The sequence below is a fragment of the Perca fluviatilis genome, chromosome 9, assembly GCF_010015445.1.
Source record: "Perca fluviatilis chromosome 9, GENO_Pfluv_1.0, whole genome shotgun sequence".
In the NCBI taxonomy this organism is placed as follows: Eukaryota; Metazoa; Chordata; class Actinopteri; order Perciformes; family Percidae; genus Perca; species Perca fluviatilis.
In genome coordinates, this window is record NC_053120.1 from 18,662,324 (window position 1) to 18,782,370 (window position 120,047).

Consider the following 120,047-nt stretch of genomic DNA (forward strand, 5'->3'; position numbering starts at 1 on the left):
TGAAAATGAGTATAATATGGGCGCTTTAAATGCCTGGATGCACAGGTGCAGATGTTTAGATAAAAAATTCAGTCATCTACTTAAGGTTGTGTTTAGAATTCTACTCAGAGACATATACACCTCTGGGGTTATCACATCCTTATTTCGGGCAATGTTTAGTCAAGAAAGTACAATATTTAGAATCATTATTAAAAAGGTCAGAGTAATCCATGAAGATTGTCATCAATATGGCTAAAAACGTTGGAAGCTGAAAGGTCAGAGAAGCACAGAGAAGGAATGCAGCTCATATACCAACAGTCTGTAACTACTTGATGACATGCTACTACATGACGACAGCATAAACAGCTGCTGATGAGCAGTAGGGATTTTCTGTCGGCTCCTGGGATAAAACGTGTGTAACTGCATGAATTTAGCGGTTCAACCAAACAATCTTTCTGGACAAATAAAGGTAAATACAGGAAATTAAGTCTGTGAAAATGTATTGTAAAATACTGTAAAGTAACATATCATAAATAATTTGTAAATACTATAATACCTAATAATCTTTTTAAAACCTCCCAAAACTCCCTATATTAATAGTCAAAGTCATGCCATATACTGTGCTACATTGGATGCTTACTGGAGATGGTCATATGATATAGAATAAACCATGTTTCAGAAACAGTTAGGCCAGTTTTTTTACCTCAAATGTCAATAACTGATTTCAGTGAGTAGTTTGACAGATTTTCCCATTTTAAAACGGGAAGACAAGGCTAGTGACAACCCAATGCCTAGTGCATTTGTCCAATTAGGTATAGGATCATGTTTTTATCTGTGAGAAGGGGCTATCTACAGATAATTCATATATGTTTAGTATAGCCTTGAAATAGTCCAACCCCTTGCATTGATTTGTGAAAAATTTATGCTATTTCAACCAATTCTCACATGTTTGCAAGTTTGTCCAATAATGTCAAGTAATAAGGATAATTTCCTTTTTGTTTACTGCCATTTTACAAATAAATTATTCATGGATGTAACAAGCCTTGTTTAAATGAAAATAAAACTTTGACAAACTAACTTCCTTGGAAATGGAACTGCATCAATATTTGCTTGTTAGAGACAATTGCTGAAGTGGGCATTCAGCCCTAACAAGCTACACCAATTAAGATTTAGCAGTAAATTTATTACAGCAATCTAAACCTAAATCTCTAATGTAAAAGTTTGAAGGAGCTTGCAAGGAGCAGTACAAGGCCCAGACCTTTTTTTTTAACATTAGTGCAGTCTGTTTTAAATAAACACAACCTTCAGCTCACACTGTGAGGGTCCTCCTCCTATAATCTTTAAGCATTGTTTTTATTTTTTTCCGGTCATGTCTGGTGTTTAATCCAGCAGTCAAGCTCTTTAATGAATGCCACTACAAAACCAGTAGGAGGGATCATTATTGGGACTTATATCAATTATTAAAAACACAGATTTCAAACAAACATTTTCTAATTATGAATGTAAAGATTTATTTAACACTTATGTAAATCAAAGGCTGTGCACCCAGGACAGATATTTTCTGCATTATTGCAAGACAGCCTAACCTTGAGAGCAGAGAGAGCACGTTGGCAACATCAATCAGTGTACTGCTTTTAAAATCTCCTCTACCCATGTCCCCCATTGTCTCTTCCTCTCTCTTGCTGTTTTTCCAGTCGTTTTAGTGGTGGTATTTGGGATCTGCTGGGCCCCGTTTCACACTGACCGTCTCATGTGGAGTTTTATCATTGACTGGACTGACTACCACATAGAAATCTTTCAGTACGTGCACATCATCTCCGGGGTGTTTTTCTACCTTAGCTCAGCAGTCAACCCAATCCTGTACAACCTCATGTCAACACGCTTTAGAGAAATGTTCAAAGAGGTTATGTGCCATCGGCCACATCACATCACTCCCAGAAAACACTCGCTCAGTGTCACCCGGGTGACACTCCGCAGCACCCTGAGTGATGTGCCGCTTAGCAACGGAGCTGCTGTTGTTGAAGTCGAGGCAGAAATGGAGATGTGAGAATGAAAAATTAAACCTGTTTTTCGTGTTAAAAACATCAAGGGTATGTGAAGGGTATATATTGTATTGTTGGTAGTATGGCATGGTGTTTCGAAAGACCATGCCCATGCATCCATCAACTATCATCGACATCCACATTAAACAGTAGCATCAGCTAAATACCTAAAATAGTGGAAGAAGTGCAGAAAAAGCTGAAGCTGTCAGACTGGAGTTTAAGGCCCTGACACACCAACCCGACGCATGCGCGAGACGTAATACGTCTCCATAACAGCAGGCGACGCTAATCTGTATTGTCACCCAAAAAATTAAAACCGGAAATGACGAACGCGTCATGTGGGTCTGGCTTCTCCAACCGAACATAATGGCGGCTTGTTCGAAATATGATCTTGTATTTTACGAAAATAGTTCACTGAAACATGTTTCTGAAAACATTTTACGCGAGAAATAGGCCATACAGTTGCTGAATCTGTCTTCATTTCAGATCGACAAAGGTCAGTTTAAAAGATTTTTGTCAGATTTTGAGAGGTATCCGTCACTCATCCCGCTCGTCATTTCCGGGTTAGCACTCCACCAATCAGATTGGTCATTGAGTCCAACTGCCCGCCCTCCGACCCAGCAAGTCAGGTCGGCTAAAACGAAGGCCAACGGCCCTCCGACAGACTACGGCACGGAACACACTGAACAGACTTGAGTCACTGACCTCGCCAGACTGTCGGACGGCCGATTATCAGGTTGGTGTGTCAGGGCCTTTAAGTGTTACAATGCTGCTTATGAAAACTTCATTAGTGAAATACTGAACGTTTTCAAACACACCTTGGGCAGGCTTGGGAATGTAACACTAGAATGTCATCTTAAATTTGCAACATCCAATGTCCAATAAATGACTATTGACTAAACTAATTTGTTTTAAGCACTTCAGTCAGTTTTGAAAAATATGTTTAGATGATACGGTTTACAAAAATCCTGGGATTTATAAATTGAGATGAAATAGGGTGGACCAATGAATACAAAAGTTGGTCAAAGCTACAAAACGGTTGAAAACTTTTATATACTTGTATTATAAAAACAGTAAGCATATGCAAAAGACAATGGTGTAAAGTATCAATAAACTGAAGTTTCTGGACACACAAAAAACAAAGAAGAACAAAAAAACACAGGATTATAAAAAATCTTAAAAAGGAAAAAGTTTAATGATCGATATAAGATTGTGCAAAAGTGAATGTCTTTTATTGGTGATACTGCTACTGTAATCGTCCATGATGTAAGCTATACTGTACTGTATGTACCGTAATTATTTGATTAAATGATTTGTACTATAAATGTCAAAGATTGTTATCACTTGTTCTGTAAGGATATATTATGTATAATGTATTGCCATGTTGTGTAGCCTACTGTTTAAAGTAACGTTTAATGGTTGTTAGTAATTTCTGTTAGTCTTAATGCTTTATATTATTCAGTGTGTACTTTGTGCTGAAATGTTGTCCATCACTATAGAAAAATAATATGACTTGAAATTAATTTATAATATGAAGCAGCCTTTGTATTTTTTGTTACAAACAAAAAGCAAAAAATCATTTTTAGCATTTGTCTAGATTGTATTGAGTTTTGTATGATGAATGCTGCCAAAAATGACTTTCAAATGCTTTTAAGCAATATGATGGACTACACGTTCAGGCTATATATATTGTATAGTATGTATAGGCTACTGTATTGGCTAACCTGACAGTAATGTATGCAAAAACAAACTAGTGTAAAGCCCATTATCATCCCCTAGAGCAGGGGTCTTCAAAAATGTTTAGGCCAAGGACCCCTCAGTTGAAAAAGAGATTAAGCTTGGACCCCTTACTACATATATTGTATAAAATATGAGTATAAAATATATATTGCCTATTAAGCTGGGCCTACAATAACTTGTAGGGCGGCCTAAATCCTTCACACATACCTTTTTATGATGCATACAATACTAAGGTATTAAAGTAATAATTGTTGACATATTCATATACATCATGTTTTAATGCTAGAATGTGGCACAGTGAATCCTTAAGCTCAACTGTATCTGTGGCTGTACATATAGGCATGTAAGCCTATCATCAATGTTGTGTATAGGTAAAAATTAAAAAAAATCTTTACAAATAGGATTGCAGATGTTAACTTATTTCTCTGTGAAGCTGTAATGCGCTGCTGTAGACAATGTGGGAGAAAATAAAGAGTTTGCCGTCTTGATTCAGACTATGGAGCCTCCGTGTTATTTTATTACCTTCATAAGTATAGGTGGAACTCAAGCGATATCCTCTTACTTTTGTGCCGTAAATCGAGGTACAATATCCCTTACCTGGGATATTGTACCCGATGGAAATTTATCAGGGCATTACATTTCAGTGTACAAAGTAATTGCAGTAAGAGCAATGATGATCATAGTTTTATTAGCAAAAAAAAAAAGAAAACTTTTCACGATTCATCTGATAATTTAACATGTACACTGCTGATTTATCCACCTTTACCATAAGCTAACACACAAAGCACACTACTTGTGGTGCACATCTACTTATGAATATTTCATTCAGGGTACTATTGCACATGCCCCTCACCCACCCGCAGCACAAATGATGGCACATGTAGGACATTTGCATGACATAATCCATCTTGAAGGCGCCGTGCATTTTGTTCTTGCCCCCGGTCAGATTAATAATGACAGCACTTCATTGGAGGCTGTAGCTTGCTGTGATTGGCTCCAAGCTTCTCAAGGCTTCAAATTACACATTTTGACTACGTGAGAGGTTCAGCTCCCTCACAATTAAAATTCTGTACCTTTAAGTGGTTAGAGGTCCAATTACAATACACATCTTGAAGATAAAAGTAAACACTTAATCTTCCACATTCTTTTATTCACCTTGCACAATGAACATGGTGTGAGTATTATCTGACTGCCTGCTGATCTCTAAATTTGCATTTAGAAAAATAACTTAAAGCTATAGTGCGTAGTTTCTGTTGCCCCCATGAGGAAGTCTAAGTAATGACAACAACATTGTCGGTGTGTCCACATGATACAAGCCTTCCATGATCGCGCATCGCCCCACACCTCCTCCTTGCTAGTAGCCAAGGAGGACACGGAGGATTTAAAAAACATGATGGACTCTTCAGAAGAGGTAATTGTCTTCACTTGAGTTTCTGCGTGGGAAAGTCACTGGACGACACAATCTTCTGAACATAGCCATACTGAGAAATACAGAGAGAGTTGTGTGGAGCTGATAGTCTTAATTAGCTTTGTAGCAACTTATTTGGCAATGGCTTGAATGTAACGTACGTTCATTAATGTCAAAAGGTTACGCACTAAAGCTTTACATTTTAAATGTACTTAATTAGCAAATTTTACACTTCAATTTAACGGAAGAGTTTGACATTTTGGGGAAATATGCATATTCGAATTCCAGCAGAGAGTCAGAAAAGAAGATCAATACCACGCTCATTTGTAAATATAAAGCTACAGCCAGCAGTCAGATAATTTTAACACAAAAGGCTGGAAACAGGAAAACAGCAAGTGTGGTTCTGTCCAACGGCAAAAAATCCACCACCAACATTTCTAATTAATCAATACAAAAAACAAAGTGTAAAAACTATTTCAATCAATTTGCTTCTACTTTTTTTTACAGAAGGTTATATGCTGGCCAGGCACTGTAAGTACAACTGTAAATCTCCATTGGTTGTCTGAATGATTGAGAATGAATGAGACTCAAACCAACTGGATTACTAGTATGGTACAACAAGCAAAGTCCTTTCAAAGGTTGTAAGAAATAAGCAAGGTTTTTTGTTTTTTTCCCAAAATTATCAATACAGTGTATAGTATATACACACAGTATATCAGAAAACAACATGTCTCTGAAATGGCTATAAACTGTTTAAAAGGAAACCACAAGCCATAAATGACTTGAATCATGCCAGATGCTTGAAACCCTTGGACCAGTTGCCAAGATAGATTAGGCATCGCTAAAACTCTGGGAGCAATATTACCACTGAAATACTCCTCCAGTAAATAACAGCCAGTGATCATCTCATAGCCAACTCTCCCCTGAGGGCGAGGCGAATATCGGAAAAAAAGGCCTCATCAATGCACAGGCACAGCTTTCAACAGTATCTGTAGTAGCTTTCATCAGTAGATTGTAAATGCAGACACACAGCCTTCACTTGGACCCATCTGGAAGTGTGTGAACAAGAGCTTAACTCTGAGAGGGAAATCATGTTGTCACATAAGACCAACATAACCTCAGATGGCTGAAACAAGCCTGTTGAATGTGTCTGAGCTCTCAAATGAAAACAAGGTGAAAAATATCACCATTGTGCAAGTTATATATTTTTGGGCACCGTCATCACTGTGTCTTGATGTCAGATAATTTTCAACTAAGATGGCACTCGATGGGTGAGTAGACAGAGAAGACAGAGGCAAAAAGAAGGGCAGACTGAAGCTAAGGTGTTTTTTGTTGGGAAGCTTGGCCACATCAGATGTATTGCTATCAGGTATTATACCCAATTTCTCTGTTGTGGTAGGAGATCATTTTGCTTCTCTACCTCTTGGATGCCAAATGACTTATTGTTGATTTCTTTTGATTATAATTTCTCTTGATTTCTATGATTATTCAGAATTGGTGCAAACACAGCTCTATAAAGATGCCCTTGATCATATTATTTCATATCTGAATATATTTATTAAACTCAATTGTAGTTTGTCAGTGATCTACAGCAACAATATAAAAAAAACAAAAAAAAACATCACGCAACAACTAAATTAATCCAGGAATGCAAGGTACTACATAATCACCAGCAGTTTTTATTGCATTTACAAGTTTTGAAAGTCTTTTCATTCATTATCACATTATCAACTGCCTTGCAAATCAAGAGCACACTTCCAAATACTGGAGAGCCCACCAGTACTGTATGTGACTCTTGTCTCCGGTTACTGACATTCATCAAATGATGTTGCTTCAGAAACTAGATAACATCACAAATGAACTCAAAGGTGAAGACAAACATGCGTTATCCCCGTAATCATTTGCATAACAACTGCCAATGTCCATTATGAGACACATATTTTAATAAATAAAAAGCAAACTCAGTTTTGAGATGGCACTGTGCCGAACATCAGCAAGCACAAGTGACAGATCAAAATGCAGTGATGCTTGAAATTGTGACTCATTAATTAAGTGACAAGCATTTATTTAGGCCACCTGAGAAAAATTATCTATTACCAGGTATTTAAAAAAATATGTATTCTTAGAAAATTTAAAGACTGCAAAACATTCCTTTAAAATATTATTTTTTGTAAGAAACTGTTGCTCTTTATTTAAACTAATGTACTGCACTCTTTCATTCTTTTTACGTTCAGCCTTTCTCTGCTGACACAATCCCCTCTTTAACGTGAACATTTCTGACACTAAATCCAACAGACAGCACAATCACACATTATTTGCACAATTCTCTCTTAAATACACATTAAAGGAAAGAGGTGTTTGATCTTCCCAAGTGCACTTCAGATGACAGAAAAACACTTGAAAGTATAGACAGTATAGTTTGTTTGCCAGATTAAATTGAATAATTGAATGATCGGATGATACACGGAACCCACTTTAGAACCAGTTTGGCAAAAGCTAAACAAATTGGCACTCAATACAGAATAGATCGGGAATGAGCTCCTTTCACACTGCCAGATGTATACGTTGTACATGTGTAAGTTGGCATTAGAGTTGCTATGACGGTACCATGTGAAGATAGCAGGAACTATGATTTGTCTTGCATTGATTGTGTTTACTCCTACTCATTTCAGAAGAATTGCGCAGTAATGTTCTTTTCAGTAACACACATCAAACAAAGCCGTTTCCACTGCAAACCTTCTCACCATGATTTCCATTATAGACAAAGTAAACAGATGTATACCCATTTACTTTGGCTATGAATGACTGCATAACACTATTCACTTTCAGCAACAAGACAAACCTTCTCATCGTTGCTCTATAATGAATAAGAATTACTTCATAGTATGTAATTAAAGCCAGAAATTGAAATAGTGTTGCAGTGGTACTATCCATGGGTGAAATCTGACATTGAACAATAAATACATTCCTACGAAGGGTATGTACACAATAAGCAACAAATGAAAAAAAAATAGGAGGAATTTTTCTGCCTTAAAAAAAAAAACATTACTGAAAATGCTGGCAAGATTATCTTTTTCATAACTGGAAATAAAAAGTGCTTTATACGCACTAAAATGAGAACACCCAAACTGCAACCAATTATTATTTTTCACTCAGGCTGTAGACAATTACTGCAGTGCCACATATCCTGAGTAAGAGCCTTTAAATGTCTTTGATAACACACTGATGTTCAATCTCAGTGGGAGTCAATTAGAAGAGCTGTGAAGGCATCCAAGAGGGTCCTGTGAGAGTAATGTGACACTCAGACATGTTTGGTTTTTAGGAATAAAGGTGATACATCAAATTAGACCATGATGCCGCTTCATATTTAAGCAGCTCATCCATTAAATTTATTTAGTCATGGTGGGCTAAAGTAAATATCCTCTTTTATTGCTGGAAAAGAAGACTGCTTTATACATACTGAAAGGAGAACACCGAAATTGCAACCAATTATTATTTTTCACCTATTAAGCAACCCTAATTATTAACTACCAGTTCTTAATAGCCAGCCTGGAAATGTTCAAATCACTGCCTTGACGCAAATCCTGCACTCCGGGAATTAGAGCTGATTTATAAAAATAAATCAGCTCTAATCAACCTCCCTCTCTAAATGAGAGGGAGGTTGATTACCATTGCACTGTTCTGAGCAATGAAAAAGATAGAGAGCCATACACTGTCAAGCTAATTCCATGTTGCCTATTTAAACTGTGGGCTTCTTTTGACAAGACAGAGTATGAAAAGAAGCAACAAGCCCCAGTTGCGCTGATTAGTATTTTAAGATTTCCACTAAGGTTAGGTGGACTCACTTTTCATACTTTGTTCTCTCGGTTATTTACTCATCTAAACTGTCCTCTTACTTTGCAGCAGGAATTGTTTGCCTTTTTAAAACTACTCTGCAACTTTTTGAAGGTTAACCAAAACCTACAATTTATATTATGATAAATAATTAAGTTTTTTTTTTTTTTTTTTTAACATGTTAATGTATATCTTGATTATGAAAAACCTGATTACTCCAGAAGAAACCAGGAAACTGTGGCTAGTAAACATGTTATCCAGGTTGTCTCGATGCGAGTCGAGTGCAGATGTGAGTTGCGCATGCTCAGATTTAAACAGTTTACGGCATAACGTGTCATACTGAAATTTGTGAAATCCATAAAATAAAAAAAAACAATAACAGAAGATGGAAATCATTTCAAAAACGTTTTAGCTTTCTAGGATTGTTTGATTGCTAATGTTAGCTCAAAACGCCATTCAAGTGACAGCCTTTGTTGTTTGATTGCTAACTTGTAGCCAGCAGTGAATGAATTTCGTTATGTAGGTCCATTTTTATTGTATTGACATTACAGAAGTCTCTCGTTAGCAGGTTCTTGTAGGCTACTTGTCGCAAAGTGACGCATGTGCAACTCACATCTGCACTCGACTCACATCGGGCAGTGACACAGGTTTCTGACAATTCTCTGCCGTGTTTGCAGGTATGTCCTCAACTTAAGTTACATTGTAGTTAGTCAGTAATTCAAAATGATAAATGTGATGGTAAATTATGTTGTGATGATCATCATGCTGAAAGGGAAAGTCTGATCAGACGCAATTCAATTTTTAATTTTATTTATAGTATCAAATCATAACAAGAATTATCTCAAGACACTTTACAGATAGAGTAGGTCTAGACCATAATCTTTACAAAGACCCAACAATTCCAGTAATTCCCACAAGAGCAAGCATTTAGTGCAACGGTGGCGAGGAAAAACTTCCTTTTAGGCAGAAACCTTGAGTGGTGAGGAAAACTTCCTTTTAGGGAGAAACCTTGGACAGACCCAAGGTCTTGGTGAGCAGTTGTCTGCCGGTGCCGGTTGGGGGGAAAATGATGAACAGTGGCAATTGTAGTCACCAGCGTAGCTGGACGTAGCAAGGCATTGTGCGGCATAGCAGGGCGTAGCAGAGCATAGCAGGGCATAGCAGGGTGTAGCAGGGCATAGCAGGGTGTAGCAGCTGCAACCATGATTTAGGTGCCAACCTAATCCAGGGAAAACTGCGGGGCGAGAAAACATAATGGTTCCAGGGAACAAGATCCCCAGAGCTAGGTTAGTAACAAGCATTTGCCCACAGATGGAAAGAGATGCAGAAGCTACTCCAGCAGTTAAGCCAGCCAGAAACCAAACTGTTGTAGTCTATATGTGTGGTTAATTAATTTACTTTATTTAATATATCATAGAATACCTGCACTCTACTTTGGCAATAATTTGTTTAATATTCAAAAGAGAATAAGTTGGAAGAGTGGTTCAGTGGGTAGAGCAGGCGCACATATACTGAGAGGTTTATGCCTCGATGCAGAGGTCCAGGGTTTGAATTCGACCTGTGACGATTTCCTGCATGTCTTCCCCTCTCTCCCCCATTTTTCACCTAGCTGTCCTATCATTTAAAGGTGGAAAAGCCCAAAATAAAAAAAAATAAATAAAAAATAAGCAAACACATGCTGTATTTGACAGTCCGACAACACGGCACAGCAGCTGAGATCTAAGGGAGATTATACCACAAAGGCCCTGATATCCCTAAATCCTCCCTACCAAACCCTTATCAACCCGGTTTACAGGCAAACAAAGTTTTGACCTACTCGGATGGATGGCTTGACGGATGACTGGACAGGGACACTGCCTGCAGACAGGGATGATGATGGAACATTATGGCAGCGGTCCTGCTGGGCCGGAGGAACTCTGTTTCCTCAGAGAGTTATTTCCCACGGAGTGGCAGCCAGGCTGAGCTTTGGGGTCACCACCAGACCGTTAGCCAACGTGTTAGAACTGGTTCTTCAGCTCTGACTTTTGGCTATTCAGAACACGAGGTTAGAGAAGAATGGTATTGTTGAACTGGAGCAGTTCTGGAGCAGTTCTGGAGCAGTTCAACAATACCAGACAGTGTAGAGACGTTTGAAAGTCTGATAACTAATTTGGGGAACTCAGGATGTGGTTTTGCAGCAGTTGATAATATAACATTTGAGATGAAAATACCATTGTCAAAGCAGATTTGTGATGTATTTGAACTTCTAAGAGTTAGACTCACAACCCAGCTCTGCTTTGCAACCAGAAATAGAGTGGCAAAATTTACTTTGGCATGTCAGATTATGAGTCATTTGACTAATTGATTCCGCTAAGCTTGATCACTTCTGCTCACTTCTGTCTCTTTAGTCTTTATATATAGTTGGAAAAGCATATCATTTTACAGCTGGTTTATTGAAATCCATTGAAGAGACCCAAGGGTAATTACAAAAACATAAATCTGTAAATGACCTCCTGCCTAATTGAAGACTCAATTTCATCAACAAATTACAGGGAAGAAAAGTTCCACGTTTTACTGTACTCAATTATTTTTGTTAAGCAGATTATAGTTGCAAATACTGTAGTTAAAAGGGAAAGTGTGTTTGATGAGCAAAAGCATGCAAACCTACAACAGAATGCAATGGACTGAGACATTTTTGAGGCAAACGTGCCACAAAACAACTCTTTAAGCCCTAATATCTTCTTAATAAAACAAAGATTCTCAACATCAAACTGTCTTTTCATCTTTTGGTGTCTTGTGATGATGATCAGTTTGATGGGCTTTGTTACAGACTGCCTGGTGTAGAGTTGGGTACCGAACCCGGTACTTTTACCGGTACCGACCGAATCACGTCGGTACTACAGAGTATTGGTTCACGTAAAATCAAACGGTGCCTGATTTCGGTACCTGAGAGTAAAGGCAAGCTTATCTGTCCTCTCTGAATGTTGACAGAGATGGTGCTGTTGACATTACACTTCCTCTGAGACGAGCAGGTACAACGGTGGTTTCTATGCCCTGATGACTGACTGACAGGCTGAGGTTGTAAGGCAAGGCAACTTTATTTCTACAGCACCTTTCAGCAACAAGGCAATTCAAAGTGCTTTACGTGAAACATTAAAGAGCAATTAAAAACGGTCATGAAACTTATATAAAATATAATAATATACAAATACAAGAATAAAAGTTGAATAATTATTCAATTTAATAGGTTGTAGGGATGGGTTTGGGAGGAGAGAGGGAGGGGTTTTACTTTTGTTTGTGTTTAATTTCTAAATAAATAACATAATGTTCTAAGTAAATAGGTTTGGAATTATTTTTACAACTGAAATATTTATTTTTTTGTAATTACAGAGGGAAAGTACTGAAAAAGAAAAAAAACGGAACCGAATTCCAGGTACCGGTATCGGTAGTGGTTCAGATGCGAAAGGTACCCAACCCTAGTCTGGTGTGCTCCAAAGATCCACTGATGTGAAACACCTCTTCACTATATCTATAATCTGTATAAATAGACCTACTTACAGTGGATTCTGATTAAATAAATTGATGGTGATCATTTAAAACAAGTAGGATAAAGAATATAATATGGTAAGTATTTTTCTGGCCTCAGGTTGCGAAAAGGTCAACAAATTCATGTTAACCCTCAAGAGAAAGTAGCTAAAATAGATTTACTCTAAGGCAGTGCTTTGACAGCTCTCATTCCAGTCTGTACAAACAGTTTGAAATGCAATCAAATGTCGTCTGTTTCCAATTTTTAACAGAAAGTTTCAGTCATGTCACCTGTCTAGGCTGCCTATGTTTACTGGGAACCAAGAGTAGAAGTTTGAATTCCACATCTCGTTTTTTTAATAACATTTTACTGTGACATAGCCTTTCTCTTTCACCCAGACACTTAGGCATGCAGCTTTTGGCTGCCTGAGTGTGTAAGGCCAAAGTCCAAAGTGTTTCATTATTCTATTTGTTGCAGAAAAATTAGCAATACCTACACCCTTTTGTTTTGTAATCACTACCATCCCTGATTCCAAGCTGTACTGCAATCATAAATAAGTCCAGTACATGTTTAAAGCAAAACACCATGCATAAAATCAACGCTATTTTATTACAATTGTCAAAAATAATACAAATGTCCGTCGTGCTACATCAAACTACTGCTTCAAAAGGAATAACATATTTAATCAAAATTGATCAATATTTTATATTTCTGAGGGAAAAACCATTAAAAAAAATCTGTTCCTTGTATGTGTGACAGATACTGTCCTCATTTTCATGCTAGGCCCAAGTCCTCCACGCATGAAATATGTATTATGGCCATATGAAAAAAAACAAAGACAACAAAAACAAAATGCAGATTGATTTGTTTTGATTAAACTTAGGGGGAATTAATTCCCTGTACCACAAAGGAGATAAAGAAAGTGGTGTGCGTGTTGCTTTCTACTCATTTCGACAGTAATAACCTGTAATGAAGTTGACAATCAGAGAGAAATACTGACCTCTACTGTAGCTCATGTGCTAAGTCAAGCACCCAAAGTGTAGTACAAATACACACTGTACTGCAGTACATTCAGTTGGGATTACAAGCATTCTGCTAATCTAGCAGGTCTGCTGAATAGACATTAAATGTTTCTGGAAATATTGGTGGGGACATGTTTAATCTGTTAACCCTTCAAAGTGAACAACAGGTAACTTTTTTAAGAGGCCTCAGTCTTCAATAATCATCTTGCCAAGTCAGTAAACCCTGTTGAAGTCCTTCAATGTAACATCACTACTGTATCAGCACAGACATCCATCACTTCTACACTGAATGTCATCTGTCTTGATGCACCAAATACATTTACAGTTACTTCAGATCAACGCACCGTGGACCCGAAGTGCTGACGGCGAGCAGTCTCATTTGGATGTTCACCTCACAGCTTTCATGTGAAAGAATTGTTATCCATCCTCTTGTCCTCAGTAGTAATAGCTTCCGAAAACTGCCACCACACAGAACAAGCTGTCCTGTACCCAGAGGTAAAACACAGTTTATTGGAGAAAAAAAAGAGCTCCCTCCTGACATCTAAGTGAAGAGAACAAAGACACCTACGTTCATGAAAACATCTTCTGCATAGTTGTCTGTGTCAGCATCCCACAAACACCTTGAAGACATCCTGGTAAAACACATGAGAAGGTCATGGATTCAATTTTAAAGGTCTAAACTACTACTTAAAAAACCTTTTACAATGTAATGCAAAATACCCTTTAAATCAACACTATTTTTTATATTTACTATATAAAAATGTTGTTTCACTGAGTCAGAGGGAGGTTCCAACTCTGGTATTTTTGAGAGCTTCATTTACATACAAGAGGTAAATATATTAATAACACCTATTAATATAATTAAATCTAATAAAACACTACTAAACTACAGACACAAACATTAGTTGAGTCAATACATATCTGACAGCGCTGATAAAAATCAAACATTGTGGTATTGATTTATCTAAGTTTACCTCAACTACCTACATAACCACTACATTTTATGTCACCATTTTTTTTTATTTAGCAGGGTATTTATTTACTAACTAGGGGTGTAGGAAAAAAATCAATACACTTGAGTATCGCGATATTTTATTTAGCAATACTGTATCGATTTTCAAAAAAGCAATATCAATTAAAAAGTTGTTTTTCTTTTAGTTTATGTGCAAAAATATTCACGTAAGACAGTGGTTCACGTTTATGTTGTGTTTAAACCCCCTACTGCTAGATGGCTATGCTGAGACGCACCACTAGTGTCCTTGCCTAACAGTGCCTGACTTTTTGCTAGAAGCTAACAATGTATCTATGGCTGAACTTTGGCCTACTTTAGCATATAAAGATTCACTCACTAAGAACCTGTGAACCACAATCCCAAACTGGCAGCTTGATTTTCTGTGTACTGTACTGCTTACCTAAATTAAATGTCTTTGACTTTTATGCACACAGTTTTTCTAAAATTATACTTAAAAAAATCCCAATATCTCGCCTTACGCACAGTATCGAAATATATTGCAATATATTGAATCGTGACCCATGTATCGTGATACGTATCATATCACCAGATTCTTGCCAATACACAGCCCTATTACTAACATTAACATTGATGATAAAAATGTGAAGAGTCAATATTAGCTACTAATCACACAGCAAAAAAGAAGGCTACACATCAGGAAATACGAGTTAAATAATGCTGTCGGCTCACTGAGTCATTGAATGGAAAAATATTCTTGGAATTCTAAAATATCTTGTTCATACTTTTAAATACACTAAAGTTAATGTTATTGCGATAAAAGAAAATACAAAAATTTAAGCAAAATGCAACTTCAGGACAGCAGAGAGGTAAGGAAAAGGTGTGCTTATACTGCTAGAGATTCTGTGAAATACTGTACATATAGTGTGCTGTTATTGCTTCCCTGGTCTTGTGGCTTATATTGCAGCTTGAGCATCCCTGAAGTGCACAATATATACTCACATCCTCTAATTTGCTTAAATTTTGTTTATCACTGAGGAGTTAAAAATGAAAGGTTGATGGTAAGAAGAGCCAAAGTTCGAGATAGTATCCCCACTAAAATAGCGTAGTTTTATAAAATGTAACAGCTGTTTCTTTGTTTACTACTAGCAAATTATCACTCACTTGATTCCTTGTCCTCGTTGTTCTCCAATGACCACCTGAACGACAAGCTTATATCTGTCAAACCCTGCATCTGTTAAAGAAGAGAAATGAGCTGTAATAGTGTACATCAGTAATTGTGCAACATTTTGCAGGGACAACACAGGGATGGGTACTAATATGCTACACTTACTGTGTAGCATTTATTTAGATAAAACATTTAACTAGTAGGACTTGTTTTAATAAAGACATGTTATTTTGTTGACTATATTTGTAATGACAAAAATGTAGTTTTAAACCATTTTATTCAGCTTCACTCTTTTGGCTAGATTTTGTATTTAGTTCACATTGCACTTGGTTTCCTTCTCCAAGAGATTCAGCATTAGACTGGGTAAACCCAGCCCGATCCGCCGGCGATTTGATTTTGCCTGCAGCTCAAGAGGTTCAATCTTAAAAGATTGAGCTTGGTCTGGTGATAGCCAGACTAATTCAGCATGGTTCTGGCAGCAAAATCAAGTTTCAGAACATCTTCAGTATGTAGTGTAGCCTGTCACCACATTCAAGAATGAACTTAAAACTCTCCTATTTGATAAAGCTTATAGTTAGGGAGTGAGGAATTGCAGTGTCCACCTAACTGGCCCAACTGCTTCTCTTCATAATTGTTAGATTAATAATATATAACAAAAGTAGAGGGAGGCAGGGCAGCACAGCCCGATCCGGCAGGGGAGAGTTCCAAGCCCGAACAGGCTACCTCTCCTTATGACCTGTCTCTCTTATAGAGCTGTAATCGGGCCTTAAAAGTATGGCCCGAAAAGGCCCGAGCCCGACAGAGTTCAGCCCGAGCCCGACAAGTACATTTTGATTGACAGCTTTTTAAAAGCCTGAACCCGTTTACAGCTCGACTGTACAAAAGGCCATCTAGCAGCAGTCATTAGAGTGTCGGAGAATAGCGCGGACACGCGCTTCACACCGCGAGCGGGCACACGCACCACTCGGCGGAAAAGGGAGAGAAAGAAAAGAGACTGCGCCGCACGCACACAGCTCCTTAGTCTTTCGTAAAAAATGAGTCATTTATACATGTTTTAACATCATTTATTCATGACTAACTGAGGCTATAGGCCACTTGGAAGTTGGAACAAAGAAACAGGCTAAGTCCTCCAGAGACCAGCCTCCGTTTCACCTCCTCAGGATCCATTTTCACGCTAATCGAAACGCATCAGCTGACCGCTCATTTACCATGCAACCCGAAGCGCAAGCCCGAGCCCGGCCCGAGCCCGTGTAAAATAATAGAAATTAAGACCGAATCCGACCGAACCCGTCGGGTCCCGTCGGGTTCGGGCAAAGATCTTCAGCTCTACTCTCTTAGTTACGCTGTTATAGTTTTAGACTGCCGGAGGACTTCCTTCCTTTGACACACTGAGCTGCTCGCTCTCCCTTTCTATTACCATTTGTGTGCATCCCGTCCCAGAAATGCTTGTTACTAATCCTAGCTTCTGGGGAGTTTACTCCCCGGAGTCCTTATGTTTTTTCACCCAGCGTATTTCCTTGGAGAACGTTGGCACCAAGATCCTGGTTGCCTGGTTGCAGCTGTCGCCGTGGTCCTGCTGCACTCCCTGCTGAGCTCTGCGGTGCCCTGCAATGTCATGCTGCATCCTGCTAAACCCTGCTGCTTCCTACTACGTCCATCCATGCTCTGCTGGGCCACGCTACATCCTGTAACGCCCTGCAGCGCCCTGATATGACATGAACTACTACGACTACCATTTGAAGTCACTGTTCCATTATTAATGTGACTATTATCGCCACTGTTCATCATATCCCCAACCGGCACCGTCAGACACCGCCTACCAAGAGCCTGGGTCTGTCCGAGGTTTCTTCCCAAGAGGGAGTTTTTCCTCGCCACTGTCGCACTGCTTGCTCTTGAGGGAATTACTGTAATTGTTGGAATTGTTGGGGCTTTGTAAATTATAGAGTGTGGTCTAGACCTACTCTATCTGTAAAGTGTCTCGAGATAACTCGTGTTATGATTTGATACTATAAATAAAATTGAATTGAAAAATTGACAATCAGGAGGATAGTGAATGTATAAAACTTCTTATGATACATTTCCAAAGTAATCTAGGTTACCCCAAAAGGTTCAATCATTACTTTTTCACCATCTAATTTTGTTTAGTTCTATTTTGTTGGAGGCTCATTTTGCTTGCTGTGTATTCTGCCTACATCAGTTTGTGAATTAACACAACTGAGTAACACTACTTCTGTTTTCTTACTGTTATTCAAATACAGTAGGTACAGGTATGATAGTTTTTGCTTATATTTACTGTATTTAAAACAGTACTTGAATGTTCTATCCTTTTGAGTTATAACACAAGAAAGGGAGAAAGCATCATTCACTCACTCTTCACTTTGTCCTTAATGCCATCTGCCAGTGAACGGGACAGCTCTGGGACTTCCTCTGGATCATACAGCATCCCAGACAGTCGCTCCCTCACAATTTCACGAATGCACTCCTTCACAATGGCTGGCTTAAACCTGGATGATTAAACAGTGAGCAACAAGGTAGAATATTAACTTCAATCAGCTACCAAAGGCCACAACTGATCAACCTCTCTCAGTGATTTTTTATTAATGGCCCACACTATATTTTAGTAACGTGTTTTACATTCTGTAGCCTATATTTTATATTCTTAATCTTATACTTATGAAGTACGTACTTAATATTCTAATTTTAGATGTTTGTGTTTTAAATTTAGTGCCTAATTCTTACCCTAGCTAGGTAAACAGTGAAGCAGACAAGTGCATTATCGTTACGACTTAATGTCGCTAACGTTACCAACATTAGGCTGGTGACTGGAGACATTTCCCCTCACATTGTCCTACAGCCATTAGCTAGCTAGCTAACTAGCTAATGTTATTTTGCTAACTAGCTAGCTACAGTATTGACGCCGATCTTTACGGTTAATGTTAAAATGGCACAACACGTTTAGTTAGTTAGCTACACTAAAAAACAACTAAATAGTGGCTACCTGAGCGAACAAAACATACAGCTAGATAGCTAGCTAAGTTAGCTATAAACTCGCTGGCTAAAAGCTAACTTCACCTGTAGCTAATAAATACCATTTTGACCAACTCACTTGTACTGATGATTAGGTCGTATGAGGTATGTATCGGACCCTTCCATCGCACGTCAATAAAGTAACGCTAGCTAGCTAGGTAAAACCCTACTGCCTATGGTAAAACCATATACAACAAGCAACAGGAAATAAAGAAGTTAGCTAGACTTGCTAACAAGCTAGCTAATCGTTGCAGAGTTTCATCCGTTACCATAGCGACGTAATTTCCTATCTTCCGGTTTCAAAATAAGAGTACGGTAAATACGTTTGTACTGGCATCGTTTACCTAACTTCATGGCGTAGGCTACTTAAACCACGTATATATATATAATATTTGTTTTACGTTTAGCTAGCTATATCCGATTCTAGTAAAGCCTTTTTCATTTCACCTCATTGCCTTTACTTTACAACATGCACTGGTATCAGTCCAGGGTTGGTATCCAAAAATGTAATGCCAATTCACTACCACCATTTTCATCATGATTTCTGAACTCCTGCTTTCAAGACAAGGCCTCATCAACTGCAGCCCAATCAGAACATCTCATTTGGCTGCACTTACCTGAGAAAAGCAGCACAAAAGTGCACTGATTTCAGAAGCAAATTGACTACTTTCTGGTTTTAAAGATCAGTCTCCACCTTTGATAGCATAGGGATAGCACTATCCTGGCACATTCTCACGATGCTCACCATTCTCCCATTCTTGCTTGTTTTGGCTAAGATAGGAAGGTTAGATTTAAATGACACAAAATTTAAAGGAAAAGGTAAGGTATTTCCACATTAGGGTTCAGGTAAATATTATTCTTAATCTCCAAGATAAAAGACAAAGAAGACAGGGCAATGTTGCATGAATACAACTGGAAATTGTTTCAGTTTCATTTCTTTTGCAGTCCTTCACTAGTGAGTGCTTTAAAGAGATCAAAACTACACCCGAAACTTAAGGAAACCAGGTGTACACTTTTAAGTTTCATTTCCCCTTAACTCTGTATTGATAGACTTATGGTCTCGCAACCTAGGCATGATGACTCATTCTCACAAGTTGTTTGTATACTGTGCAGAACAGCTGTCAGTGTTTTGTATCTTCCTGATCCACCAGCACTACTGGAACTGACAGGATGGCAGAGCCAGAGTGGACAAGTATCTTCCAGATTACAGCAAGGGATCTTAAAGACTCCTGGCGTCTGGAATTTGATGAAAGTATTGTGCCTAACCGCCAACAACCGGGCTGGAAGAAGTCTATTGTTTACACAAGTGCACGGTCAGTGTGATGGACTAATGTTGTATGTATGTTCAGTATAGTATATGCCAGGTTAATATACTGTAAATGTTAGTTTAGTCAGTGGATGCTTTAGGTTAATTAAGGTTTGAGTGTATGTGTACATGCATTGTATAAGTTGTGTGGACAAAAATCACACATTATGGTGACTTACTCGTGTGGATTTATGGGGGGGGGGAATTGGTCCCCACAAACCACTATATTTTAGGGAACAGACTTGTTTTGGGTTAAGGTTAGGTTTGGGTAATGGTCAGGTTAGGGTTCAGGGTATCAATGTAAGTTAATGCCATGTCTAGTGTGACAAAAGCTGGGCTATAGAGTTATAGTTATATTGACGGAGAAATAATATCATTGGTAGAGTTTGACCTCAGTTGATGGACAAAAGTGTCAGAACAAAGATTATTCTGCTTCCAAATGTTTCTATAGCTGATACTTGAGTTTCCAGTGTAAATTAAATTTGGTTGGTTGTCATTTTGTTAAAGGTTCAACTGCAGCGAGTGTGGAAGACGCTGGTCTTCCAACAAGGTGATGGTGGTCTGCAACATGCGCCTGGCATACGGGCAGGGCGTTGTAAAGGTGAGGCCCTCCCGTCAGAACTGTAAGATTTGCAGCGACGCTCCGATGGAGAAGCCAAGCATCACCTCAGAGAACATCAAACCCCTCCTGCAGAATCTGGTGGAGAAGATAAGAATCAAATGCTACAATGAAGACCTGGGCAGAAAGAAGAAGCCCTTTAGAAGCTTTGATGCCAAAAGTCCCCATGAGCCTGCTCATTGTGAGGCCTGTATGCAAGGCATCTGTCCAAAGACAAAGTTATATTAGCAAAGCGTCAGTTGTATTAGACTTTCCCTCCTGTCATTATGTTACATTGTATTGCTTGCATCTTTTTATATGATAAAGTGCATGTAAGCTTTCATAAATGATTTATTCTTGTTGTTTTTTTTCCTGTTTTTTGTCTTCTCAAAAGCATTAAACAAGCCTTCTCTTAAACAGAAATGTGTTAGATAATCAAAGGTTATGCAAGCAATAAACTAAATGTATTTGTGTTTCATGGTGTGGGTATTTTTGTGTTTTCAATTAAATTGGTCTAATTTATTTATTATTTGTAAAGAAAAAAATATTTGAATGTGCAGATAAATATTTTAGAAAACTGGGATATTGTACATACGTATACATAAAAACAGCAATGTTAAGCACCATTTACTTGCACTTGTAGTTCCTTCACTAATAGCTGAATGTGACTCAAGATAATGTGTAAACAGTGAGGGCAGTCATGATATTGGCTATAAGAATTATTCATTACACAATCAAACTGATAAACACTTTTAATCTCTTGTTTCTAATGACGAACAAAACAGAAGTTAAAATCTGACTTTAAATTAAAATTGAATCATGCACAGGAGAAGAAGGTAGAAATGTTTGAGGAGTGACTCCCATTTCTCCATGTGGAAATGATGATAGTGGATCAATTACAGTAAATTAAAATTACTTCTGCAAAATTATGCCATCTGTTTGAATAAAATTATAGTAAACAGTATATTAGTGTTCATCTCCTGCAAGACAAAAGACATAGAAGACAAGGCAGCATAATACCAGCAAGTGGCAGTGTTGCATCACTACAACTGGAAAATGTTTCAGTTTCATTTATCTTGCAGTCCTTCACTTGGGAGTTAATCCACACATATCGTATGTATGTGATATATTAGTAAATTAAAAGACTTCCACCCAAACCCACACAATTCTTTTTTTAAAGATAATTTTTTGTGCTTTTTTGCCTTTATTGTATAGGATGGCTTAAGACAGGAAAGTGGGGGAGAGAGAGAGAGAGAGAGAGAGCAGCAAAGGGCAGTGGGTCAGAATCTAACCCGGCCCGCTGCAGCAAGGACTGAGCCTATGTACATGGGCGCATGCTCAACCCGGTTGAGCTACCAAGGTGCCCCCAAACACAAACAAGCAAGTTACATTTTCATTGCATAAGCTTTCCCTCTCTTTATTTCTGTGTATAAACAAAACTTAAGGAAACAAGGTTTACACTTTTAAGTTTCATTTTCCCCAGAATCTATAGTCATGATGAGTCATTTTACAAGCTGTTTGTATACTGTGCAGATCAGCTGTTGTCTCATCTCTTCCTCAGCCACCAGCAACACTGACACTGACAGGATGGCACAGCCAGAGTGGACATGTATCTTCCAGATGAAAACAAAAGATCTTAAACAAGGAGACACCTGGCGTCTGGAGTTTGATGAAATTATTGTACCTGACTGCCCAAACCCAGGCTGGGAGCAGTACATCAGGAACACATGTGCAAGGTCAGTGTGCTGGACTACTGTTAATCACTGTAGCTGTATATTATCTATTGTGTTTGTTACTTAGGTTAATATAACTTATAGTTTAGTTGATGGATTTGATTTATTAAGATGTGTGTGTATTTATACGCACTTGTACCACTGTAATGTTTTATATATAAAGTTTTGAACAAACTGATTGCTATCTAAAGTGTTGGTGGAGTGACAGTCGCACTCTCTCTGTTGGTTGTAAATCAAGCTTTTCCTGTTTTTTGGTGCTCTAGTGCAACGTCTAGTAGTTCTACATGACGTATATAGAACCTTTAAGTTGTGAGGACAAATATCTTTGTGATTTGGGGACAAAAACTTACATTTTAGGGAAAGGATAAGGGTTAGGTTAAGGTTAAGGAAATTATATTAAGTTCATGTAATGCCCAGTGTGACAAAAACTGGGTTATTGTAGCATTAGAGTTATATTTAGAAACAAAATAATGTTATTGGTAGGACCATAGATTTTGAATGACAGATAAAGAGTGTCATTTTGTTAAAGGGCCAGTTCATACTTTTTTTCTTAGACTTAACTGTATCCTATGTAATTTTCAAGGTTCAAATGCACCAAGTGTGGAAGAGGCTGGCCTTCCAACCGGGTGATGGTGGTCTTTCACATGCGCCTGACATCCGGGCATGGCGTTGTCAAGGTGAGGCCCTTCTGTCAGAATTGCAAGCAGTGCAGCGATGCTCCAATGGAGAAGCCCAAAATCACCTCAGAGAACATCGACATCCTCCTGGAGAATCTGGTGGAGAAGATAAGAATCAAATGCTACCATGAAGACCTGGGCAAAGGACACAGGCCTTTTATTAGCCTGGATGTCAAAAGTCCCCATGAGCCTGCTCATTGTGAGGCCTGCATAGCAGGCATCTGTACAAGGAATTGAGCTTGTGTGGCTTTTAAGACAGCCTTGTTAATAACTTAAAAGAATAATTATTATTTGTTAGCTCATATTAACAAAGCATTATAAGACTTCCTCCTGTTATTCTGTTTCATTGCATTGTGCCCTTTATATATATATACAGTGCCTTGCGAAAGTATTCGGCCCCCTTGAACGTTTCGACCTTTTGCCACATTTCAGGCCTCAAACATAAAGATATAAAACTGTAATTTTTTGTGAAGAATCAACAACAAGTGGGTCCCAATTATGAAGTGGAACGAAATTCATTGGCTATTTCAAACTTTTTTAACAAATAAAAAACTGAAAAAGTGGGCGTGCAAAATTATTCAGCCCCTTTACTTTCAGTGCAGCAAACTCTCTCCAGAAGTTCAGTGAGGATCTCTGAATGATCCAATGTTGACCTAAATGACTAATGATGATAAATAGAATCCAGCTGTGTGTAATCAATGTTCCCGTATAAATGCACCTGCTCTGTGATAGTCTCAGAGGTCCGTGTAAAGCGCAGAGAGCATCATGAAGAACAAGGAACACACCAGGCAGGTCCGAGATACTGTTGTGGAGAAGTTTAAAGCGGTTTGGATACAAAAAGATTTCCCAAGCTTTAAACATCCCAAGGAGCACTGTGCAAGCGATAATATTGAAATGGAAGGAGTATCAGACCACTACAAATCTACGAAGACCCGGCCGTCCCTCTAAACTTTCAGCTCATACAATGAGAAGACTGATCAGAGATGCAGCCAAGAGGCCCATGATCACTCTGGATGAACTGCGGGAGATCTACAGCTGAGCTGGGAGACTCTGTCCATAGGACAACAATCAGTCTTATACTGCACAAATCTGGCCTTTATGGAAGAGTGGCGCAAGAAAGCCATTTCTTAAAGATATCCATAAAAAGTGTCGTTTAAAGTTTGCCAAAAGCCACCTGGGAGACACACCAAACATGTGGAAGAAGGTGCTGTGGTCAGATGAAACCAAAATCGAACTTTTTGGCAACAATGCAAAACGTTATGTTTGGCGTAAAAGCAACACAGCTCATCACCCTGAACACACCATCCCCACTGTCAAACATGGTGGTGGCAGCATCATGGTTTGGGCCTGCTTTTCTTCAGCAGGGACAGGGAAGATGGTTAAAATTGATGGTAAGATGGATGGAGCCAAATACAGGACCATTCTGGAAGAAAACCTGATGGAGTCTGCAAAAGACCTGAGACTGGGACGGAGATTTGTCTTCCAACAAGACAATGATCCAAAACATAAAGTAAAATCTACAATGGAATGGTTCACAAATAAACATATCCAGGTATTAGAATGGCCAAGTCAAAGTCCATACCTGAATCCAATCGAGAATCTGTGGAAAGAACGTAAAAACTACTGCTGTTCACAAAGCGCTTCCATCCAACCTCACTGAGCTCGAGCTGTTTTGCAAGGAGGAATGGGCAAAAATGTCAGTCTCGATGTGCAAAACTGATAGAGACACACCCAGCGACTTACAGCTGTAATCGCAGCAAAAGGTGGCGCTACAAAGTATTAACTTAAGGGGGCTGAATAATTTTGCACGCCCAATATTTCAGTTTTTTATTTGTTTAAAAGGTTTGAAATATCCAATAAATTTCGTTCCACTTCATGATTGTGTCCCACTTGTTGTTGATTCTTCACAAAAAATTACAGTTTTATATCTTTATGTTTGAGGCCTGAAATGTGGCAAAAGGTCGAAAAGTTCAAGGGGGCCGAATACTTTCGCAAGGCACTGTATATATATATATATATATATATGAAATCAAGTGCATGTAAGCTTTCATATTTATTCTTGTCTTTAAAATATTAATTGGTCTGCCTGCACAAAGCATTAAACAAGCCTGTTTACAATCAGAAATGTGATAGATGAATAAAGCATATACAAACAAAAATCGTGTGGGTATTTTCTGTTTTCAAATAAATTGGTCTTATTTATGTATTATGTAATGTGTAAATATGACACTAAATGAGAGGAGAAGAATTCAATTTACAGTCAGTCATCTCAGTTCGTAAACATAAATTATCCAAATACAAATACAATCAGCATAATATACTGTAAAGGTAAAATAAACAGGAAAATAATAATTTAAACAAAAAATAAATAAATGCAAAGGTGACAGACTTCACTAAAAGTGGTAACAGCAAGTGTTCTTAATTAAATAGTTCTGGGTAGATATTAGTTGCCTTTCTTATTTGTTACCAATTTAAGAGACTCAAAGTACATATCAATTTCAATTCTGAATAGTTTAAAGAACGGAAATGTTGTAATATTATAGTTACATTTCAATAAAAAGTTATGTTATTTGGGATAAAGTACCATGATGAGTCTGGTGCGCTTCAATCTTTTAACCATTTCACCTTAAAGGTGTAATTCACGTCCCAGAAGTCCAGATGTTCATATCCACCTTTATCCTTAGAACCAGAGAGCACCACTTTTTTTAGATGATGGTGTCTAGTTTTTCATACAAAGTTCGTGAATATGCCATTTATGTCTTTACATGTTGAATTATGGACATTAAGGGAGAGGGCAGGATACTTTTTGACACTTAAAAGTGTGTATAAAGGAGTCACTGATATAAACTGATCTGTAACAGTAACAGCCTACAACACTTAAATATAAAATATAATATTTGGACAGGTAAAGATGAGGATTTTAGAAAATTTTATATTTTGCATAGACTGTATGTTTATTCTTTTTTATGCATGGTAACAGCTGGGTGGTAAAGTGTCTATGGCACACAGGAAGTGATGTACTACATTTCTAACAGAAGAAAAGGTTCAAAATTCAAAGAAAAGGCCATGACTATGTGTGACTATGACATGTCTATGTGACTGAACATCACCACAATAGCCTCAAAGTTTCAATTATTATTCAATAAAATAAAGTTTCAGCAGTGCCCTTCATAATAGTTACAATTTCAATGTACAAGGATTACATTGACTATTTCTGTACATGTGTAGTCAACACTGAGTCATCAGAGTACCACATTGTGACAACTTCTTGAACAGCCATATTATAATATACAGAAAGGTTGGTTTGCAGAAGCATTGTGTTTTAACCTTGTTATTTTTGACGGACAACATTAATATAAAATGAAAAACGTTTGGCTGGCAGGAGGTCTGGGGTGACACCAGAGGACACATGTTTCTCACAGGCCATCCACTCCGTTTATTTGTGTATGCCCAGCAGGTGTGACGCTGATGCTGCTGTGGTCAGTCCTTACCATCTGCAAGTCACACACTGCGGTACAATACATTAACTGTGGTTCATCTTTGTTTTGTACAAAACCACCTACAGGGAAAGTAGCTGCCGTGCAGTGTTTTCCATTTCCCACATCATTTGCCAGGGGTTTGTCCACATCACGCTTGGTGTACAGTGGCACTTTGTATATCTTAGTCACAAAAGGCTGAATTTAGTCTTGCAAGAGTGCATTTGCCAGGTAAGTGGTGAGTATGCCTTAGCTGTCTGGCAATGGTTATTTATGGATAAATTACTCTCCTGTTCATGCAAATGACAACTAAAAGAAAATGTTCCCATAAAGCAGGTGATGATTATTCTGTGTGCTCGTCAGACAACTGATAGTGAGGAAACTACTCTTATCTGACAACTGTAGAAATCATGGCACTCAAGGATACTACACTGAAGGTAAAGAATCTTCTTCTGGTTCATGTTCTGTATGTTATGAAGTGTTATTTCTGAGTCTAAACACAGCATTAGTTATAATAAATACTCTCTGTAACTGATAACCATTTCTTAAATAATAATTAATCAATGGTTTTAATGTTTTAGTTGTTTAAATTGAAACAATTATTGTCATTTTTGTTTCATTCTAGTCTCTCCCTCCATCAGCCAGGCCCACTGTGGTCATGTTTCTCATTCTTATACCAGGTAAGCCTTTTGAAAGCATTGCATGTTTATACTGTAAGGTGTCAAATAATATAAGGTTGCATAGAATGAAAAAGTGCAGGAGAATATGTACTGCATGTACAGTTACACAATGTATAATGTATGTGCAATATTGTAAGCTGAATACTGGATAATTTAAATCCTTTGTAATGTGCATTGAACTGGAAATAAGTTCATAAAAATCCCAGTGATTACTAGAAAACTAAAGCTGAGACAACCCCCTTATTTTTTAATCATTTTTGTTAGTTGCAGGTCTGCTGTTTTGTTGAAAATGAGTCTAAGCATGTTTATTGTTCATTTCTTACACTGCACTGTAACTTCCATTCCTGCATTTCATATCTGCGTTAATCTATTTTAGCAGTTTTTATATTTTAAACAGTTTTTTTTATGTTTTATGTAAAGCAATTGGCCTTGCTGCTGAAATTTGCTATACAAATAAAGCTGTCTTGCTTATGACTTTCATTTTTGAATCTTCTTGTTAGCTGCATGCAGTGCCATCAAGCTGAATTGTTCTCAGCCCAACCAACCAGCCCTGCTGGAGGCTCTGACTCCAGTCTTCAACCTGAGCTCCATACGACCCGTCATGAACATGACCACCTGCACCAACATCACCATAGACTTTACCATGTATGCGATACTAGGAGTGGTATGTTTCAGTTCTTTGTAGATAAGTTTGTGCCGTTGCTTATTTTCATGACTATGTATCACTTATCTTAGAATAAAAACTCTTCAGATGTACAGTACATTAGGCAAATCACTCACAAGTCATTTTATATATCAGGAGGCGTTATTGCAGTTTCTGTGCCTAAAAGCAGCTAGTCTCGTCTCTTCCAGGATGAAAAGTCTCAACTCTTGCTCACTTACCTTTGGCTAACTTATGTAAGTACTGCAATCATCCATTTTACGTAATGTCTCAGTCAGTGATATAGGGATATATGCGGGATTATGTTTTGTGAATGATGTGATTATTACTTATACCATACCTGCTCGGTGCACTGACAACTGTTTTGTTGTTTTGTTAGCGGTGGATGAACGAATTTGTCAGCTGGGACCCAATCAAGTGCGGCACCAACATGATATCTCTTCCCAGAGAGAAGTTTTGGGTACCAGATATTGTAATCAATGAATTGTGAGTATATATATATATATATATATATAGTCACAATATATATATATATATATATATATATATATATATATATATATATATATATATATATATATATATATATATTATATATTAGTGTGTGTGTGTGTGTGTGTGTGTGTGTGTGTGTGTGTGTGTGTGTAGTGAATAAACCATGTTAGCAATACAAGGAGTAAATAGTGCATTTGCTATGACTATTAGGAACAATACATGTTTGATGCTCTAGAGAGTATTTCCAGCAGCAGGACAGTGTTATGTGGGATTAATTCAAAATAAACTGCAGTGCCCATGTTCATTGTAATAAAGGACAACGTCAACCAATGCAATGATTTTATGTTTTCAGGTTTTGGCTAAACAGGCAATACTTGTTAGAAGGATTCATTTATTGTTGTTTTTTTTGACAAATTGAATTTAAATTCAAATTAAATGAAAGGTCTCATGTTGTAGACATTTAATTCGTAACTTCTCTGCTTGTTCCTTTCTTGCAGTATGGATGAAAACACAGCCCCCTTTGTCCCGTATGTGTATCTGTATAGCAATGGTCTAGTGCATGATGCTAAACCAGTCAGAGTTGTCAGCTCCTGTAACCTCGATATCTACACCTTCCCCTTCGATGTACAGAACTGCACTATGACTTTCGGCTCCTACATCCACTTAGGTAAGGCACTTTACCAATTGTCTCGTTTCCTTTCTTTAAAGACTTCTTTATGTCAGTTTGAACATAAGTGTCCATGGAATGTAAATGTTAGAGGCAGTAAGTAAGGCTCTTTGTCCTGATATCAACTTCTATTTAGGGACACTTAGAGTGCATATTTTGTGATACCATGGCCACTTACCAAAGGAAAAAAATTATAATAATTATGTATTTAGTAAAGTTTGTTTTTGCCTTGACTTTACCGTATAATATATTTCTCTAATCTTCTCTCCCCAGCAATGGACATGAAGATTTTCCTTGGGAAAACTCCAGAGGACATCACAGAGTACTCCAAGGAGGTGATGACCACCATGGGGGAGTGGGAGCTGCTGGATATCACCACCCACAAATACAACCATAGCCTTAACGATAGTGATTACATTGATGAGCTTTCATTTCATGTAGGTTGATTGTAATGTCTGTAAATTGCAATAAATAGACCTTAAATTGCATTTCAGTCTCAGATTGTAAGAATAATGTAATGCAATCAGGTTGGAAGCAAGCAAACCTGTTGTGAAATGACTTGCATTTGTCCAACACACTTAGAAATATCAGTCCTATTCAAATCCTAATTGAGCAGCTACAATAACAATACTGTATGTGGACAGAGTTATAAAAACATTATTTCAGAGCAAAAAATTTAAAAGCTCAGACAGTTTTCAAATGTTCGCAGAAAAGGTACCTGGCCAAGTGTTTTGTTTCTTCCCTCTGCAGATCAGAATTAGACGCCGGGCCACCCTCTATGTGGTGAACCTGCTGATCCCCAGCTGCTTCCTCATCACAGTGGACCTCTTCAGCTTCCTGCTGCCTCCTCAGACTGTGGACCGGTCCACCTTCAAGATGACCCTCATCCTGGGCTACACCGTCTTCCTGCTCATCATGAATGACCTGCTGCCGATTACCGGAAACACCATACCTCTCATAAGTCAGTGTTTTTTTTTTTTTTTTTTTAAAGATTATTTTTTGGGCATTTTTTAGGCCTTTATTGACAGGACAGCTGAAGAAATGAAAGGGGAGAGAGAGGGGGAATGACATTCAGTAAAGGGCCACAGGTCAGAGTTGAACCCAGGCCCGCTGCGTCGAGGAGTAAACCTCTATATATGGGCGCCTGCTCTACCAACTGAGCTATCTGGGCGCCCATCATAAGTCAGTGTTATTCAGACTCAGAAAAGCTTCTCTGTATTTACTGAAACATGTAACATTGCAGAAAAACTCATGCTTTCAAAGCTCTTAAAGTGCCCATATTATGAAAAAATCACTTTTTCTGGGAATTGGGGTGTTCTTTTGTGTCTCTGGTGCTTCCACACACATACAAACTTTGAAAAAAATCCATCCATGCTGTTTTGAGTGAGATACAGTTTCTGAATGTGTCCTGCCTTCAGTCTCCTAGTGAGCTGTTCAAAATCGGCTCGGACTGTGACGTCACAGTCCGAAATGAGCTGGCTAACCACAACCGTTAGCTCGTTAGCATGCTAACGTTAGCATTAGCATGCTACGTCGTTCTCAATAGCAAAGCACTGCTACAACACACACAAGTTCACCATAATCTACAAAAGAACTACTTACATGTGCGCCCTCATTTAGAAGTCTCCCAGCTAATCCTGCCTTGTAACTGACCAAAGTTGGAGAAACAGGCTTTCTTTTACTGTCTCTAGAGTTAGCTAGCTGACATGCTCTACATCTGAACTACTGAGCATGTGCAAGTGCAATCAAAGATAGTACAGAAGAAGAAGATGAAAAGAGGTCTCACTCTGTAGCTAAAACAGAAACCAGGTGAAAAGAGGATCTACAGCAGTGAGAGAGAGCTGTGCAGTACAACAACAATATGGTGTTTTTTGAAAATTAAACCATGTAAACCTATTCTGGTACAACCTTAAAATACAGTTATGAACCTGAAAATGAGCATAATATGGGCGCTTTAAGCACATGGGGCTTTGGGGCAGGTAGAGTGGACAAGTATTAAAGTAAGTATTAAAGCTTAACTCTCGCCCAAATGCTTTTTGTGAATGTACCCGAGTCAAACTTTCGTTTAAAAGCATATTTAGGACGGAATCGCCACTTTTAAGATTTACTGTATTTTCATTTTTCGGTCAAATGGCCTTTTGAATGGGAGTGATAGGGGTACTTTTATGCTAGCCTCAAAATAGCTATTTTTAAAACACTAAGAAGGCTCGACACAACATTAAACTTTGCTCGAAGTATCACCAGGGGCTCTACACCTTAACGAAAGCACTGACAACGTTGTTTGTGTACCCAGAGTTTACTAAAAAGAAAGGTTTTGAACAACTCACCGTAGCTCTTGTTGTTTCTGGCCGCAGCCATTTTATCAGTCAAAAACAATCAATTTCCGAATGCAACATAACAGGGAGGAGAGTAAAGATGGAAAGCTCCTAAAGCTTAGTTCCATATAAATGCACAGATTATTTCTTGTTTTGTCGTTATTGAAAAACAATATTGACCTTGTAGTTGAAAAAGGAGCCTCATATGGAGTCCGTTCATTCGCATTCGGATATCGACTCGTTTAGACTGCCGAGGTGGTAGTGGCCGGAAATAACAAGAGCTACGGTGAATTGTTCAAAACCTTTCATTTTAGTAAATTCTGGGTACACAAACAATGTTATCAATGCTTTCGTTAAGGTGTATAGCCCCTGGTGATACTTCGAGCAAAGTTTCATGTTGTGTCGAGCCTTCTTAGTATTTTGAGGCTAGCATAAAAGTGCCCCTAGCTCTCCCATTCAAAAGGTAATTTGACTGAAAAACAAAAATACGGTAAATCTTAAAAGTGGCGATTCCGTCCTAAATATGCTTTTAAACGAAAGTTTGACTCGGGTACGTTCACAAAAAGACCCTAGGTTGCATTTTGGCGAGAGTTACACTTTAAGTATTAAAATTGGCTGCAATTTTGATTTCCATGCCCCATTCCATAAACAGATAATGTGGGCAAATGATGTTCAGATTTACAAGTAATTTACATATGCATTTCCAGAAAGGGTACAGAGTGGTTTCCATGTTTGACAAGCATAATGAATATACAGTAAACACATTCTGACAGTGCAAACCTCTACCCTGTCTCTCTCTGCCAGATGTGTTCTTGTCTGTCTGCCTGGCTCTGATGGTGGCAAGTCTACTGGAGACTATCCTCATCACCAACCTGCTGTGTGGCTCTGCTGACTTCTCTCCCGTTCCTCGCTGGATCCAAGTGCTTGTTATGCAAATTTTGGGCCGCCTCCTTTGCCTGCCTCAGAAGACTAAAGAACTAAGAGATTCAGGTGGTTTAATACATCCGTACGAAATTTCGCAATGAAAGATTACAGAAAATGACTGAATATACAGAGTGAATCAGATGGATTATCATGATTGTTTATATAAATAATCTACATTGAAAGAGTGAATGTAATGATCATTTTCTTCCTTGAAAACTAGACATGAAACCCAATGCCGTGGTGGCACAGCAAAAAGCTGATGACGGGCTTCGAGAGGAGTGGGGGCCAGCGGTGGAGAACAAGGCCCTGCAAGAGCTGAGGAGCCTGGGAAGAGACCTCCAGGCCGTCCGCCTTCAGGTGGAGCAGCAGCTGGGTGGAAGCCAGAGCTCGGAGGAGTGGATCCAGGTGGGTTTCATCATAGACCGCCTGCTATTCGGCCTCTACGTCCTCTTCATATCAGTCAGCTTCTTTACCATCATCATTATCTGGGTAAACTCATACAGTTAGTAGACAACTGCTGTCTGTTTTAATGGGCTCCATTCATGTCGCTAGTGACTCAAACATTTGTTGATTTTGATATCAATACATGATATATTTATTGTTTTGTTTGGAGCCAAGACATTAAATACTCTAAAGTCATTGTATTATGGTTATATTATCTTATATAATTATATTGGACATTAAAATAACCCTACTACATTAATTAGATGTAGTTCTAGGCCTTTTGTGTTATATTGTGCCACTCTAAAATGGAGGAAAACCATTGTATACAAAATAAAATTACTTAAGAAAATCTCATTCAGTTTTCGATTGACATTTATTTCAAACATAATAATCATGTTCCAATTGTTATTTATTCATTCATTTTAATGCCAGTTTTGAATCCTATATTCTATTGTTCATATTATGCAAATAATAACTCTAAAATTATGAAATAAGTAACTAAACACATTTTAAAAATCAAAGCAGCAAACACTAGTCACACACAGAGTGAACAAAACATTGGGTACACTAAAAAGGGTACACTGCATGGCCAAAAGTATGTGGACATAAGATCAAAAGGTTTTTACTCATTGCTGCAGTGATTGGTGAGGTCAGGCACTGATCTGAGCTTAGCGTTCTGTGCCACAAAGTCTAAAATAACACTCAATGCTTCTGCATCAAGATGTCCGTTAAAACCAATGGGCCAACATACATCTCCATACTTTTGGCCATATCTTGTATCCAAACTCTATAAAATGCATGTACCCTCTTGCCATAACATAATAAATCGGTTCTACACTGAACTTCTAAAAAGAACTTTTTCCAATATGTTTTTTTGATCAAATTTACGTGTTTTGTAAAATTATAATCTGCAAATCCGCACTAATTGATTTCCCATTGATGTTGGCAGCCTTGAAATTTCACACTTTCCCTTTTGGGTGGTAAAAAAAGATATTAAAATAATATTTTCTGATGGTTTCCTTCTGTTGGGACTTTGTGGGATTCAGGGCTTTTCAGGCATGCTAGATTTTAAATGAACCCACCTCTAGATGTAGGTCTTTAAGAGGACATACATTAACAAACAAATTAATATTTTTTACTTTTGTACTTATCTAGATCATGTCTGTATTTCACCCGCAAAATGTGTGCAGACAACTTTACACAACAGCCCGAACCACCAGCACACTCAAACTAACAACCAATTTTGACCCAATGTTAATGTTTTTAGTGCTGCCCGCTGAAAGTCAAGCCTTCTAAGGTTCTATTCATCTTCATCTCTGTGCTCATGCATGGTAAGTACAGCTCCTATTGTTTGATACAGTGTGTATATACTGTATATATACAGTATATACATGAATAAATATCATGGTTCCTATTGATTTCCAAGAGTTATGATTTAAGTCAGTCCCTTCAGTTTAGTTTCATTTAAAGGAAGTCAAAATGTTTTGAGTTCATTGAGGCATTGTAATGATTTAGCAAACTGACGCAATTGTGTACACTCAAGTAAAGGAAAAATAGATATTTATTAAACGTCATTATTCATTTTATCAGAAGATTTAATCTAATGTCTAAAGAAGCCCTGAGAGGCAAGCGAGAAGAAAAAAATTCTGCTGATCTATTTTCTAAGTCTGATCTAAATTGTTTACTCTCCTGTGTTTATGACTTAAGAACAGATGAAAAAAGAAAGATGTTTTTAGATCATTTTTCTGTTTGTTTTGTAACACTCATTTCAGCCAGAAATTCAGAGGCTGAAGTGCACCATTACCTCATGTTCTAAATAGGACTAAAAGCATTCATGTTTCCTTCCAGTTTAGTTTTAATGGATCCATGTACTCTAAACACTAGACACATACGTATATTGTGTGTTAGCAAGTTATGTAACATTACTGTCATGTCTTTCTTTTAGCTAGAAATGTTTTTAATAAGCGCTAGAACATGGGGTAGTGGTGCACTTCAGCCTCTTGTGACCAAATGAGTATTACAACAACAAACAGATGAAATGATAATGATTACTTAGATAAATGATTCCTGGCAAAACTTTTTTTTTTCCCACGTTTAACAGATTTATAAGTTAAGGTATTTAGAAAGTCTTATCCTGGCAAAAGAAAAAAAATTGTTCAAGTCATAAACAAAAGAAAACAAATTAGATCAGTCTTAAAAACTGGAGCAGAATGTTTTTTTATTTCTCACTTGCCTCTCGGCCTCTCGGGTTTTCCTTGTTAGCTCCGTGCAGTTCCATCATGCTGAGCTGCTCTCGACCTGACCCGCCTTCCCTGCTGGAGGCACTCGAGCCAGTCTTCAACATGAGATCCATTCGACCTGTCATGAATGTGTCAACCCCCACCAACGTCAGCATTGACTTCACTCTGTTTGGCATTTTGGGGGTGGTAAGGCTACACTAACCTCAAACCACTTTACTATTAGGTCATATTCAATTGCTTTTAAGTGTAAAAAGTGTAATCTACTCCTATCAACTTATTCTTTTAATTACAACAATTTTCTGTTATTTTGCACACAACTCTACTTTGGTTATGTCAGCCTTTTCATAAAATAAAATGTCTGTAAAGAAGGAATGCATACGACTGAATATTGGTTCTGTTATAGGATGAAAAGGCCCAGGTCTTGAAAACATATATCTGGCAAAAATTAGTAAGTATTTCCTTCACAATAAACTTCTCAGTTAACTAGAAATAATATAGTTGTTCATCTCTCTCCAGGCTTGCGAATTAAAAAAACACAAGTTGTCAGTTTAAATCATGGTGTCAATTTTGGGCAGTTTTCCTACTGTATACCAGCCACAGAACACAAGATACATTGTAATCTTCCAAAAAAAAAAAATCAAATACTGTAACTTATTATTGGCTAAAAAAAGATAACAAAGACATACTGCTGTTGCTGTAGTCAAATCTAAACAACTATAATATTTCAGATAGTGTATCACCTGAAAGCTGCAGTTTTATACTGTATGTAGCCAGGTACTTATGTGTTGTATCTGTCTGATTCGCGTTGCAGAAATGGAAAAATGAGTTTGTCAGGTGGGACCCAGAACAGTGTGGTTCTTCATGGATTACAATTCCAAGGAATCTGCTCTGGGTACCAGATATAGTCATCAATGAATTGTAAGTAGCATCTCCTCTGTAGAGCAGTGCAGCCATAGCTGTGGATCTACTTTATACATTTCACTGGCCTGACCTAGATTGCCCCCCACATAAGAAGTGTACTGGTGATTTTATGTTGTTGTCAGAAAGTCATTGTTAAATTTTAAAGTCTGTGTTTTAACACAGAGCTACAATAAATTTGGTCATCTTTCAAGACAAAACAAAAACTTCATACACATTTGTTTAACTTGAAACTTTTGCTTCCTTAGTTTTCTTAATGATTTCACTTAAATCTGTATATATTTACTTTGTTTTTGTTTGTTTTTATGGAGAAGGCTTTTAATGAACTGAATGTATTTTACAAATATAGCCATTGGTATTATTATACGGAAAGTAGATATTACCAATCATATTTACCAGCTTCTATGCATTTCCTTTTCGTTTCTATTCTATCCTGTAGTATGGAGAAGAACTCAGCTCCATTTGTCCCATACAGCTATCTGTTTTCTAATGGCTTCGTGTTTGATGAACAGCCTGTCAAAGTGATCAGCTCCTGCAGGCTCGACATCTACACGTTTCCATTTGACATCCAGACCTGCTGTTTAAGCTTCAACTCCTACTTACTCTCTAGTAAGCAGAATCTGATTCAATCTTGTTTTTTCTTGAATTTACACAATACTTGAGACAATACAGATTGATGTGTTTGTTTAATCTTTTTTAATAAAAATTCTGTACATTACGTGGTGCACATAGGCATTTTTGTAATTAATGTAATTGTGAATGAAATAAATCGCATAAAACATTGACTGAATCATATTTTCCTTTCAGTGGCTGCTATGCCAATTGACCGGTCATCAACTGCAGAGGATATATTTAGATTCTCTAAAGAAGTGATGACAACTAAGGGTGAGTGGGAACTAGTTGGACTCACAACGAAGACATTCATACTACCAGCTGGGGACTACGGACTGTACCAAGAGATTCGCTTCTATGTAAGGAAATACTGTAGACTGTAACCTTGTCGTCATGTTTTGTTTTACGTACACAACAAGAGAGATGAGGAGGAAGATACAGAAGGAGGAACAGGATTGAAAAATGTTTTCAATGTTTTTCCAATATTTCACCAAATATTTTACTATATAAAGAGAAGATGATGAATGTTATTAAGGTTAAATAAAACATTTAAAATTGTAATCCATCACAGATTAGAATATGAGCTATTAACAGTTTGCGTTAATAGAATTAACAGATGCATGTCCATCATTACACAGTCATATGAACATAAATACTGTCTGTAAAACCATTACAATTACAGGCATTAAACACTCCAAATGTTAGTTAACAGTACAGTATTGTAGGCTGTGGTAAAATGTAAAGTCTGTGTTTTTAGGATGTTTGTTTTTATTGATGATTGTCTACAGGCATTTGTAGTTTTTTGTAATTCTTTAAGCAAATCTTGACTAAAAAGATATTTCAACATCACAAAACTTCTTAGAGCCATATTAATACATGAAAAACCTCCACATATTAAATCTATTCACTCATGCTGTGTAAAATAGAGAAGAACAGAGCTAAACAGTGATGTTATGTCATATAATTAGTTCACAAGTCAATCACAGCTGTAATCTACAAATCTAACTGAGGTTTACCAGCTGCTGTATATCTGTCGACACTACTACAGGTGTCAGTGAGGCGCCGGGCCACCCTCTATGTGGTGAACCTGCTGATCCCCAGCTGTTTCCTCATCACAGTGGACCTCTTCAGCTTCCTGCTGCCTCCCCAGACTGTGGACCGGTCCGCCTTCAAGATGACCCTCATCCTGGGCTACACCGTCTTCCTGCTCATCATGAATAACCTGCTGCCTATTACTGGAAACACCATACCTCTCATAAGTCAGTTGGCAATACCTCCTACTAGTGCAAGAGTCACTTGTAGCACAACATTCTGAAAATTAAATGCTGTATCATGTGTTATTATAGTTCCTGAATAAATGTAGTGTTGGCTTCTAGTTTCAGGTTTGGGTTTAAATTGGATGGGCCCTCCTGAAGGAATCATAAATCATTAACTCTGCAGTTTCCTGAGTGTTACAGCATCTTACAAGCCTTTGTTTTGGTTCCACGGTCTGCAAATTTACCGTTTTTGGTTCATTCTCACTGCTGTCTTTTTCAGCCATAGCAGCCAGCTGTTTTCAGTGGAAAAACTCTAAAAACCCAGTGTACACTACCTGGCCAGTACCAAACACCACACAGACAAAGTTAGCAACTAGCTGATGAACATAGTGGAGAATTTAGCAGCTAAAGAGACAAATATTTCCCTTGGACGTAAGTAGAGATTAAAACAGAGCTATAAGGCGAGTGAATATTGGACTTACGTTTATCAGAAGGACAGAAACACGACTAGAAATGAATGATAGCTGCGTGACGAGTAAAACGCAATTGTTTGCTTGCACATTTTGCCATATTAACTGCATTACCAATGTGATAATAGTATATTTCAATGGCCTTTAATTCTTGGATGTTTCTCCCTGGATTATAGTTGTATTTGACCGTGAAACAGCTTTGCAAAAAAGGATTTTTAAAAAGCACTTATTTTTATCCCAGATGTGTTCCTGTGTCTGTGCCTGACTCTGATGGTGGCAAGTCTACTGGAGACTATCCTCATCACAAACCTGCTGTGTGGCTCCACTCACTACTCCCCAGTCCCTCACTGGGTCAGAGTGTTTGTTCTTCACATCCTCGGCCACCTTGTACGGCTTCCTCCAAAGCCCAGAGATCTAGACGGCCCAGTCATCCAAAATCCTTCCGCACAAGGTAGTATGCGAGACTTGGGATGTGGTTTTACGCAGGTGAAACTATTCAAGCGGTCATTGTGCAGAACATCTTTGCACAGGTTAATATATAATGTAACAATCACAGGTGTCATCACCTCCTCCCTTCATCTCCTGTGCAACAGAAATGAAAGTCTCCTCTCTGGTGGCGGAGGTCAGCGAGGCTCCAGAACAGAAGGGGCCGCTGGATGAGGATAAGGCCCTGCAGGAGCTGAGGAGCCTGGGCAGGGAACTCCAGGTCATCCGCCTACAGGTGGAGCAGCAGCTGAGCAAAAGCCAGAGCTCGGAGGAGTGGATCCAGGTGGGTTTCATCATAGACCGCCTGCTGTTCAGCCTCTACATCCTCTTCATATCAGTCAGCTTCTTTACCATCATCATTATCTGGCTGCAGTCATACAACAAATCCTGATTTTGCTTTTGAGTTTGTTTCTGAATTACTATTTGTTAACATGCTTTCTCATATTCCTTGTCAATTGCTAAGCATAGGGAAATGGGAAGGTTGGTTGAATTTTGCATTTGAAAGCAATGTGTATCACACCTCTCCTCTGAACTGTTCCCTTTTCACAATTCATGTTAGTGTTTTGTGTATTTCTTTTCTTTTGTTTAACATTATCTTGTTAACAGTTATGTTTTAGGGCACTGAGGCTCTGAAATGATTAGCTGAGGAATTGTAAAACTCCTGTTTATTCTTCTCTTGCATTGTCAGTTAAGCAACAAATATTTGCATACTTCAAAAAACAATTGTACCTACAGCAATCCCTCTAGGTTTCTAGTGAACAGGAAACAATCATGTGTCTTACAAGTTCTTCTATTTGCACTTTTTCCTGAGTCTAACTCCAGGGCATCATTTCCACAAAAAAAACAAAGGACAATTCCGGCGCAAAACAAACCTAATGGTTAATAACAGATGTTATTTTGCTGTGTGCGGTACGTTTATGGGTGTCAGCAAAGAGCCTTTGGGCCCAACGTGGGTGTGTAACCCCCTGCTAATAACAACGTGCAGGGTGTGCAGCCGGTTCTCATTCCCAGGTCGTCAAATACTGCCACTTTCTCACGCCTCTTGCACAAGGCAACCTTAAGCATCTGTATGATACAAAGTGACGGTATTTGATGGCCAACGGATTGTTACATCACTGTGTGTTTTTTTATGTCCTTTAGTGTCAGCCTGTGTGTCTGTTTGACCGACACATGCAGCAACAGGATGAGCCTCTGCATTCACACAAAATCACAAAATCCAGCAATGCGGCACCTTTCCGCAGGGTTGTGCTGAGGTGTGGGTCTGTGTATCTGTGCTATAAAAGGAAAACAACCACAAAATAATGTGTCATTACTCTGATTTACTGCTCTCTCTAGCTCACTTGACCACCACTGCATTTTCTCTCTCTCTCTCTCTCTCTCCATGTTTGAATGCTGTGTCCAAACAACAAAAGTGAAATATTATACCTGTAGCGAGTGTCTAGTAGCCTACCCATTTTCAGAAAGTGAAACACACTCTCCTAATTTCTAAGATCGATCGTATTTGGAAACCCAATAATTAAACTGATGCAAAAGTGCCAAATGCAGTTCATTGAATGGCCACTTGAGGCTGGCTCTAAAAGGGAGTCAGTCCCCATAGACCTCCATGTTAAAATGCCCAACTTAAATGCAGAAATAAACAGTCCGTTACAAAAAACGACTGGATCTCTATAGCTTATTTCCCTGTTCATGACAACTGTACGAGGTGTGATTTTTTTTATAACTTAAATTTAAATTATATTAAGACCCATGTTGCTTTGAGCAATAGATGGCCGTCATAGACACTGACTGTTGGCTTCATTTGCAATGCCTCAACTCCATCCACGCTCCACCTCTTTGCCTAGAATGGAACACATTTTAATTCCCATCGGTGGAGGTGTTGAAAAATAAAATGGGTGAGTGGTTACTGGAGGTGTGGAATGATTCTTGTGTTTCCTTTGTGTGTTTATGATCTAGATCAGGGATTTTCAAAGTCTGATACTGTTTTGCAGATTGCAGACTACTTTATTTTATGAATAAAGAATATTGCATGTAAAATCTGAATCGGGAATTCATGAAAACATTCCTTGCAACTTTTATTTTATCTTTATAAGCCAAAAAGGTTTAATTTTCTAATCCAAGTTCATCTAAGACATATTTACATATATTTGTAAAATATATATATATATATATATATATATATATATATATATATATATATATATATATATATATAAAAAAAAAAAAAGAGAGAGAGAGATATCTCTATCTATCTATCTATCTATCTATCTATCTATATATATATATATATATATATATATATATATATATACACACCCTTACAGTCACACAGACAGTCATCATTATTAGGGCATCAACAAGGACCTCAGATTTACTGTATCTATAGTGTTTCGCAAACTATAAGGCTATTGAAGAGACACAAGGGAAGCAAGAAGCCATGTAAAAAATAAATTAAAAAAACAGAATTAATGGAAATGTGGAGGTTATATACTGCAAGGTTGAGGAGGAAAAGTGAAATCAGATGAGCAGGTGAATGAGAGTGGGTAGGACTGGGACAGGTGGGAATGAGGACATCTGTTGGATTGATGGAGAATGGCAATGCCAGGAGCTGGGGAAGTGAGAATGTGGCTAAAGGGAGGAAAAGACAGGACTGAGACACACTTTGTGACGGTATATTGGGTGTTCATCACTTCTAAAACTGCATAAATGTAACACACTAACTCCCATAGGTGGAAGGATTAAAAAATAAAATGGTTGAGTGCTTCCCAGAAGTGTGGAACAAGTCCTATGTTGTATGTGTGTGCTCATCATCCATCTGCATTTACCACAATTTTGTCTTTTGTATTTCTAGTCACTTAAATCTATTCATGATTGTTGAACGTCCTCAAAAGGATATAAGTACCTTGTCTGTTTGGATCTTTGCAACATAGAAGTTTGAAAATCTAATAGAGTTTTGTAGTAAAAGAAAAACTGGACAATTTTAACTATTGTACCGAATTGTAACTCCTGTTTTGTGTTTGTTTGTAGGTATAGTCTGCGTGTAAATGTATGCGTATCAGTACAGATTACTCATGTTGTGGGGACAAAACTGGTCACACAGTCAATTAATGGGGACTCATTTAACATTTGGGTAGAGAAAAGGTAAGCTACTAAATTTTTGTGAAATACCTTGGTTTTTAGTTTTTGTTAGGGTTATGTTATGGGCTGGGGTTAGGCATGTAGTGGTTCTGGTTAATATCATGGTAAGTCTCCAGAGAATAAACGTTAGTCATTTCAATGTCTTGCTAAGTGGCAAAAACAACAAGTGTTTGTGCATTAACACTGCAAGTAGGAGCTCTCTTTGCTTTACACCTGATCAGATCGGTGGTTGTGGAGGATATCTGGTCCATCAGAAACATCATCATGAGTCCGTCTCAGCAGAGTATCAGCATCATCTCAGGTTTACTCTTAATCTCAGGTAATAATTGTATTCACTATTTTATTGTTTGTAGTTATGTTATATTTTCCAGACTGACCCATGTTTAGCTCTGCAACTGAAAGGTTCCTCTTTCTCCTCATGTGAATAATAAGCAGTACTGTTATTATTTTGTTACAGTTAATGTAGTAGTTTATCCTGTCTATTTTAAATTTAAATGATCCTTACGGTGCAATGTCATTGTTTCTGTTTTGCCCAGGAAAATTTAAATTCCTTGCATATGAGAAAAACATGAATCTGTCATTTATCTATCCTCTATATTTCACATTTGTGATAAATCATTTGTAGTGTTGAAATCAAAATAAAGACATCTTTTCAAAAATGTAAGTCATTATGCTACATCTTTAAGTTATTTCAGGATGCAATTGTGACCTTATTTGTCCTATGCAATATAATTACTCAAAGCAATGTTAAGATATTGATTTAATGATACAATTGTTATTCAAAACTCATATGTCCAAATAATTCAGATTTTTAGTTTTGTCTGTGATATTTATGTCTGCAATAATATTCAGTTTAGTAACTTAGCAGTTAACAAATACTCTGTCATAGTTTTGTTGCATTTTAACCAAGTGTAAGCAGTTCTGTAATTGCACAGCATTTTCTTTCACATGGTTTAGTATAGCTTTATAATTAGAAAGCAGCTCTTCATTTCTCAAAATCATTTAAAAGTGTAGTTAAGGTGTAATTTAATCAACAGTCAAGTGTTTTTATAAAAATTCCTCTCTCTCGTCAGTGTCTCTCTGTTATAGTAAACTGTCGTGTAAAGAGGGCCACAGCGGTCCAACCTATGAGTCCATGCAGGCTGTGTTTGACCTAAAAAACTTCAGGCCAGCAGTGAACCTCAGCAATCCCACCATAGCTAACCTCTCCTTCACCCTGTATGCTGTCCTGGGGGTGGTGAGTTTGTCAGTTAGCGATCTAAGAAAAATACTAAGAGCACTCTATACAGTATAGCAGACATAGGAAATGTAAGGGAACTTAAATGCAGATGTTTGCTATAATAAAATTGTCTACATTCAGGCAAACATACATCACTGCAATCTATATTACAATTAATAATATGTGCATTTTTATAAAACATTGCATTTTTAGACTTTAAACTCTATGGTTTAATATGTAGCAATCAGCTTCACATTAGGTTTACCTGTTGTCTACTGTATTTCAGAATGAGAAAACCCAAATACTCACTACTTTCTTGTGGCTGAGACTGGTAAGTAGCATGGAAAGATATAATAACCTGTCAATAAATATATTGCAATCGGATGTTTAATGTGCCTGTAACTATGGCAGAATCACATACAGAGAAATAAAATGGCAGGCAAGCAGATATTTTCAATTTAAGATGGTTTAAAATTTAACAACACATTATTTCTGATTAATTCACTGCAGTACTGGCAACACGAGTTTCTGGTTTGGGACCCTGATGAGTGTGACGGCGTCAGCAGGATTTCTCTCCCTGTGAGGGAGCTGTGGTGTCCAGACATCATCGTGTATGAGTTGTAAGTTCTCCAGCTTCAATGTTTTTTTTATTTTTTTTTTATGGATCTGTAAGGGTCTTGTACTCACATACTAAAAGTTCAGGGCACATCTGGTAGCTGCCAAAGACCCTCAATCCCATCTAAACTACGTCCAGATACAAGCTGGTCCATTGACCATCCAGCAATACTAAAAAAACAACTGCTGTGTTGATCTTGTGAACCAGCTGCATCATCGTTCCCTGAGGTTTTAGCACATGCATCAGTCCCAAAGGCTACACTGAGTGCACAAATGTATTATGTCCCTGGGGAGGTGCATCACTCGTCCTCAGGGCGTTCCACAATCAAATAGGGCCTTTTCTCCCTTGAGGCAAAGTGTTCTGCTATTGGTCAAAATTATGCTGAAGAATTGCCACAGGCTGCCTTTTTCCTCCTCTGGACATTATGTCAACCCTTGTGTTGAAGAAACAAACATTGCCACGGTCTTAGGTAGCGAAAAAGTGATGTCCATCGTATCTGGGATGGACATATTCAAGAAGTTGATACACAGTCAAAAATGGCTGGTCCAAAATATGACTATATGGATCAACCATATACCGGGAAGGAGGGGGATTAGTTAATTCTGCTCAGACTGGTTTGGGATATTTCCAACTCCTTTTGTTGCAGTATCAAATTGTTTCCCTGTTAAAACATGTTTGACAAGCATGCAAAGCTGAGAAAGCATAAAATTGTATGAATTGTAAAAACTAAATTTAACCTCATATTTTTGTTTCCCTGTGGGACTCATTTAAATATCTGAATCTTAAACCTGTTCCTCTTTATTTCTTTTACTTCATCCTGACTCCTCCAACCCTCCCAGTGTGGATGATGATGTTTCCCAAGCGTGCCCTTACGTCTACCTCAACCACACAGGTCGCATCCGCTGGGACAGGATGCTTCGGCTTGTCTCAGCCTGCAACCTGGAGATCTTCAGTTTTCCTTTTGACGTGCAGAACTGCACATTTACATTTGGCTCCTACATGCACACCAGTAATAAAAGGCTTCTTAACTTCTTAATTTACACAACTCAAGCCAGTAAGCCCAGTCCTGGGCTTACTGTACTTACAGAACCTAAAGCTTGCTCAATAGAGGGTCAGAAAATACAACCACAGTCTGTTTCACTTTTGGGATCTTATGCAGGAAACAAAATAAATTAAAAATTAAAAATAGAACAAAAATATAAATCATTATGTAATACATCAGTTATCACATTTAGCTAACTTATTTATTTTGGTTAGCTTAGATTGTCCTGTTGAACAGTCCGGCTACTTTTCCCTCTGTCATTGTGTTTTTCCCTATCACAGTAAGGGATGTGAGGATCACTCCAGCCCTGACTTTTAAGCAGATGTCTGAAAACTCAAAGCGTTACCTGGAAGCCAGTGGAGAGTGGGAGCTGGTGGACATACTGGGAGAGACCTCCATCCTCAAGTTTGGGGTCGACGAGTGGGACATCATCACGTTCTGGGTGAGGGAAACAGTTCACACTGAGTTTAACACTCTTACGTGTACAAATATAACAGCCGTTTTTAAAATGCTGGCTGACTGGCCTGCAGCTGCTGTTCTGGTTCACTCTCACTGCTCTCATAGAATCATTTTCTGAAAAAAAAAAGAAAAAGAAAAACATTGTCCACTACCTGTTCTGCCCCAAACAGCAGACAGACACAGTCAGGGACAAGCTTGTGAACATAGTGGAAGATTAAGCCGCTAAAGAGACAGATATTTCTCACAAGAGTTGGTAGATACAGAAAAAGACCTAAGAGAGTGAATATTGGATTTACATTCATCAGATGGACACAGACAGTATGCAAATTTTGCCATATCAACTTAAAATGTGATATGTCCACACTGTGTTCACAACTGTTTTGCCCCAAAGTAGCCAAATTAGTTATTGCAGCTTTAACACAGAATTAACAATGCAAAAATACCAATGGTTTCCTCAAGAATAACAACTCTTGGTGCATGTACTGGCATTTGGTTAAATGTTATCTTTTAAATACATATTTCCCTCCTTAGATAGTAAAGTTAGTTTGATATTTGTTGTGATAAGTAGCCTAACATGATTTTTTTTGTTCACTAGGTGGTCATAAAGCGACAGCCAATGCTCTACGTGGTCAACCTGCTGATCCCCAGCTCCTTCCTTATGCTCATCGACATCCTGTCCTTTTACCTGCCCCCCCATAGCGTTGACCGCGCCTCCTTCAAGATGACCCTCATTCTGGGCTACACCGTCTTCCTGCTCATCATGAATGATCTGCTGCCAAGCACAGCAAACGGCACTCCCATCCTAGGTGAGACATGTAGAGGTGACATAACTTGAGCACTATCATAGCCTGGGTTATAGGGTCCACCATCACTAACACCATGATAATCCATGGTTTGAATTAACAATAACTGGTCACCCCTTAAAGCTGCACTTATCAATATTTTTATTTAAATGATTCAATTAAAGTACTGTGTAATTTGAAAAGGGAATTGCTTGTGTCTGCAAATGTATAAAAAGTAATCTGTTTGCCAACATTTTCCTAAATACAACTGTAAAATGACATGTCAGTTTTGTGTTTTCAGCTTGTTTCGCTGCGCCCAAGTGGCAAAAAATAATTATTGCAGTGTTGACTTTTTTCTCTTTGCTTTTGACTACACAACTGCTCAACTGTTTGAAGATGCAACAGCTAATTAAAGCTGTAGTGCGTAACTTTTTGATATTAATGAAAATCTGTTGCATCCAAGCCATTGCCAAATGAGTTGCTACAAAGCTAATTAAGACTCAATCAGCTCCACAAAACTCTCTGTATTTCTCAGTACTGCTATGTTCAGCAAATTATGTCGTCCGGGACTTTCGCACACAGAAACTCGAGTGAAGATAATTACTTACTTGCCGACAGTTTTGTTGTTATTACTTAGAATTCCTCATGGGTGCAACATAAACTATGTACTATAGCTTTAACACAAAAATACGTAACTGAAATAGAAGAATAGAAAAGAATTGGCCTACATTCTTAGTGAGAGTGAGGATTTTTGACTTTTTTTTGTATTCTGTTTCAAGATGATGTTGGGAGCTACGAATTGATTTTATAAAACATTCAGAAATCACAGATCCAATGGAACTGACCAACAACTCTGTCAACTCCATGCAGATATACAGTATTTGGGTCTTCTGCTACTGAGTAAAGATGTTTTATCTCTTTATGTGTATCCTTCGATCTCTCAATCTATCCTTCAATCTAGGTATCTATTTCTCAGTGTGTCTGGCCCTCATGGTCATCAGTCTTCTGGAGACAGTTATCATTACCAATGTCCTCCACCACAGCACCATGAAATATAAAGAGGTTCCAAACTGGGTGAGGGTGGTTGTCCTCAAACACATAGGAAACCTCATCTGCTACCGTTTTCCGGAGGACATCCAGCCCCCTTATTTACCACAGAAGGATAAACCTGAAAATTCAAATGGTGTTCCAGAGTCATGTATCATCCAAACAGCCAGCCAGACACCTACCCAGCACCCAACCAGCAACGGAGGTAATCAAACTCAGTAAATGACAAATACTACTTTGCCATTACTTTTGCCAACTAGAGCTCCGCAGTGGCCTGATCTAAAAAATACTAGCAGCCATCTATTCTTCAAAACAAAATTCATCAATTTATCAATGTCAGGTAAGGAAATAAACTGATAATACACTTTCTACAGACTATAACCAATCAATCACAGTCAAGTTAAGGTTAAGGGACCATTCAGTATTTATGGAATGGACCACCGGAGGAAAATAGGGGAGGGTCATGTCTTGTTATTCTTTGTTGAGGGGGGGGTCATCCAACAGTTTTCAGTCCAAAGTGGCTTGTTTGGTGCATATTTTTCCATGTAGCTCTTAGTCTCGGCCCTCCTTCGCTACCAGATGGGTCTGACCCATGAGTTTGCTGTGGGGCAGGGGGAGCTGCCCCCGTGGTGGCTGAAACGGATAATTGCATTGTTTAAAAAATGAGTGGAATAATTACGTCTGGCATGACCAGATATTTTATATCTTAAATAACACAAAACAACTAAATGGTGGTAGGTAATACATCAATATTTCCTGGCTGACGATGCGAGCAGCAGGACATAAAAACGAAAATGACTGTTGCTAGTCTTGACATCTTACCGTGCCAAGGTTACAATAAAGGTTTCCTAAATGCCACATTTGATGTCAGCTTACTAATTGATTGCGGGTTTTGTGTAGATTTGGATTTACGTTTATTTGTTTAAACGGCAAAGTGGAGGAAGCCTAGTGACGAGTTCATAGCAACCAGTTTGTGTGTTGAATGTTACCCAGAGTGCCTTGCTGAATGGTCTCAATATTTTATTGTTTTATTTCATGTGAATACTAGTTTACTAGATGAGTAACTTAGTATATATATTTTTTTTTTTCAGTATTGTTGTGGCTCTTTTTTTTTTTTTTTTTCTTTTTTTTCTTTTTTTATTTTACTAATACATAGAACAAATTAAGAATTACAAAGACAACACAAGCTTCAAACACCCCCACCCACCCCTACCACCCCCCCATGCATTCACACCACAATCACCACCACAATCAACTCCACATCCGTAGTGTTTTAACAAAAAAAAACTATAAATAAAAAGAAACACAGAGCAAACAAAATAAAGAAACAAAAAAAATTAAAAAAAATAAAATTAACATAAATCAATCCTCTAATTCAAGTAAACAAACATTCCATTTCTTTTCATGTTCAATTATTCTGTTATTTGTTGCTATAATTGTTTCCAGCATATGCTGATGATAAACTCTATTCTTAAAGTGTTTTATACATAAATTTGATATAGTTTTAGCTTTAAAAATAAACATTTTACCTATCAAAATAATCATATTCGAAAAGTGATTACATTTACCCTCATATACACATAACAAAATATTCTGAGGTGTGATTCGCAAAACAATATCCATAGACCTTAACCATATCTGTATATTGGTCCAACATTTAGCCACATGCGGGCAAAAATAAAACAAATGCATCAGGTCTTCCTCCTCATCCCCACAGAACCTGCAACAAGGGTCTTTTTCTATCTGCCACTTAACCAGAGACTTTTTTGTTGCAATAATTTTATAAAAGATTTTAAGTTGAAATATTCTGGAATATGAATCAATTGTAGTTCTATAAATTGTTTTAAAGTAATCTTTCCACAAAATTGGTTCATTAAATTCGTCTTCCCAAAACAGGCAGGTTCTGTGTGGAAAAAGTGCAGTGCCTGTGATATTTAATTTCCAAATATATATTATTTTATTTATCTTTGCACCAGATACCCATTTTAAACATCTTATTGGTGGGAGTCAAACCATTAGTTTATTCTTCTTATCATTTTCCAATCTTTTTTTCCAAATTTGGGGAATTGCAGAAATTAACTGGTTAAATTGTAACCGATCAAGAGAAATGCTAAAAAATGTTTTCAAGTTTTCATAAGAAATAAAATCTCCAGATAAGTCTAAAAGGTCATTGACAAAAATTAACCCATTTTTAACCCATTCCTCCCACAACAATGGCCTGTCTCCAACCATAATTTTTGAATTCATCCATAGCAACTGTGTCTGAATATCTTGAATTGTATCTGGAGGGTAGTATTGGAAATTCAACCAAGCCTTCAGTGCATCCTTGAAGAATGGTGATAATTATTTTAAACTACTTTGAAATAGTTTATCAATATGTATTGTTTTTAATTGGTAAAAAGGAAATAAATTATTCGAGAAGAAGGAAAAGGCTGAATATAATCTCTGGCTCGTAATCCATTGAGTAACTTAGTATTTGAAGTAATGCAGTAATGCAGGAAGTGTGCATTTAGTTTCCATGCTTATTGTGTTTCCACAACAACCGTTAGTGAGTAAATCTACTGAAATGGCCACCACACCATAACAGAGGCGTGGGATGCGTCAGATGAGAATGCAGAGGTTTAGCCGCATACATCATGGCTGTAAAAAAAACAATTGGAATCTGTATATATTTACCAAGTGCAAACCAGTACAGAAGGTATTGATAAATTGTTAGGGGAGGGTCATGCCTTTTTTCTAATTGTTTTGGAGGGTCATAGAAACATTTTACTGGCGAGGGGAGGGTCATGTCTATTTTGGCTAAAGGTCCCAAAACTCCTCCGGTGGCCCCATAAATAAATAACGAACAGTCTTTAACTAAAGCTAGCTGGCCCATTTTCTAATTATTGTTTTTGCTCATTACTCTTAACAGCTACAGCTTGCAGTCACTGGGTGTAAACTGTGATCCCTCCTTTTGCTGTTCTCATGCCAGGTGCAGCTGCTCTGCCTGAACTGCAACAGATCTGTCAACACCTTGGCGACGTTCGTGCCCACCTCACCTCGCTGCAGAAAGAGAGCGAGCTGCAGGGCCAGTGGTGCCATGTAGGATATGTCCTTGACTTACTGCTCTTCCGGATCTATCTGCTGCTCATTTCGTGTTACGCCTTGGTCATCATCTGCATGTGGTGCATCTGGATCCGCCAGACCTAGGATAAATTCAGGGATAGTTCATATGATGTTTAAGTAGCAAATTACTAAAATGCAATCTGTATAACTAGAAGGTGAAGCAAAGATTTGGGCAACACGTATTACTTATTTTTTCTGTAACGTTTGTTTTCTGACTCTGACTCTTTCTGACGAATACTAATTTATTGGGGAAATTTTTGAGCAATATGTTCTTGTTCATCAACTTCTTAAATGTAAATTGCCTGATGGACAAAAGCTAATCTGGCTTCCACCCCCAACACAGCATCCATTTCTAGTGTGGTAGGGTTAGTTGTTACTGTGCTCAGTTGGTTTTAGGTCACATCTCCAAAGCAGGGGCTATGTGGTTGCCATTGGTGATCATAAATCTGAGTGGAGTCCCCCAGGGTTCGATTCTCAGGCTTCTGTTATTCAACCTGTATGCTCCATACTAAATAATGCAAGACAGAAATATGACTCCAGTATTTGCGAATGTCCGTCTGTTGGACGGTGCTCCACCACATTGGCCCAGGCTAAAATATCTCTACTATTGGATGGATTGTCATGGAACTTTGTACAGACATCCATGATCCACAGCTGATGAATTGTAATGACTTTGATGATCATCTCTTGCGCCACGAGCAGGTCAAAATTTTCCCTTGTAAAATATCTCACAATCTACTGAATCGATTGGCACAACGTTTTGTTCAGACATTCATGGTTCCCAGACAATGTAGACTTTGGTGAATCTCTAATTTTTCCTCTAGCGCCACCATGAGGTTGACATTTGTGGTTTTGAGTGAAACTCAACAACTCTCTTCTATTGCATGTATTGCCATGACATTTGTTGCAGACATATGGCCTATGTGCCCCCTTAAGATTAATTGTAATAACCTTTTATCATGTACTAATAAGAAAAAAAACTGTAAAACTCGTGACATTCCCATCAGCCTGAGCTATAGTGCTAATTAAGAAATGTGTGCATGCATAACTAAGCAAAGCATACTTTTTGTGCAGTTCCCCAGTAGGCAAATTGACACAACTAGTCAAGTGCATACTGTTGTGTTTGCCTTGGCCTCAGCTGTCACGAATACAAGTTGTTGACACATCTGATCCTCATGAAGATGATTCAAAAGCCTGTTGTACAATCCAAAAATTAATTATGCAAACACAGACATCAGATGAGTGGATCTCTGTAAGCAATTGGGAATACCCCAAAGGCTTACAGTAAGTCATGCTACAGTCTACCATATTCTAGAGTCAATATTAGCTTCTGGAGGACGTCAAACATTTCATTTAATTAGTGATAAATTAAAGGTGCACTATGAGTTCCTGCATGAGGTCACTTCTGTTGACGTTCAAAGTAAATAAACAAAACAGAGCAAGCTCGCCCTCCCCCCATGTTTCCGTAACTGTCATGACTAACTATCACTAACCCCCACCCCCTCCCCCAACCATCTTGTCTGTGATCTGCGGGAATGTGGTTTGTTGTATTTTTGTGCACAGCTGATTGGTTTCAGCATGATTTCATTTTTATCTCAAATCTTAGGCATCTCTCCTTGAGCTGCTATAGCTGCCTGCCCCCCGAATACACTGTGAAAAAGCCCGGTCTCGGGAGACAACACAGGGGTCGTAAACATCAAACAAACACTAGGGGCATAGCACAGGGGTCCATTTGAGAAATCAGGTTTAGTGAAAACTCTGAGTTTGTTAACCCTGAGATGAGGGAAACTCTGGGTTTTCTGTTTCAGAAAGGGAGGTTAATCAAACCTGAGAGAGAGGGGTAACTCCAATCCATTTCAGAAAGAGAGGTAACTTAACCTCAGAGTCAGTTACTAGGGTAACTGAGCCTGTGAACCTAACCTGGTCAGGAGCAGGTTTTCTTCAATAAACCTTAATTTTCTCTCAGTCTCCTCCCTCTGACACAGCTCTCTTTCATTTTCTCATTCATTCATTCAGTCTGTATCATGCGCATTTTAGCGCAGTTTGTTATCTGCATGAATACAAAAACAGGGTTGGTTTATTAACTGTGTCAGGCAGACTATAAAACTTTTCTTTTCTCAAATCATGGCATTTAGCTCCTTCAGTGACAGGCTGCTGCACCCGCGCTGCGTCACAGAGAGATACCGCAGGTCTTTCCTGCCTGCTGCTGTCAGATTCTACAATCAGCACTGCTCCCAGTAGACCACATAGACAAACCACACAAAACGTGCGATAAAGCATGTGACTGTGCAATTACTGTAAATACTTGTTTTACTATTTTAATTAGTGCTGTCAGTTAAACGCATTATTAACAGCGTTAACGCAAACCCATTTTAACGGCGTACATTTTTTTATTGCGAGATTAACGTTCTTTTTGGCCCAGCAAAATTTTTATTTGTATTTAATTTCACATGCTGTTGCAACAACTAGTAACATTAGAAAAACTACAACACCACACCGGATCTAGCTAGACCGGAAACAACACAACAGGTACGCCGCACACACTTGTTTTGGCTTGCGAGCCAGCCAAAGAGTAGTAGGCTAACGTTACGTTTTGAGTGGATGGCGAGCGCGAGTTTTGTCGTTGTGAACTGAGCTATCATCGCAGCACGTCCAGTCTGAAATACCATTTGATGGTCAAGCACACAGCTGATGCGAATTCCCCCATAATAAAATATTATGAATTATAATTCTGTTAATGATGGTGCCGCAGCCTTAGAATGGGATTAGTAGGCCTAGGACCTTTTTGCCCGCTGGATTGCACCTAAATTAAATAGATTATAGGTTCAATACCATTTTACCAGTAATATTATACTTATGATTAAATATGATAATACACTATATGCGAACTTACGCATTTACTCTAGCAGCAATTATATCCCACGCAAATTTGCTTTTGCAGCAGCGGCTGTGTTGCTTTTTTAACAAAAAATATGTTCAAACTCGCTGTATGTGTGCATGAGTATTTCCGCCGACCAGATGTTTGTGGCTGTTGCCATGGTGAATCGTAGTATCATGGCTCCATTCATGCTGCCTTTTTAGAGTGGTGGTGCACTCGCTTTACTCTGAGTGAACCTACTCTGAGTTGATTGAACCAACTCAAATCAGCTGTTCTGGAACCGAAAACTCAGAGTTAGGGTTAGACTCAGTTTGTTAAACCTCCTTCCTGAAACTGGCCCCAGGCTATGCACCAAAATACAACAAATCACATTCCAGCCAATCACCGACAATATGGTTGGGGAAGGGGGTGGGGGTTAGTGACAGTTAGTCAGTTAGTCGTGACAGTTACGAAAACATGGGGGGAGGGGGAGGTATTTACTTTGAACGTCAACAGAAGTGACATCATGCAGGAACTCACAGTGCACCTATAATGTTGCTTCAGCAGAACAACTCAATCTCATCGAGCAGACTGCTAACATTTTTGTTTTGTAATCTGAGGTACATGTCATGAAAAAGGATTAAAAGACTGAAAATGACAGATGTAAAGGCCGCTGAGCTCATCTTCATTTGTTTCATGCTGCTTCAAGGTAAGGTGGAGAGACATTTTGACTATCCACAAAATAGGCAAATTTACTTTTTGATATTAATGAACATCCGTTGCATTCAAACCATTGCTACCATTGAGTTGCTACAAAGCTAATTAAGACTATCAGCTCCACAAAACTCTCTGTATTTCTCAGTACTGTTATGTTTAGAAAATGGTGTCCTCCAGGCACTTTTGCGCGCAGAAACTTGAGTGAAGATAATTACCTCTTCTGAAGAGTCCATTATGTTTTTTTAATCCTTCGTGTCCTACTTGGCTACTAGCAACTGCATGGAGGAGGGGTACGGGCGATGCGCGGTCATGTAAGGCTTGTGTCATGGTAAGGCCCCGACTATAGATGCATTTTCATTTCCAGATACTAACCTACCTATTTGAGCGGTATCGTTTTCCTTCCCAGTCTATCAGTTATGTAGCCTACATAACTTTATCCGTTCTTATATCACTAACGTCACCCATCGTCGATATGCTCATACATCCCAGCAGATTAGCACATTACGTTTTTTGCAAACGGCAGTTTTCTTTACAACATTGGTGATGCGGAGCATATTAGTAAAGCCACTGTATCAAAGCGCCATCAGAAGAATGTGACTCGCTCTGAAATGTTTTATTAATACGTTTTTGTAGTGTTCCCTGGACATAAACCATTAAGAGCCATTAAAAAGGACTTCCACAGGATTGCAGGTGAATGATGTAAACCCTTTTAAATAAAAGATTATTACTTATAATTCTGTTAATAATGGTGCTGCAGCCTCAGAATGGGATTAGTAGGCCTAGGACCTTGTCGCCCGCAGGATTGTACCTAAATGAAATAGATTATAGGTTCAATACCATTTCACCAGTAATATTATACTTATGATTAAATATGATAATACACTATATTGGAACTTACGCATTTACTCTTGCAGCAATTTTATCCCACGCAAATTTGCTTTTGCATCAGCCGCTGTGTTGCTTTTCTAACGAAATATATGTTCAAACTCGCTGTATGTGTATGTGCATTTTTGCTGACCAGATGTTTGTGGTTGTTGCCAGGGTGAATCGTAGTATCATGGCTCCATTCATGCTGCCTTTTTATAGTGGTGGTGCACTCGCTTTACTCTGAGTGAACCTACTCTGAGTTGATTGAACCAACTCAAATCAGCTGTTCTGGAACTGAAAACTCAGAGTTAGGGTTTAGGAGTTTGTTAAGCCTCCTTCCTGAAACTGGCCCCAGGCTATGCACCAAAATACAACAAACCAAATTCCAGCCAATCACCGACAAGATGGTTGGGGAAAGGGGTGGGGGTTAGTGACAGTTAGTCATGACAGTTAAGAAAACATGGGGGGAGGGGCGAGCTTGCTCTGTTTTGTTTGGTATTTACTTTGAACATCAACAGAAGTGACATCAATCTCATTGAGCAGACTGCTAACATTTTTGTTTTGTCATCTGAGGCACATGTCATGAAAAAGGATTAAACGACTGAAAATGACAGATGTAAAGCCCAATGAGATCATCTTCATTTGTTTCATGCTGCTTCAAGGTAAGGTGGGGAGACATTTTGACTATCCACAAAATAGGAAAAAAGCGATGATCTGTTAAAAGCCGGTCCTGTACCTGAACCTGTTTTAATTTGTATTGTTTTTATTTTTATTTAACCTTTATTTAACCAGGTTAGTCTCATTGATATATAAAATCTCGTTTTCAAGAGAGACCTGGCCAAGATAGCAGAACAAGTTAGTTACATATAAAAACAATTTACAATCACAAAACAAACATAAAAGAGGCAAAGACAACGCAAGTGCATTTCAATTAAAGTTCCATTAGTTAAAACATTTGCACGTATGGATGGACTCATGTTCTATGTTTTTAACATAACCTTTAAAATCATTTAAGGAAATTAGACACTGTAGTTTGAGTGTTTTCTGTAGGTCATTCCAAGTAGAAGGTGCAGCAAACATGAAAGCCTTTTTAAACAACTCTGTCTGGGCTTCAGGTACATTCAATGAGATAGTGTTCTTGGACCGTAAACCATAAGTACTCTGTGTAAAAGAAAGAAATTCAGATATGTAACATGGGAGCCTGCCTAAAATGCCTTTGTATATGAACACAAAGGTGAGTAAGCTGGCGAGTTGACAGAGAGGGCAAACTCACTGTGGAGTAAAGTGTACAGTGATGAGTGAGGGGTCTGACATTTTAAATAAACCTTAAAGCTCCATGATACACAGCATCCAACATCTGAAGACACTTTGATGGGGCATTCATGTACAACAGATCACCATAATCAATAATAGAGAGAAATGTGGCATCGTCTTTTTCTGGCAGAAAAAGTAAAACAAGATTTGTTCCTAAAGAAAAAAACCTAGCTTCAATTTCAACTTTTTACTAGGTTCTGTATATGAAGCTTAAAAGAAAGGTGATCATCAATTAAAAATCTTAAATATTTATAAGATGAAACTACCTCAATTGTTTTACCCTGATCAGTAACAATATTCAGGTCTAACTCTTTTTTTAAATAATCAATAATAATAAATACTTTTACTGGTTTGAACAAACATTAATATATACCAAACGTTTTCTTAAATTGCATTTTTAAAGGACCCAAAGTTGTTCTCGAGGGACAGAGACTCTTATAGTTCCAGATTCCTCCTCATTCAAGATTCAAAAAGCTTTATTGTCTAATATGTTGCCATGTTAGAACATTTTCTTTTGATTGAAGGCAGAGTGTGTGTGATGTGTCAGTAGCATGAGTTTTGTATATGTATTGCATTGGGAATGAAGGATTTGTTGTATAATTACTTTTTAGCCAGAGGCACTCTGAACCTTCCTGATGGTAATCACTCAAAGCTTTGGTGGAATGGGTGGGAGGCATCCTGGATGATGAAGTTGGATTTTCTTTCCACTGCTTGTATATAAAGATCAGATGGCTGTTTTGTGGTGATCTTAACGGCTTACCTGGCTATCCTAGCCAGCTTTCTCTTGCATTTGTTTGGTAGGAAGCTGTACCAAGATGTGATGTTGAAAGCGATGACAGAATCTATCAGTGACTGGTATACTCTGGATAGAATGTCCTGTCTCACTTCAAATTCTTTAAGGCTTCTGAGGAGACATATGCGCTGTTGGGCCTTTACAACATGCAGGGAGAAGGTGTGACGGTGGTCAATCAAAGTACCAAGGTACTTGAAACTTTCAACCTGTTCCACTACTTGCTCTTCCAGTCTCAATGGTGTGGATAGTGGATGAGGAGTATCAAGCAGTCGGCTCCTATGGCAACACAGTTCCTTGGTCTTAGTGATGTTAAGCTCCGGTGAGCTTCTCTTGAACCAAAGTGCCATTGTGTTGACATACTGCTTGTAAGTGGACAGTGAGTCGTCATCAGTGAGGTTGGTCACCAAGGCCATGTCATCCACATGCTTAAATAGCTTGAGTCCGTTGCTGCTGCAGGTGATCTCAGTTGTATAGATTGGGTTAACTTGCAGCTGTTGTAGGCAGTGCAGAAGAGTGTTGCTGTTCACTGTTTTGAATGCAGATGAGAAATCCATAAATAAGATCGTGACAAAGGAGTTGGGAGAGTCTTGTTACAGTGTCCAGAAGAGTCAGGCTGACATCCTCGACACCTCGCTTTGATTAAATAAGCAAACTGTAGTGAGTCCAAGCTCTCTCAGACCATGGTGATGATTTCATCTGCAACAACTCTCTCCATGCATTTGCAGAGGACGGAGGTAAGCACCACAGGTCTGAAGTCGTTCATCGCTTTGACATTTGACATCGTTTGGAAACAGGTATGATGGTAGTTTCCTTCCACGCCCTGAGTACAAAGCTGGCATCAAGGAACAGTTGGAAAAGTTGTGTCATCACACCAGCTAGCTGAGGTGCACACTCCTTTAAGATGCGTCCCTTCAGTCCATCCGGGCCAGGAGCTTTGGTAGAATGGAAATGGGTAAAGATGGAGGCAACCCTCCATCAGATTCAGAGCAATGGATCATGTTGTGTGGGATCCAACCCTCAGCAGGATCTGCATTGTGAACCTGGCATAGAAAGTATTCAGTTCCTCTGCAAAGGCAGCAGGATCTGGGCATTGGATCGTGCCAGCATTCTGAGTACGGCCCATCATGGTGTTAAGACACTTCCAGGCATCCCTCACATCTCCCTTGGTGAACCTCTGCTCCATTTTGTTCTTGTAATTAAGTTTGGCAACCTTTTCTGAGATCTTGGACACGTTTGTCTCCTTGAATAAAAGCTAATTTCTTCAAATTTAGACAGTGTTTGAGCTCTTTTGTAATCCAAGGCTTGTTATTACCAAAGAGCTTGACTTGTTTAGATGGAATCACACTGTCTGCACAGAATGATACATAAGAGCAGATGGACTCATTAAGTGTGTTCAAGTCACCATTGCAGACCTCAAAGAACATTTCCCAGTCTGTGAGCTCAAAGCATCCCGTCAGCCTTTCTACAGATTCAGTATTCCAGACTTGGATGGTTTTTGTATGAATCTTCTGTGTTTTTAATTTTTGTCTGTATTTAGGCAGTAGTATATTATCACATTATGATCTGACAGACCAAGGGCAGGACGGGGCTTGGATACATATGCACCTGGAATGTTTCCAAAACATAAATCCAGCGCCCTATCCAATCGCGTTGCTGATGTGACATACTGCTCTAATTGGGGGAGTAATGGGGTAACGTCACAGCTGTTGAAGTCCCCAAGCAAAAACACGGGCTGATCAGATGCCCTGGAGATGGCATTGTTGTAGCATGCTGAAATGCGCTCTGATGCAAGTTCATTGTCAGGGCCAGGTACATAAACAAGGATCACAGTTATTTGTTGGAATTCACGGGGTAGATAGTGGGGACGAAACAACACCACCATAATTTCATAGTGGCGAGAGCAGTGCCTCTCACGAACAGTGTAGTTCGTTGCCCACCTGTCATTAACAGCCATGCAAAGACCGCCCCCGACTGATTTCTCTGTTCTCCCGATCATAGCGAATTAATGTGAACCCATTAAGGTTTAATGCAATGTCCACAGACAACCACGTTTCAGTGGAACAAAATAAACTTGTGTTTCTATAGTCTGAATCAAGCTTAATATTTTAAATATGATAAATATGTCTCTTTCAACTGGATCTGTACCAGCAGCTTTTAAAAAGGCCATCGTACAACCCCTCCTAAAAAAACATAATTTGGACTCTTCTGTTTTGTCAAATTACAGACCAGTTTCTAAGCTGCCTTTTCTATCTAAAATTCTAGAAAAAGTGGCTTATACGCAACTTTTATTGCACCTCAAATCAAACAATATCTTTGAAAAATTTCAGTCTGGCTTTAAATCTTGTCACAGTACGGAAACAGCTCTTCTAAAAGTGTTTAACGATCTCCTTTTAATTTCTGATAAAGGTAGCTCTGCTGTGTTAGTGCTTTTAGATCTGACTGCTGCATTTGATACAGTTGACCACAAGATTTTACTGTCAAGACTCGAGTGCTGTGCAGGCTTCAAAGGCACAGCTCTGGAGTGGTTCCGGTCATATCTGACAGACAGATCTTTTTCTGTAAACCTTGGGCCTTTTTACTCTCGTAAAGCACCGATTAACAGCGGGGTGCCCCAAGGCTCAATCCTAGGCCCAGTCTTGTTTTCACTGTATATGCTGCCTATGGGATCGATTTTCCAAAAATATAATATTTCGTTTCACTGCTTTGCGGATGACGTCCAGATCTATTTACCTTTAAATAGCAAAACGAATTCCAGTGAAGCACTGAGTAATTGTCTACGTGAAATAAAAGATTGGATGTCACTAAATTTCTTACACTTAAATGACAAAAAAACTGAAATTATAACTTTTGGAGAACCCGATATCTCAGATTTAAATAGTGCTCTTGGCCCATTACTCTATAACTATAGTCCATGTGTAAAAAGTCTTGGAGTTATTATTGATAGTTCATTTAAACTGGATAAACAAATTAGCGCAGTAGTAAGAACAAGCTTCTTTCAGCTTAGACTTCTTGGGAAAGTGAAGTTGTACCTACCCCAAAGTCAACTGGAAAAAGTTGTACATGCCCTGATTACAAATCGTCTGGACTACTGCAACTCTCTATACTATGGCCTCGACCAGTCTTCTGTTCGCCGATTGCAATTAGTTCAAAATGCAGCTGCACGCCTGCTGACAGGGAAAAAGCGCTTTGACCACATTACCCCAGTACTATCGTCTCTCCACTGGCTGCCTATCACTCTCAGAATCCATTTTAAGATTTTATTATTTGTTTTTAAATCTTTAAATGGATTGGCACCTTCTTATCTAGCTGATATGTTGATTTTACACACCCCAGTCAGAGCACTTAGGTCAAATGATCAGCTTCTTTTGAAATGTCCTAGATCCAGACTGAAAACCAGAGGGGACAGAGCTTTTTCAGTTGCAGGTCCTAAGCTCTGGAATCCTCTTCCCCTCAATATTAAAGCAGCTAGCTCTATCGAGTCTTTTAAATCACTTTTAAAAACTCATCTTTTCGACATGGCTTTCATCACAAGCTGAGCTGTGACATTGTGAATATTGTTTGTAATCATGTTTACATATGTTTTAATTATTATTGTTTCTGGGATACTATGTTTTTAGTGGGTTTTTACTTCTTCTTTTTGGCTAATTAGTTGGCTTTTTATAATGTTTACCAGTATTTAGTATCTGTACAGCACTTTGGGGCAGTAGTGACTGCTTGTAAATGTGCTCTATAAATAAACTTGACCTTGACCTTGACCTTAACCAGTGCGGGAAGTTCATCCATCTTATTGCGCAGGGATCGCACATTTGACAGTGAAAGCAGGTAATGGTAGCTTACTTCCTCATCTTCTTAACCTGTTCCTAATTCTAGTGATTTTTTGATTGAGATGGTCCCATCAAAACTCTCATATCTTGAAGCAGATTGGGTTTTAGCATCTGCAAATGCAGATTTGCAATTGTCCATATCTCCTACACCCATTGCCACTGTTGGTAGTGTCGGTAAATGATGTATAATATAAATTAAATATATTATCTATAGCCTTCAATCACGAGTCGCTCAAACAGAGGAGCGCCTACATTAAACAAAACAACACAGATGTGATTTATGGCAACCATTTCAGCTATGTCACACAACAAAGAAAAATATCCCAAAAACCATCACCAACCTTCACCATCATTTTAGGAAAAAGAAATACAAGACGTTTTGCACAAAATCTTATTTTATACAAAATCCTACTCCCATCCTCAGTCCATTAACACAGTAAACGTCTGGTTAACACAAATTTTTAGCTGTGACTGTCCTTCCTTTGCCGTACCTGAAGTTGCTGCATTTTGGCTGCTTCCTTCATGCACAACTTGTATTCTTTTGGATGTTTCATACGGAAATATTTTAACAACGGCGATGTTGTGTGTTGTTTAGGGTCCTTGCCACCACGAGACAAATCAACATTGCAAATTGAACATGTTGCTTGACTTGAATTGCCTTCTTTTGACTGAGTACTGCCACACAAACAACACTTTTTCTGCTCACAAGTTCCATTTTCACTTTCTCACAGCCTACTGCATTGAACGATCCACCTACGTAAACACCTTCCTGTAATCAACGGCGGCGTCATTACGTCGACCAGCAAAGCACGTTTAGTGCAAGCTTAGGGTCCGGTTTGGTGGAAAAAAATTCTAAGGTTCGGCAGAATCTGAATCCCGTCAAAAAGCCCAATATTCGGACGAATCCTGGATTCGGTGCATCCCTATATCAAAGCAATCTGATATAAAAACAGTACCCTACTACCTATCTAATAAGGCACCATTTATAAACAGTTTATAAGTTGTTAATGGCTTTACTTATTTTATTTTGGGGGATTTTTATGCTTTTATTATGCATGCAAAGGTAAGCTATAATGAATGTGTTATTTACTAATAGTTGATAGTTTTAAATAATTAATAGGAACAATGCTTTGGTTTCCAGGTTGTGGACAAACTATCTGGCTTTTTGGTTTATTAACAATTAATAAAGCAATTAGTTACAACTTAAAACCCTTATTTTATTTTCAGATGTATTCAGAGGCAATTTAGTGACTGAAGCCCTAGAATATGTGCATTGTTCTCCTACCAAACTATCGAAGCCAAGAAAAGCTACCGTCATAGTAATTTTATTTTTTCTCATTATCTCTGGGTCACATGTTTATTATCTTTTCATACTCTATTTTACGAAGGTAAGAGGAGTCTATGTGGTGGCCATGATCCACCCAGCCACGAAAAATCAAATGCACCCACTCAATGCAATAATGACCTTTTGTTTTTTCAATATAATTAGCCTGTTGTCATGGGGGGGAAAAACAGGATCATTCATTTCACTCAAAAAGCTATTGCAACAACAGCCATTCTTCACTTCCCTGCCATCTTCAAATTGTACAGCAGACGAAGAAAGATCTGCAATGCTTCTGTGTCCAAAAGAACTGGGACTAAATACTTCCATGTGCATTTATATGAACTATCTCACAAATTTTGTTTTCTACTTTCTCTTTGAACACAGGTTTTGTGGCATCATTGAACTGCACCAGCCCAACTCCTGAATCCTTGGTTGATGCCCTTGAGAATAATGTATTCCCTAAAAAACTAGTGCGACCTGTAAAAAGCTTTTCAAGTCCAGTTAACATGACCATTGGTATCACTGTGGTGGGAATTATAGGAGTGGTGAGTCTACAAAAACACATATCTGTGCCTGCACATGAGCATGCATAACTTTATCAATTAAGTTCAACAGTCATTGATTCAAATTCATAATTAATCTGTATTACTGGCTTAAAACATGTCTCACCTACAGGATGAAAAATCCCAAATCCTAACAACATTCTTATGGCAAATTCTGGTAAGTTCCTCAGAGCACTCACAAAAGCATCAATACATTTGGAAGTGTTTGACTACTTACATCCATTATGTGCAGATTTTTCTATGTGATTATAGCACCTTTCAAATTGTGACTGCATTCATTTTTGTTTGTAGCAAAAGAAGCACACCCAAGGTTAGGAGATGTATCTTTTTTAATTTACCACTGGGGGACACCAAAGTCAGATATTTGTTGTATGATTTCTCTAATAATTTCAAATTAAACATGCATGTCTACTTGTTTAAATTTTCTTAGTCTTGCTTTGCCGGACCATTTGCCATTGCATTTCTTTAAACCAATCACAATCGTCTTAGGCGGTGCTAAGCACCGGACATAGCTGCTGCAAAATAGTCATGCTGAAAACTCAGATTGGACAGATAGTCTAGCTAGCTGTTTCAATTTACCCTGCAGAGATCTGAGGAGCAGTTAACCATAGTCCTCATAAATCCACCGGAGTTTAAAATTCCAACAAAAAAGAAAGTGTAAGGAAACTGAAATCGGCGAAAATACATGCATCCGGCGGAATTTCCTGCAGCACCGGAGCAATCCCAGAAGTAGAACGTCAAGGATATAAACTAAAAGTTGCTAAACTGGAATAAACCTAAAGTTCATTGACTTGTTATTGTTCATTAACTTGTGACGAAATAAGGTTTTGTGCAAAACCTCTTGTATTTTTTTTTCCTAAAATGATGTTGACGGTTGGTGATGGTTTTTGGGATATATTTCTTTGTTGTATGACATAGATGAAATGGTTACTATACATCACATCTGTGTTTTGTTTAATGTAGGAGTGGAACATAGAGGGACTGAGCTGGGATGAGGAGGAATGTGGAACTACAAGAGTCTCTGTTCCTCGAGAACAACTTTGGGTCCCAGACATCAACATCGCAGAGTAGTAAGTTAATAGTCTGTGAATTCTTTCAAATTATTGTCATAATCAGAGAAAAGAGCCTTTAAGAAAAATAAAAACCTGAAATGTTAACACTTGGAAAGCAATCTTGCACTGTTTACGCTGTAAACCTCAGAGTAGAGAGGTAAACCTCCATGTAGGTACAGTATCACAGTTGTTTGATACTTTGGAGTTTAAAGGAATCTACTTTAAGCTCTTTTTAGTCCATTTTATGCTAAAATTGATTATTTTTTAGTATACCTATAAAAAGACCAACTCATTTTATTCAAACATAAAATACAAATTTTAATAAACAATGAACTGTCTGAGAGTGATATATAACTTCTTGTCTTTGTATTCCTCGCTCCTTTTAAAATGCCTTGCATTAATATGTTAATTACTAGTTATAAACATTTTGTTCTTTTTTTTTTTCAGCATGGATGAAGACAAAGCTCCCAAAACTCCCTATGTCTACTTATACAACACAGGTCATGTATTTGATGTTAAGTCACTCAGAGTGGTCAGCTCCTGCCGATTAGTAATCTACACTTTTCCCTTTGATATCCAAAACTGCTCTCTGACATTTGGACCATATCTACACTTTGGTAAGCCTGCTTAAATATAAAATACAGGTCTTAAAAAGTCAAATGTAAAATCAGCTGTTCAAAGCCCTTTGAAGTGTTGAAATATTGTGTGTGTGGATGGATATTAACACAAAACTTTATTTGTGGCATCTAATAACTCCAAACCAAACTGTACATTTAAATGTTATTCAAGCTACGGACATAAGGATGATTCAAGGCCTCACGTCTGAAGAGATCCTAAAGGAGTCCCAAGATGTGTTGCAGACCAATGGGGAGTGGGAGCTCGCAGGTATCAGTGTAGCTCCTTCTACCTTGACGTTACATGGGGGAAGCTACTCTGAGATCAAATACTATGTAAGCACTTTTAACTATTCTAATTATATAATCAATTATTTTAAATTTTAATAGCTGAACATAATTCTCCACCATGCTGCGTGCATACAGTATAGAGTAATCATAGTATACAGATGTAGCTGTGAGTATAGAAGTATTAGCATACTTAACCATTTTATACAAACAGGAAATGACACAATATGTGCGCTGTCAGTTGTCAATCAAACTGCAACTGAAGAATGAAGCTAATTAAATTCAGCAATGAGAAAGCTTGTGTTCCTTTAGCAGTTTCATCACCATCCACAATATTTTTGAATTTTTTCCAGCTGTGAGAAAAACTTCATTTTCTTTTGTTTGTTGGAGAATAGTGTCTATAAAGAGCACACACAAACATCAGGTGTTTCTTAACACACCCTTTTGAGTACTTTATTATGTCACTTTTCTAGAGTAAAAACACTACATACTCTGTTTTACAGACATATGTCAATGAGAACAACTTAATTGTATGTTTGGCTGTATTCAGGGCCATAGCTGCCATTAAAGGGCACCGAGGCCATGTCCCTTGTATGATTTATTTTATTATTTTATATAATTGAACAGTTGACTTAACACAGTAGATAAAAGAGGAATTGTCTAGATAATCCAAACATCTTTTCTGAAAGGGTAGTGCACTGGGGAGCTTGGACTCATGGTTTGGACTGATTATTTTTATTACACATCCCTCATCCCAAATGTTTGCAGGATAACACACTTTCAATGCGACAAGATAATTCATTTTGCATCCGAGTTCAGAAATAAATTAAGATAAATGCCCTGAGTATAAGTCTGACTAAAATGTTGAGGCCTACCTGAGTACCTGCGTCTCTTCCCAAGATCATTCTGAGACGTAGGCCAGTGCTCTATGTGGTGAACCTGCTGATCCCCAGCTGCTTCCTCATCACAGTGGACCTCTTCAGCTTCCTGCTGCCTCCCCAGACTGTGGACCGCTCCTCCTTCAAGATGACCCTCATCCTGGGCTACACCGTCTTCCTGCTCATCATGAACGACCTGCTGCCTGTCACTGAAGAGACAACACCTCTCATCAGTGAATGACACCTGTGATATTGTTACTGATTTTATTTCATAGAAGGTTGAAGGAACATGCATTTGTCTTCATAAAATGCATTGCTGCACATATGCTCCTGATGCTCTTATGAGCTGCTCAGTTTATACACACACACACACACAAATTTCTGGATATTGCCGCAAGTTGCATCACAATTTATATCTCAAATGTGAAAACATATATACGGAGCCCCCCTGGTCCCACTTTGTCAAAAAATTTATTATAATATCTCGTGGCTTCAAGATAGTAACTTGTGGCCTCAACATAGTAAAGTGTCTGACACATGGACCCTTTGTTATTAAACTGGACCCTGTAGTGTAGTGCAATACTTCACATTCTGTGCAATATTCTCTGTTTTAATATTCAGTGTGCAATATAGTTTGCTGCAGTTCTGCTTCTATTTATTTACTAGTACTGTTCATCACAATTCTGTTAATACAGTAATGTAAATCTTGTATTATATATACGTATATGTACATATTTTATAGCCTATATTTATACTTTTTACATGTATATATGTCACAAAGTGGAGCCAGGCAGCCAGAGTTTTCTTATGTTGTATATAGTGTGGTGTTTTGGGTGTTTTATTTTGTATATAGTGTGGTGTTTTGGTTTGCCTGGCACAGAACTGAAGACTCCTCCCAGCACACCTGAGGCAGATCTCATCAGGAGAGATGCTGGAGGAACACGGAATGCGCTCCACATTTTGATAATGAATGGCTGAGACACAAGGAGGAAAGAGGAGCGGATAGAGAGCGAAAAAGAAACGTTGGGGACGCCACAGGAGTGCAGGACGGAGCACAGATAGACGGGCAGGACAGCGGAGCCGGAGCTGGAGGACAGCTGTGGATGTTTGGCAGATCGGCACGTTGGCGTTGTGCGAGTGCAATTTGGGAAAAAATAGAAAATCTGATTTCAACCAGTCTTTAGAGAAAGGGACTACAGTCTTTACCCTTTTCTGTTTGAGGGAGGGGGGAAGAGGGCCAGCAGCACGCAACGTCCACTCTGCTTTTCCTGTTCGGGACACTCGCACAACGCCAACGCGCCGATCCGCCCAACATCCAAATCCATATGAAGAAGAATTATCTCGTGGAATTATCTCGTGAAGATACTATCTCGTGGCCACGAGATAGTATCTTGAGGCCTCGAGATACTATCTTGAGGCCATGAGATAGTTATAATAATTTTTTTGACATAGTGGGACCAGGGGGGCTCCGTACATATATATATGTGATGATCATTTTTAGATTCCATCTGACTTACGCGTAGCAGGGATATCATTATCCCCGATGTCCATCACGAATAAAAGTCCAAAAGTTTAATTCTAAATTTATATTCTAATTTGTGCCCAGGGGTGATGGGGATGTGTTTGTGCTCTGAGAAACTGGATCTTCCACAGCAGCTCTACAACCAGAATGCCAACCTGCTACTGGGTTCCACCCTGTTTAAAACACTTTAGTGGTTGTGGCTCAAAGACACCTCCATTCAGATTATCAGAATACCAAAAACTGTTAGAATTATGTACAAGGAGATGAATAACAGGTTTCTCAGGCTTCAATATAAACAGCATTTCCTAAATAAGATTATATATATGACTGAAGATGGTTAAAACGGTTACCGGCATGCATGTAAAAGAAACAGTATACTTAATGAAAGGTGTACTGAATCCTTCCTGTTTTTGATTCCTGCAGACGTTTTCTTCTCCATCAGCCTCGCTCTGATGGTGGGCAGCCTGTTGGAGACGGTGTTGATCACTAATATCCAGTGCAGCTCCAGCCAGTACAGTGCGGTGCCTCGCTGGCTCAGTGTCCTCGTGCTACGATATCTGGCTGTTGTCGTTTTTCTCCCTCGAAAGAAAAAGAGCAACCAAATCACTGTCTTCCTCAACCCATCTCTTAGAGGTATATTATTATTATCACTTAACATTAACTAAAATACATGAATAGTTTGACAAGACCATTTATTTAGTTTGACCCCCAGTTTGCAGGGAGTTGGTGGAGAGATCCTTTGTAGCACCACGTGACATTTAAAGCGCCCATATTATACTCATTTTCAGGTTCATAATTGTATTTTAAGGTTGTACCAGAATAGGTTTACATGGTTTAATTTTCAAAAAACACCATATTGTTGTTGTACTGCACAGCTCTCTCTCACTGCTGTAGATCCTCTTTTCACCTGGTTTCTGTTTTAGCTACAGAGTGAGACCTCATTTCTTCTTCTTCTTCTGTACTATCTTTGATTGCACTCGCACATGCACAGTACCTCAGATGTAGATCATGTCAGCTAGCTAGCTCCATAGAAGTAAAAGACAGGCTGTTTCTCCAACTTCAGTCAGTTACAAGGCAGGATTAGCTGGGAGACTTCTAAATGAGGGCGCACATGTAAGTAGTTCTTTTGTAGATTATGGTGAACTTGTGTGTGTTGTAGCAGTGCTTTGCTATTGAGAACGAGGTACCATGCTAGTGTTAGCATTAGCGTTAGCATGCTAATGCTAACGCTACGAGCTAACGGTTGCGGTTAGCCAGCTCATTTCGGATTGTCACGTCACAGTCCGAGCCGATTTTGAACAGCTCACCAGGAGACTGAAGGCAGGACATATTCAGAGTGTGTGGAAGCACCAGAGACACAAAAGAACACCCCAAATACCAGAAAGTGTTTTTTTCATAATATGGGCACTTTAATGGACTAAATAATTGATAGGACTACTTGTGAAAACTACAGTATATACACTAATACTGTATATATGAAATACCAGGCCTGTCAAAAGTGCTTTATCTTTGTCAACCAGAGTTTTATTTAAAAGATTACCTTTCCTCTCTCTAACTCGAGTTGTCTACCTTTAGAGGTGGGTCTGCTTCCTTTGACCAACTCAAGTCCTCTCAATCACAATACTTGGTTACATCTGACTCAGGGTGTTGGGGATCTGAGGTAGGCTATGTCCTGCACAGGGTGTCAGGGTTGGTGAGGGTGTGGACCCAAAAGCAGGCAACAGCAACTAAACATGAAACATGCAGGGCTACAGAAACACATAAGGAACACCATGGAAAGCACAGACAACTCGAAATAACACAATGAACAAAACAAGGAACATGAACAGAAAACCCCAAACTTTCAAGAAATAAGACACTGAAATAAAGACAAATAAAGAAACTGTCGCAATAGACCAGAGATAATTTTTTGGGGATCAATAAAGTATCTATCTATCTATCTATCTATCTATTTATCTATCTATATGAATCCAACATATTATTTGCAATAGTATTAGCAAATATAAATCCACCAAACAATTTGTGAATCTACGGAGCCCCCTTGGGGTCAGCTGATAAAAAAAAAGCTAAACTGTGCGCACAGATTCATAATCTGTGCTCTTGGTTTTATAAATCTAAGCAAAATTAGAAAGATTCACAGATTCTAACTTCTGGGATCAATTCTCTATAGCGAAATGTTATTATTATAAATCACAAACGACGCATCTTTCCTAAAGTAGTAAGGTTAACAACGAGCTACAAACTCATTTTCATAAAAACGAGCCGTCCTCCGACCTGGAGAAATAACATTATTGTCTTATGAGCGGTCTTAGTCGGCGGTGAGACTGCAGTGAGACGAGTGCTTAGGGATTATCTACAAACTACAACACTTACCTCAATTATAACTTGTAGTTGTACTACAGTACCTACTTTTAAAAATAAGTTTGGAGACATTACCTTATTTAATCATTAAAGTAATATTTTGATTTGATTTCATTTCATTTATTTTGGATTTGACAAACAACATAATCCAAAGGATAGCATGTTAAAGTGTAAACACTTATTTCCAACATGGTCCTTGTTGTTAAAACATGCATCACATAACGAAGACCTATTTCAGGTCAAAGACAATAACATATAATACAGATCATCCAAGCTTTAAAAGCATTCTAAAATAAGAGAATCATAATCACATAAAATAATCAGTCTACTCTAATTAAAAAATATTGGCTACTCTATTCCATAAAAAAACCTTAACCTTAAGTCTAAAAGCCCCTCTGGTATTTACAATTTTAAGGGAAAGCAGTAGATGATTCCACAATGTTATACCTGTATTAAAAAAAAGAACTTCTAGCTGCATTGTTGACTCTGGGCACTTCACAAGAATGGACACTGGCCCCAGTATTGTGATTATGCCGTGTATGAACCATTTTTATATGGGAATGTAGATATTTGGAAGCCGAGCCATTTATGACATTATCCCTTGTGTGGTCCTTCGGGTCCCAGTGACCCGAAGGACAACACAAGGATTATGTACTTCCCTTTACTTTGTTGAGAATTGCTCTCTAAACCCTGTTTCTTGTAAAGTAAGTAAGTAAAGTTTATTTCTAGAACACATTTAAACACAGTTTAAGCTGACCAAAATGCTGTACAAACAAGAACTAAGGTGCTGTATTAACCCTTGTTTAGAGAGCAATTCTCAACAAAGTAAACGGAAGTACATAATCCTTGTGTTGTCCTTCGAGTCACTGGGACCCGAAGGACAACACAAGGGTTAAACATATGTAGATATTTTTGTCTCGGTGTTGTAGTTTGTAGATGGTCCCTAAACATGCCCGGTCTGACTGACTGCAGTCTCACCGCCAGCTGTTCATATAGAGACCAATAATGTTATTTGTTAATTAATTTTTAATTGTCAATGTATTTTTAGTTTGTGATTTAATAACATTTCGCTATAGAGAATTGATCCCAGAAGTTCGAATCTGTGAATATCTTTCTAATTTTGCTTACGTTTATAAAACCAAGAGCACAGATTATGAATCTGTGCGCACGGTTTAGTTTTTTTTATCAGCTGACCCCGAGGGGGGCTCCGTGTGAATCAACCCCACTGATGATAGGCTTACTGGCCCATAGCTAAATTAGTCACTAAGATCCACAGATACAGTTAATTCTAAGGATTCACTGTGCCACATGTATTTTTTACATTAATACATGATTTATAAAACTATGCCAACAATTATTATTTTATTAGCATATTCTATGCACTAAATAGGTATGTATAAAGGCTTTAGGCCGCCCTACACGTTATTGTAGGTCCAGCTTAATATGCAACTTAATTTTATACAATATATGTAGTAGGGGTCCCTGATCCGTCTTTCTTTTACTTAAGGGGTCCTTGGCTTAAAAAACCTTGAAGACCCCGTGCACTAGACCAATGGCCACGGAGCAGGACTGTGACACAGTGGACTTGAAAGGTTACAAATTGTGACAATAAATGTACTAAAGATGGTTAGGAATGTATTGAAAGTATTGCTGCCATGATTAGCCATTGTTTATGCTTACCATATGCACTGAAACTATATGTTTGAGGTGTCCTGATGATCATTTTAATGAGCCCCTGCCAGCCAATAAGAAATAACTATTTCTCATGGCCATTTAATAATCTAGGTGCTATTTAGACTTTTAACATTTTCAGGCAGCGTAAGTTTTACATGATGACTAAATAGAATTAAAAAAAAAACCTTGTCCCTTTTTTTGACAAAACCAGTAAAGAATTCCAGCAAAACCGACATCTCAGCGATTCATCTTCAGCCCGTCTTTGGTGATACACCTCCAGTGAAACCCCCCCCAGAGCCGGCCCTGGATGAACTGAGGAAGCTGAGCAGAGATCTCCTGGCCATACGCCTCCAGGTAGACAAACACTTCCAGGGGAGTGAAACCTCGCAGGAATGGCAAATGATCGGGATAGTGATCGACCGTCTGCTGTTTGGCTTGTACATTGTCTTCATCGCTGTCAGCTTCATCACCATCATATGTCTCTGGAGCAAACATTATGCAGCATGATTTAACCACAGGGTTATACGCATGATTGACATATCAGCAGATTATATGCTGTATTCTGAGATGTGGCACATGTTGATAACTCTGTTGATAACTCTGTTATCAACATGTGGAATACACAGGATACAATGTAAGTTTCTGGATCTTGAGAGTTGTATTTGTCAAAGATTTGAAGAACATGGATTTTCATATATACAGATGACGTTTTAGATTTACATGCCTTCATTTCTCCTTGCATTGACTACTGTCTGCCACCAACCAAAATTGTGGTGAAAGTTGCTAAACAAATGTTTTAAACCCTTGTGTTGGCTTCCCGTCAATCATGCAAAGTTTTGTTTTTCTGGGTCAAAATTTGAAATAAAAACTTTTTTCCCCAACGTTTTGGTTGTCTTTTTTGACACTTTCGTTGCTTTTTCCAATGTTTTTGTGATTTTTTTTTTGACATTTTTGTCACTTTTCCCAATGTTTTGGAAGCTTTTCCAGATTTTTTTGTCACTTTTTCGATGTTTTTGTTGATTTTGTTTGTTTTCTCCCCACATTTTTAAAGCTTTTTCCAATGTTTTGGTCACTTTTTTCAATGTTCTTGTATCAGTTCTTTTTTAGATGCTATATAATTGAATAAAACACCCAAATTCAATGAAGGTAGTGAAGGAGGAGCATTGTAGGGAACCATCCACGTTATTTTTTTGGTGACAATTTGATTGAAAGAAAACCCAAATTTCTGATATAGAAACTTTTTGAAAATTGGTCAAATTTGAACCGAGGACAACAGGAGGGTTAAGAGTGTACAACCATATAGCGGCTCTGTGAGGTGTACTGTACTCAGTGCTTAGCAGGTAATGTCCCATAGTAATGTCCAACATGTTCACCATCTTAGTTTAGGAGGATAGCATGCTAACATGTTTTCAATTAGCACTAAACACAATGTAAAGCTGAGGCTGATGTCATTAGTTTAGCAAATATTTGGTCATGGAAAATGTTGACTTGATGATGACATTAGATAAAGAGTTAAGGATTCACCAAAGTTCTTACAGTTCATCCTGAGAGGGACGTGAATGTTTGCACCAAATCGTATAGCTATCCATCCAACAGTTATTGAGAGATGTTTGAGTTTCACTCAAAACCACATGGCTGTATGGCTAACAAAAAAGAAAAGCAGTTGGCCTGCTGGTAATGAAGAAGAATGTTTGTAATTTGGTAGAAGTTGTTGTTCTGATAATATGACCATGACACTGATTTATTTTCAATGTAATTTGTATTAAATCTAAAACAGCTTAGGAGCTACACCAAGCAGCAGGCCTACATATGTTATTGCATATTTAAACTAGGGATAAACAGTCAATCTTAAAAACATGCACTAAAGAATATGCACATGGCAGCTGTAAACATTGAAATGTCTTTTAAAAAGCCAGTCAGCATTCACAGGGTAAAAGAACAACTAACTTGTAATAAACCACCTGTAGGGCCTAACTGTGTTTGTGCTTTAAATCTGATATTTCTCTACTGATTACGGAGTTTTAATAACAGCATAAAACCAAAAATTGCCCATAGTTCAACAGCAGAGCACATAATGCTGGAGAACAGAACAGATTGAAGCTCCCACGGGTGGAGGTGTTAAAAAATAAGATGGGTGAGTGGTTACCGGAGGTGTGGAACAACAAGTCCTGTGCTGTCCTAGGTATATTAGTACTAGATCCAAATGCAACAATATGTATATGTGTGCGCATGTTTTGTCCAGTTTTATTTATTTACAGTATTTGTGAGGATCAAATGTTACGGGGCAGGTAATTGTTCATGAAGGTTTTTAAAATAATAGTAGTAAAATTGAAGGTCTAAACACATTTGCAATATTGCAATTTAAGATACGAGTTTGAGAACTTCGTTTGAGGTTTCTATTAAATTACGCCAACAAACTTGTTTTAATGAGGTAACTAAATGTGCATTATAACCATGTTTAATGGTGACAAGGCTACAACCTAAAAAAAATCTCTTTTTTTCAATTGTTTCTGAAATCATAACTATATACTGTAGGTTGCCTCTCATTATAACATGTATACTACAAACCCTAAATCATCCAGATCATTGTCTACAATGTATTTTTTTTTTTAACTGGTCTTAAAACAAGCCACTATAAAGGTTTTTCAGATAGTAGGCCCACTTTGATTTCCCTGCACATTATGTTTTTATAATGATATTTAGGTCATTTAATCATTAGTTCATGATGAATAAAAATGTTTGAGGTTGAGTTCTATTGAAATATTGTCATATATATCCACTAGATGGTGCCATCAATTGATGGTTGGACTTTTGAGGTATTTCAGTATTTCCATTTTCTGATACTTTGTACTTTACTTTTTACTCCACTACATTTATTTGATAACTTCTTTAACTTTGCAGAATCAGATTAATAATACAAAATATAGATTAAGATAAGACTTTATTCATCCAATTATATAATGCACATTATTCTGAAATAGGAATTTTGGATGCTTATACTCTATTTCAGTTATGCATGCCTTTAACGATCTGAGTACATCCATCACTGTGCTAAATTAATACATTTTATTTTACACACAAGGTACCCCCAGGTTTCCACAAGTTAAATTTAAGACTTTTTAAAGACCTTTTTTAATACCATTTAGAAAGAAATGTAATACCAACTTCATGAACATACTGGCAAAAGTATGTAGGATATAATGGAATATCAGACAGGATTTTAGGCTATAAAACTAATTGTTTACCAAGTACTCAAACTTAATACAACATATATTGTGGTACTCAATACATACATGCTTTGTGACAAAACAATGAAGGAGTCATTTATTAAGAAAGAAATTGAAATGTTAGACCTTTGTGAACGAAATTTCTTCAGAGAAGACTTTCTAAAGAAATTTAAGACTTTTAAGGCCTTATTTTTCAAATATATTCAAGACATTTTAAAGACTTTTAAGACCCAGCAGGTACCCTGTACACAATAGAAAGAGGGTGGAAATAGTTTTTTTTTTTCTTGTTGTTCAGCATGCTTTGATGACAAAGTCAGTGGTGCCTTACTGCACACTCATTGCATATGTAGTGGTTACTGAAGATAATATACTGTTTTTGTTCCTCACATCTTATAAAAACTGAGAAGTACTTGATCAGTTATATATCAGATATATCTATACAACAGATTGTGCCAAATAGTACAGTATGATTAAGTGAACTGGCAGCTTAGTTGAATGAAGAAAAAATCAAAATGTAGTCTTTTTCAACGATCTTCAGTTTAGAGCTAAAATGATTGGTCAATTAATCTGCAACTATTGTAATAATCAATTAGCTGTTTAACTTGTTTTTCAAACACAAATGCCAAACATCCAGTGGTTCCAGGTTCTCAAATGTGAGTATTTGGCACATTTCCATATTTTACATAAAAATAAACTCAATTCTCTTTTGGGCTGTTCAAGAAGTCCCATTCGGCTCTGAATAAAAATAATTGTTAATTAGCTTAATCTTTTTGACTCAACTTTTCTATCGGCACACAAAAAAATAACCCTCAACAGTCTGGCTAGTATTTTATTGTCAACATACTTTGAGAACAAAGACAAATTGACACAACCAATAATTTTTAATAATAGACACTTTAATCTGTAGTGCACTTTAAACCTCTGCACACCTCCATGTTAAAGGCAGTCCAAAGACAATCCATCTGCTGAGTTGAGGAGGCTTTTCAGTGGAGTCGGTCGGTCACTTCATTTAGGAGCCGTGAGCTGAAGAGCTCAGTGTTTTCTTTAAAAACCGCCTGGTTCAAACTAAAGACACAGAGGCAGCTTATCTCTTTAATACTCCTCCGTGAGGCCGTAGGGAAATGAATATCACATGATTTGCTTTAAGTAGTGTCTCAGGAGTGTTTACCTCGTGAGTATAAGTACTCTTGAGACTAATCCATTAATAGCTTGGTACACATAAAATTGTACTTAGAACTGAAATCCAGGGTAAACGTTTTGATAAAATGCAGATTTGTTTTCCCACAACTTTATACCCATCATTAACTATGACATTAACTTCATAGATTATTTTTCCCCCAACATACTCTGGTGGTTAATATAACTCTCTACAGGGCCACTAAATAGATTAAACCCTAGAAGTAAAACCAGCCTCAAGAAAAATAAAAATAAAGTCCAGTTAAGCCGTAACAAAAGTGAGGTCTTTAAAATATATACTAGACAAGTGGTTTCCAGACTTTAGGGGTCCCAAGAACAACCTGATGGGTCACCAAATGATTTTAAGTGCCAGAAAGAAAGATAGAAAAAAATGTTATGTAAAGTTTCTCATTTTCTTCTGGCTTCCCCACAATTTCTGCTTTATTCCTATGAAATACTGAATACTTTTTATTTTGGGGGCCTCTAAAAATCCTTCAAATAAATACCAGGCTAGATGTTTCCCTCTGTTTCCAGTCTCTATGCTATGCTAACATAAGCTAACCAGCTGCTGGGCCCAGCTACATATTTGCCAAGAACCTGATATTCTTTAAAGTGCCAATAAGGTTGGGAACCACTGTAAACTAAGATCTGTTGGAGGAGAAACCCCATTTAAGCATGAAGAATTGGAGTACAAGAGGTGATGATGAAGGTGAAGGTTCTTAAAAAGGACATCAGAAAAATGCCCAAAGAGTGAAGTCCCAACACTACACACCACAACAACAGCAGACACCTCGACTTACTGCTCTTCCGGATCTATCTGCTGCTCATTTCACGTTACGCCCTGGTCATCATCTGCATGTGGTGCATCTGGATCCGCCAGACCTAGGATAAATTCAGGGACATTTCATAGGATGTTTAAGTAGCAAATTACTAAAAGGTGAAGCAAAGCCTTGGACAACACGTATTACTTATTTCTGTCACGTTTCTTTTCTGACTCTATTGAATACTAATTTTATTGGGAAAATTATTGAGAAATATGTTATTAACTTCTTTAATGTAAATAGCCTGATGGACAAAAGCCAATCTGGCTTCCACCCACAACACAGCATCCACTTCTAGTGTGGTAGGGTTATTTGGTACTGTGTTCAGTTGGTTTTAGGTCACATCTCTAAAGCAGGGGCTATGTGGTTGCCATTGGTGATCATAAATCTGAGTGGAGTCCCCCAGGGATTGATTCTCAGGCTTCTGTTATTCAACCTGTATGATCCATGCTAAATAATGCAAGACTGAAATATAACTCCAGTATTTGCTAATGTCCGTCTATTGGACGGATTGTCATGGAACTTTGTACAGACATCCATGATCCACAGCTGATGAATCTTAATGACTGATGATTATCTCTTGTGCCACCAGCAGGTCAAAATTTTCCCTTTTAAAATATCTCACAATCTACTGAATCGATTGGCACGTTTTGTTCAGACATTCACAGACTTTGGTGATTCCCTAATTTTTCCTCTAGTGCCACCATGAGGTTGACATTTGTGGTTTTGAGTGAAACTCAACAACTCTCTTCTAGTGCATGTATTGCCATGACATTTGTTGCAGACATATGGCCTATGTGCCCCCTCAAGATTAATTGTAATAATCTTTTATCTTGTACAATAATTAGGTCAAAATTTGGTTTACAATAGTGTATAATAAAAAAAAACAACTGTAAAACTCATGGCATTCCCATCAGCATGAGCTGTAGTGCTAATTAAGAAATGTGAGCATGCATAACTAAGCAAAGCATACTTTGTGTGCAGTTCCCCAGTAGGTAAATTGACACAAAAACTAGTCAAGTGCATACTGTTGTGTTTGCCTTGACCTCAGCTGTCACGAATACAAGTTGTTGACACATCTGATCCTCATGAAGAGGATTCAAAAGCCTGTTGTACAATCCAAAAATGCATTATGCAAACACAGACATCAGATGAGTGGATCTCTGCAAGCAACTGGGAATACCCCAAAGGCTTACAGTAAGTCATGCTACAGTCTACCATATTCTAGAGCCAATATTAGCTTCTGGAGGACGTCAGACATTTTATTTAATTAGTGATAAATTAATGTTGCTTCAGCAGAACAGCATAATCTCATCGAGCAGACTGATAACATTTTTGTTTTGTAATCTGAGGCATATGTAAAAGGATTAAAAGACTGAAAATGACAGATGTAAAGCCCGCTGAGCTCATCTTCATTTGTTCCATGCTGCTTCAAGGTAAGGTGGGGAGACATTTTGACTATCCACAAAATAGGCAAAGACGATGATCTGTTAAAAGTTGGTCCTGTACAGTGGGAACCGGTTTTAAATAATCAATAATGATAAAGACTTATTTAAAATGTACTGGTTTGAACAAACAGATTAATATATGCCAACAGTTTTCTTAAATTGCATTTAATTCATTAATATAATTAATTTCATTCAAAAAGCTATTGCAACAACAGCTATTCTTCACTTCCCTGCCATCTTCAAATTGTACAGCAGATGAAAAAAGATCTGCAATGCTTCTGTGTCTATACCAATAAAAGAACTGGGACTAAATACTTCCATGTGCATTTATATTAACTATCTCACAAATTTAGTTTTCTACTTTATCTTTAAACACAGGTTTTGTGGCATCATTGAACTGCACCAGCCCAACTCCTGAATCCTTGATTGATGCCCTTGAGAATAATGTATTCCCTAAAAAACTAGTGCGACCTGTAAAAAGCTTTTCAAGTCCAGTTAACATAACCATTGGTATCACTGTGGTGGGAATTATAGGAGTGGTGAGTCTACAAAAACACACATCCATGCCTGCACATGAGCATGCATAACCTTTTCAATTAAGTTCAACAGTCATTGATTCAAATTCATAATTAATCTGTATTACTGGCTTAAAACATGTCTCACCTACAGGATGAAAAATCTCAAACCCTAACAACACTCTTATGGCAAGTTCTGGTAAGTTCCTCAGAGCACTCACAAAAGCATCAATACATTTGGAAGTGTTTGACTACTTACATCCATTATGTGCAGATTTTTTGTCAAAATGTGATTGCATAAATTTTTGTTTGTAGCAAAAGAAGCACACCCAAGGTTAGGAGATGTATCTTTTTTAATTTACCACTGGGGGGCACCAAAGTCAGATATTTGTTGTATGATTTCTCTAATAATTTAAAATGAAACATGCATGTCTACTTGTTTAAATTTTCTTAGTCTCGCTTTGCCAGACCATTTGCCATTGCATTTCTTTAAACCAATCACAATCGTCTTAGGCGGTGCTAAGCACCGGACATAGCTGCTGCAAAATAGTCATGCTGAAAACTCAGATTGGACAGATAGTCTAGCTAGCTGTTTCAATTTACCCTGCAGAGATCTGAGGAGTAGTTAAACATAGTCCTCATAAATCCACCGGAGTTTAAAATTCCAACAAAAAAAAAAGTGTAAGGAAACTGAAATCGGCGAAAATACATGCATCTGGCGGAATTTCCTGCAGCACCGGAGCAATCCCCGAAGTAAATAAATATAAACCTAAAGTTCATTGACTTGTTATTGTTCATTAACTTGTGACGAAATAAGGTTTTGTGCAAAACCTCTTGTATTTTCTTTTTCCTAAAATGATGGTGACGGTTGGTGATGGTTTTTGGGATATATTTCTTTGTTGTATGACATAGATGAAATGGTTACTATACATCACATCTGTGTTTTGTTTAATGTAGGAGTGGAACATAGAGGGACTGAGCTGGGATGAGGAGGAATGTGGAACTACAAGAGTCTCTGTCCCTCGAGAACAACTTTGGGTCCCAGACATCAACATCGCAGAGTAGTAAGTTAATAATCTGTGAATTCTTTCAAATTATTGTCATAATCAGAGAAAAGAGCCTTTAAGAAAAATAAAAACCTGAAATGTTAACACTTGGAAAGCAATCTTGCACTGTTTACGCTGTAAACCTCAGAGTAGAGAGGTAAACCTCCATGTAGGTACAGTATCACAGTTGTTTGATACTTTGGAGTTTAAAGGAATCTACTTTTAGTCCATTTTATGCTTAAATTGATTATTTTTTAGGTATTTTTTTACCTATAAAAAGACCAACTCATTTTATTCAAACATATAATACAAATTTTAATCAACAATGAACTGTCTGAGAGTGATATATAACTTCTTGTCTATGTATTCCTCGCTCCTTTTAAAATGCCTTGGATTAATTTGTTAATTACTAGTTCTAAACTTTTTTTTCTATTTATTTTTTTTCAGCATGGATGAAGACAAAGCTCCCAAAACTCCCTATGTCTACTTATACAACACAGGTCATGTATTTGATGATAAGCCACTTAGAGTGGTCAGCTCCTGCCGATTAGTAATCTACACTTTTCCCTTTGATATCCAAAACTGCTCTCTGACATTTGGACCATATCTACACTTTGGTAAGCCTGCTTAAATATACAATTCAGGTCTTAAAAAGTCTGATCTTTGAACTGTGTGACTTAAAAAAAAAAAAACACCACAGGATACAATGTAGCTATGTAAAATCAGCTGTTCAAAGCCCTTTGAAGTGTTGAAATATTGTGTGTGTGGATGGATATTAACACAAAACTTTATTTGTGGCATCTAATAACTCCAAACCAAACTGTACATTTAAATGTTATTCAAGCTACGGACATAAGGATGATTCAAGGCCTCACGTCTGAAGAGATCCTAAAGGAGTCCCAAGATGTGTTGCAGACCAATGGGGAGTGGGAGCTCGCAGGTATCAGTGTAGCTCCTTCTACTTTGGCGTTAGATGGGGGAAGCTACTCTGAGATCAAATACTATGTAAGCACATTTAACTATTCTAATTATATATTATAATTACTTATTTTAAATTGTAATAGCTGAACATAATTCTCCACCATGCTGCGTGCATACAGTATAGAGTAATCATAGTATACAGATGTAGCTGTGAGTATAGAAGTATTAAAATACTTAACCATTTTATACAAACAGGAACTATGTGCGCCGTCGGTTGTCAAACTGAAATTGAAGAATGAAACTGCTAATTAAATTCAGCAATGAGAAAGCTAAAAAATGTTTAGCAGTTTCATCACCATCCACAATTTTTTGAATTTTTTCCAGCTGTGAGAAAAACTTCATTTTCTTTTGTTTGTTGGAGAATAGGGTCTATAAAGAGCACACACAAACATCAGGTGTTTCTTAACACACCCTTTTGAGTACTTTCTTATGTCACTTTTCTAGAGTAAAAACACTACATACTCTGTTTTACAGAAACATATGTCAATGAGAACAACTTAATTGTATGTTTGGCTGTATTCAGGACCATAGCTGCCACTAAGGAGCACCAAGACCATGTCCCCTGTATGATTTATTTTATATACATAATTGAACAGTTGACGTAACACAGTAGATAAAAGAGGAATTGTCTAAATAATCCAAACATGTTTTCTGAAAGGGTAGTGCACTGGGGGGCTTGGACTCATGGTTTGGACTGATTATTTTTATTATTCTGGCTTTTAAAATGCCATACACATCCCTCTAAAAAATGTTAAGATAATTCATTTTGCATCCGAGTTCAGAAATAAATTAAGATAAATGCCCTGAGTATAAGTCTGACTAAAATGTTGAGGCCTACCTGAGTACCTGCGTCTCTTCCCAAGATCATTCTGAGACGTAGGCCAGTGCTCTATGTGGTGAACCTGCTGATCCCCAGCTGCTTCCTCATCACAGTGGACCTCTTCAGCTTCCTGCTGCCTCCCCAGACTGTGGACCGCTCCTCCTTCAAGATGACCCTCATCCTGGGCTACACCGTCTTCCTGCTCATCATGAACGACCTGCTGCCTGTCACTGGGGAGACAACACCTCTCATCAGTGAATGACACCTGTGATATTATTACTGATTTTATTTCATAGAAAGGTTGAAGGAACATGCATTCATCTTTACGAAATGCATTGCTGCACATATGCTTCTGAAGCTCTCATGAGCTACTCAGATTACACACACACACACACACACACACACACACACACACACACACACACAACTCAGTGGTACAAGGGAGGGAAGTGTTTGTTGTTTAAATTTCTGGATATGGACTATTGCCGCAAGTTGCATCACAATTCATAGCTCAGTCAAATCTGAACACACATAGAGATGTGATGAAAATGTTTAGATTCAGTCTGACTTACGCTTAGCGGGGATATCATTATCCCCAATGTCCATCACGAATAAAAGTCCAAAAGTTTAATTCTAAATTTATATTCTAATTTGTGCCCAGGGGTGATGGGGATGTGTTTGTGCTCTGAGAAACTGGATCTTCCACAGCAGCTCTACAACCAGAATGCCAACCTGCTACTGGGTTCCACCCTGTTTAAAACACTTTAGTGGTTGTGGTTCAAATACACTTCCATTCAGATTATCAGAATCCCAAAAACTGTTGTTAGAATTATGTATACAAGGAGATGAGGAGATATCAGGCTTCAATGTAAACAGCATTTCCTAAATAAGATTATATATATGACTGAAGATGGTTAAAACGGTTACCGGCATGCATGTAAAAGAAACAGTATACTTAATGAAAGGTGTACTGAATCCTTCCTGTTTTTGATTCCTGCAGACGTTTTCTTCTCAATCAGCCTCGCTCTGATGGTGGGCAGCCTGTTGGAGACGGTGTTGATCACTAATATCCAGTGCAGCTCCAGCCAGTACAGTGCGGTGCCTCGCTGGCTCAGTGTCCTCGTGCTACGATATCTGGCTGTTGTCGTTTTTCTCCCTCGAAAGAAAAAGAGCAACCAAATCACTGTCTTCCTCAACCCATCTCTTAGAGGTATATTATTATTATCACTTAACATTAACTAAAATACATGAATAGTTTGACAAGACCATTTATTTAGTTTGACCCCCAGTTCGCAAGGAGTTGGTGGAGCACCAAGTGACATTTAATGGACTAAATAATTGATAGGACTACTTGTGAAAACTACAGTATATACACTAATACTGTATATATGAAATACCAGGCCTGTCAAAAGTGCTTTATCTTTGTCAACCAGAGTTTTATTTAAAAGATTACCTTTCCTCTCTCTAACTCGAGTTGTCTACCTTTAGAGGTGGGTCTGCTTCCTTTGACCAACTCAAGTCCTCTCAATCACAATACTTGGTTACATCTGACTCAGGGTGTTGGGGATCTGAGGTAGGCTATGTCCTGCACAGGGTGTCAGGGTTGGTGAGGGTGTGGACACAAAAGCAGGCAACAGCAACTAAAGACCAAACTATTTGTTCTCCAAGGAATACAAACTGGAAAACTATGACAGAACAAGAGAGGCAGCAAAAGATTTACGACACACAAACTGACACACACATATAAATACACATGGAGCTAATCAGAAGACGAGGCACAGCTGTGAGTGGACAGGAAACAGGATTAACGAGGGAAACACTGATTGGGTAAGAGACAACGAGGACTGGCAACACAAGGCATGCTGGCAAGGCTAGACACAAAACAGGTGTACAAGGGAAACATGCAGGGCTACAGAAACACATAAGGAACACCATGGAAAGCACAGACAACTCGAAATAACACAATGAACAAAACAAGGAACATGAACAGAAAACCCCAAACTTTCAAGAAATAAGACACTGAAATAAAGACAAATAAAGAAACTGTCGCACTAGACCAGAGATCTTCAACAGGGGGTCCTCAGAATTACTGCAGGGGGGGCAGCCAAATTATTGTTAATTTTTTGAAAGATTCAAAGAAAATTAAAATACCTTAATATGAATCCAACATATTATTTGCAATAGTATTAGCAAATATAAATCCGCCTTACAATTTGTGAATCAACTCCACCGATGATAGGCTTGCTGTTCTATTAGGTAAGGTAGTCACTAAGATCCACAGATAGTTAATTCTAAGGATTCACTGTGCCACATGTATGTTTTACATTAATACATGATTTATAAAACCATGCCAACAGTTATTATTTTAATAGCATTGTATTCTATGCACTAAATAGGTATATATAAAGGCTTTAGGCCGCCTTACACGTTATTGTAGGCCCATCTTAATATGCAACTTAATTTTAAACAATATATGTAGTAGGGGTCCCTGATCCGTCTTTCTTTTACTTAAGGGGTCCTTGGCTTAAAAAACCTTGAAGACCCCGTGCACTAGACCAATGGCCACAGAGCAGGACCGTGACACAGTGGACTTGAAAGTTTACAAATTGTGAAAATAAATGTAAAGATTGGTATCACACCAATTTTGAATCCTATGTGTGCCTATTTTCCGCCTCGACAGGTATACAGTTTAATATTACATTTTAACAGTTAACCCCTGGTAACTGCAGAAGATCCCCTTGGTTAGGAGTGTATTGAAAGTATTGCTGCCATGATTAGCCATTGTTTATGCTTACCATATGCACTGAAACTATATGTTTGAGGTGTCCTGATGATCATTTTAATGAGCCCCTGCCAGCCAATAAGAAATAACTATTTCTCATGGCCATTTAATAATCTAGGTGCTATTTAGACTTTTGACATTTTCAGGCAGCGTAAGTTTTACATGATGACTAAATAGAATTAAAAAAACCTTGTCCCTTTTTTTGACAAATCCAGTAAAGAATTCCAGCAACACCGACATCTCAGCGATTCATCTTCAGCCCGTCTTTGGTGATACACCTCCAGTGAAACCCCCCCCAGAGCCGGCCCTGGATGAACTGAGGAAGCTGAGCAGAGATCTCCTGGCCATACGCCTCCAGGTAGACAAACACTTCCAGGGGGAAACAACCGCAGGAATGGCAAATGATCGGGATAGTGATCGACCGTCTGCTGTTTGGCTTGTACATTGTCTTCATCGCTGTCAGCTTCATCACCATCATATGTCTCTGGAGCAAACATTATGCAGCATGATTTAACCACAGGGTTATACGCATGATTGACATATCAGCAGATTATATGCTGTATTCTGAGATGTGGCACATGTTGATAACTCTGTTGATAACTCTGTTATCAACATGTGGAATACACAGGATACAATGTAAGTTTCTGGATCTTGAGAGTTGTATTTGTCAAAGATTTGAAGAACATGGATTTTCATATATACAGATGAGGTTTTAGATTTACATGCCTTCATTTCTCCTTGCATTGACTACTGTCTGCCACCAACCAAAATTGTGGTGAAAGTTGCTAAACAAATGTTTTAAACCCTTGTGTTGCCTTCCCATCAATCATGCAAAGTTTTGTTTTTCTGGGTCAAAATTTGAAATAAAAACTTTTTTCCCCAACGTTTTGGTTTTGGTTGTTTTTGTGATTTTTTTTTTTACATTTTCCAGATTTTTTTGTCACTTTTTCGATGTTTTTGTTGATTTTGTTTGTTTTCTCCCCACATTTTAAAGCTTTTTCCAATGTTTTGGTCACTTTTTTCAATGTTCTTGTATCAGTTCTTTTTTAGATGCTATATAATTGAATAAAACACCCAAATTCAATGAAGGTAGTGAAGGAGGAGCATTGTAGGGAACCATCCACGTTATTTTTTTGGTGACAATTTGATTGAAAGAAAACTCAAATTTCTGATATAGAAACTTTTTGAAAATGGGTCAAATTTGAACCGAGGACAACAGGAGGGTTAAGAGTGTACAACCATATAGCGGCTCTGTGAGGTGTACTGTACTGTACTTGATGATGACATTAGATAAAGAGTTAAGGATTCACCAAAGTTCTTACAGTTCATCATGAGAGTGACGTGAATGTTTGCACCAAATCGTATAGCTATCCATCCAACAGTTATTGAGAGATGTTTGAGTTTCACTCAAAACCACATGGCTGTATGGCTAAAAAAAAAGAAAAAGCAGTTGGCCTGCTGGTAATGAAGAAGAATGTTTGTAATTTGGTAGAAGTTGTTGTTTTAAATTCTGATAATATGACCATGACACTGATTTATTTTCAATGTAATTTGTATTAAATCTAATACAGCTTAGGAGCTACACCAAGCAGCAGCCCTTCATATGTTATTGCATATTTAAACTAGGGTTAAACAGTCAATCTTAAAAACATGCACTAAAGAATATGCACATGGCAGCTGTAAACATTGAAATGTCTTTTAAAAAGCCAGTCAGCATTCACAGGGGAAAAGAACAACTAACTTTTAATAAACTACCTGTAGGGCCTAACTGTGTTTGTGCTTTAAATCTGATATTTCTCTACTGATTACGGAGTTTTAATAACAACATAAAACCAAAAATTGGCCATAGTTCAACAGCAGAGCACATAATGCTGGAGAACAGAACAGATTGAAGCTCCCACGGGTGGAGGTGTTAAAAAATAAGATGGGTGAGTGGTTACCGGAGGTGTGGAACAACAAGTCCTGTGCTGTCCTAGGTATATTAGTACTAGATCCAAGTATACAGTATTTGTGAGGATCAAATGTTATGGGGCAGGTAATTATTCATGAAGGCTTTTAAAATAATAGTAGTAAAAGTGCAGGTCTAAACACGTTTGCAATATTGCAATTTAAGATACGAGTTTGAGAACTTCCTTCAATTGTTTGAGGTTTCTATTAAATTACGCCAACAAACTTGTTTTAATGAGGGAACTAAATGTGCATTATAACCATGTTTAATGGTGACAAGGCTACAACCTAAAAAAATGATAGCATGTATACTACAAACCCTGAATCATCCAGATTATTGTCTACAATGTATATTTGTTTTAACTGGTCTTAAAACAAGCCACTATAAAAGGTTTTGCAGATAGTAAGCACACTTTGATTTCCTGCACTTTATGTTTTCATAATGATATTTAGGCCATTGAATCATTTGTTAATGATGAATAAAAATGTTTGAGATTTCACTCCTCCCCTCCCACACATAACAAATGGATTGTTGAGGTACTGCAATGTGTAAGGCTTGAAAAGATCAGGTATTCTTTAAGAGGTTCCCTTAAGACATTCCGCAAACTCTGGCATCCCTTTTAGCCCACGTTAACACATTAGATATCAATGAAGAAAAACTGACCAGTCTTAACTGAGCCCTTTATTTCTTTATTTTTGGGATTTGTCTGTTCTGTCTCTTTTGTCCTGTTGTGTGTGTGTGGGTGTGTTTGTGTGTGAGTGCTGGGTTCTCGTTTTCTATTTTGCAGGTGGGCTATATTGGGACCTGAAGACAGGTGTGAGGAAGGTCCAGTAAATGGGTGTGAAGCTCCTTTTTGTTATCACTTATCTGTACAACACTTTGTATATGCAAATGTCGCTAACTTGGAAAAAACAATAGAGATTGGGAAAAAGAAAAAAAAAATGTTTGAGGTTGAAGTTCTATTGAAATATTGTCATATATATCCACTAGATGGTGCCATCAATTGATGGTTGGACTTTTGAGATATTTGAGTATTTCCATTTTCTGATACTTTGTACTTGTAATACTACAATTCAGAGGCACATTTTTTACTTAAAAAAAAACAACTAAATTCTCTTTTGGACTGTTCAATAAGTCCCATTTGGCGTTGAATAAAAATAATTGTTAATTGCAGCCCTACTTCAGTTTAGCGTTAATTAGCTTTATCTTTTTGATTAAACTTTTCTATCGGCGCACAAAAAAATAACCCTCAACAGTCTGGCCAGTATTTTATTGTCAACATACTTTCAGAACAAAGACAAATTGACAACCAATAATTTTAATACCAATAATTTTTAATAATAGACACTTTAATCTGTAGTGCACTTTAAACCTCTGCACACCTCCATGTTAAAGGCAGTCCAAAGACAATCCATCTGCTGAGTTGAGGAGGCTTTTCAGTGGAGTCGGTCGGTCACTTCATTTAGGAGCCGTGAGCTGAAGAGCTCAGTGTTTTCTTTAAAAACCGCCTGGTTCAAACTAAAGACACAGGGGCAGCTTATCTCTTTAATACTCCTCCGTGAGGCCGTAGGGAAATGAATATCACATGATTTGCTTTAAGTAGTGTCTCAGGAGTGTTTACCTCGTGAGGGATCGTACACAAAGCAAAGCCTGTTGATGAGGGTATAAGTACTCCGGAGACTAATCCATTAATAGATTGGTACACATAAAATTGTACTTGGGACTGAAATCCAGGGTAAACGTTTTGATAAAATGCAGATTTGTTTTCCCACAATTTTATACATATCAGTAACTATGACATTAACTTCATAGATTATTTTTCCCCCAACATACTCTGATGGTTAATATAACTCTCTACAGGGCCACTAAATAGATTAAACCCTAGAAGTAAAACCAGCCTCAAGAAAAATAAAAATAAAGTCCAGTTAAGCCGTAACAAGTGAGGTCTTTAAAATATATACTAGACAAGTGGTTTCCAGACTTTAGGGGTCCCAAGAACAACCTGATGGGTCACCAAATTATTAAAAGTGCCAGAAAGAAAGATAGAAAAAAAAAAAAATTGTATGTAAAGTTTTCTCATTGTTTTCTGGCTTCTCCACAATTTCTGCTTCATTCCTGTGAAATACTGAATACTTTTTATTTTGGGGGCCTCTAAAAATCCTTCAAATATATAAATTTGGTTCAACTACTGTGTCAATTAGTCAGCTTTAGCTGAGCTGCTATGCACATTTTTTACAGAGCAAGGCTAGATGTTTCCCTCTGTTTCCAGTCTCTATGCTATTCTAACATAAGCTAACCAGCTGATGGGCACAGCTACATATTTTCCAAGAACCTAATATTCTTTAAAGTGCCAATAAGGTTGGGAACCACTGTAAACTAAGATCTTTTGGAGGAGAAACCCCATTTAAGCATGAAGAATTGGAGTACAAGAAGTGATTAACGCATTTTGAGAATTATTTTGCTGCATGTTAAGAGTATTACTCATTAAATTGTGCCTCTTTTATTTTGGACTGAAATCCTTTACCATGTAGTGCAACCCAGGTGACAGGAGCTTCATAAAAGAAACATTTCACAGTGAAGATTTATGTTCTTACAACGAACATCAGAAAAATGCCCAAAGAGTGACGTCCCAACCCCACAACAGCAGCAGACAGAACAGTGCAATTAACTCGACTCTCTATCATTCCAAAAGTTACGTTAGAAAACAAGTGCTGATTAGGCAGACACACACACACACACACACACACACACACACACACACACACACACACACACACACACACACACACACACACACACACACACACACACACACACACACACACACACACACACACACACACACACACACACACACACACACACACACACACACACACACACACACACACACACACACACACACACACACACACACACACACACACACACACACACACACACACACACACACACACACACACACCTCATTTAAAATATTTGAAACTCTGAAGTCCAGTTCTATAAACTCAACTTTCCAATGGAACTCCACTAGCTCTACCAGTCTAAGTTCATTGGTCCCAGAGGCACATAAGCGTGGCTAAAAGCTTAAAACAGGACAGTAAGGAGCGGGGAAATGAAAAGATTAGTTAAGTATCTTCCATAATTGCAAATAATAAAAAAAAATGTCTTTTTACTTGCCATTTGATTTTTTTTTTTTTTTTAAATAGATCCTGCTATTTTGGTCACAAAAACAAACTTCAGCTAAGCCGGTAGCCAATAAAATTAACAGTTGAAGCAGTTGCCAGAATCTGCAATTGTAGCAAGGAGAAATATCAAAACCTGGTTACAATAGTCTTCCTGATCTACCTAAATCCCAAATATATTAGTTTTACCACAGAGGAACATGGTGCCAAGACATTTAGTGAATCTCAAGCCCTTTTCGCACACTTTTGTCACACACTTGTCACCATGTCTTTTTTGATACTTCCACTAGCAGTCACCAAAGTCATAAAGTTTCTTATGTGCAGGGAAATGTCAAACAATTATTTAGGATTTCAATTTTCAGGATGAAATCAAATCTCAAGTTAATGAAAACATTTTGGAATATTTTTAAAGCCATGTTTCCTTAAGGAAATCCTGATTAGAAATTTGCGAAGCCTGGGCAATTTCTCTGTAAAAGTCACAACATTTTCACGGAACATCGACTCCAATCGACTCAAAGTGCGTGTGTGAAAGGGGCTTAGCTTACACTAAAAGCATTTAAATCAAACAGATTAAACAAAAACAACTGATGCCCTGATGTAGTAAAAACCCGCACGCCTGGCAATCTCTAGAGATCAAAACATTGGTTTGCTGTATTGTCACCCAGGTCTGAGAGGACTGGAACATCAGTGACTACAATCAGGGTTGCGTTGTGCTATTCTTTTGTCTTAGAGTTTCTTCTGTGAGCAGCACTAGGGCCCACCTCCCTCGTCTTCTTGTTCCTCCATGTTTTTGCGCGCCATCCTCTCTCTCCGCTCTGCCAGCCGATGACATCGAGGACAGTCTTTACCTGTCCGGAAGCAGCTGCGATGGTAACAGGCATTACATTCTGTAAAAGGGGGAACATCATAAAAACAGGAGTCAGAGATGTTAACACCTCAAAGCAATTACAGCACAAAGTAAGATTAACAGTATTCACAGAGAGCAGCTCCCTTCGGCTGAACCAAACAAGGCTGCATAAACATTAAACCGGTTACACCAGTTTGCCTATAATGAGAAGTGATGTTTCAACAGAACAGCCAATCACAATCAGACCCGACAGAGGCAGGGGAGTATAAAAGACGCAGAAGTTACAGGCAGCATGGCAGAAGAGAGGAGGAAAGAGGTATGTTAGATGGCCGATACACTGGGAGACACACACCACACCCTAAACCAGTTCAGACACATCCTATTCTTCCACCGCAGTGCTTTAAAACTCTCCAATGCCTTAGCAGATAGTTAAGACTGCACTGATTTCACTGAAATTATTTTGGTTTCCAAAATATTATATATTGAAAGATAAGATCAAATGAAAGGCAAATCAACTTAAAGAAATTGTGTTTATTTCATGTTTACATAAAGATGAAGCTTAAATAATAGCAACTAAAAGAATAAATTACACATTCATTCTTAAACATGTTGTCACCTCACAATAATGAGACAGTCTTCCTTCAACAAAACTCTAAATAAAACCAAAAAGGCTTAAAACAACAGGCAACATTTCCTCTAAACTGGAGAAAGAGTCTACATTTAAATGTTAACACTTCACTGATTTCACACAGGGAGATGAACTGATTAGTGAAATCAGCTGAAGTAGTGTTTTTTTGGGGACAAAAACTCCATTGGCTCAGAGGGATTCTTGACCAAAGCATACTGAAATGTAAACGGTTATGAGTAATACACCACTTTGGTATCGTTTGTCATCCCTGTAGCAAAGACAAAAGCAGTAGAGAGCTCCGAGCCAAAGAGAAGGAAACTGGACCACTGATGACCGCTTCAGTTATCAGCCATCAAGCTCCACAACACCTCTGGGATCAAAGCCAAAGACATCCACCACCAAATAGCTGCCAGATAATCTACCCTCCATCAGTTGTGCAACTGCGCAAACATCAGAACCAAAGCAAAGAAATACCAACACCACTTTAGTGCAAAGGACTTGCCAAAACGTGCCAAATGAGATCAGAAGAAGAAGAAGAAGTGTAAAAATGTTTCAAACCACAAGCCAGTTGAAAGGTGGTGAAAAGTCTGATTAAAGTGAGGCAGAAATATAGAGTTAGGACAGCACAATTCATCTGATTGAGCAGAGTTTAAAATTAAAATACTTAGGGAAATAGATAGTAAGACGAAAAGAACAATACCACTCTCTGTCTGCTAAATATGAAGCTACAGCCAGGAGGAAGTCACTGCACCAAGTCAAGAAATACATTTTAATACTTTGGTTCTTGGAAGGATAAAACTAATAAGAGATAACATGTTAAATCAGTGAACAAAAAAGTCAAATCTGCCAAAATGTTCAGGATTGTAGGTGCAGCCCTACAAGGAAGTATTTGAAATCTACAGACTACAAACGCCACCATAAACATGCAAAACAAGAGTGGATTCTGACAAAATAAAACCTATGTAAACCTAAAAAAAAAAAAAAAAAGAAATATATTTACTTTACACGATTAGAAGAGGTTAACTAATCCTGTAGCCCTCAATAAATGTTATCAGTCAGTCAGTCAGTCATTAATATCTGGACAAATACAAGTCACTGTTTTATGCAGCAGATCCATGAAATAGTGAGTACGTGTGTACAGTAACTTGGCTGATTCTAATGTGACTTGGTCTGATCATTTAAGGATACAGCATTCCTTAGCAGCTTGAAATACTGTATCTCTTAGCCTTATATTGGTCTTAGTCTTGTCCTCCACCTCTCTCAGTACAATCATCTACGTCATTTGTCTCTGCACTCTCTCCACCTTCTGTCTTGCCTTCCTTTTCGGTCCCTTCCCTAATCTTCCTGCCTCTGTTTTCTCTCCTGGCTTCGCGAGTTTTACGACCTCTCCAGGTAGTTTGGGTTATGAAGGCTGGCTCATGTTGCCCTTCTTCCTCCGTATGCATCTCTCCCTTTCCATCACTCTCCCCACTTCTATCCTCCTCTGCTTTGCTCCTCCCTCTGGGGAATACAGCTGACAGCCGATGGGGTTTTAACACATTCATAAGTGTACGTTTCTCAACGTTGTCTGCACCAGATTTTTCTCTCTCTGCTGCCTCTGTTTGGCTTTTGTCTGAAATGTCATTCTCCTCGGCCTGCCTGCTGGCTTTTCCTTCCTCCTCAGATCCTGTTTCTTTCTCTTTAGACTCTTCCTCTTTCACTTCGGTCTTCCCTTCAACCTCTGGCTCTCTTTTTGAGAAACCCTTGGCAAGACTCGCTAACCCGGATACCTTCCAACGTCCTTTCCTCTCTTGTCCCACATGTAGACTTTCATTGCTGCTGTACGTTTCGCTGTCACTATCTCTTCGGTCTCCTTTTGAGAGGTTATTCTTTAGTCTGTCTATGTGAAGAACCTTTAATAAGTTCACTTTTTCCCTTCTTGCATGCACATGTCCCCTTTCCTTACTCTTTGCAATCTCTTTGTTGTATTCTCCCCCATGTTGACCATTTCCTCCCTCTCCATCACACTTTCTCTCTTCCTCCCTCTCGGACTCTGTCCCTCCTGTCATCTCCTGCTTATCCTTGTTGCCTTTACTCCTGGAGAAAGCTTTCACCAATTTTCCAGGAGCAAAAGCTTTAAATGTTTCCCCTCTTCCCTGTCTCTCCCCTGTTATGTCATCCCTTTCGTCTTGCACTCCACTCTTGACCCCCTGATCCTCACCTAGCCCTAAACCTTCCTCCCCTCCCTCCCCCTCTCTCCTGTCTTTGGCGAGGGCCTTTGCCAGTCTACGAGGTTTGGAGATCTTCCAGTCTCTCCAGGTAAGTGGAATGAAGGGGCGGAGGGCTACTAGGCCGCCCAGGCCTGCCACCAGCAGAGAGGGCTCACCTTCGCAGCGCTGGCACTTGTTCAGCTGGAAGGGGAAGATGATGTCTTTGTCGTTGCCGCAAAACTCGCACACGAAGCCCTTCGCCTGGCACAGCTGGGGGAGATAGAAGAAAAAAAGTGTCCGAAAAACCAGACATTTGATTTAGGTGGGAATCTGGGGTTATTTTCTGACATTACAACAGGTTCTCATACTGTATGATAGCCCACTACATATTAAAACGTGTGCATTTTATCACTGCAATAAATGAGCTGGATAAACTATCCATGTCAAAAGAGAAGGCACATGGTTTTCTTACCACACAGCAAGCTACGTGCGTGGTACCAAGTTTAAGCAGCTCTTTCATTCGGGGAGCCAGTTCCCCGTTGCGCACAGCAGTGAGGTCACTGAGGGAGAAGAGGTGAAGGTCCTCTGTGAGGTGACCTGGCAGGCTGTCGAACTGGTCCAGCACCCTGAGGGAGGGACACACACACACAGAGACACACACACACACACACACAGAGACACACACACACACACACACGATGACTGTCTTTGCAGGGAGTATAGTTAATAATTTTGTTTTTATAATTATTGTGAAACTAAAACGTGTAAAAAAGTGTGCAGTTCTTACTCTTTAGCAAAGCGACAGGTCTTGAAGAGATTTTTCATATGAAACAGCTGCACCCTCAAAACCTAAACAATAACAAATTGGAGAAAACATGATCTTCTTACTTTAACAAAGACTGACAAGAACACAGCCAGTTTCATACACAATGGCAGAAGGAAAAAGAAGGCCAAGTTCCAGTTTCCAGTTACAGCATCTGGGCTGTTAAAGGTTTAATATCCAGTGTCCTTGCCAGCTGACTGATATGAGCAAGCATCAAGTTTCACCTCTTTCCATTTTCCAGTAGGTATAAGCTGCCTTGATAAGCCTTTAAAAACAATTCTGTGCCATTTTATCTCTCCACAAAAAGGTTTTAATGCTCTTTGAGCACGATTCTGCCTAATCACGTACATAAGGATGTGCCTTTTTCAGTATCACCTACCTGATGTCAAGAACATGAATGGCTCTCCAGTGCATTTTAAGCAGCAAAATTTGTCACAAGTTTGCTATTTTACAATTAAAAGACTCAGATTCTGGTTCTCATTGGCTGTTTAGTTCATTTTTAACAGAACTTTACAAACAAGCATGGTTATTATGGTGGGGTTACCACTAGTTACTGGTAAAAAAAAAAAAACTAAGCAGAAATGCCTAATTTCCTATCCCGCTGCTGCCTCTGTGCTTACCCTGACAGCCTCCAGAGCTTTGATCTTCTTGTACAGGCCACTGTTTATGTCATTGGGGTTGAACAGTGGGTCTCCAGTGATCTTGCTCAGCAGGTCTCGGGCAAAGTTGCTGACATAGTACTTGCTGAAGTCCCACTTCCTCAGCACTCGTCCGGGAACCACCGCCTGCGCGTTCTCATGGCAACACTGGCAGAAGTAACGGCCGAGGTATTCACAGTAACGCAGTCGCTTGATATAATCTTAAGTGTGGACAGACAACAGAGACACAAGTGGGGTAGAGGTAAGCATATGGAATGATTCTGTGTCTGAGAACCAAAAGCATCATTTTTATATATCAAGGGGAAATGCCACAGGAAATTCGGCCAGCGGATCAAGTGGAAAAACAAGTCTTATAGTTGCAACAACAACTGAAAATGTGAATGTAAATAGAGATTTAGTGTTGTTGACACAGTTTGATTGATGGAAATGTCTCCAAATGCAGGTAAAAAAAAAAAAAAAACTTAAATCAAGTATTTCTGCGGTTTGCTGGTCATACCTGGGTCGATGCGGGTGCCACAGCCAGCGCAGCGGTAGTTCTGTTTAGCCACAACTATCTTCCTCCTGACAGGGAAAGAAAACGTGTAAGAAAACCACAAAGAGCGGGGACCGTGGTCTAACCTATACATTTAGAAAAAACTAGCTGGGTGTGTCATGAAAAAGATGACAACAACAAATGTATTTACAAATGAACAAAAAGAAAATAAGAAAGTGAGAAAGTCTGTGAGGGCAAGGAAAACCTGGTGTGGACTCACTTGGGGGTGGAATGAATGTTGAAGATGATCTGCGGTCGGGGCGGTGCCCACTCCAGGTTGCCTCGGACCCGAATCCTCAGCTTGTAGATGTCTGCGTGTTCGCCATCATCAGGCGAGATCGGCAGAGAATCAGGGATGGGCAGCAGCTAGGATTGAGCAAATACGTTTTTCAGTGATATCAATCGTTGCATGTCGAGTGCCATGTGTGGAGAACTGCTATTCTGCTAAGAACTGCAGGAAGATGTTGTACCTTCTGTGGAGCGTCGTGTTCTGGGACCAGCCAGTCGAGCTCCGAGGCTGCAGGAAGCTGCATGCCCTCAAATTGCCTGAGTAAACCCATGGCTACTGACTCAGCCGAGTTAGACTGGAGGAAGGATGGAGAGCTGAAAATACACAAAGATATTTTACGCATACGGTTTTTTCAGTTTGCCACTAATCCACAGAGCTGTCCCCACCACATAAAATCCCCACCGTGGTTCATGTTACCGTCAAAATTATCGAGTCCCTGGTAAGGACCTTGGAGTTTTTTTAACCAATGTGTTGTTGTTTTTTTCTGAGTAATTCGAGTAACATTCAACAGCATTCAATTATTGAGATTCAGAAAAATTACCATTTATTATTAAGAGAAAGACTGGAAAAGGAAGTGGCTGTGTAACTTACATGGACTCTGAGCTGAGAAAAGACCTGCTGCTGGAGCTTACTCTGCGCTTAATGTCTGCATCTGGAAGACAATAAGGCTACAGTGAAATAAAACAGATTTGACCACTCAGAAGCATTGTACCAGTTATATGCGTTTTTATCCACCTAAACTTAAGATTTGCAGAATTGAAAATAACTGTTAGATGATGGCTAAATCTGCTTTAAAAAAAACAACAACTAAATGATAGAGTTTTAAATGCAATTTAGCAGGTAGCATGCAGGAAAGCCAGAAAGTTTCAAAAGTAGAGCATTACTGCCATATATTATAGTAACACTTCACAAACATGTAAGCAAAGATGTTGCAGTAAGCAGTATGGGTTTGGTAGAACAGGAGACCGCCTGCATGAATTCTTGGTCGACTATAACAGCATCTTTCTGTCAAAAGTGCAGCATTCTTGATTATTCAAATAAAACACTGGTTAGACTTAGAGTCCTTCTGGGTTACAGTCAGTCAAATTTGAGCATGAGCAGGATAGAGCAAGTTAGTCATCTGCATGATTCAACAAAAGCCCTGTTGTAAAAATAATTTGTGCTTACAGTTTGACTACTGCAAAGTGAAACTACAGGCACAGGATGATTTTTTTTATCAGCAGCACATGCAAAAAGCACAGGCATGGTGAGTGACTTCTCACATACACAAAGACAGCGGATTTTCTGTTACAGTACTACCAAAATTAAATTTCATCTCATCAGTACTAAAACGTAATCACCGATAGGATTTCAGTTGTAGTTCAATTCTTTTTGAATTCTGATTAGGTTTGAGGATTTTGGTTAAATTAGGGTAAGATATTTTGGTTAAGGGATGCAATTAAGAATAAATCATTTGGGATTATTAGGATAGATAGATGCATTTAATGTTCAGAAAAAATTACCACTTAATGCAGTCCAGGAAAACAAACATTTTATCAATATAAAAATTTTACCATATCCCAAATCCAAAAGCAATAGCTGGTCTTTTACTGTATCAAAATTTGATATTATATTGATATATTCAACTATTTTTAGGAGCAGTCATGTTCATAATGGGCCTCAGACAAAACAGCCTGTGCCCTTGATAAAAAAATATACTAAAATATGGTGTATGCTATAAGCCGTCACAAAAGAGACAATTAATATTGGGTTTACTTCAAACTTTAAAAAAGAACAACAAGGTGAAAAGGATGTGTATGTGACAGAAATCAAAACCTCATTCTGACTGGAGTCGCTTTGGAGATAATGAATAATGGGGTGGAAAGATAGAGGAATAGTTAGTCGCCAAAGAATATCACTTCTTAACTCGCTCGTCTCCTCCCATGAGCCTCCCTAAACTCAACAGGTACGGGCACATTTGTCCAACAAATCCCTGAAGCACTGAACAACAAGCACTAACACAAACCGCCAAGAGCACTATTCAGCTGAGGTGAGGAGGCAGCTGGCTCGACTCCAAGCTGAAAATTTGCAGTACGTTTTGTAGGATACTGAGAGCCATAAATGTTTTTATCTTAACATGGTCACTGAAGTACAACAAAGAATACAAACTTAATGACAGCAGTTTAAACGACCTGGTACAGAGTAAAAAGTTGTTTATTTCCAACTTTTAATGTCAACCCAAAAAAAAAAAAAAAAGATTCTTTAGTCATGCCTTTGCATAGTGTAGTACTTCCTTTACGCTGGTACTGCATGACCTCAAGTGCAAGTACATACAGTCATACAGAATCAAAAGTGAAAGCTGCCAAACCATGGATTTACTAAGAAATAAGAATCTATATCCACAAAGTATGGTCCGTAATTTGGAAAGTACATAGTTTGGGTATTTTTGGGGTTGATTCCTAAAGTGTCATTAACTTACTGTGTTGTGTTCACTGGAAGATTTGAACAGAATCAGTAAGTATGATTATGTAAAGATAAGAAATAAGCTATAAACTGTAAATGGTTATGGTTGAAGTGCCATCCAGTTTAAGAGGAGGGATTAAAAGGATGAAATTCTCAGTTTGGAGTGGAGCCATCAGCTTCCTCTCAGAGGAGCACCGCCACCGTTAACTGTCTTTATCGTAGCTGTGGAGCCTCGCCCACCAAGCAGCCTGCAGATACCTGAGAAGAGGGAGGCGAGTGACAGGGAGAGGCCGTTCTGAGACACCGCCAACAGGGACTGACCCTCACAGCCATCTGAGAGACAGAAACTAACACTCAGGACAACGGTCACCACAAATACAAACATTTTTAACACTCCACAGAGCTGCATGTCAGTGTCACAGGCAAACTGCACCGACACGGTACATGTGGAACTCATGCAGTTATACAGCTACAAGATTTGTATGCTCAAACCGCAGTACTGAAAAGTGCAGTTATACACACATACACAGTCAAAACAATTCATAAAGTACATACAAAATCCATGTTAACAGTATCAAAGCAATACATGTTGAGATATTTCTATATGTAAGGGATTAGTCTCTTGCGGTTACTATTTGTTACACAAAACAGCAATTAACATCTAAACCAATTAATTCAGAGGAAATGTTGCTAAATGACTTCGTGAACACTGACTGGAATATACCAGAAGCTTTTCCAGACCAAACATCCATATCAAATTATCATGACGACTCACATGACTCTAAAGTCTGTATAAATAGCAAAACTAATAAAAACATTTTACAGACTATCATTCTGTGACTTTTGTAATCAGACTTCCAAGTTTATGGTCCGTGGTCATGAAACGTGACATGCTTAGTGAGCAATGTATGAAGCAAATGTAGTGATGAGGTTATGAATTATGACTAGAACAGAAACAAACTTGATCATGCAGACCATTAATGAATTCTTCAGAGGCTTCCTACATATTTCAAATGATTAAAAAATAAAAAAATCAATACTTCCCTTGTAAATGTGAATATTTTGGTGTAGCTCATCTATTATCAAGTAAAAAGATGCTAGCTGAACTGACAAATACACAAAATGTGCAGTCATATGCCTGGTTTAGGAAGTTTGTTCACACTGATAAGGCAATTTTGACACTCAAAAACAAATACTGTTAATCTTTCCTGGTGTTCCCTCATTCCCTCTCTCTACCTCGTAGTTCACACTCCTCCACCTCCTCAGCTGAGCCGGAGTCAGACAGGCCCTCGCAGGAGTCCTGAGAGCTCCTCCGGGAGCATCCGCTGTCAGTGGAGTGGAAAACTGCAGGAGAGGAAGGAGACGAGAGACAAAACAAGAGAATGAGGCAGAAATAAAAGGGCAGAAATCAACAGTAGCTGTAGGAGCCATGTTTTAATTTTAACTTACTGGAAGTGGTGGACATTATTGAATATGGACACTGGTGAGAAAATAAACACACAATGATATAAAAGTAAAGCTTTTCTGAGCTCACGTCTAAACAGCTCCCGTCAATTAGCAGCCAGTAGCGGCTGAAGTATAGTTATAAGTATAGCTTATAGTCACTCTTTCTAATCAGGAACATCTGTGGTTAGGGACATGAACTTAATTAACCTGTGGCCAGTCTCGGCCTGAACAACACACCACCTAGTGCTCGGGAGCAAATTGCACTTGAACACAAAATCAGATTGAGAAAAAAAAACTAAAAAAACATGGCGCCTACAGTAGCAAATGACACTGTGATGCAGTAAGACTGACCTACTGAGCAAGAAGAAAAACTTGAGATTCAAATTGTTAAAATATGTCAAAATGTTCTCATCCCAGCATGAGCTGACAAGTTGTCATGTACATTTTCAAGCTTTTGCAAGAACATTACAGATCCCAGGGTGTCCCAGATGAAGAGAAATATATATGTAATTATAAGAAATATAGTTAATTGTATGGATTGTCTTAACTAATGGACCTTAAAATACATTAGAGCACATCTTTAATCTAGTGCCTATTGAAAAAACAAAAGTACATTTGTTAATGTTACTGAGATGCAAAAAATTTATCATTTTCAAGTAATGTTTAGTAACTTAAAAGCATGTTTACCATTAGAAGACCATAAAATGGTTAATATACAACAAAACTGTCAGTCAATTAAGAATTGTATGAAGAAAAGAAACTTGCAAAAGAAAATTGCAACATCATGTGTTCATACAAGGGACTTCTTTCCCATGTTACAGCTCCCCACTACTAATGTTGCCTTACGGTGCTGGGAGGTTGCGCAGGGCGGCTGGCGGCTGCGTCGGATCAGCTGCCTCCGCAGGCGGATCTTCTGTTTGAGCTGCTGAATCTCAGAGTCGCTGTCTCCCTCCTCCTCACCCTCCTCCTCCTGACGCCGCAGGTTGTACTTCATCAGCTCGATGGCAGCAATAAGGGACTCTGAAATGCTGAAATGAGCATTCTCCTACAGATCATAGAGAAAATTATCAATCAATAAATCAGAGGAGGAGACTAATTCTATCTTTTCAGTCATGCAACATAATAAGTTCAACGCCGGACTTTTTCGAAACCTTAAATTTATCACAGGTTTTGCTAAATTTTAGCACAGAGTTCTGTAATTTGTAAAGCACTTTGAACTGCATCAATTTGTACGATTATATAATATATAATCACTAATTGACTAAATTAATGACAGATTAATTGATCAATCGGCACCAGTCAGAATAAGTCATGCGTTCAAATGGACCCTGACCTTCTCAAGGTCAGCACAGCTGCCAAAGTCCTGCTCCGACAGGTAGCTGATGAGGCTCTGACCCTCTGACGGCTTCCTGAACATCCCATCTGTAACGCTGCTGCTGTACTGGGACCCATCTGTAGAGACCAAAACATGAACACAAAAAATACATGACACCAATACACAAAACAGAAACCGTAAAGTTGGTATTTGCAATTGTATGATCTCCACTTAGGTGTGTTTCTGTTGGATTTTTAAGGTCATCCGTTTTAGCTTTTGAAATAAATGTCTCAAAAGCACATGGTAAAAACTGAACAAAATAAAATGCTCTAAGCATGCATGCATGCTATCAGGATAATTTATTGTCTAAACCATAAAATTCCAATAACACGTACATACACACACCTACACACATCAACCTTTCTATGACCTTCCTGTTTAGGTCCAGAGTTTCACATTTATGGACCGGCTGACTCACTCGCAACATTCAAATTCAGGAACTGAAAAATAATTTTTCTTCTACACTCCATGTCAGCGTTCCTGTCCAACTTCCTCCCATATTTAAATTTGTGGGGGACTTTCTTTGGCTCAAATCTTTCTTAAACATACTTTTCTTTCTACAACATAATTTTAAAAGCACAATTATAAGTATTGCAAACAGAAAACTCACAAGACTCCATGTAGAGGGAACTGGGAGTGCTGGCATCCTTGCGCTGAGGTGAGAAAGGGCTGTAGTTCTTTATACAGCAGTCATCAACTGCTGATTCTAAGAGACAAATAGTACATGTTAAGGGCTTTTATCACCTAAATGCCAGAGTCACTAAAGTAAACACTGTATCCTTTCAAATGTATGGGAACTTGCATCACCATTCATACAAAAAGCAGATTAAAAGCTATTCTGATTTTATCATTGTTTTTCTTTAAAACAATCAATAAAATGTATGGAAATGGTTCATTGTATTGCATGCAGAAACAAAAACATGACTGCTGCCCTTGGTCAGTATAATGACTTGAATAAGGGATGTACAGATTCAGAAAAAAATCATCAGTGACACAGAAGTGATACATGAATATGTTTACACACCATTTACATATAACTTCCATAATACTTTCAACAAAACACTGTTTGGTCATGAAAAATGTGTGCATGAGCAAAAACTAACACTGAAAGGGGTCATAGACTCATCACATCAATATGTCTTGAGTAACACAAACCAAAACAGTTTAAAAAACATCAAAGAACAAAAAAAGATATGAGGAGCTGAAGGCAAGATTTGAAATGAGAGGGATGGAGAGAGTTCATCAGCATGCAAAACAAAAAAATTTAAAAAAAAAGGAAAGAGGGGTGGGATATAATGATGGAGCACAGTGGAACTGCACTGCCAACCTGCTACCGGATCTTCTATTATTATGGTGATTTTTCGGTGGCCCCCTCCTTCGCACAAACAGTAAAAAGAGAGAGATAGAGCAGAAGGACAGAAAGTTACCTCAAGCCAAGAAGGTGAAATAGTGAGCAAAGAGAATAAAGATGTTAATTCGGAAGCATTTAAAACCTTCAGACAGGAAGTGTGCACCTTCTGAAAAAGAGTGCGGCCTCGCCACAAATAAACACAGCCCATGTGTGAATCACACCTTTATGCAAACATTGTGCAAAAAAATGAATTGTTAATCAGGTATGTATGTTTCCATCATCTGCAGGAAACCTGCAAGGAATGCCTCACTATAGTCTAAAGCAATTGAATTCCAGAAATTATTCAAATGTAAACCCAATTAATAAACTCCTCCCAAAAATCCCTGATTAACTGATTACTAAAAGTAGTGCAAACCATAATATGTTTTAATCTGTAAACATGCATGCAGCAATGTTCAAAGAAGGTAAAGTCCACACAACAGCTTAATGCTCCGAAAAAAAAAAAAAAAAAAAAAAAAAACTTTAATTGTGCAAATAAGGCACACAACGTTACGGCCCACAACCAAATTTGAACACTGACTTTTTGTCCTGCACCAGCAACTACATGGATGTGCACAACACAACTTGAACTAGCACGAGTTACCTCCAAGTTTCTTACCGTTCCTGAGTTTCTGATTGACTCCTGTGTCAGAAAACGAGCGGGTGTGTGCTCGGGACCCCCGCACCGGCCCCCTCTGGCCCTCTGAGAAAGATGAGCGTCTGGGTGGGGGCGGGGCTAGGGAACTCTGTTGCAGGGACTGCTCCATGGGGACGGCCTGCTCACTGCTGTGGGTGGAGCTTCGAGAGTCACAGCGGCTGCGCTGCCCGAGGTTACCAATAGCTAAGTACTCCGGACCATCGTCATATTCGCCTTCACCAGAGTCCCCGGCCTCGGGCTGAAAGGTGGTGGACAAGGGAGACTCTGTGAGGGAGAGGCAATGGACTGAGACAGGGCCAGGATTGGGTGTCACACCCCGCTCGCTTTCCCCCGGCTGGGACACACATATCCAGGGAGCTCCCGGGCTGCTGGCTAGAGAGGTAGTGTCTGCAACAGAACAAGTAGATAAGGTTAGATGGCTTGAGACACAAGACCACAGGCTTGCGTCTCTGTTTTTTCCCTTGCTCAAGCTTTGCTCATGTGAAATGGATAAAGCCTATCTTGCAGATTGTTTCTAAAAAAAGTCCAAAAAAAAGTAACAATAATGTTGAAATACCTTTAGAAAAAACAACACTCAGAAACAGTTTTATCCAATTTAGTGAGCACAGCCAGTTCAGGACATTGAGTTTTGGAGGATGTATCAACACATTTTTCAATAACTGACCTTGTCCACAAACAATCAGTCCTCTGTATGGTAAAATCAGTCCATTCACATACAAACTGTAGCGCATTTATAGTGCCATCCCCTAACACCACCCCCCATATCACTGTGTGTACTGATTACAGAATAGTGACCATCTACTCTTCATTTGCTTCACTCAATGTACAACTACAAAATCCTCCTAAATAGAGACAAATACATTAAGTCTGGTCCAAGACAAAACAGTTTGCTAAAATTCCTAAAAATCAACCACAAACCCAGATGTGGCAAAATATTGCAAAGTTCATGTGCTCCATGTCAAACTACCATTAATCCCTGTTGTCATAAATACACATTTTTCACTTCGGGGAATACTGCTTCCTAACTCCTATACTTATTTTCAATGGGCCAAAGACTGATACAAATTCACGATACTGAAATGCATTACTTAAAAGAGCCCCTCTTATGCTTTTTGTGGATTTTTCCCATCTTTTGATGTGTTGTATAGTTTTTTTGTGAATGTAATAGATGGATAAAGTACAAAAAAAACATTTTACTCCAAACGGCGCTCTCTCTCCCACGCCTGGCTCTCAGCTGATTGGTTCAGAATTGACTCAACATGGTGACGTTTTATATAAACTTTATTGATTTTGAATTGGAGGGATTTTAACTGATATTTGTCTTTTTTTAAAGGCTTATTCTGTACAAACCACATGTTGTGTGGCTGATAGTTACGTTTAGAAGTCAGAGAGACTAAAAAAAATTCAGATTACGGATCATCTACAGAGTGTTGTTAATTAAAATCAGCAACAGATCGCATGTAAAGCATTTTGACAGCTACTCTGTCATAATAAAAATAACTGGAGACTGTGTAGCCTACAAGCTGATATATGGGTCTGAGAACATTTTATTAAATCGGACCTAACAGGATGTGAGTGTTTCTGCGACTTCCTGTTCAGCCTGAATGCTGCTGGAAACGGCTGAAAACTGTCCGACTTGAAAGCAGATTTTTGTCACCGCCCCAGGCGAGGCGCAGTTTCTCGAACGAGCCTAGTGTTTCAAGCAGAGGTGCTGCAGCAATGGGCAGTATGAGAAACAATGTTTGTTTTTTTAAACATCAAAGCATTTAAACCTATTCTAGTAGACTCCAAGAGTACAAATATGATGCTGAAAAGGAGTATGACAGGGGCTCTTTAATGTGAATCTTTTTGTAAAAGTAATAGAGACACAAATTACCCGAGTGAAACCCAAAGAGATCACCTGCAAGCTGTCTGCCTTCCTTGAGCGTTATTATTGCAGCACATTTAGTTGAGCCTTATGAGAACTGCTGAATCAAAAGGAAAATACTCAAAAGCATAATATAAAACAAACCCCACATACACTTGTCACTCTTCGCCCTTTCCTCACTTGTGCTTTTGCTGTTTTGGGATCCGACTCCCGTAGTGTTCCCAGAGTTGTTGCTAGTGGCGACTGCTTCTCTGAGGGAGCAGTTAGAGGTGGTGAGTCTGCGATTTAGAGATTCTCCTCTGGGAGCCGAGTCAGCGTTCCTCCAGGCCCCACCAACCCCCGGCAACACACACAGGCTCTGGCTCTTCAATAGGCCCAGACATAGTGGGCCCTTCAGAGGGGACAGCTGGAGGGTGAAAAGGGAAGGATAAAATATTTAAGGCCTCGTCCCATATGTCCTCCTTTAAAATTTCCTTTGTTTTAAAGTCACTCTCAGTTTTGACTGGCCCTCTAACAGCAGATTACCATTAAATAACCGCATTATTCTAGACCCAAACAGAGTGAATTTTTAAAATCTGTTTCTAGCATACTTACAGTGATAAAACATAATTGATGAAAACAGGTGAAAACATTATCAAAAACAGAAAGACAACAAATGCAAATAAAATAGAGATCAACATTACATAATATCATGAACCAAAAAATAATTAGATGAATTAGATGATGAACAAAAGATTAACAACAAAATGATAATGGATGTAAATGCAGCAACGAAGACAGACTTTACTGAGGTCATTTCACGAGACCCACCCCGACAGTGTCTACTTGGGCCAGCAGTTTGGGGTTATTCTGCTCCACTGCTTCCAGACACTGGAACATGGCAGTCACATGAGGCTCGCTCAGCAGAAAGGCATCATCTGAAGGGCAGAGACAGACAGACCGAGAGAAGGAGAGAGAAACAATGAGGGAGACAAAGAGATAATGATGAGAGAGATAATTATTTAGTGGAACATAAGTGAAGACACAAATAGAAAAGTGAGGAGAGGAAGTCACAGAAAAAGACAGGAACAGACAAAGAGAATTAGGGAACAAAGACATTTATTTAGCTGCTTCTTACTTGAGTTTACACTTCACATCACCGTCTTTTAAATTAAACCGAACCATTAATGGGACTCATTGTGAACATTAAAACTCACCATTATAGTATTTACGAGTATGCCCCTGATGTCGGAGCAGAGGTCGGAGCTGAGCCGAAAGCATGTGAACCTGTAAGCTGTGAAGGAGCCAACGTTCAGCCTTGTAGCTCTCACCAGCACTCTGCATCCCGCTGCTCAGCACCGGCTCCAGGTGACTGAACTGTGAATGGACAGAGAGGGGGCAAACGATAGTAAGAAATGTGAAACAGGGGTCATATAGTGAAGGGAGAGGTAGATGGGAAAGAGGTTGACAGGGGTGCAAAAAGCAGAGTGACATGACAAACGCTATTTATCTGAACATAAACAAAAAATTTTGTTTATTTATTATTATTTATTTATGTTCTGTCTCAAACAGATTATTGTCTCAACACGACAACCAGTATCAGTAAACATACTGTTAGTGTGCAGCCCAGTTTGTATGATACATCTGTTCATCTAAACAAGCAATGGGAGGAAGTGGTGAAGAGACAGGTCTGACAAGTGTGATGCAGATGATAAGCTTGATAGTCTAAAACAGAGGGAGCGTGAGAGTGAGTGGAATGAAGAGTGAGAAAGAAAAAAAATAAAAGAAAAGAAAAACATATCAGCGCAAAACTAAGACGCAGACAATATATCGATAACCAACTGTCAGATGATTTAATCATGGCAGAGCATGCTTTAAGTCCTGATGGTCAGTGCAATGAAGATAATTAGACTCAAACTACTCTGTCTCTTTATTTTTGCACAGTCCCGTTATCACTTGACAGAGGGGACCGTTCTCCACAACACACAAAAAGTTAGCACAACAGGTAATCCAGGAAGTGTAGTGACTCTGAAGGCATCTGACAATGTGAACCATCAGGTATTTACTTTGCACAAACTAAAAACATTTACAAAAAAAAAGAAAAAAAAAAAAGGACCATTGTTGACTGGTAGGCAGACCAGCTCTCAAATTCACCACCTACAGTATTTTCACTGTCCAACAAGCTACGTCAAATGCATTGTATCAGTTAAAGGAAGGTTAGTTTCCTGCCACAGCGGCTGGGGGAGCAAACCAACAAATCTGCAGATGCCAAAATGTAAACCTTCATCTGTATAAGGATAATACACATTGTTATTTTTGCAGTCTGGCTAGTATGCTTTCAGGAGTAAATCAGCAGTTCATTCTCTCCTAAAAGTGATACAGTGAACAGTGAGTATATTTCATTTGTTGTTTGTGAATATAAATTACAGATCTGGAACACACCAGCACTCTCTTGCAGTAAATGAGGAACCTTTTTTTTTTTTTTCAGCACTGTTTTAAGCTTTTGAAACAAACCAAGCAACAACATGACTCATGATTAAGGAATAACTAAAACCATTGTGCAAAAAAAAAAAAAAAAAAAAAAACTTTAGTAACATTTTTGTTAAATAATTTTTTGGCTCATACATAGTCAGCTTTGCAAGAATAAGACACACTTTAATAAATCGCGCTAGGGGAAATTAATTATATTTTAGCGCCGCATACCATATTTTCACATTGTCATATTACCAAGGTTTTCTGGGAACACAATGAAAACTGGATTGCAAAGTAATTTCACAATCTGAAAGCTCACGATAAGCCTACCTTACACTGTTAAATGAGATGTAGCAGTTAGCGTAAAAATCTGTAAAAAAAAATAAAAAATAAAAAAAATAGCCTCGAGCAAGGTAGCAATGTTTAGGCATGTGTTCACACAAACTTCCCTCTCATGACAAATTCAAGAGATTTGATGCGGACTCAATTTAAAAATATTGACATACCCACACACCCTTCATGTGGCTTGCAGTGATCATACCTGTTCAACGTGTGAAGCGAGGTGGGGGCTGATGTAGCGAACACACCACACAAACGGCCAATAGTCTCTCTGTTTGTAGTACACCTGCAAGACAAAACAGCATGGCCCAGTTACAAAGAATACCAGTCTAATATACCCAATAAGCCATTATGGAGTGCATCACATAGTGCAATGTTCTCCTCTGTATTTCAGGAAGTCAACAGATTCTTACTTTAATGCCAAAATGTAAGAAACATTACCCTATACGCTGGTAAAGCATGTGATAAAACCTATTACACCCATTCCTGACAACCTGTGGGTAAGTGAGAAACTTACTCGCTGATGAACAGAAGGGTTACATTCACTGGTAATGTAACTTAAGTTTAATGACTTCTGTATGTTTGTTGTCAGTAGCATTTGTCTTAGCGTCTGCAATCAGATTCCCACCATAGCAGAAAGTGATATCACGGGTGTAACGTGGGTAATCTGGAAATATTGAGCAAACGAATACTGCAGTTTGAGGTGAGATTTTTGTGGGGTTATGGGAAAACACCTAGAACCAATTACTCCTCCATGTTCAAACAGACTTCCTCGCAGATTTCCAGGAAAGTTGAACAAAAGCTAACTTTGACCTGAAAATCTGTCACAGAGAAAGTGATCTGGGGTCCGTTTCAGGAAGGAGGTTTAACAAACTCTGAGTGTAACCCTGATGTCTGAGTTGATTTACCCTGAGATGGGAAACTCTGAGTTTTCGGTTCCAGAACAGCTGATTTGAGTTGGTTCAATCAACTTGGAGTAGGTTCACTCAGGGTTACGCGCGTGCACAATCACTATAAAAAGGCAGCATGAATGGAGCCATGATTCTACGATTCACCATGGTAACAACCACAAACAAACGGGTCGGCGGAAATACTCATGCGCACAAACGAGTTTGAACATGCATTTCAATAAAAAAGCAAGACAGCGGCTGCTGCTGCAAAAGAGAGAGAATTGGTGTGGCAGAAAATTGCTTCTCGAGTCAATGCGTACGCATTAACAGTGTATTAATTTCATATTTAATCACAGTTAACTTATAATATTACTGGTGAAAACTGGAACTGTATTACACCTATAATTTGATTTAGGTGCAATCCTGCAGGCTAAAAATTAAACTATAGTCTACTAATCCCATTCTGAGGCTGCAGCACCATGATCATTAACAGAACTATAATGTATAATTATTTATTTCTTTTTAATGGCTCTCACTGGTTTGTGTCCAGGGAACACTACAAAAACGTTTAAAAAACGTTTCAGAGCTAGTCACACTTTTCTGACGGCTCTGCATACAGTGGCTTTAGGCTACTATTACAGTGTGATCGGCTACACCACATGTGTCAAACTCAATATATTTTGGCCCACCTAGTTGTGCACCAAACCAAAAACATGGGAAACTGGTTTTTCAACTTGCAATTTAACCACATTCAACGCATAATTTGGCAAATTTGCCGACTTTAAGACTCAGAAATTCCCCCAGAAGCAGAGAGAGACTGTGAAAGAGCTTGTTGTGAGTCATCTGTGTGGTAGCCTATTTAGAAAATGTAATCATTGTTTTGCTTGATTTGTGAAATTGTAGGATGGCTTTGGAACTTTTTTGCTCGCTTTTTCAGGGCTTCATGTGGACCAAACTGTACGTGAGATGACTATATGATACATGCAATCATTGAGTCAAAAGATATTTGACTTTTTCGATGAAATAAAAGCCTGTTAATAAACTCTATATGTCTGGCCCTTGGTGTGATTCTCTTTTTCCACTCTGGCCCCTAGTGACATTGAGTTTGACATCCCTGGGCTACACTGTTATAAAGAAAACCTGCTGTTTGCAAAAAACGTAATGCGACACAAAGAATCTGCTGGGATGTTAAAGCCTGTCCACGATGGTTGATGTTAGTGATATGAGGATGGATAAGGTATCTACATATCTAATGGACTGTGATTAAAAATACCTCTCAAATCGGTTACGTGGAAATGAAAATACATCTATAGTCGGGACTCGATCATCTCCCGACATAAACTCTCTGTGAATTAATACAGCTTTTTCATCAACGGGATTGTCGACAAAAGGACATGACATGTTTGAGAAAAAAACGTTTTATAATCTGCCTAACATAAACCAATACGTTTTTTTTATTCATACAGGTAACAAACTGCATTGAAATGAACCTGATACAGACTGAATGAATAAATGAGTTTCTCCTCCCTCTCAGAGGGAGAAACTCGAGGTTTCTTGAAGAAAACCTGCTCCCGACCAGGTTAGGTTCACAGGCTCAGTTACCATAGTAACTGACTCTGAGGTTAAGTTATATCTCTCTCTCTCTCTCTCTCTCTCTCTCTCTCTCTCTCAAACTTTTTCTCTCTCTCTCTCTCTCTCTCTCTCTTTTTTTTTTTTTTTTTTTTTTTTTTTTTTTTTTTTTTTTTTTTTTTTTTTTTTTTTTTTTTTTTCCCAGAGTTTCCCTCATCTCAGGGTTAACAAACTCAGAGTTTTCACTAAACCTGCTTTCTGAAACGGGCCTCAGTAGTCGGGTCACAACAAACAAACAAATAAATAAATAAATAAATACAAAAAGGGAGAGTGACATCAGTCAGTTCTCCGGAGTGCTGACCTGCTCATTTTTCAGCCTATGGCTCAGGATGTTGTTCATGTCCTTGTGGAGCCGTTGCAGGCCGCCGTAACGTGACCACACGTTGGGGTTGTTGGTGGACACAAGACCCTCCACTGTGGTCTTCAGGCTGGACAGTAGCTTCCAGTGCTCCCTCCTGTGAGGTAAACAGGGCAGCAGGAAGGAGTGAGACAGGGTGACGGAGGAAGTTTAGGAAGGAGGGAGGAGGTTAGGAAGGGCTGGTGTTAGCAGTGTTGTGGTTTAAATCATTACTCACATGACCAAAAATACTTTTCCCAAAATTCAAAATCAAGTCCTCAGCAGTTTAGATAACCTAGCTTTAAGCTGAACTCTGTGACTAACTGGGAGTGCTGACTATCAATAAATGTGTTAGCAGGATCAACACACCTAAGCCTAAAAAGACAGATTGCCTACAGACTGTCCTAACTCCTCCTTATAAACTAAATGTTTAGAAGAGCTCTGATGTGTGTGCATCCAAAGTTTTAAAAGGTGTTAATTACCTTTCTAAAAACTCAATGTTAATACTCTAAATTACAAACCACAAATACTGGTTGCTATGGAGCCAATTGCCATCGATTCCCTTAACTAGAAGTTAGAAGTCCTGTGCTCAAGATGTGTACGTTTAGGGAGTCGAACTTTATCTTTAGGATACAGCTATGGAAAGCTGTTGCTCCAAAAAAGAGCCCTAAGAGCCATAAGCACTGGCTCATATCCAGGACTTACTCTTTTTCCCCTTAAGTCAGCAGCAGGCGCGTAGTCAGTAATGGGCCAGGGCGCCCGCCCACTTTACTCACTGGCCCGTCCAGACAAGTTTGATCAAAATAGGTTTTGTTATGAAAAATATTCAAATTTATGTTTATATAAAAAAATTTAAAAAAAAAAAAAAAAAAAAAAAAAAAAAAAAGACATAGTAACAACTAGTTGTGTGTTTAATGTGTCTTCTTTTGTGATTAAAACCAAACTGTTTGAACCATAGAATAAGGATCAAACAATTAGGAAGCCTTCGGAACGTAGATGGTTGCTGTGGTAACAGGCAGACTCTCCGGGCTGCCTTGAAGCAGCTAATGTTAGCTAGCTGGCTTTTTAGACAATGTACCATGGATGTGTTAAGCAATATACTGTTAACAGTTATCGCGAGAACCATGGCTTCTCTTTACAGTTGGATGAGTACAGTGTAAATAAGGACGAGCTTTTCTGCAGACATTTCCCCAGCAGAGCAGACAGCCCATCAGCAAGAGAGGAGTGAGTTTGAGTGCTGGCACTCACAGAGGTAACATTAAGTTAAACGTGTTTCATGCTTCTTGCGTTATTAATTAATTAATTAATTAAGTAACCTAGTAACCGTCCTATTTAGTAAGAAGTTGTGAACACTGATGATAGCTTCTAGCTGAAACGTGTTTGTGTTTTGCCCACATTAAATAAGAAGATAACTTATCTGTGAGTGACGTAGTTTTTTGTTTTCTTTGATCCTCTCACTGCCATGGACTGTCTAAGATTTGGCGCCTTGCTGGCCACTTGTCATCATATCTTTCATAATTCAAACAATGCTTGGCTGGAAGTTTTCATTCTTTGATTTTCTTTTACTGCTGGTAGCGCATTTGCTGCTCATGATCTGACCATAGTCCTGACGCAACAATGCTGTTATGAATGCACGAAGGATATGTTACATGTGCGATTTCTGTCTGATGTAGGCTATTCTATGCCATGCAGCATGTAAACGCCATCTCTGCTGTGTGGGTTCATGTTTAGTTGCCACTTTGTGCAATAAAATGGTTAATTTTATAACAGTGCTGTGCAGAGCTAATGCTGCTGGTTCTGCCGTTGCAAATATATTTTAGCCTGAATAGGTTAAAATCAACAGGTTTTTGTCTATATTGTTGTGTACAAACTTTTTATACTGAGCTTTGTTGGTTGAGCATGTTGTAGACAGTACTGCTATTGCCGTTGCAATGCAAGGAAGGTAAAATTGTTGCTGTTTTTTCCAGCTTGTCCATTTTGCTACTTCTACGTCTTTTTTAAAATGGCCCACTCACTTTTGTACTGGCCCGCCCAAAATACAATTTCTGCCTACGCCACTGGTCAGCAGTCAAACTGAATGCTATTGAAAAACTAGTCATATAACAGAAGCAACAGGTCCCAACAATCTGTTAACAGAAGACACCCACTCTTGAGCGTGCATTAATCTGCTACTTATACTGTAATATACTATACTTTGGCAAGTATTGAGTGCAAATCAATTAAGGTTTTAATCAAATCCAAGACACAAAAAGACCAACCTTGTTTTGTGCAAGAACGATTTAGTCATGTAGCAGAATTGACTTACCCACAATTGATCATTTACTCACAATCATCATTTCAGGCAGAGAAGTGGATGCAGAGTTTGTGAAAAGTGTAGGCTATGAAACCTATGAATGGCACATTTATGAACAAAACAAGCCTTTTTCCTCAGAGAGCAGCAGTGCCGAGCAGCATCACGAGTTCAGTTACCGAGCTAACTAATCAAATCATGTAATATGGAAAGAGGGAGGCTGAATGTTAGAGAACATTCTCCACATACTGCAAAGCATGATGTATTTATGCAATTTAGTGGTGTGGGTGTTCACATAATGGAGTGAAATTCTACAAGGCTCAGGGAAGTTGTTGAGGATAAGGATAAACTCTGTTCATAAACTCTTAGTTGCTTGTGTGTGTGGAAAAAAAAAAAATTACACCTAGACGTTGCACTTTAGCGTATTTGAAGCCAATGTACTTCTATGTGATTCTTGCTGAGTTTGTACCGTCATGGTTGAATGCACTTATTGGAAGTCGCTTTGGATAATAATAGCGTCAGTTGATGAACTCTGTGTGTGTGTGTGTGTGTGTGTGTGTGTGTGTGTGTGTGTGTGTGTGTGTGTGTGTGTGTGTGTGTGTGTGTGTGTGTATTCTATTTGAGAAGCATGAAGGCATTTGTCCCTTCTCTCAATTATTATTTGTATTAGTTATTTTGGGTGTCAGCTGGTGTAAAAAAAAAAAAAAAAAAAAAAAAGGAATGTAACTTGCTAACTTGGGCAATATTTTAAACCCAATCATGGATGGAATTTAATTATAATAGTGTATGATTATCCTGCACATTACAGCGACATCTCCCAGTTGTCAACTTCATTTGACAGCTAGCTCGCGTTAGCTGTTGACACAATCTAGCTAGGAGATAGCTAGCTAACAGTTAGCTAGCATTCTCAACGCTAACTGTTAGTGAATGTAGCTATATAGCTATCTATGGTGAATGCCCTAGCAGTTAGCGAACAAATGTGCATACGAATAACTTAACTGCAACCAAACTTTCAGTATCAGTCAAGTAGTTGACCTTTGGTATTTGACAGGTTGACAAGCCTCGCAGCTAACTAGCTAATGGTGTTGTCAACCCCTGACATGTCAGGTTAACCTAGCCTAGCCGCTAGCACGCCAGCGTCAGTAATCCACCAGTGTTTTAACGTTAGCTACCCAACAATATTACGATGGTTCAGCTCAAGTGAGTTAGGTTACCGCTCCAACAAATCATTATTGGTATTCTTGGTTTAACGTCAACTACCGAGTGGGTTCTCGTTAATACAGTTTCTAGTTTTGCTGTTTGTACAGCTAATCACGGTCACTTTTAGCACAGCCAGTCGGGTAACGTTAACCAGCCCCGGGTGTCACTCACCTGCGCTCCTCCGCCTCTCCCTCCGCCGATATCTCCATGTCCTCCGGGCGGAGTCGAGTACCGTACAAAGCAGCCAGTTTCCCCGATAACTCCAATATCTTATTTCGTAAAACTGAGTTTTGCCGCAGTAGTCGGGTAGCTCGAAGAAGTTACCCAGACTTTCAGTCTTCCGCCATCTCTGCCCCTCCTGTCGGAGCTGTGAATCAAAACAGTCGAGGCCGCATGATATCATTAGCAAGTGGGCGGTGATGTTATCCTCTGCCCTGCCTCCTTTTAACGATAATCGTGCTTTTACTCTCAAATAAGACCATAGTTAATTTTCCTCCGTTGTTTTGCTAGTACGCTGGCGGGTATCACTGCGTTTACATGACTTGCAATGTGTAAACTTAACTAATAAAAGCTCTGAAGCAGCTAGTAAAATAAAGAGCTTTCTAGAGACACACAACTGCTGAATGGAATTAACCTTAACCATCGCTGCCACCTACTGTTAGTAAATAATATTGCACTTATGACTGCTGCCCCCTGTTTGAACCATAGATAGTATATAAGAACCATAGACTGTTATAATACAGTCTATGGTTTGAACTCGCATATTTTCTTATTTCCCAGTGATGATTCAAAGTAACCATATATGTATTTCATTTTGAAGAAATGCGATGTGATCCTAAATTAAAATAAGCTTTTACTGATCCCCAGAGTTGAAAATTCGGTTGTTGTTGTTGTTGTTGTTGTTGTTGCAGCAGCAGCAGCAACAGCACAAGGACAGAGATAGGCCCTACAGATACATAGACAAAGTAAAAAAATAATAATAATAAGAGATGTGTAAAACTAAAGAGATAAAAATAGAAGTTAAACATAAATTATATACAAAAGCAATTAAAGACTAAATTATAGCAGCAAGCCTAGAATAGCCTATGTAAACAGTGTAGGCTACAACAGACTGATATATAATGTGATTAAGTAATGACACTGTTTGTCTTTGATAAAATAGATGTATAATATCTATCTATAAATTGCAGGAACGTCTGTCTGTCTGTCTGTGTGTTACGCGCAAACTTGACAGGTGTCTTGCTACGGGCACAAGTGCAGTGCCAAGTTTGACGTTGTTTGGATTAGAAATGCAAAAGATATCGTTAAATATATAATGGTAAAAGAAGCACACATTGGCTTTTGCCCTAGGCGCTGGCAACTCCCCCTCTAGCACTGCACACTGACTGAGCAGAGCGCAGGACCAGAGACTGAGAGGGTCAAAGAAGGTAGCGGAGCTTTGGCAGCTAAAATGTGAAATACACCTCATCGCGAATGTTGTGTGGAATAAGGTTGGCAAAAAAAGGCACTTCAGATTATTCCTTCACAGCGCTGTGCAATGCCAGAAAATCTCAGAGCTGGACCGGGCAGACACAGCACTTTTCATCAGACTCAACCCGAGTTAATTAAGTCTACTGCTAACTAACATTACCGTAGCCAAAATACCAACCAATACCAACACAGTATCTCTCTCTCTCTCTCTCTCTCTCTCTCTCTCTCTCTCTCTCTCTCTCTCTCTCTCTCTCTCTCTGTGCGCGGGCACACACACACACACACACACAGTCCGGGTCTAGTGGTTGATTAACGCATGTGCTGTTTAGCTCTCATAACGGGCCGAGTGGGTAATTTTCATAGACAGTATATAAACTGGACCAACAGACCCCGTTGGTCTGGACGAGACCAGTGAAGTATATTAGAAGCACTTTTCCGGTGAGGGCTGAGCGTTACTGCGCAGCCTCAAACTGAGCTTGAAGATGTAGATGTGACGTAGGTACAGGCTAATTATTGCTAACTAAAATGCTAGTTAACATTAGTAATTAAACTTAAACAGCTAATGTAAGTCAAAACTGCCTGCGAGCTTCTCCTGTACTGTACGGTCATGCCTCTATGCGACAGTAAGTTACGTGGTTATGACACAATTGTTAGCCTATTTTTACAAAAACGTCTGCTACGGAGCCATAACGTGAGGTACAAGGTAATGGAGCCTTTTATACATTGTCGTGTTTCTTTAGAACTAAACAATGGACAAATAGAGTCTTTAAACGCTTCAGATGTAAAGTTATTCGCTGTCAAAGTGACGTCAAAATGAATGGGAGTCAATGGAATGCTAACGGGAGGTGATGGCTTGGTAGCATCAAAATAGCGTCATAGGAGCTACGTGTTCCGGGGAGAGGCTTACCCCCTTGGTAACTTTGGGGTACAATTTGGTATTGATGAATTCTACAAGCAGCAATAGGCTACCACAGGCCAAGCAATCGGCCGTTCCAAACAGGCACATTTTCAACGGGCACTGCACTAGTAAATATTGCATATTATGTATGGTTGAGAATTTAAATATTTCACTCAGTGAAAACCTTTTATACCTTCAATAAAGACCCAGAACAAGATGATCCACAATTTATATGTTATACTGTCATACAGAGAATACAATTATTTTCCCAACTTTAAAACTCCTAAGAGAAATACAGTGTACTGTAAGGGAAAAAGTGGGGTTTTAGGCATTACCATTGACCCAAACTTCAAATTAAATCTAATCGAGCCTTATATGTGACATACCCCCTGATATAAAATAGTCTACAAAAAGCTGAATATGTAGGCACTCTTTTTATGTTTGTCTTTCTTCTTTCTTGTCGTGGCAGGTAAGGTGCAAGTGTAACTACGTAGTGGTGAGCAATCAATCATGCACAATACCAGTGCCCCTCCTCCTTAGTTTTGATATAATCATGTCCCAGTGCCATTCATCTAAATTAATTATCACTTTAATACATACATAGCTATAGTCTCAGATTGATTAGTAGGACAGGGTGTTACAGTCCTTGAAGTTTTTGCACTACAATTGACTTGAGTGGGGTTGTTCTTGGAAATGACCACTAGATTATGTCAATCGATCAATCAATCAATCAGTTTTTATTTTTCACATGATCATCCTACGAGGTACAATTCCAGTGAAATGTTATCCCATCAGTCCCTTCAACTTGTGCATGATTCATCATAATGCAGAATGTGTCTGTCAGATCGGCAGAAAGACAAAGAGTCACCAGTTGAATGGCACCGGCACTCCGGGTTCCAGACAAGTCCCGGCGAAAAGACACCTCAGCTCCCCACATCCCGAAGGAAACCGACGTAGGCCACCCAGCTCACCGTCGGACGCCTACGCACTGGCCAGCAGGATGCCCAGCAGAGAAGTCTCAGTCTGTGTTCAATTCCTTCACGCTTGCCTCTGTGTCCTCTCTGATGTAGTGTCTTTTTCTGTACCCGAATCATAACATTTGATGCCATAACTTTCTCAATTTGCCTGCCCTGGGACTTCTGATGAAATTTAGCTATTGAGCTAGACAGTCAATGACCTGTTAAATAAACAAATACATACATTTTGATCAGAATATATTTTTGTTCTTTCAAAGTTAATTTCTAGTATAAATTAAGTAGCTATAAAACCTGTGGATGCTATAAAACATGCGGCCCTTGCTTGGCTCTTCACCTTAGTAATCACTTTCATATCATACCCACACGATGGCACCACAGTCTTGAATTGTCTGTTAATTCTGTGCACTCAAGCTGACATTAATCATTTTTATCACTTGATGGCAGTGGCGAGTCAATAGACTGCAGATTGCTATACTTCTAAATCTCATCCCCAATAATTGCTGGGTGTGGTTGCAAATGACAGAATGGTGAGTAATTGTCCACACACACACACACACACACACACACACACACACACACACACACACACACTGTGAGCAATTCCTGCAAGCATAAATCACCTCTTCCTTCCCTTTATGTGCTGTGTGACATTATATGACACTAGAGATTATTTGGGTGACGCAGATAATTGCACAATTTTCCCTAGTGAACATACTTACAATATACTTATCTCTGAACATATTTACTCTCTGAAAATATGTTAAAACCCCCCAATGAGTGCCGCTAGTACAAGTGCAATAATATAAAGTTCAACTATTGTTGAATTTCTATAGGGCAATACTAAAATCCTTACAGTGAGGTTTTTATGTCTTTATCTATATGGTTTTGCTAATTCCAACCTCATACAAACCTGTGTAAGAGGTATTCAGATCCTTTACTTAAGTAAGAATATCACAAAATACAAATTAAAGTCCTGCATTCAAAATCTTACTCAAGTAAAAGTACAAAAATCACAATATGCTTCAAGTATCAACAGTAGAAGTAGTGATTACACAGAATGGCCTCTTTCAGAGTACTTATTAGATTGATGCATGATTAAGTAAAGTTTATTTCTAGAGCACATTTAAACACAGCTTAAGCTGACCAAAGTGCTGTTCAAAAAAAGCATTACGGTGCTGTATAAAAGAACATTAAAATGTAAAAAGAAAAAGTAGAAAGAAAACCCCAAAAGCACATCTCAACGACAACAATAAGCAGCAATTTAAAAAATACAGATTGCGAAATTAGTGTGTTTAAAAGGCCAGTGAGTAAAAATTTGGCTTTACCCTTCTATTTCAAGTAGTAGAAGTATGAAGTAGCAAAAACTGGAAGTACTCAAGTACAAAGTTATACTTAATAACTGTGCACAATGAATTGTGGTGAGCGTCCTTATGTGATTGATTCCTGGCACATATTTGATAGTGTCAGGAGTCAGGACATGACAGGACAAGTTGATAATCAAGTCACAGGGAGAGGAAATGTTGATTTCATGGTCTTACATTTACTGAACTGTATCTGCTCCCAGTGACAAGGAAAACATCCCATTCTTACTATACCTCTATGTGAGCAGCTGTGACTCAGAGTTGTAACTCGCTGTGGCATGAACACACATGATAAGTTGAAAGTAGGTGAGTTGGGAAAGTTTTCAGGGTGATGCAGCAGTTGATCCAGTTATGTTATAGTATGCAGCAATGGGCCAAACGTTGCCTTTTTCTTCGTTGCGCTTTAATGCTATATCTTCTAGGAGTCAGTAAAATGATGATGTGGTTTGGTACCATGCAGCAAGAAAGTCAAAGTGTAGAAAACACTCATAAAAGCCTTTAGTCTAAGGATGAATTCATGTCTTACAAAATATATCACATTTATTTGAAGTCTTCATATTGTACCACACAATGCTTATATGTATATATATGCAAAATATGATAGGGTTATCGACGGAACTGGCTCAACTTTACAGTTACATTCCCCTGCACCATCTTTGGGCCTCTCCTAAAAGGCACCTCTCTCTTTTAAAATTAATTTATTTCCGGCAGGCAGTGTAATGTACAACTGAGAAAAAGCTTCCTCAAAAGATTTTTGAAATGATAAAACAAGAATTAGGTGAAAAAAGAAAGCAAAAAATCGAAGGCCCCGCAAAAGTCAATCCAGACACCGGGGTAAAAAAATAACCAGAAGGGCCATTTCACCTTTTTTTGTACCTAAATGATCAGATTACATATAACTTTGTAAAACTCTAAAAAGGAAATTAGATTCACATGGTGGCATGTGTAAACATAGAAACCAGCGTTTCATAGAAGCTGGTGTTTTCTTCTGCAAAGTGCAAATAAGTGCAACACCCTGCTGACCAAACTTTCATTTCATTTGATATCCTTTTCACAGCAATATGTAATTTTTACGACTACAGGTACAAATGTTCAAGGTATTCATGAGGAGTATGAAACTGATGCAGGTTATGATAAGTCAGGCTTTGCTTCCAAGCAAGTGATAGGGTTATTACTCAGTTACTTGGAAAATTGCGGATATTTCTTCCTCTTGAAAACTCCTTTTGAGGCATGCTGTTTTGAAACAAAACTCCACTCCCACTCGAAAATGGGGAAGTATTTTGTGTCCACCAATTTATTTCAAAGGAATAAAAGGTGGAATTGAATAAGGTCATCCATATTGTTGCATTTTCTCCTGGTCACTGGCAAAGATCAATAAAGATCAGAGATTATTTAATGCTTTTCCCTGAAGCTACAACATCTTATCCCTCACGATCATTACCTGAAGCCATTCTACAAACCTGTATCTTCATCCCTGCATAAAGAGATACTGAACGACTTAGAATGACTCAGAATGGGTGGCAGCACATCTGTCATGAAACTGAACACCAGGCAGACATAAATGAGTAATTGTAGAGCACGTATTTTCTCTTTGTTGAAATGCAAAGAATGACGTTCACAGTTTGTTTGAGGTCGTGACAAACGTGTCAGAGTCTTGCCAAACACAACACTGAGTTAGTACCTGCTAAGAGAAAAAAACAGAAACATTAACACGGTGAAGGAAAAGAAGAGACAGTGTCAAAGATTTGGGCACCAAACAGGAGGGACTCATTTAAGCTTGGGGAAGTATAATAATAATAATAATAATAATAATTCATATCCCTTGCTCGATTTAGAAAGTAGTAATTGAATTGAGATCTTTTGGAATTGACATCAGCTGTGAGTGGATGTCAGCACATGCATTAAAGTTCAATTAAATTACATTTCATTTATAGTGTCAAATCACAACAGAAGGAAGAAGAAAAAGAAGGTTGGTGTTAGCCCACACTATAATTTACAGAAACCAAATAGTAGAGCATGCATTTGCTCCTCTTCCAGAAACCGCAAAAAGAACCCGACTCTGGATGAGACGCCGTCTGCCTCGACCGCTTGGAGAAGTTACATGATGGAATTGCTTTGAAAATGATCATCTCTCGGAACAAGTATGAACTGATATAACTTATGTCGGAAATGGCAGGTAGGCGGTGTGACGAAGGACGGCGTTATTTAGTATTTCACAGCTGTCAGGGTTCAGATTTCCTTCCTTCTTTAGAAAGGTTTTATCAGTCCTTGAAGTGTTACTTCCATCTTGGAAGAACAACTTCCTCCGAAAATCTGATTTTTTTTATCAGATCCAGATTCCACAGAGCGTTATTTTAAAGTTCTGATTTAAAAACTTTAAAATTGAAAGTCAAATCGAATCGTGA

The 120,047-nt window shown here is 38.5% G+C and overlaps 8 protein-coding genes, 3 long non-coding RNA genes and 1 pseudogene across 18 annotated transcripts in view; 7 read left to right on the plus strand and 5 right to left on the minus strand.

The window, feature by feature from the left end:
* Positions 1-2,300, plus strand: part of nmur1a (neuromedin U receptor 1a) — a 17,921-nt gene extending 15,621 nt beyond the window's left edge. Inside the window, exon 3 of the mRNA XM_039810219.1 lies at positions 1,674-2,300. Within this exon, the coding sequence (XP_039666153.1) occupies positions 1,674-2,026 (353 nt within the window). The 3' untranslated portion in view covers positions 2,027-2,300. The remainder of the gene's footprint in view (positions 1-1,673) is intronic.
* Positions 2,301-13,098: 10,798 nt separating this feature from the next.
* dynlt2b (dynein light chain Tctex-type 2B) lies at positions 13,099-18,982 on the minus strand. The gene is made up of 5 exons (XM_039812103.1): positions 18,775-18,982; positions 18,039-18,172; positions 15,665-15,734; positions 14,099-14,162; positions 13,099-14,013 (listed from the first exon to the last, which is right to left on the minus strand). The coding sequence occupies exons 1-5, from the start codon at positions 18,819-18,821 to the stop codon at positions 13,966-13,968; spliced, it is 363 nt and encodes a 120-aa protein (XP_039668037.1). The 5' UTR covers positions 18,822-18,982; the 3' UTR covers positions 13,099-13,965.
* Positions 18,983-19,746: 764 nt separating this feature from the next.
* LOC120565952 (receptor-transporting protein 3-like) lies at positions 19,747-21,074 on the plus strand. The gene is made up of 2 exons (XM_039812102.1): positions 19,747-20,008; positions 20,509-21,074. The coding sequence occupies exons 1-2, from the start codon at positions 19,866-19,868 to the stop codon at positions 20,846-20,848; spliced, it is 483 nt and encodes a 160-aa protein (XP_039668036.1). The 5' UTR covers positions 19,747-19,865; the 3' UTR covers positions 20,849-21,074.
* An 800-nt stretch (positions 21,075-21,874) lies between these two features.
* Positions 21,875-23,425, plus strand: LOC120565951 (receptor-transporting protein 3-like). Its single transcript, XM_039812101.1, has 2 exons — positions 21,875-22,335; positions 22,916-23,425. The coding sequence occupies exons 1-2, from the start codon at positions 22,094-22,096 to the stop codon at positions 23,244-23,246; spliced, it is 573 nt and encodes a 190-aa protein (XP_039668035.1). The 5' UTR covers positions 21,875-22,093; the 3' UTR covers positions 23,247-23,425.
* Positions 23,426-26,895: 3,470 nt separating this feature from the next.
* LOC120565634 lies at positions 26,896-39,044 on the plus strand. The gene is made up of 18 exons (XM_039811541.1): positions 26,896-26,922; positions 27,111-27,165; positions 27,666-27,829; positions 28,206-28,312; positions 28,819-28,988; positions 29,262-29,425; positions 29,739-29,949; positions 32,108-32,293; positions 32,448-32,716; positions 33,939-34,002; positions 34,934-35,097; positions 35,315-35,359; positions 35,723-35,829; positions 36,269-36,438; positions 36,637-36,800; positions 37,490-37,700; positions 38,409-38,618; positions 38,761-39,044. The coding sequence occupies exons 1-18, from the start codon at positions 26,896-26,898 to the stop codon at positions 39,042-39,044; spliced, it is 2,772 nt and encodes a 923-aa protein (XP_039667475.1).
* A 526-nt stretch (positions 39,045-39,570) lies between these two features.
* Positions 39,571-50,142, plus strand: LOC120565635 (5-hydroxytryptamine receptor 3A). Its single transcript, XM_039811542.1, has 10 exons — positions 39,571-39,639; positions 39,794-39,906; positions 42,878-43,025; positions 43,294-43,338; positions 43,518-43,627; positions 44,463-44,632; positions 44,947-45,107; positions 45,720-45,930; positions 46,868-47,158; positions 49,925-50,142. Exons 1-10 carry the CDS (start codon positions 39,571-39,573, stop codon positions 50,140-50,142), a joined length of 1,536 nt encoding a protein of 511 aa, XP_039667476.1.
* Positions 50,143-53,430: 3,288 nt separating this feature from the next.
* Positions 53,431-71,587, plus strand: LOC120565156 (5-hydroxytryptamine receptor 3A-like). Of its 4 annotated transcripts, none has more exons than XM_039810616.1 (9): positions 53,431-53,624; positions 62,139-62,299; positions 62,430-62,474; positions 63,281-63,387; positions 63,817-63,986; positions 64,159-64,319; positions 65,172-65,382; positions 67,095-67,304; positions 70,918-71,587. In XM_039810616.1, exons 1-9 carry the CDS (start codon positions 53,570-53,572, stop codon positions 71,211-71,213), a joined length of 1,416 nt encoding a protein of 471 aa, XP_039666550.1. In that variant the 5' UTR covers positions 53,431-53,569; the 3' UTR covers positions 71,214-71,587. The 4 variants fall into 4 exon arrangements, with proteins under 4 accessions (XP_039666550.1, XP_039666554.1, XP_039666551.1 ...); XM_039810620.1 differs by having other exon boundaries at positions 53,611-53,629; XM_039810617.1 differs by lacking the exon at positions 53,431-53,624 and adding an exon at positions 54,976-55,161.
* LOC120565160 lies at positions 65,249-68,323 on the minus strand. Its single transcript, XR_005640195.1, has 3 exons — positions 68,212-68,323; positions 67,050-67,250; positions 65,249-65,358 (listed from the first exon to the last, which is right to left on the minus strand). It is a non-coding gene; the product is annotated as an uncharacterized LOC120565160 (long non-coding RNA).
* A 3,216-nt stretch (positions 71,588-74,803) lies between the features above and the next one.
* Positions 74,804-88,276, minus strand: LOC120565158. The gene is made up of 2 exons (XR_005640193.1): positions 87,092-88,276; positions 74,804-75,101 (listed from the first exon to the last, which is right to left on the minus strand). It is a non-coding gene; the product is annotated as an uncharacterized LOC120565158 (long non-coding RNA).
* On the plus strand, positions 77,249-84,367 carry LOC120565157 (annotated as a pseudogene).
* On the minus strand, positions 80,861-82,474 carry LOC120565159. The gene is made up of 3 exons (XR_005640194.1): positions 82,194-82,474; positions 81,696-81,896; positions 80,861-80,970 (listed from the first exon to the last, which is right to left on the minus strand). It is a non-coding gene; the product is annotated as an uncharacterized LOC120565159 (long non-coding RNA).
* Positions 88,277-88,620: 344 nt separating the features above from the next.
* On the minus strand, positions 88,621-113,538 carry rubcn (rubicon autophagy regulator). Of its 5 annotated transcripts, XM_039810621.1 has the most exons (22): positions 113,108-113,538; positions 109,411-109,564; positions 106,793-106,876; positions 104,997-105,156; positions 104,611-104,717; positions 103,981-104,206; positions 101,895-102,320; positions 101,213-101,260; positions 100,496-100,591; positions 99,844-99,962; positions 99,357-99,555; positions 98,301-98,408; positions 97,323-97,397; positions 95,214-95,274; positions 94,804-94,936; positions 94,554-94,699; positions 94,298-94,362; positions 93,763-94,001; positions 93,107-93,168; positions 92,792-92,945; positions 92,496-92,589; positions 88,621-89,542 (listed from the first exon to the last, which is right to left on the minus strand). In XM_039810621.1, the coding sequence occupies exons 1-22, from the start codon at positions 113,143-113,145 to the stop codon at positions 89,406-89,408; spliced, it is 2,931 nt and encodes a 976-aa protein (XP_039666555.1). In that variant the 5' UTR covers positions 113,146-113,538; the 3' UTR covers positions 88,621-89,405. The 5 variants fall into 5 exon arrangements, with proteins under 5 accessions (XP_039666555.1, XP_039666558.1, XP_039666556.1 ...); XM_039810624.1 differs by lacking the exon at positions 97,323-97,397; XM_039810622.1 differs by lacking the exon at positions 101,213-101,260 and having other exon boundaries at positions 101,880-102,320; positions 113,108-113,398.
* Positions 113,539-120,047: the final 6,509 nt, after the last annotated feature.

Coding starts and splice junctions, on each gene's coding strand:
- LOC120565635 (XM_039811542.1), top strand. CDS start 39,571: ATGGGTGTCAGCAAAGAGCCTTTGGGCCCAACGTGGGTGTGTAACCCC. Junction 39,640..39,793: donor TGCTAATAACAACGTGCAGG/GTGTGCAGCCGG, acceptor TATGTCCTTTAG/TGTCAGCCTGTGTGTCTGTT. Junction 43,628..44,462: donor GACATCATCGTGTATGAGTT/GTAAGTTCTCCA, acceptor CAACCCTCCCAG/TGTGGATGATGATGTTTCCC.
- rubcn (XM_039810621.1), bottom strand. CDS start 113,145: ATGGAGATATCGGCGGAGGGAGAGGCGGAGGAGCGCAG. Junction 100,592..101,212: donor AATAGAAGATCCGGTAGCAG/GTTGGCAGTGCA, acceptor TTTGTCTCTTAG/AATCAGCAGTTGATGACTGC. Junction 93,169..93,762: donor AAGCTCTGGAGGCTGTCAGG/GTAAGCACAGAG, acceptor GTTATTGTTTAG/GTTTTGAGGGTGCAGCTGTT.
- LOC120565952 (XM_039812102.1), top strand. CDS start 19,866: ATGGCAGAGCCAGAGTGGACAAGTATCTTCCAGATTACAGCAAGGGAT. Junction 20,009..20,508: donor ATTGTTTACACAAGTGCACG/GTCAGTGTGATG, acceptor ATTTTGTTAAAG/GTTCAACTGCAGCGAGTGTG.
- dynlt2b (XM_039812103.1), bottom strand. CDS start 18,821: ATGGAAGGGTCCGATACATACCTCATACGACCTAATCATCAGTACAA. Junction 14,163..15,664: donor CAACGAGGACAAGGAATCAA/GTGAGTGATAAT, acceptor GTGTTTTACCAG/GATGTCTTCAAGGTGTTTGT. Junction 14,014..14,098: donor CAGAAGATGTTTTCATGAAC/GTAGGTGTCTTT, acceptor CTCTGGGTACAG/GACAGCTTGTTCTGTGTGGT.
- LOC120565156 (XM_039810616.1), top strand. CDS start 53,570: ATGACAGATGTAAAGGCCGCTGAGCTCATCTTCATTTGTTTCATGCTG. Junction 62,300..62,429: donor TGGTGGGAATTATAGGAGTG/GTGAGTCTACAA, acceptor TCTCACCTACAG/GATGAAAAATCCCAAATCCT. Junction 67,305..70,917: donor CCTCAACCCATCTCTTAGAG/GTATATTATTAT, acceptor TGACAAAACCAG/TAAAGAATTCCAGCAAAACC.
- LOC120565951 (XM_039812101.1), top strand. CDS start 22,094: ATGATGAGTCATTTTACAAGCTGTTTGTATACTGTGCAGATCAGCTGT. Junction 22,336..22,915: donor ATCAGGAACACATGTGCAAG/GTCAGTGTGCTG, acceptor GTAATTTTCAAG/GTTCAAATGCACCAAGTGTG.
- LOC120565634 (XM_039811541.1), top strand. CDS start 26,896: ATGGCACTCAAGGATACTACACTGAAG. Junction 28,313..28,818: donor GATATTGTAATCAATGAATT/GTGAGTATATAT, acceptor CCTTTCTTGCAG/TATGGATGAAAACACAGCCC. Junction 32,294..32,447: donor TAAAGAACTAAGAGATTCAG/GTGGTTTAATAC, acceptor CTTGAAAACTAG/ACATGAAACCCAATGCCGTG.